The 114,807-nt window shown below is 41.8% G+C and overlaps 1 protein-coding gene across 1 annotated transcript; it reads left to right on the top strand.

Moving 5' to 3' along the window:
- The first annotated feature begins 3,038 nt into the window (after positions 1-3,038).
- SH3BP4 (SH3 domain binding protein 4) lies at positions 3,039-103,601 on the top strand. Its single transcript, XM_081315311.1, has 5 exons — positions 3,039-3,187; positions 57,943-58,200; positions 80,820-83,173; positions 88,048-88,236; positions 100,891-103,601. Exons 2-5 carry the CDS (start codon positions 58,083-58,085, stop codon positions 101,116-101,118), a joined length of 2,889 nt encoding a protein of 962 aa, XP_081171437.1. The 5' UTR covers positions 3,039-3,187; positions 57,943-58,082; the 3' UTR covers positions 101,119-103,601.
- The last annotated feature ends 11,206 nt before the right edge of the window (positions 103,602-114,807 follow it).

The raw sequence follows: 114,807 nt of genomic DNA, 5'->3' as shown, positions 1-114,807 counted from the left end.
CTGGGGCAATTGTGAGGCTAAGTGTAAAACCTTACAATAGGCAAGAAAATGGTAAGTGGCCACCTGTCCAGCCTAGACAAGTTCAAATCACCAGGACCAGATGAATTACACCCTAAGGTTCTCAAGGAACTGGCAGATGTGATCTCAGAATCACTGAACTATATCTTTCAAAGATCCTGGAGCACTGGGGAACTACCAGAAGACTGGAAAAGAGCTGATGTATTTCCCATCTTCAAAAAAGGAAAAAGAAATGGATCCAGGAAATTACAGACCTATCACTCTGACCTCAATACCTGGGAAGATTCTGGAAAAGATAATCAAACAACAAATCAGCGAACACCCTGATGCGAACAAAGTTATCACTAAAAGCCAACATGGGTTTGTCAAAAACAGATCATGCCAGACAAATCTTATTACACTCTTTGACCAAGTGACAAAATTAGTGGATCAGAGGAATGCTGTGAATATAATTTACTTGGACTTCAGTAAGGCCAGGGCTTTTTTTCTCATAGAATGCTCAGAACGGAGTTCTGGCACCTTTTTTGGATGGAACCTTTATATAGGCAAGGCGGGTTGTATGACATATGTGAGTTCCGGCACCTTTTTCTTTTAGAAAAAAAGCACTGAGTAAGGCATTTGATAAAGTAGATCCTAAACTACTACTTGATAAGATAGAAAAATGTGGGTTAGACAGCATCACTACCAGATGGATTCGTAGCTGGCTGACTGGCCATACTCAGCGTGTGGTCCACTACATGGAGTGTGTAGTGAGGTGCCCCAGGGCTCTGTTCTGGGCCCAGTGCTCTTCAACATCTTCATGAATGATTTGGATGAGGATATAGATGGGGAACTCATCAAATTTGCAGACAACACCAAGTTGGCAGGAATAGCCAGTACTCCAGAAGACAGGAGGATCTGGACAGACTTGAACACTGGGCGCTATCTAACAAAATGAAATTCAATGGTGAAAAAAGTAAGGTTCTACATTTAGGTAAGAAAAACCAAATGTACAGGTATAGTATAGGGGGTACCTTGCTCAATAGTAGTAACTGTGAGAGGGATCTCGGAGTCCTAGTGGACAATCACTTAAATACGAGCCAGCAGTGTGCTGCAGCTGCCAAAAAAGCCAACACTGTGCTAGGTTGCATTAACAGAGGGATAGAATCAAGATCACATGAAGTATTAATACCACTTTACAATGCCTTGGTAAGGCCAAACATGGAATACTGCATCCAGTTTTGGTCACCACGATGTAAAAAAGATGTTGAGACTCTGGAAAGAGAAGAGCAAAAAAGAGATGATTAGGGGACTGGAGGCTAAAGCGTATAAGGAATGGTTGCTGGAATTGGGTATTTAATGAAGAGAAGAACTAGGGGTGACATGATAGCAGTGTTCCAATATCTCAGGGGCTGCCACAAAGAGGAGGGAGTCAAGCTATTCTCCAAAGTGCCCAAAGGCAGGACAAGAAGCAACGGATGGAAACTAATCAAGGAGAGAAGCAACCTAGAAGTAAGGAGAAACTTCCTGACAGAACAATTAATCAGTGGAACAACCTGCCTCCAGAAGCTGTGAATGCTCCAGCACTGGGAGTTTTTAAGAAGAGACTGGACAGCCATTTGTCTGAAATGGTATAGCGTTTTCTGCCTGAGCAGGGGGTTGGACTAGATGACCTCCAATGTCTGTTCCAAACATTATAATTATAATTATAATTATTATTATTGTTATTGTTATTGTTGTTGTTGTTGTTATTCATCACATAGTCAGCCAGATGTTCAGACTGGATTTGGCATTTTTGTCTACCTATCGAGTCCTTACCAAGGACTTGGGATAGGGTTTGGACTAGATGACCTCCAAGGTCCCTTCCAACTTTACCATTATGATTATGTTTATGAAATCCAGAATTTTTCACACTAGGTTGGGTAACACTAAGGCTATACACACACACACACACACACACACACACACACACATCAAAACCCCACCAAAACAGGAGGCAAAAGTTAGTAAGGAGAGAAGCAATTTGTAATCAGCAAAACAGAGTGAGCTTTGGCCAACAGCAGATAAAAACCAGCTGCCAGACAGATGGGAGTATGGTTTGGTCAGAGGGAAAGCAATACTACACACAACAAGCCTCATTCCTAAGACTGGTAACAGGAGCTCAACCAGAAGAAGGTAGCTGATACCTGCTTTGAACCCCTCAAAAGCTGTGGCTGTAAACACTAGGCTAAAAGGGGAGAAATTAACTGGATCCCCTCAGCAGACCAAGATTATAAAATTCAATTTTGCCAAATCTGTTCTCCTACTTACATTTAAAAAACATATTTTTCAGAGAAAGCAGAAATCTCACTTCTATGTAAACCTATTTGTTTAACCAGAGGTAGATACAAAGGAAACTTTCCTCTCCATGAGAGAGAAAGAAAAGGAAGAAAGAGGCTATGTAGGGGTATTTGATTCAGATAACGCAAACTTTGCAAGCCCTCATAACTATGTTTTCCCAGGTCCCATCCAGGGTCTAAAGCAGGGGTCTTCAAACTTGGCCCTTTTATGACTTGTGGACTTCAACTCCCAGAATTCCTCAGCCAGGCACCTGGCTGAGGAATTCTGGGAATTGAAGTCCACAAGTCATAAAAGGGCCAGGTTTGAAGACCCCTGGTCTAAAGCATAGGTGACTCAGGAATTCTGGGAGTTGAAGTCCATGAGTCATAAAAGAGCCGAGGTTGCCTACCCCTGGTGTAAAGCAAGGAGATAAGCAATATAGAGATAGGATGATGTAAATCAGGATAAAAATAGGAAATAATTTCCCGTTCCCATATTCTGGAAAGTACTGTAAAACATGCCTGATAGGGGAACTAATCAAAGCTTCGTTTATAGTCTGTACTCATTCAAAAGAACCCTCACAGCCCCTTCTCGGCTTCCCTCCGCCCCTTCCTTTTCTGTAACCACTTTGACGGCCCTCCCTCCTGCGCTTTCCCCCAATGACATCAGTGAAGTCGCTGGGCAGACGCCGACCGCTCGCCAGTTTCCAAGAGGGCCTTGCCTCCTAATGTAGCTGGATTCGCTTCCACTGTAACCGACGAAAGGGAGAGGCCGCGAAACCCGCTGTTTGCGGTCACGGAGGTAATTGGGGCTGCTACCTTGTTAAAGTTGTCCTGGCGTGGACAGAGGGAAAAGAACTATAGGGAGAAAGGTAAGAAAGCTTCGAATTTCTGTACTTTAATAATACACATCTTCCGCGTTGGTCCCATAATATAAGGGCAATGTAAAACTCCCTGGAATGAGGAAAAGATCAGTTCGGAGCGGGCAGGTTGAAGGTAGACGCAACGTTTTAAGTGTGATGGAGGAAATGCGTATGAGTATAAATGCTATCGTACCCCGCGGCAGTGACTTACGCATTCCAGTCCTTTCAGGAGCTACGCCTAATTCTCATGAGTGTGGGATTAAGAAGCCTGCAAGGACAAGGAGGACAAGAAAGCTGGTTGAGGATTAGGAAAAGACTCCTTTTCCGATGTTTTCTGACTTGAAGTAGAAGCATCCATTTAATGTGAAGCATCTACAAGTGTGATTGGGGCACATTTAGAATCCCTATTATCTGTTTACTGTGAATGCTCTCAAATTATCCGTAGAGTTCGGATAAGGGAATAATTACCTATAAAAAGGGAAGATAGATTTAGAAGCGAAACTTTTGTATCCCCTCAAGAGAGCTCCAACTGCTTGCTTTAAATTCTCTCTCCCCCCACCCCTTATTAATGCGTTTCCGGTGGTTAGCTGTTGTATTGTTGCATTTTGTTTCTTTTCAAGGAAGAAACGAGAGCAATGACTTTCGTGCTTTGCTTTCTACTGTGGTCAGTTCTTCCCAAAGGAAACCTGGTATTTTTCTGTCTTGTTAAACAAGAAAGACCAGCATTGTGGAAGCCTGATTGCAACTCAGAATATCTGGTATTGCTATGTGAAAAGGATGTTATCCTTAAATTAGAAACGGGAAATCCTTGTGGAATGTACACATTTATTATCATAGGAATGAATTTTAAATTAGTCTATAGTCTTTTCATTATGCTGAGGCAGCAATCATACTTCAAATTAAGTCCAGTTGAAGCAGATGGGACCAAACATCAAGCTATGAACCTCTTGTTTATCATATTTTAAAATAAGATTTAAATATTTGTTTTTCTGGAACTGCTTTCTTGAGAAAATGGAGGGAAAGGTAAACATCAAACTACATAATAAATGCATTCCCAATTTTAATGAGGAAAATATTTACATCAAAATAAAAGATTATAAACTGTTATAAGTTTCTAATTTCAGCTATTGGAAATATTAGCTTTTCATTTAAGAGTAATACATAATACTGCATTCCTGATTAAAATGTTCTATACCAATTCTTATATTTATTCAAATAATTGTATATATTTCTAAATGTGCCATTATTGCATTTGATTTCAATTTTACAGCATTTTGAAAGGCCCAGAAAGCAATTACCAATATCCGCTTGTATAAATTAGTGTCCTGTAAGTGAATCAGACTTGAATCAGACTTCATTTTGTATATATCAATCAATCAATCAATCAAAATAGAGCTGGAAGGGACCTTGGAGGTCTTCTAGTCCAATCCCCTACTCAAGCAGGAGACCCTACCTTTCCAGACAAGTGACTATCCAGTCTCTTCTTAAAAACCTCCAGTGATGAAGCACCCACAATTTCTGAAGACAAGCTGTTCCACTGGTTAATTGACCTCACTGTTAGGAAGTTTCTCCTTAATTCCAGGTTACTTCTCTCTTTGGTCAGTTTCCAACCGTTGTTTCTTATTCTGCACTCTGATGCTTTGGCAGCCCCTCAAATACTGTAATACTGCTATCCTGTCTCTCCTTTTTCTTTTTTTAGCCAAATCCAAGTCCTGCATCCATTCTTCACATGTTTTAGTCTCCAGGCCTTTGACAATTTTAGTTGTTCTTTTCTGAACTTTTTCCAAAATCTCAACATTTATTTGTTGTATAGTGACCAAAATTGGTTGCAGTATTCCAGGTGTGTTCTTACTAGGACGCTGAGCTTGTCGATCAGAAGGTCGGCAGTTTGGCGGGTTGAATCCCGAGTGCCGCGTAACAGAGTGAGCACCTGTTACTCGTCCCAGCTTCTGCCCACCTAGCAGTTCGAAAGCACGTAAAAATGCAAGTAGAAAAATAGGGACTACTATGGTGGGAAGGTAACAGCGTTCCGTGCACCTTTGGTGTCTAGTCATGCCGGCCACATGACCACGGAGACGTCCTCGGACAAACGCTGGCTCTTCGGCTATGAAACGGAGATGAGCACCGGCCCCTAGAGTCGGAAACGACTAGCACGCATGTGCGGGGGAACCTTTACCTTTACCTTACTAATACTTCATGTGATTTTGATTCTATGCCTCTGTTTATACAACCAAGGATTGTATTAGCTTTTTTGGTTTCTTTTAGCACACGGCTGTCTCATGTTTAATTGTCCACTAGAACAGAGCTTTTCAACCTTTTCACAAATTGTACCACTTTTAGGTCATGACAACATTCAAGTGTCACCAGTGCTTAGCAAGGTGTCAAAAACTTGATGACTAAAAAAAAGGGGGGGGATTTTGTGTTTTACTGATTAGATTGATTTCTTGTTATGGAAATGGCTAATTTATACTATTATGGAAAAGCTGAGATTCTATGTTAATGATTCATTCTACTGCAACAGTTGGAAGTTAATGCCTTTTCTTTTCTTTTTCCCTTTTCCCCCTCATTTTTTCCCCTTTTTCCTCCCCACTGTGTCTTACTATTTGCTTTTGTATTTTATTCTATAGTAAAACATTACAAACCGTTAAAAAAAGGTAAATACTGGTTTTAATTTCTTTGGTGGCAGTTCCTTTGCTGAATCATTTTCCTTTTGCACTGTTGAACGTATGACAAATTTATCCATGTTTATTAATATGAACCACTACCTTGGTGGTCAGCTGGCTGGTCGGCCCTTCTTCCTCTCTCTCCTCTATCTTTCTCCTTACTGCCTGCTGGACTCTCCATCCACAGCCTCTTCTCTCTCCCTCTCTCTCTCTCTCTCTCTCTCTCTCTCTCTCTCTCTCTCTCTCTCTCTCTCTCTCTCTTTCCATCCCCTTCTCTGCCCCATCTTTTTTCCCCTCTCCCTCTCTCACCAAAACCACCTTCTTTTATACCCTCTCCTATCTTCCCCTCCTCCTCCTCCTCTTCCAGGTGTGCTAGAAGCACTGATTGGTGCTCCAATCCTGGGGCCTCTGCCTCACCCCGGCAACTCCAGCTGACTCACCCCAAGATCTGTCTGCTGCTCCCGGTGATTGCAGAGTCTGCCCAAAGCACCAATCAGCTGGAGCTGCACGCACCAATCCAGGGCTCTCAGCAGAGCCCCAGCAACACTGCAGCTCCAGCTGAATCTCCACCTGAAGACTGCATGCAGCTGCCAGCCACTCCCAAGCCACCAGAAGCACCAATCAGCTGGATCTGCACACCAATCCTGGGCCCTCAGCAGAGCCCTGGCAATACTGCAGCTCATGCTGAATCTCTCCCAGGCCTATTTGGTTTATATCCTTTATTAATTTTAGAAATAATTCAAGTTTAAAACATATCTAATACTCCTTTGTCCTCCCATTTGTCCCACAACAACATCTCTGTGATCATGCTGAGAGCGAGCGACTGGTCCAAAATCAACCAGTTGGCCTTCATGCTTAAGGCTGGACTAGAAACTATCATCTGGTTTGTAGACATGCACCTTAACCACTGTAGTAAAATGGCTTTTAAAACAAAATCTCCCAAATGTTTTTGAATTCTTCTAAATTAGAATTGTGAGCTATGGCAATTATTTGAGATGTACAGTATATGTGTATGGGGAAATTGCTAGAAAGAAGCAATTTACTGAACTGAAACCCATGTACAAAGATGTATTTGACATGTAGGATTTTTGTTGTATAATGAAGAATTAATGCAATTCCTTGAAATCATCTTTAAAATAAGGATTGGAACAGATAAAACTTTTATTTCACAGTGAAGACAACTTTCATTTATTTAATAATAATAAATATGGTTTATGACCAGCAAGTTAAAAACAAAAAAGAAAAAGTAATAAAGTACACAAATATCATACAAAAAGAAATAAAAGCCTAAAAAGAAAAGGTAAAACTAAAGATAAAACTATAGAATAAAGAGAGCTGGTAACAAACTGGTACCTATTACTATTAAGAGCATTGTGGTAAAGCCAGTATTTTCCTTCTCTTTTGGTAGTGGCTGGTAAAAACTTAATGACAGTTAAATTAATGACAGTTCAATTCATGACAGTTAAATTCTGACCATGAAGGAAGTGTCAAGGTATAAATCACCTTAGTAGAGGGCGAAGGACCGTGCTTCAGAGGATGCATGATGTGCATGAAGGAAGGAAATAAAACACGACGCATAACCTTACTAAATACCTTTTAATTACAAAAATATAAAAACTAAATATATAAAGAGAGCTAGCTGACTACATCCTAACGTAACAGACAGTAACAGCAAAAGTGAAAGACAATACAAGAATAACTGTGAGAAACCTTTTCTAGACATGCGCACAAAACAGTCTGAAACCATAACATAACTGGTCATATGGGATTCACTATGGTTACCAGATAAGCTATCACCACAGGTGTAGAAAGCAGGGGAAATGTACAGTTAGAAATGAACTTTTCTGACAAACTAAAAAAAATGTGCAGTGACAGGAGGGATCTACCTCAAGGTGAAATTGAATTTTATTAATGAGGGATATTAAAAGAATAGAGTGCATGTTACCGTCTCAGGAACAATAGAAAGAAATGTGGCCAAGAATTCAAATTGCAAGGAAAGATTCTCGGTACAAAAGGAATTCTTCCATTCTCCAGTATCACTGTAAAGAAGAAGTTGAGCCTGACCAGGCACAAAGTTCTGTAGTATTTTGCACAGGTAAGATTAAAATGATGTGAGGCAGACACACGTGAGTCCCAGTTAAGAACTTGCCGATGAGAATGCCCCAGATCCATCTGTAAAAAATTGCCGGTAGATTTCTACTCTGGTTATGTCTAGACATGCACATAATAGAAACTGGGAAAAGAGACTACAGACCTTTGTCTTGCATTGTGAAGAATTAATAAAGCTAGCAAACTGTTGGTGAAGTTTTAGCCAGTAAGAGATCTGACAAAGCTGAGACCTTTCTCAAGAAGAACCTTTCCTGATTCAGCACAAATCAATGCACTTGAGACACAGCAAAAAACCTAAAAGACATGCAAAAGGAGTGAATTTTAGGGGGCTAGGGATGTTAAAAAGGTAAAGGTTCCCCCGCACATGCGTGCTAGTCATTTCCAACTCTAGGGGCCAGTGCTCATCTCTGTTTCAAAGCCGAAGAGCCAGCGCTTATCTGAGGACATCTCCATGGTCATGTGGCTGGCATGACTAGACGCCAAAGGCGCACAGAACGCTGTTACCTTCCCACCGTAGTGGTCTCTATTTTTCTACTTGCATTTTTACGTGCTTTCGAACTGCTAGGTTGGCAGAAGCTGGGACGAGTAACAGGCGCTCACTCTGCTACGCAGCACTCGGGATTCGACCCGCCAAACTGCCAATCTTCTGATCGACAAGCTCAGCGCCCTAACCCACTGAGCCACCGCGTTAGGGAACTGGAAAACATCTTTGAAATTGATTTAGCTTTAGACAGGTTTGTGGTTACCAAGATGCATGTACTGACTTCTACAGTAACAAAAATCACAACATTGCCTTGGTGCTGTTATTTCCTTTGTTGAAGATTCTCATTTCTCTTAAAGAAGAAAGTTATAGATCTTAATGCAAAGAGGTGATCTTCATAGTTTTGAAGAAAATAGACTCCTTTGGCTTTTTTGCTTTAACTGGGTACAGCCAACATTCTTAGCCATAATGTGTATTATTAAGTATCAGTGATTGAAAAGTCATTGGGCAGTTTTGTAGAGATGCTTACATTGTATGTAGGAACCTCACAAACCATGTCTTTGGGTTGAAAATAAATTCCTCAGTGGCAGTTTTTGGAGTCAGACATCTTCATCAGTTATACATCCTCATCAGATATGTGATTAGTTGAGCCTAAAAGGGAAACAGCTTCATTATATTCCAGCATGAAAACATTGGCCTGTTTCTTGCACCGGCATAATAGGGGCACTGATGGAAAAATATTAGGACTATGTGAGGTTTGAAAGGCTATTTTTCTCCAGCCCTTTGATCACTTTAGTTGCTCTTTTCTGAATTTTTTCCAAACTCAACATCTTTTTTGTGATATGGTGACCAAAATTGGCTGCAGTATTCCAGGTGTTTCTAGGTTTTTATAAAGTGATACTAATATTTCACGTGTTCTTTTTTTTATTGAAAAGTTTTACAGTACATTTTATCTTTAACAATCCCCCCTCCCTCCACCCACCCCTACCTAACCCTCCCTATCCCTCCCCCCCATTCCCCCCTCCTCCCCCCACCCCGACTTCCCAGAGCTAAGTACAGGGTATAAAAACAAAGAACAATCATAAGCATCCATATGCTAACAACAATAAACTATTAAGTCTATCGCACTCTAGCTCATATAAAATAACTACAAGCAATACTAATATTACATAAAAAAGGAAAGAAAGAAAAAGAAAAAGAAAAGAAAACTTATTCAAATGCTAGGTGAAACTTTTTAGTCCCATATTTGTTCTGGATATAATCAATCAACTTTTTCCACTCCATAATATAACGTTCTTGCGAATGATCTTTCAAATAAGCCGAAATCTTTGCCATTTCCGCCAGGTCAGAAACTTTTAGAGTCCATTCTTCTATAGTCGGCAGTTCCTCCTTTTTCCAATATTGACCTATTAAGAGTCTTGCTGCTGTGATTAAATTCAACATCAACTTAATGTCCACAACAGTAGCATCTGTAATTATGCCCAATAAAAACAATTGCGGACAAAACTTTATCCTTTGCTTGAAGATCTTCTGCATATTCCACCAAATTTTTATCCAAAAAGCCTTAACCTTTTTGCAGGTCCACCATATATGAAAATACGTTGCATCTTCGCCACCACATCTCCAACATTTAGGTTGATAGTTCGGATACATACTTGCAAGCTTTTTAGGATCTAAATGCCATCTATAAAACATTTTATAAAAGTTCTCTTAGGTTTTGGGCTTGCGTAAATTTTACGTTCCTCACCCAAATCTTTTCCCACGTGTCCATTGTAATAACTTCTTGAATATTCTGAGCCCATTTTATCATACAGTCTTTAACAAGTTCTGTTTCTGAGTCAATATCTACCAATGCAAGATAAATCCGTTTGATATGTGCTGGACCCTGATTTCTAATTTGCTTTACCAGATTTTCATCAGTCATTGAGAAACCAATTTTCTGGTCTTCTTTCCACCTGGCACGTAGTTGACCATATTGAAACCAAGTTTGAACGATCTTCTCATCTCGCAAAAGATTGTACGGCTTCAAACACCAGACGTTCCTCTCCAAACTTAAGATCTCCTTGTACGTAGTTACATCATGTTTGAAGCCAACATTTATGTTTTCTATTGCATGTTTCGGGATTGCCCACAACAGCATCTTGTAGTCTAACTTATGTCTATACTTCTTCCAAACTCTCAACAATGCCTGTCTTAAAATATGCACTTTAAACACATTATCTACCTTCTTATCATACAACAAATATGCATGCCAGCCAAATAACAAGTCGTGGCCCTCAAGATTTAATAATCTCCCTTGTGTCAAATTAATCCAATCACTTATTCCTGACAACGCAGCAGCTTCATAATATAATTTAAGATTGGGCATTTTAAGACCACCTCTTTCACGCATATCCTGCATAATCTTAAGTTTAACTCGTGGCCTTTTCCCTGCCCATACAAATTTATTGATACCCCGTTGCCATTCTTCCAGATTAGAGTCTTTTTTAAGAATCGGTATCATTTGAAATAAAAATAAAAATTTAGGCAGGACATTCATTTTCACTGCTGCAATTCTTCCCAGTAAAGACAATTGCAATTTTTCCCAGCTCTCCAATTCTTTTTGAATTTTCCCCCATAACTTTTCATAATTATTTTTATATAACTTTGCATTTGAGGGTGACAAATACACCCCCAAATATTTAACCCTTTTAACAATCTCAAATCCAGTTAATCCTTCCAAAAGGGCCTTTTGCGATACTGTCATGTTTTGGCTAAAATTTTTGTTTTTTGTACATTAACCTTAAATCCAGAAACCTTCCCATATTGCGTTATCATCTCCATCAGGTCCACTACAGAGTTTTCTGGCTGGGTCACCGTAACAACCAGATCGTCTGCAAACACCCTCAGTCTATAATCCTGATCTCTAATTTGAATACCCTTAATTTTTTCCGAATTCCGTATTTTTATCAATAATATCTCCAATGTTAAAACAAATAATAGAGGTGATAACGGACACCCTTGTCTTGTGCCCTTCTCAATATTGCATACTTCAGTCAGACTATTATTTACTATTATTCGGGCAGTTTGCTTTTGATATAATGCCCTAATTGATTGTAAAAATTTATCCCCAAAATTCATTTTATCTAGAACTTTCATCAGAAATTGCCAATCCAGTTGATCAAAAGCTTTTTCAGCATCTAGAAAGATTAACGCCGCAGGGATCTGGTTGTTCCTTTCCAAAAACTCCACCACATCAACTATATGCCTCACATTGTTTTTCATTTGTCTACCACTGATAAACCCAGTTTGATCCCCATGAATCATCTGTTGCATAACCCTCATCAATCTATTAGCTAAAACCTTAGCAAATATCTTGTAGTCTGTATTTAAAAGTGATATTGGTCTGTAGTTTCTTACTTGGGTAACATCCTGATCTTCCTTCGGAATCAAGGAAATAAAGGCAGTTCTCCAAGACGGAGGCACCCTTCCTCCCCTCTGAATTGTCTGAAACAATTCCCTTAATGGCTTTATCAACTCCAATTGTAGATTTTTGTAATAGACCGCAGTCAGTCCGTCCGTGCCTGGCGCTTTGTCCACCTTCAATTGCTTAATTGCTAAAAGAATTTCTTCATCTGTTATCAATTGATTAATCTCTTCCTTTTGTTCTTGTGTAAGATCCGGGATGCTAGCATTCTTCAAATATACATCAATATCTGTTTCATTAATCTTATCCTTAACATATAATTTGGAATAAAAGTCCACAAAGGCTTCCTTAATAAGATCCTGCTGAAACACAACCTTGCCTTTATGTTCAATTTTATCTATGTTAGAAGCCCTTTGTTTTTTCCTTAACCTGTAAGCTAACCACCTACCTGGTTTATTGGCATTGCAAAAAGTATTATGCCTAGCAAACCGTAAGTTAGTTGCCACCTGATCAGCCATCAACTTATCAAATTGTCCTCTTAGCAAATTAATAACCTCTTTAATCTTCACATCTGATGGGTTCAAAATTAGGGCCTTTTCTTTTTCCCTAATTTCATTCTCCAGTTCTTTCCTCCTAACTTCCAAATTACGTCTGTATTTATTATTCATATATATTAACACCCCTCTCATATAGGCTTTGCTAGCATCCCAAACCATGTCCATAGAAGTATCCTTATTCATATTAATTTCAAAAAAGTCCTTCATCTGCTTTTTGCATTCTTCCACATTTCTCTGATTTCTAAACAAATTCTCATTTACGCGCCAGGAGCGCCTATCTCTATTATCCTTGTTGATCTCTAACCAGACTGGACTATGGTCAGATATAGTTCTTGCGCAAATCTTTATCTTCTTAATCCTAGAAAAAAAATCATTAGTCAATAATATAAAATCAATCCTAGAGAAAGATTGGTGTCTATCAGAGAAAAAAGTATAATCCTTTTCATGTAAATGTGTTTCTCGCCAAATGTCACGCAACTCCAGATCATCCTTCATTTCAAAAAAAGATTTAGGCAATCTAGCATGACTCGGGGCATGTTTAAAAAAACCAGATTTGTCCAGCTGTACATCCAAGACACCATTCCAATCTCCCATAAAAATAAAAGATTTATAATCCAACTGGGTAATCTTCATATGTAGTGAACTATAAAAGTCAGCTTGTTGTTGATTAGGAGCATACAGTCCAACTAAAAGCGTTTTTTTGCCTTCTAACAGCAAATCTATCATAACATATCTTCCTTGTTTATCTACTTCAATTAGTTCCGCTGTCAGAGTATTCTTAACATAAATAACCACTCCATTTTTCTTATTCATTGCAGAGGCAATAAATTGCGTACCCAACCTTGAATTCAACAAGTACTTTTGGTCCATAACCCTAATATGCGTTTCTTGCAAGCAGATAACATCAGTCTTAAATTGTTTTAAATATTGAAAAACTTTCTCTTCTGTGGTGAGTTTAATCCATTAACATTCCAGGTTAGGAACTTAGTCGCCATTCTTGGCATCCTGAAGCTTCTGGAGCACATCTGCCAGGACCCCTTTAACTTCCTTAGGCCGCGCCCCTCCCACAGCTTCGCTATAAGTACGCTTTGGAGGTTCCATAACTTTCTGCTGGTCTTGCTCTTGCTCTTGTCTCACTCGTCTTAAAGCGGCACGCGTCATCCTCTGCTCTCTAGCAGCTGCCGATGAAACTGTAATTTGATCCCCTCCAGTACCATTCTCCTCTGTCTGTATTCCTTCAGCATCTTGAGGCTTTCCCTCACCATTTCCCTTTACAGATTCCAAAAGTGGTAGGGGGGTTGCTTTTAAAACTTTACTGTAAAAATCACGTGGCTGCATCACTGTGACCAAACGGTGTCTCTTGCCTTCATGCATCACCACCATGCCCACTGGAATCTCCCATCTAAACTTGATGTCACATTTCTTAAGTTCCTGTGCCAAAAAGGCAAAATCTTTCCTTCTCCTTAAAATTTTTGGAGGAATCTCTTTTAAAACCAAAACTTCTTGCTCAGCAACCACAAGCTTAGTATCATAAGCAACTTGGATAACTTCATCTCTAATTGCTCTCTTTGTAAAGTAAACCACCACATCTCTAGGTAACTTCCTCTGCCTTGCAATCCATGAGTTCACACGAAAGATTTTGTCTATACTTCCCTCAATTTCAGCTGCTGACTGACCCAGTACTGCTTCCAAAGCCTCAGAGACCAACTGCTTTAAATCTTCTTTAGGGTTCTCTTTTAAGCCTCTGATTCTAATAGCAAACTCCATCTGATGGTACTGGACGAGGGTCAAGTCTCCATCCATTTTATCCATTGTATTTTCATTCTCTAATACTTTTGCTTCTAATATGGAATTCTTTTGACTAAGATCCTCCATTTTTTCATCCAAACATTGAACACATACGGCCACACCTTCAATTGCAGGCAAGATGTCTGCCCTCATTGCTCTAAACTTCTCTTCTATCTTCTCCTCCAGCTTCTCCTCCAGCTTTTCCATCTTTTCATCCATCATATCTGACATTAATTGTGAATGCTTTTCGAAGGCATCCTGTAAATCCTTAAGCATCAATGCCGGAGCAGGTGCAGGAGGAAGCAAAGCTTGCAACGAGGTCTGTTGCACCGGGGAAGCCCCCGCACTCCGGAGAACTTTGGAAGTTTTAGTCACCATCTTCCCCCACTTTCACTTACGCACTTTCACTTTTAAGAGCCATAAAGTCCATTGAACTAGAGAGTAAAAGTCCACTTCACCTTGACCTCCTGTACCGCTCTGCCTGCGTCTTCACACTCAAGAGTCTTTCCTTCTGGCAGGGGTGGTTGCTAACGCTTGGCTCTGCTCCAAAAAACACGGAGCAAAGGCACTGCGCAGCCCGGAGCAAACCCAGGCTTTGGGGGGGCTCGATCCTTCAGCCGCCCAAACTTAAAGCTCAGGCGGCCCCGGAGAGCTCAACCCCTACCTGGGGCCTCACCCCCTCCTCTTCTCCCGGGGAGGGGGCTTCCGAATCACCAAAAACAGCTGATCGGTGCTGTTTTCAGCAATTCAACAAAGCCGCGGAGCGGACAGCCCGGAGATGGCTGTCTTCAGCGTCGCGTCGCCACCGGAAGCCCATATTTCACGTGTTCTTGATTCTATCCCTCTGTTTATACAACCCAGGATTGTATTAGCTTTTTTGGCTGCTGCTGCACACTGCTGGCTCATAGTCAAGTGATCATCCACTAGGACTCCAAGGTCCCTCTCACAGTTACTGTTTTTAAGCCAGGTCTTGCCTAATCTGTACTTGTACCTTTGATTTTTCCTGCCTAAAAGTAAGACTTTGCTTTTCTCCACATTGAAACACTTTTTGTTGGATAAGGCCCATTGTTCAAGTTTGTCAAGATCTTTTTGGATCCTTAGTTTGTCTTCTGAGGTGTTGGATACTTCTGCCAGTTTGGTGTCATCTGCAAATTTGATGAGTTCCCCTTCAATTCCCTCATCTAAGTTATTTATGAAGATATTGAAGAATACTGGGCCTAAGATGGAACCTTATGGTACCCCCTGCTCATTCTCCATGTGGATATAGTGTCATTGAGGATTACTCGTTGAGCACGGTTTGCCAGCAAGCTACAGATCCATGGTGGTGATGTTGTCTATTCCACCTTTTTCTAGTGAAGTCAAGGAGTAGGTTGTGGTCTACTTTATCAAATGCCTTACTGAAATCTAAGTATTCTATGTCCACAGCATTTCGCTAGTCTACTAGTTTAGTCACTTTATCAAAGAATGAAATAAGATTGGTTTGGCATGATCTTTTTTAACAAACCTGTGCTGGCTACTAGTTATGACTTGCTTCTAGTTGTTCGCAGATCTGTTTTTTTATTATCTTTTCTAGGATCTTCCCAGATATTGACGTTAGACTGATTGGTCTGTAGTTTCTTAGGTCTGTTTTTTTCTCTTTCTTGAAAATGGGAACCACATCAGCCATTTTCCAATCCTCAGGTACTTCCCCAGTGCTCCAGGATTTGTGAAAGATATGGTGCAATGGTTCTGAGATAACATTTGCCAGCTCCTTCAGAACTCTGGTATGTAGTCCTTTGGGTCCCTGCAATTTATATGGCAAGGAAATAACAGGCAGTAGAGAGAAAGCAGGGCTGCTTAATTCATTCTATGCATTAGACTTCATGCAAAAAGAAACTATAGCCCAAACTTACCAAAAACAGAACGTAAAAGACAGGGTAGGAATGCAAATTACAATAAACAAAAATAAGGTAAGAGAACACCTGTCAGTTCTAGACAGATTCAAATCACCAGGTCCTAACAGATTACATCCCAGAGTTCTGAAGGAACTGGCAGATATGATCTCAGAACCATTGTACCATATCTTTCAAAAGTCCTGGAGCATCTGAGAACTGTCCAAGGACAGGAAAAGAGCTGATTTTGTTCCCATTTTCAAAAAAAGGGGGAAAGAAACAGACCTAGGAAACTGCCAATCAACCTAAAATCAATACCTGGGAAGATAATGGAAAAAAACAATAAAAAACAAGATTGAATCTTAGGACATGGTACAAAATGTACTTGTTTAGAAAACAAGCCCATTACTACCCAAATTAATGTATTTCCTGAGCTGTCAAGATAGTTCCAGTGTAAAATCCATGGAGATCTCCTTCCAGGCCATTTGCGATCTTGCCACTGGCTGATGGATCCTGCATCCTTCCTTCTTTAAGGATGGTCACTAGAATTTATGTTTCATGAGGTGTAGGGTTTTCACAAAGCCAAAGTGTCCCACCTTTTTTGAGTCGTGGCTTCTCTGCAAGACCACAGTTTGTTGGCTTTCTGGGATGTATAGTTTGGCTCCCCATCCAAGCTAAACCATCGCATAAAGTGCAGTCCCCCTCTAATGGTGTTTTCAGTGCTGCAGGCAATTCATCCAGCATCTGCGGAATTAGTTTTCCTTGCCCGCTAGTGATTGCCAGGGCTTCTAGTTTCTGGGAAGGGACGACCAGTCTGATTTCTTTACTTTTAGAGCTATTATATTGGGGTAGCCTTGAAAGGGTGTCAGCTAGGAAATGCTTTCCCCCAGGAGATACCACAATGTAAAATTGAAGTATTGAGCCCACCAGATTTGTTTTGGGGGCAGCCTCCTGGGATTTTCAAAGCCTCCAGATTTTTGTGGTCTGCCCATACTTCAAAAGAGGTCTTATTCCCTTCTAGGAAGTGTCTCCTGGTTAGGAGTGTGCAGTGCACTGCATAGGCTTCCTTTTCCCACACTGCCCATCTCTGTTCTGTTTCAGTTAATTTCCTGGAATTGTAAACACATGGTTGTTTTTCTGCAGCAATACAGCACCTGGATGACGAAGGGTGTGTTCGGGTCTGGGTGCGTCAGTATGGGTTCAACTGCGAACAAGGGTTTTACCTTCTCTAACATCACTTGGCACTCCATTGTCCACTCTAGGGGTTGGCTAGGTTTAGGTTTCCCTTCCCCTTTGGTTTTCAGCAGATTAGTAATGGGCAGTACTATTTGGACAAATGATGAGATGAATTGGTGGTAAAAGTTTGCAAACACCAAGGAGCTTTGTAGTTGCTTACTGATGTGGGGCGAAGCCCACTCTAACACAGCTTGCACCTTTTGGGGATCCATCTCTATGCCCTTGTAGAAGATAGGTAAAGGTAAAGGTTCCCCCGCACATGCGTGCTAGTCGTTTCCAACTCTAGGGGCCGGTGCTCATCTCCATTTGAAAGCCGAAGAGCCAGCGTCTCCGTGGTCATGTGGCCAGCATGACTAGACGCCAAAGGTGCACGGAACGCTGTTACCTTCCCACCATAGTGGTCCCTGTTTTTCTACTTGCATTTTTACGTGCTTTTGAACTGCTAGGTTGGCAGAAGCTGGGATGAGTAACAGGCGCTCACTCAGTTACGCGACACTCGGGATTTGACCCACCAAACTGCCAACCTTCTGATTGACAAGCTCAGCGTCCTAACCCACTGAGCCACTGTGTCCCTTTGTAGAAGATACAGTACCCTAAATAGTCAATTTTATATTTGTGGAATTCACACTTAGAAAGCTTAGCAGATAGCTAAGCAGCACAAAGTTGTCAAGGTTCAGACTGACGAACCAACCAAGCAAACATCTTCAAGACGTTCCAATCTCTTTGTTAATGCTGCTAACATTGGATGTTCTTGCTTTGACAATATATGAAGATGCAGCCATTTTCTCTTTAACCTGTGTGTTACTTTTAGAGTTAGAATTAGATGAGGTTGCTGGGAGGAAAAATGTGTATGGGGATTAGTTAGACATAATAACATAGCAGTAGAGCATTTTTCAAGCCTGTTTTGAAATAAGAGATAATAAAGAAATGGCTGGTTGTAGAACAGGAGGGAAAAATTGCATTTAAAACTAATTGGAGAATGTGATTTATGACTGTAAATTAGGGGAGTGAACTGTGCTTTGATACTATGTGTTTAGAGGAGAGGAATTCAGATTTCGGCTTCAACCATGTATGTGCCAAAGCTATGCTATTCTATTAAAGGTTCTTTAAGGTAAACAATGCCTTGAAGTTCTTTGAAGAGTTTCATTTGTTGGAACCATGACACTTTTAATATAAAACTTTATTGAGTACCGGTACATCATTTTGGCACTTACGAAAGCAAAACCAGCTCTGGCTAACTCCAACCAACTCCTTTAGTAAAAGTATAGAATTCCCCCTCCACATTCTTTGAACAGATCACATTGCCCAATTAGGTGCAGTTGTATTGTTCTGAGAAAGTGTCTTTGAGTTCTGGCCAGACACCTGCGAATTTTCCTTCTCATGGTCTGCCTTCTTTATCTTTGTAGCCTGCATTCCATTCCCTCTCCCTTCCCACAAGTTGTTTGGCAAGCTGAGAAGCAATAGTTCTCGCACCAGCAAAACAATTTGAGCTTGACAGGTGGACCCTCGTAAAACCTGGTAGTGTCAGAACAAACATCAGAAGCACCTCCTGTCCCAAAAGAATACTAGGACTTAATAGAAGTGTTCAATGAGAAGGAGTGCAACACCTTGCCCCACCCATTCTACAGACTGCAATTAAAATCTTACCTGGGGCAAAGCTCCTCAAACCTAAGATGTACTTGATGACTCCAAAGGAGATGAAAGAGCTGAGAGACTACATCGATAAAAATCTAGCCAGGGGGTTCACCCAAGCTGCAAAATCCCAGGTGGCCACCCCAGTGCTGTTTAAGGAGAAGGATGGGTCGCTGAGGCTATGTGTTGATTTCTGCAAGGTAAGCAACAAAACATGTACCTCCTACCCCTCATAACAGATATGTTGGGGCATCTAGTTAAAGGGAAGATGTTCACCAAGCTATACCTGAGGAAGGCATACTATTGGGTGAGAATTAAGGAACACGACAAATGGAAGACAGCCTTTAACTGTTTGCTAGGTTGTTACCAGTTAAACTGATGCCTTTCGGACTACAAGGAGCCACTGCTCTGTTCATGCAATTAATTAATGAAGTGCTGCATGAGCACCTATACAAGCGGTACTAGTGTATCTTGATGACATCCTCATCTATTCTGAGACGATGGAGAAGCACATGAAGCTAGTATGGCAGGTGCTGAAAAAGGTTTTGGATGCTAAACCAGGGAGGGGCTGACTAGCGTCTATGTCTTCTTTTTCCTGAAAGCCGGCTTATTGCCTTCTGTTGCTCTCCTTTCTACACATACGTGCATCTGGGACGGGTGCTTCTTTGAGATCCACGGCAGCGGCAGTGGATCGCAAAGGAGCAATGGCATGGGGCTGGAAGTCAGGTAAGGAAAGAAAGGCAATTTCTGGGGGGAGCAAGGATTTCTTTCCTTACTTGCCCCACTTATTTTGAGGCCACTTTCTGCTTAGACGCATTGCTCTTTTGCCAGTGGCCTGACTGCCCACTTCAGCGCCCTCCGTCCCCAAGCCTCCAAGATCCACCTGCTGCTTTGGTTGGGCTGCTGGCCCCCACCCCAATGCCCTGCCCACCATCACCTAGCATGGCCACCCTGGTGCTGCAAGGGATGGCCTGGCATGGGAAGGGCACGTGCCCCACCGTCCCCCCACCATGCACGGTAAGATTGCTGGGCCCACCCCCACCCAGATGCCCTCACCTCCCCCAAGTGTTTTTTTTTACTAACCTGTCTTTAAGCTGCATTCCGTTTCTCCATTCACTTCTCAGCTTTCGCCGCATGTTTTTGGGATTATCGGTAAAAAAAAAAAGTTCCATCAGACTAACTTCTTGAGATCTCACAAGAAGTTAAAAAGTGTCATGGAACTTTTTTTTTGTCCCACAAACATGGGACAAACGGAATGCAGCTGAAAGCCAAGTTAGTAAAAAAAAATACTTGGGGGAGGCGGGGGAATCTTGGTGGGATTGGCAACCTACCCTGTGCGGCATCAGCAGGTGTCTGGCGGGGAGGGAAGCAACGGGTGTACCACCATGCTAGTGGTGCTGCATTGCTTCTCCACCCCATGCACAGGCCCCACCCCACCCCTCGCATGGAGCGCCCTGATGTTGCTGCTCCCCCCACCCCCACGCAGCACCTTCTTTCCATCTTGACACGTCACTTTCTCCACCACTAAAAGTTCAATCAAGCAATTCCAACTTTTTTTTTCTTTTGCACATGGCGGCGGAGGCCTAGGACTGAGGGGGATGGTGTGTGTGCCCACAGAGAGGGCTCTGCATGCCACCTGTGGCAGGCATGCCATAGGTTCACCACCACTGGTCTGTAGAAATTGGCAAACCCCAGAAAACTTTGGAGTTTTTTCCTGGTTCTTGGGGTAGCCCAATCCAGCATTGCCTTCACCTTTCCTGGATCCATCTCTATCCCCTCATGGGATATGCAATACCCCAGGTAATCAATATGCTCTTTGTGGAACTCACACTTAGATAACTTGACGAACAGTTTTGCAGAGTGTAATTTTTTCAAAACAGTTCTGACCAATTTAATGTGTTCATCTTTCATTTCAGTGTAGATGAGGATATCATCCAGGTAGACCAGAACCCCTTTATACAGGTGCTCCCTCAACACATCATTTATCAATTGCATAAAGATGGCAGGTGCCCCCTGCAGTCCAAATGGGAGTACTTTGATTTGGAAACATCCTAATGGGCACTTAAAAGCCATTTTCCATTCATCTCCCTTTCTAATCCTTATGCAGTAGTAAGCTTCCCTCAGGTCCAGTTTTGAGAAGATTTTCCCTTTTGACAGGTGTGCTAACATGTCCTTCATTAAAGGTAGGGGGTACGTGTTCTCTACACACACAGCATTGAGATTTCTATAGTCTACACAGAGAGGAAGAGATCCATCTTTCTTTTCCCTAAATAGGATTGGGGCAGCTACTCATGGTTTAGCTGGTTCAATAAAACCCCTTTGTAATTTTTTCCTTATAAACATTTCCAGTTCATTCAGTTCTCTAGGAGCCATTGAGTACATTTTTGGTATTGGTAGCTTCGCTTCTGGGATGATAGCACAGTCTGTGGGGTGGTGAGGGGGGAGTTCATCTGCCTTCTGCTCACTGAATGCCTCAGCTAAATCTCAATATTCCATTGGAAGGCTTTGCAGCTCTGACTCATTAAGACCGGAGGCAAATTCATGATATATTTTTTTTTGCCCAAGATGGCGGCGGCTGCAGTCTGAGCTCCGTGCGCTCCACAACTGGCTTTACATGGGTCTGTTGGGGAGGCCCGACTGGGGCATGACATGGTAGGCCAATTTAAGGGGGAGTTGGATACAGAGACAATCTGCCAGGCGCTGCTTTTGGTGGCACTGAGCTTTCCCTCCCCCTTTGGATAGCGGCGTCTGCCTACTGGCCTGGAGATTGTTCATGGTCAAGCCTTGTTATCCGGGATTTCCAGATGGTTACTGAAGTTGTTGCAGGCTCTCTCCATTTACTACAGGCTCCCTTTGCTGCTTTTCTCGCCGTGGACACTCCCCGCTTGTCAGAGGGGCGGCGGTGGCAACGATCGAACGAGGCCAGGGACTTGGTTTGGAGCTTGGGACTCATATCAGCTGGCAGGCGCTATTTTCGGTGGCGCAGAGCCCTCCCTCTCCCCCCGAATGGCGGCGGTGGCTTCCTGGCCTGGAAATCGGCCATGGCTTTGTTCTACAGGCTCCCTCTGCTGTTTTCTCGCCGTGGACACTCCCCGCTTGTCGGAGGGGCAGCGGCGATGATCAGACGAGCCGGGGATTTGATTTGGAACTTGGGATTTACATCAGCTGGCAGGCGCTGTTTTCGGCAGCGCGGAGCCCTCCCTCTCCCCCCGAATGGCGGCAGTGGCTTCCCAGCCTGGAAATTGGCTGTGGTTATGTCCTACCGCCATGGATTTGCTGGTGGATGCCTGGATTTGGGAATGGAAATGCCTTCTTGCCATTGTACTGTGTTTGTAGGTGGGGATGCCTTTGGCCCCCCCCCTGGAATGGTGGTAATGGCCGGCGGCCTGAAGATCAGCCGGGGCTTGGCCCTTCTCCTTGTGCTGGTTGGCAGGCACTACTATGGCCCAAAGATCGGCCATGGTTACGCTTTAATGCCCGGTTGGGCGTTAGTGCTTCCCATTAATATTCTGGATTGGACCTGGGACTGGACCGTGGTGGGAGGACAGTCTTGGATTGGTCATCAACCGCCCCACTGTTGTGGGAGACCAGTTGGGGTAGGTTTACCCCGGGATTCCTTGCTCTGTCCATGACAGGCTGGACTCCTCAGCCGTAGTGAGAGGACGGTTGGGGTTTCTTTTTCTGAGTACCACCTCAGGTGAGAGCTGAGCTGGACTAATGGACTGTGGTACACCTACCGGACTTAATATCATCAATATCATCGATCCACCCATTATTAACATCAGCCCTATGCGGACATTTTTACTATTGTATGGTTCCCCTGCATTACTCTGGAGCCGATTTGTATGCCCTCAGGGGGGTTTCTTCCTCCTGGGTTCAACCTGCCACCCTTTCCTGCACTCCCCTTAATGACGGGCCCAATTGTTGGGACCCCGAGAGGTGGTTGGGCTTAGATAGGGGCCTCGAGCGGAGATGTATTAAGAGGCCTCTGATTTACTTTTTAGCCGGTTATTTTAAAAGGTTAGGGAGGGTGAGGGTGGGGAGGGAATTATTAACCGGCATTCAGTCCAGACCGGTTAGGGGTCCTGGTGGCACGGGGTTTGGGGTAGAGGCTGCTGGTTCTGGATGTGTTGGGGTGGGGTTTCAAATCCCCACGACGATAGGGAATAGCAGCAGGTGTGTGCACGGAGGGCCGTATCGACATCTGGGATCGCGCCCCTGCTGTCTGCGAGCGGTGACGCGCTCCGACCCTCCAGTTAGCACCCTTTTGCCCGGGGGTGAGGGTGATCAGGTCCCTGAGCTGAGGCTGGTTTACCTTAATGCCAGATCTGTTGTTAATAAGGCTCCCCTCGTTCGTGACCTGATCGAAGAGGAACGCGCGGATCTGGCATGCATTACGGATATCTGGTTGGGCTCGGAGGGAGGGGTCCCTCTGATTGAGTTATGCCCCCCAGGTTTCCGTGTGCTACACCGGCCACGGGCTCAGGGTAGAGGTGGTGGGGTGGCGGTGGTTATCCGGGAGACTTTGTCTGCGGGAGACCACCATTGTCCAGATTGGCGGGAGTGAGTCTCTCCTCCTGAGATGTGGCCCTCGGGTTCAGATGGGCTTGTTGCTCACATACCTGGCGCCCAGCTGTGTGGCAACAGATCTGCCCGAGCTGCTTGACACCCTCTCAGGGTTGGCGGTGGAGTTCCCCAGGCTTATAGTGCTGGGTGACTTCAACCTGCCTTCCCTGGGAGGGTCGTCGGAGTTAGCCCAGAAGTTCATGGCTTCCATGATGGCCATGGACCTGACCCAGGTAATTCAAGGCCCGACTCATGTGGGGGGGGCCACACCCTCGACCTGGTGTTCCTGTCTGGACAGTGGTTGGATGATTTGGGAGGGGGTTCACCAGTCGTTCCCCTGTCATGGTCCGACCATCATCTCCTGCGGCTGGTCTTCCGTTATGTCACCCCCCCGCCGCTGGGCTGTGGAACCAACCAGATGGTTCCACCCCAGGCGCCTAATGGACCCTGAATAGTTCCAGATGGCGCTTGGGTCTATACCCTTCGCCCTCACAGCCCAGTTGATGCCTTGGTTGGTGCCTGGGAAAAGGCGGCCACTGAGGCACTCAACTGTGTTCTACCCTTGCAACCTCTGACCCGGTGCAGATCCCGTTGGGCTCCATGGTTTTCTGCGAAGCTCCGGGAGATGAAGCGTCAGAGACAGGGTCTAGAGAGCGGTTGGAGGTCCAGCCATTCTGAATCTGACCGATTGCAGCTAAGAACCTTTATAAGGGGCTAATTACTTTGCTGCCCTCATCGCGTCCGCAGATAATCGCCCGGCCGCCCTGTTTAGGGTGACTCGCTCCCTCCTTAATAAGGAGGTGAGAGAGGAGCCCTTGCAGGGGCGGGCCAAGGAATTTAGTCATCATCTGACGGACAAAATCGCTCAGATCCGGGCCGGTTTGGACTCTGACTGGGCAGAGTCTGATGTGGAGGAATCGGACGGTCTTGAGCATGCTATCTGGACTGAGTTCGATCCTGTTTCCCCTGATGATGTGGACAGGATAATGAGGAAGCTGAGCTCCACCACCTGTTTGTTGGACCCGTGCCCCTCCTGGCTGGTTTATGCGGCCCAGGAGGAGACACAAGGCTGGTTCCAGGCAGTAATAACTGCTTCCTTGAAGGAGGGTATCTTCCCCGCCGCCTTGAAGGAGGCAGTGGTGAGACCCCTCCTCAAGAAGCCTGCCCTGGACCCAGCTGTTTTAAATAACTATCATCCTGTCTCCAACCTTCACTTTTTGTCGAAGGTTGTTAAGAGTGTGGTGGCGCATCAGCTTCCTCTGTTCCTGGAGGAAACTGATTATCTGGACCCGTACCAATTAGGCTTCAGGCCCGGTCACAGCATGGAGATGGCATTGGTCACACTGGTGAATGATCTCTGGCAGGCTCGGGACAGGGTTTGTTTCTCTGTCCTAGTCCTATTAGATCTCTCAGCGGCTTTTGATACCATCGACCATGGTATCCTACTGCGGCGTCTCGGGGCTGGGAGTGGGAGGCACCGTTTTATGGTGGTTCTCCTATCTCCTGGGCCACTCGCAGTCGGTGTTGATGGGAGGGCAGAGGTCCGCCCCGAGGCCTCTCGTTTGTGGAGTTCCTCAGGAGTCGGTTCTCTCTCCCCTCCTGTTCAACATCTATATGAAGCCGCTGGGTGAGATCATTCATGGTTTCGGGGTAGGGTATCATCAGTATGCTGATGATACCCAACTCTTTCTCCACCCTGAACCAACCCAGTGTTGCCCTCGCTGTGATGTCCCTTTGCCTGGAGGCAGTCCAGGTCTGGATGGGGAGAAACAGGCTTTGTCTCAATCTTGCCAAGACTGAGTGGCTGTGCATACCGGCATCTCAGGTTAACCAGACTATTCCATCTTTAACGATGGGGGGGGGTGAGGTGTTACCCCCCATTGATAGGGCTTGCAACTTGTTTGTCCTCCTGGATTCACGGCTCAATTTTGAAGATCACATAGGAGCCGTGACCAGGGGGGCTTTTGCCCAGGTTTGCCTGGTGCGCCAGTTGCGACCCTACCTGGACCGAGATGCTCTACCCACAGTCACTCATGCACTCATGACCTCCCGTTTAGACTACTGCAACGCTCTCTACATGGGGCTGCCCTTGAGGACCACTCGGAGGCTTCAACTGGTGCAGAATGCGGCCGCGCGAGTTGTGATGGGGGTTTCCCGACACTCCCATGTAACACCTCTACTCCGCGAGCTGCATTGGCTTCCGGTTGCCCTCCGGGTGAGATTCAAGGTGCTGGTGATGACCTATAAAGCCCTTAATGGCTTGGGTCCGGGATATCTGAGGGAACACCTGCTGCCGGCATCAAGTTCCCTTCGTCCAGTGCACTCCCACAGGGAGGGTCTTCTCAGGGTGCCGCCAGTTAAAGATTGCCAGCAGGTAACACCCAGCGGGAGGGCCTTCTCTGTGGGTGCACCTGCCCTCTGGAACCAGCTGCCTGTGGAGCTTAGGACCGCCCCCGACCTTCGTTCATTTCGCCGGGACCTGAAGACCTGGCTCTTCGAGCTCTCCGGCCCAGGCTGAGAGTTTTTAATTGGGGTTTTTATATTTTTTCAGGGATTAAATTTAATTCTTTTTAATTGTTTTTAATTTTTGTATCAATGTTTTAAGTACCCTGTAAACCACCCTGAGTCCTTTGGGAAAGGGCGGTATATAAATCCAATAAAATAAATAAATATATAAATCTCTCGCCAGTTTCTTCAGCTATGGGAAGGGCTTCCTTATCTGCAAATTTGAGTTGCCCCTCCCTCCAATTAACCACAAGATTCCATTTCTTTAACCACGCCAGCCCCAGGACTAACGGCCACTCCATTCCAGAGCCACAGTGAAAGCCAAAGTCTCTATGTGGTTCCCTAGGTCTATGCGTAAGGGTCTGGTGGCAAAACTAGCTGGCACCCCTCCTGCAATGCATCTGATTCTGATTCTGCATCAGAGCCCTCCAAAGGTTCCAAAGTTGACCCAGGCTCCCTGTCCACCTCCTTCTTCTCCTCTGGCTCTGCTGCCAACTCTGCTGGTAGCCAACAAACCACAACATTGGGTTGCTACCTGCTGAAATCTGGCAGGTCCTTGATTAGGAATTGGATGGGACTGAGGAATGGTGGTCCTCTGGGGGCTGGCTGCTCCTATGGATGCCGTGGGTCCCGCCCTCTGTTGGGGCTGAGGCAACATCCCCAAAGCAGGTTGGCTGGCTCCCGCTCTAGGAAGCAGTTCCATTCTTTGTGGTGGCTCCCCTCCTGAAGTCCATTTGACCCATAGCTGGGTTTCCTTTTGCCAGACCCATTCTGGCCATCTTCCACCAAGTCTTCACAGCTCTTCCAGAGCCTACTAGACAGGCTGTAGGAGCTCAGGACTCCTATAAAAAAGTCTTTTTTAATTGACAGCTGGTTTAATGTCAAGGTTCCGACTAAAACCCAACCAAGCACCTTTGAGATGTTCTGATTTCTTAATGTAAAACTTTATTGGATACATCATTTTGGCATATATGAAAGCAAAACCAGCTCTGATTAACCCCAATCCAACCCCTATAGTAAAAGTATAGAATTCCCCCTCCCCACTCTTGAACAGATCACATTGCCTAATTAGGTGCAATTATATTGTTATGAGAGTGTCTCTGAGTCTGGCCAGACACCTGGTGAATTGTCCTTGGTTCTCATAGTCTGCCTTCTTTATCTTTGTAGCCTGCATTCCATTCCCCCTCCCTTGCCCAAGTTCATTGGCAAGCTGAGAAGAAATAATTGTCACACCAGCATGCTTCAAGCTGGACAAAAGTTTTTTAAGCACCAATCTAACTAGTTTCACATATCCACCCTAGTTTTAGAATGTCATCAAGATAGACAGACTCCTTTGTATGGGTGCTCATGTAGGACCTCATTAATCAGCTATATGAAGATGGTGAGGGCACCCTACAATCCAAACGGGAGTATTCAGAATTAAAAGGACAATTAAATGTAATTTTCCATTCATCCCTCTCTTTGATCCTCACATGGTAGTATGCTTCCCACAAATCCAGTTTAGTAAAGTTTTTCCCCTTTGCTAAGTGAACTAACATGTCTTTCATGAAAGGTAGTAGGTAAACTTTCTCAACACAGATCACATTTAGCCCACAGTCATCTATGAATAGGCGAAGGGACCCATCTTTATTTCCCCAGAATAACATCAGAGCTGCCACTTGCGGTTTGGCTGGCTGGATTAACCCCCACTGCAGGTTTTGGTCAATAAATGCCCAAAGCTCCTCAAGCTCTCTTGGGGTCATAGAATACAGTTTAGGCTTGGGCAGTTTGGCCCCCTGGACCAGTCAATGGAGCAGTGAGGGAGGAGCACATCCGACCTCTTCTCACTAAAGACCTTTCGTAAGTTCCATGCTTCTTGGGGATTCAGGGGTTCACGAAAAGATGGTGTCTTACTTGTAGCATTTTTTTTTTGGTTTGCTTCAGATTCTCCACAGTTTTATACTTAGAATGTTTTCTAAGTCAGAAGAAACTTCTCTGGGAAAGGGGAAGCTCTGGAAATTAACCCTTTTGCTCCCCCAGATAGCTGGATGGCTTTTCTTCACTTTTTGAAGAAAAAAAAAGTAATCAGATGAGTCTATGGCTGGGGGGCAGGGCAATCAAGAAGCAGGTTCACTGTGGAAGAACTAGCCATTTAAAAAGGTCAATAAAGTCTGCCACCACTTCTTAGACACTAGCTTTTTGCATATTTACCTTTTGCTTAAAAAAAAACTTCTTCTGGCTTGGAAAACTCTTAAGACAGCCTTAGCCACTGCCTCCAATTTGAACTTTTTCTAATGGAACCAAAGAGGATGCACTCTGGGTGTCCTTCAAAGGCTTGATCCTGAAACTCTCCCAGTTGCTTACCTATCCAAAACCTTGGACAATGTAGTAAAAGGATGGCCAGCCTATTTATGAGTAATTGCAGCCACAGCATCCCTCATCCAGGAATCCCAGAAAATAATCCTTGGGGCTCCTCTCAAAATTTATATACCCCATGCTGCACAAATCCTGTTAGAAAAAAAATGCCTGCCTGGGCCACCTCCAATCAAGTGTTCTGTTACATGAGTTTAATCTTGAAACAAGAAAATGACACCCCCCATCAATGTGAAAAACTGAACACAGCCACCCTCTTGCCTTTGCCATCCAACTAAGAATACACTTCCCATAATTGTTTGGACGTTCTGAAAAAGGTTGTTGGAATTCGGGCCAATTTAAAACAGAAAGTCAGGGCCCACTTCAAAACCTCCTCCCAAGAAAGCAGGATTCTTGGAACTGTTTCATTCCAAAAGAAACTTTAGGACAAGCTGATGGCAGGCATAGAAGGCAGGATATGAGGGTTTCCCACTCAGATCAATAGGTTAAAAGAGTCCTAAGCAAACCCCACCCCAGTAGTTCATCCAATCAGTTTAAATGAGCCAATCCCCAGGTGTTAAATCCGCTGTGGTAATGGAGCTGATAATGGGGTTTGTTCCCATGCTTGTGAAGATGTTGTTAGGTCTTTGCATCTTCCCTTCTGCAGTGAGAGATAAGCCAGATGGCCGGAGGCACATTCCTTTCTCACCCCAGGTTGACATCAAGGGAGAGACAGTTCAAAGAGTAAGCATGAAGAAAACAGTGGGTGGGATACATTGTAGCAAAGCAAAAAAATATGCCAGAGAGCCTTCCACCCTCCCCTTCAGGAGAATGGCAGAACCCACAGAAAGAAATGGATAGAAATGGAATAGGAAGCCGGATCCTGAATTCCCCTCCACTAAACACAATTTCCACCTCTAATTTGCAGTCATAAATCACATTCTCCAATTAGCTTTCCCTTCTGTTTCCAACCCTCCATTTCTTATCACCTCTTATTTCAAAAGCTTCAGAATTGTTATGTCTAATTAACTCCCATCACATTCTTCCTCTTCTTTGAGTATCATCTAATTCTAAGAGTAGAGCATAGAAAGAAAAAGGCTACATCTCCCTATGTTGTCAAAGCAAGAATATCTGATGTTAGCAGCACTGACATCCTTACAAAAAAGACAGACCCTGTAGCGTAAACAAAAGCATATGTTAGGGGCTATCAGTTTGTTAGGGTGTTTCTTATAAAACTTTTTGATGAGTCTGTTGGCTTTCACATCGCTAGATTTCACCCAAGTGGCTTCAGACAATGAGTACCCTTTCCATTGTACTAGGTACTGCAATTTCACTTTAAAAATTCTAGAGTCAAGAATGCATTTCACTTCACAGTGAGTCTGACCTGCCACTATGAGGGCCCTGGGCACTTTCTTAGGGGGAGGTCTTAAAGTGGAGCCCCAAAAAGGTTTCAACAAGCTGCAATGGAAGACAGGGTAAACTCTCTCTAAAAGCCTAGGGAGTTTCAATTCTACTGTAAACAGGTTGATGATCCTTATGATGGGGAAAGGGCCCAAGAATTTTGGTCCTAATTTCTTACTGGGTGATTTGAGGTGTAGATATTTAGTCGACAGATAAACCTTTTCCCCAACTTGGAATGTTCTTTGGGGAGCCCTCTTTTTATCAGCCTGCTTTTTATAGGACTCGGGAGACTTTTTTAAAGCAGTTTTTAAATATCCAAAGTATCCTGCCTGTTTTACGCCATGGCTGTGTTTGAGATGGAGGGCTTCAGGCAAATACAGTTCCCCCCCCTTGTAAGCCAAAACATCCCTGCATGTTAGGGAGGCATGGTTGTCTTTGAACCATTGATCGGTGAGGAGCTCTTGTTTTATTTTCTTGGCCCCAGGGTCATCAGGATTAGGGGCCCTGCAAGGCGTGAGTTGAATAGTAGTTTGTGGACTAGAGATAATTGCCTTGTTAACTTCTTTGTGTTCACTTTTGTACTGGGGCAATCTCAATAATGCATCAGCTAGGAAGTTTTTTCATCCCAGTATGTACTTTAGAGTGAAGTTGAAATGGTTAAAGTACTGTGCCCACCGCACTTGCTTTGGGGACAATTTGCAGGGAGTTTTCAGTGTTTCTAGGTTTTTGTGATCTGTCCATACCTCAAAAGGCACCTTGCTTCCTTCTAGATAGTGTTGCCAGGTTAGCCCCCATCTAATTGTGAAGGCTTCCTTCTCCCATATTGCCCATTTCCTCTTGCTTTCACTAAATTTTTTAGAGGTGTAGGCACAGGGTTCCAGGATCCCACTTTGTTCTTTTGCAGTAATACGGCTCCGACTGCCATTACAAAGGGCTCCTCTGGACAGGGGTGCTTTAGGACCAGTTCAGCAGCAAATAGTCTTTTTAAATTCTCAAAAGCTGTTTGACAGCTCATAGACCATGCTAGTGGTTGGCCCGGTCACGGTTTCCCTTTTCCTTTGCCTGTTTAAGTAGTTATACTGTATAAGGGGCAGGGCAATCTAAGCAAAGGAGGGGATGAATTGACGGTAGAAGTTGGCAAAACCTAGGAAGCTCTGGAGCTGTTTGCGAGTCTTTGGGTGCTGCCATTCAATTATAGCTTTCACTTTGGCTGGGTCCATTTCAATGCCCTCATTGGAAATTCTGTAGCCAAGATAATCTAATCGGGTCTGGTGAAATTCACATTTTGACAATTTGGCATAAATCTTGGCATTCAATAGTTTCTTTATCACTTCTCTCACCAGCTTTATGTGATCAGTCATATTGGTGCTGTATATCAGGATGTCATCAAGATACACCAGAACCTCTTTGTATAAGTAAGCATGTAGAACCTCATTAATCAACTGCATGAATACGGCTGAGGCCCCCTGTAGTCCAAATGGCATGACCTTGAATTGATAGCTCCCCATGGGGCAGTTGAAGGCCATTTTCCACTCATCTCGCTCCTTTATTCTCACCCGGTAATATGCTTCTCTCAGGTCTAATTTAGTGAAGAGACTCCCCTTGGCCAGGTGGGTTAGTAAGTCCTTCAGGAGGGGGAGGGGGTATTTATTTTCCATACTGCATTCAGATCTTTATAATCAACACATAAGTGAAGAGACCTGTCTCTTTTTTTACCTTAAAGATCTTTTATTCAAATAACATGGCATCGGCACATACATGGTGGAAGCCAAAATATGAATTCCCCTCCCCTGAACACATAGTATCAAAGTACAATTCCCTCCTCCTATTGACAGTCATAGATCACATTCTCCAATTATTTTAAAATACAAACCTTCCCTTCAATTGTCTAACCCATCATCCCTTATCATCTCTTATTTTAAACAACCTTGAAGAATACTCTACTGCGATGTTATGTCTAACTAATCCCCATACACATTCTTCCCCTCCCCCCAGCATCATCTATTTCTTTCTTCTTCTTTTTTAAGGCTTGCCTTACTATTTTTATTTTATTAGGCTGAAAAGGGTTGGAAGTTAACATTTTTCTTTTTTTGTGTGTGTGTGTGTAAGCTTTTTATTATTATTATTTTTCTTTACATACATATGTTAATTTTTCAACCACTGTGTTGAAATTTTTTTTTCACTGTTCAAAAACGCTAATACATAATCAAGTCCTACTCTTTGGTTCTCTCCTCTAGCCATTTGTAGAATAATTTCCAGCTTTGGTAGTATTCTGTTTCTTCTTTATCTTTCAGCCTCATAGTTAGTCTGTCCATCTCAGCACATTCCAGTATTTTTTTAATTATTTCTTCCTCTGATGGTATTCCTTCATTTTTCCAGTATTGCGCAAAGATTATTCTTGCTGCCGTTGTAATATGTAGAACCAAATATGAATTTTGCTTATTAATCTTTTCTGGTATTATACCTAATAGAAAAAATTCAGGATTAAATACTGTGTGTTCTCCCAATATTTTTTCTAACCAAGCATGTATTTTTTTCCAATAGGCCTTTGCTTTATCACATGTCCACCAGATATGATAGTACAGGGGTGTCAAACTTAATTTCATTGAGGGCCTCATCAGCATTGCGGTTGTCCTCAGAGGGCTGGGTGGGTGTGACCAGGGTGGGAGAGGCCTACTGGGTGGGCGTGGCTGGAGTGCATGTGGCCTACTGGGTGGGCATGGTCAGCTCTACATTGTTCGCGTCAAGGGTACCTATGGGGGCCTGGGCAGGAGTGGGACAGATCTGAGGGTCTCTAGCAGGAGGAGATGGGACCGGGGCAAGTGCCAAGGCATGGTCCACTGGAGGAGCCTCACTGTTCCTCTCAGGCCATGTGGTGGGGGGCTGGTGGTGCGGAGGTCAAATGCCCAGCCCAGCCCTCAAGCACCCAAGGCACTAAGCCCAGCTCCACTTCCCCAAGCGGGCGCCCAGCTGCACTTACCTCCTCAAGGCTGCTACTGCTGTGCTTGCTCTCCTTAGCTAGTGTTGCTCATGATGGGTATGAGGGCAAAGTCAAGAGGGAGGCCCACTCCCTCTCCATGTGAGGAGACCTGGCTTTGTATCCAAAGCTTCTTTAGCAATAGGATGGGAGACCCCAAGGATAGGCCAGGAGGAGGGGGCAAGGGGATGGTGAAAGGGCAGCAGGGAAGGACTAAGGCAGGACTTCCCTCAGACCTTCCCTCTCCTTCCTTCCTAAGAGTAGTGGGAAAATATATGAGGTGAGGGAGGGGGAAAAACAGGCAAGAAATGCAGCTAGGGAAGTGTCATCCTTTGTGTGGAATGAAGAAATGCACCATTGCCTGGAAGTGGCCAGCACGTGGCCTTCGCCTACTTCACATATCTGGCTTGGTGGGCTCTGGAGGAGGGGATGCCATCAGCAGCATGAGAGTCGATGTTACCCACGCAATGCTGTCCACCCTGGAGCCTGCCCAGTTTTGGCAGGCAGCGGGGTGCTCTCCTCACAGTGCTAAGAGGCTGAGGCAGGTGGCATGAATCTGAAGAGAAGCACAACGCTGCCCAGCCCCTAGCCTGCCCAAAGTAGGCAGGGCCATGTGCTGGCCACTTCCAGGCAATGGTGCATTTCTTCATTCCTCACAAAGGGTGATACCTCCCCAGCACGCACCCAGTGGGCGGGGCCAATGCAGCTGGGGCTGTTCCCTCGCTGTTTCCAGATGGCCTTGTGGAGCTAAGACTGAATGTGTTTCAGCATAGATGGCCACCACAAAATTGTACATTGGCTCCCAGCCGGCCTGGGCCAGGGACAAGGCAGTGGGGGCTGTTCCCTCACTGTTTCCAGGATGGGTTCGCAGGCCACATGAAACCACTTCGCGGGCCGCATCCGGCTCCCAGGCCTTGTGTTTGACATGTCTGTGATAGTATGTGCCTGAATTATGTTTACATTTCCAACATCTATCTGACATATTTTTAAACATTTTTGCTAATCTTGCTGGTGGCAGGTGCCATCTATAAAACATTTTATACAAAATTTTCTTTATACGCAGTTGACATTATCAGTTTATAATTTTTCTCCCATAATTTTTGCCATTTTTCTAATTCTATATTATAACCAAAGTTTTTCGCCCACCTTGTTTTTTGCCATTTTTCTAATTCTATATTATAACCAAAGTTTTTCGCCTACCTTGTCATTGTCTCTTTAGTTTGTTCACTTTCCATCTCCAAAATTAACAAAAAATTATACATTTCCTTAATTGATTTCTCATCAGAGGTTAAGAATATCTTATCAAATAGTTTGTTCTTTGTAAAATCCATATAGTTTCACATCTTTTTCATATCTATTTTGTATTTGTAACAGTGTCCACCATGACATGTTGATGCCCTGATTTCCCAGCTCTTGTTTCAATTTTAATGTCCCATCAGTGTTTAAAATATCTCTATATGCCCTTTTTTTTTTCAAAATCTACCAAATTTGGGTGTGAGAAAGCTTCCGTTGTTGATAACCACCCTGGAATTTTTACATATATTTTAGTTTTAATTTGTCCCATACTGTTATCAAAGCATTTCTAATACAGTGATTTTGGAAATACGTATGAATTTTATTTTTCCCGTACCACAAAAAAGCGTGACACCCCAATTGTAAGTCATGTCCCTCCAAATATAACAACCTTTTATTCCTAAGAGTTATCCATTCTTTCACGCATGTTAATACAGATGCTTGATAATACAAAGCCCACTTGGGTAGACCAAAGCCTCCATTTTCCTTAGCATCTTGCAACGTTTTCATCTTTATTCTAGCTTTCTTTCCTTGCCATATGAACTTTGAAATTAATGAATTCAGCTCTTGGAAGAATTTTTCTCATGTTTTATTGGAATTGTTTGAAATAAAAATAAAATTTTAGGCAATATATTCATTTTAACTGTAGCAATTCTTCCTAGTAGTGACAATTGTAAGTTCTTCCACTTTTCCAAATCTAGCCTAATTTGTTTCAATAGCCTTATATAATTATCTTCTTTTATTGTTGAGCATTTAGCTGATAAATATATACCCAAATATTTAACCTTTTTCACTATCTGTACCTCTATTAATTCTGACAATCGCCTTTTTTGCTTATCCGTAAGATTCTTAACTATTATCTTAGTTTTTTCTTTATTTATTTTTAATCCCGCTATTTCTCCATACTGTTCTATCTTTCCCCACAATTTAGGGATCATCTCCAGGGGTTCTTCCAAAATAAATACTAAATTATCAGCAAATGCTTGTAATTTATATGTTTCACCCTTTATCCCCAACCCTCTAATTTCAGTATCTTGTCTGATACTTCGATTTAAAACTTCCAAAGTGAAAATGAATAACAGAGGGGACAATGGGCATCCTTGCCTTGTGCCTTTTCTTATTTCAAAGCTCTCAGTACAATCTCTATTCACAATCACTTTGGCTGTTTGTTTGTTATATATTGTTTTTACCATATTTATAAAATTCTGTCCAAAGTCCATTATTTGTAATTGATGAATCATAAATTGCCATAAAAGATTATCAAATGCCTTTTGAGCATCTAAGAATATTAGTGCCATTTCCCTGGATGTAGCTCATAGTATTCTAATACATCTATTATCACTCTTAGATTATTTTTAATTTGTCTCTTTGGTAAAAAGCCATTTTGATCTGGGTGTATAAATTCAACTAAATATTTTTTCAATGTCTCCAACATTATTGAAGTAAAATTTTTATAATCCACACTGAGCAATGAGATTGGTCTATAGTTCTTAATCTGGGTCAAATCCGAATCTTCTTTTGGTATTAAAGTGATATTTGCTTCAATCCACGTCGTTGGAAGTCTAGCTTCTAATAAAAATCCATTACAAACATCTTTCAATGGTTCGCTTAGTAGCTCTTGTAAATTCTTATATAACTCCGCCAGAAGCCCATCTGGACCTGGTGTTTTCCCATTTTTTGTCTTTTTATGTCCTCTGATATTTCCATCATTGTAACCCCTTCATCTAACATAATTTTAAATGTCTCTGAAATCTTTGGAAGATTACTTTCTTCCAGATATTTTACAGTTTTCTCTCTTGAAGTCTCCTTCTTGTCATACATCCTTATAGTATTCTTTGACGATCTTTTTTATTTCTTCATTTTTATATTGTAAATAACCTTTCCCATCGAGTAAGTTATGTATCGTTTTTTTTTTCTTTCTGTTTTTTAAGTTTATAAGCTAACCATCTTCCCGGCTTATTGGCATTTTCGAAAAAATTCTGTTTCGCTCTTTTTATCTGCTCTGCCACTTTTTCTGAGTCTAACAGATTTAATTTATGTTTTATTATGTCCATTTATCTTTTCAAAGTCTTTTTTGTGGGTTTTTTTGCAGTTCTAATTCTAACGTTCCAAATTCTTCTTTTAATAATACATATTGCTGTATTCTCTGTTTATTTTTCCTTGCCATATAAGTTATAGCTATGCCTCTAAAGTACGCTTTAGCTGTATCCCATACATTTTGTACTGTTGTGTCTTCTTTTTTATTTTCTTTAATGAAGAATTCCATTTCTTTTTTCGCTAACTCTATAAATTCTTTTTCTTTTAATATGGAACGCTTTAAAGTCCATCTTGGCCTTTTTTGTATTCCTTTCCAGGTCATTTTCAAAGGATTATGATCTGCCCATATGCCTGTTTCTATTTCATTGTCCTGTACATTCATTCTCACGTCAGCAGTCATCCAAATCATATCAATCCTTGACCAAGATTTTTGGCTATTTGAATAGAAAGTATATTGCAATTTTTGTGGATTAACTTCCCTCCAGACATCTTGAATTCCGCCGCCATATCAAAAAATGTCTTAGATAATCTTCCTCTTCCACTTTTTCCTGTTTTGTTACTTTTATAATTAATTTTTCCATCTTATTGCATTGAAATCTCCTAGTTAGCAAATGTTTTGGTACTCCATTTCTATTATTTTTCTATGTAGGTTTTTGTAAAAATTTCCTTGATTATTGTTCGGTGCATAAATTACCACTATTAATATTTGCTTTTGATGCAGAGAAATTTCTAACATTAAAATTCTTCCTTCTTTATCTGAATATACCAATTTAGAATCTATTGTCTCTTTAATATATACATATGAAATAATATATATCCTCTTTCTTTCTGTTGCACTGATGCATAATAAAGTTTCCCAATTTTTGGATATTCCAATAATTTATGAAGTTGTTCTTTTATATGTGTTTCTTGCAAACAGATTATATAGTCATGGCCAAAATTGTTGGCACCCCAGAAATTTTTCCAGAAAATCAAGTATTTCTCACAGAAAAGTATTGCAGGAACACATGTTTTGCTATACACAGGTTTATTCCCTTTGTGTGTATTGGAACAGAACAAAAAAGGGAGGAAAAAAAGCAAATTGGACATAATGTCAAACAAAACTCCAAAAATTGTGGATAAACAAGATTGTTTCAAGCATGTGATGCTCCTTTAAACTCACCTGGGGCAAGTAACAGGTGTGGGCAATATAAAAATCATACCTGAAAGCAGATAAAAAGGAGAGAAGTTCACTTAGTCTTTGCATTGTGTGTCTGTGTGTGCCACACTAAGCATGGACAACAGAAAGAGGAGAAGAGAACTGTCTGAGGACTTGAGAACCAAAATTGTGGACAAATATCAACAATCTCAAGGTTACAAGTCCATCTCCAGAGATCTAGATTTGCCTTTGTCCAAAGTGCGGAACATTATCAAGAAGTTTGCAACCCATGGCACTAGCTAATCTCCCTGGTCGTGGACGGAAGAGAAAAATTGATGAAAGGTTGCAACGCAGGATAGTCCGGATGGTGGATAAGCAGCCCCAAACAAGTTCCAAAGGAATGCAAGCTGTCCTGCAGGCTCAGGGAGCGCAAACTATCCGTCGACATTTAAATGAAATGAAACACTATGGCAGGAGACCCAGGAGGACCCCACTGCTGACACAGAGACATAAAAAAGCAAGATTACAGTTTGCCAAAATGTACTTGAGTAAGCCAAAATCCTTCTGGGAAAACGTCTTGTGGACAGATGAGACCAAGATAGAGCTTTTTGGTAAAGCACATCATTCTACTGTTTACTGAAAATGAAATGAGGCCTACAAAGAAAAGAACACAGTACCTACAGTGAAATATGGTGGAGGTTCAATGATGTTTTGGGGTTGTTTTGCTGCCTCTGGCACTGGGTGCCTTGAATGTGTGCAAGGCATCATGAAATCGGAGGATTACCAAAGGATTTTGGGTCGCACTGTGTCAGAAAGCTGGGTTTGCGTCCGAGATCTTGGGTCTTCCAGCAGGACAATGACCCCAAACATATGTCAAAAAGCACCCAGAAATGGAGAGCAAGAAAGTGCTGGAGAGTTCTGAAGTGGCCAGCAACGAGTCCAGATCTGAATCCCATTGAACACCTGTGGAGAGATCTTAAAATTGCTGTTGGAAAAAGGCGCCCTTCCAATAAGAGAGACCTGGAGCAGTTTGCAAAGGAAGAGTGGTCCAAAATTCCGGGTGAGAGGTGTAAGAAGCTTATTGATGGTTATAGGAAGCGACTGATTTCAGTTATTTTTTCTAAAGGGTGTGCAACCAAGTATTAAGTTAAGGGTGCCAATAATTTTGTCCAGCCCATTTTTGGAGATTTGTTTGACATTATGTCCAATTTGCTTTTTTTCCTCCCTTTTTTTGTTGTGTTCCAATACACAGAAAGGGAATAAACCTGTGTATAGCAAAACGTGTTCCTGCAATACTTTTCTGTGAGAAATACTTGATTTTCTGGAAAAATTTCTGGGGTGCCAACAATTTTGGCCATGACGGTATCTAAATTCAATTTCTGTAACTTCCTAAAAATCTTATTTCTTTTAATTGGGGAATTTAGTCCATTTATGTTTACTGAGAAGATTCTGTTATCTTTCTCCATTTCCATTTATTTATATTTAGGTCTAGTAGATCTAGTAGTCCTTTGTTCTCTGGCAGGTCCTTCATCCTCGCCCTTTGGTCATCTTTCTCTTTCCGTTCTTCTGTTTGTGCGATTGTTCCTTGGGTCCTCTCTTCTGTTTGCTTCTGTTCCTTACTCTCCCCTTGTCTTTGTTTCACTCCTTCATCTAAAATTGCCCTATTCCTTACTTCAAAATCTTCCACCTTCCAGATTGAGTCCAATCTATATCTTGTATTGTTCCAGTTTATTAAGATGCCTTCTGGCATCAGCCATCTGAAGTTTATACCATTGGTAATCAGCTTTGTAGTCAGAAAGTGATAATGTCTTCATGTATCTCTAACTCTCTTAGGTATCTGCTTTAAAACCACAATTTATTTATTTTTGTATTGTATTGGCACATCTCTAACTTTCCGTAGTACTTCATCTCTTGTTGTCTTCTTTGTAAACTGTACATGTACTTCTCTTGGCAGTTTATTTCTTCTTGCGTAGCTTGAATTGATGCAAAATATTTCATCGACCTCTAGCTGGATATCTCCTCGGTCTGCCTTTAAAGCCTCCTCCAGGATGTCAATAATCACCTATGCTATGTTCTCTTCTCTATCCTCAGGGATATTTTGAAATCTTAAATAATGTTCTGCTTTTTCCATCTCTAAAGACTTAATTGCATTCTCTAGTTTTTCATTTTCTTGTGATAACATTTCTATCTTTTTATCGTTCTCATCTTTTTTTCTTCAATTGAGGAGCCTTGGTGGAGCAGTGGGCTAATGCCTCCTTAAGTAACACCAGCTGCCTGAAATTAGTGCAGGTTCGCATCCCACCAGGCTCAAGGTTGACTCAGCCTTCCATCCTTCTGAGGTAGGTAAAATGAGGACCCAGATTGTTGGGGGCAATAAGCTGACTTTGTAATAATGCCGCTTGGGGGGGCGAAAACCCTAATAAGCAGGCATATACATAGAATGAAGGCTATTGCTAAGCACATTGGTTTGTGCTTAAATTGTAAGCCGCCCTGAGTCTTTGGAGAAGGGCAGGATATAAATGGGATTAAAAAAAAGGAAAGAAAAATTCTGGCTCACCCAGCTTCAGCACGCAGTTGAGAATCAACTGATTTAATTCCTTCTCTTCCTGCTGGAGATGACTAGGGCTGCTGTGGCTGTCCCAGTAGCCTTTTTGTTCATTTTTTCAGAGGGTCCTACAGTCCGCTCCGATCAGGTGCTCCCTGATCTGAACTCCTGAAGTATCCCTCCTCCTTCATTGCCCCTCCAGGGCAACTTTCTGACCCTTTAAGGGTTGCTAGATGAAGAAAAACCAAGCTGGAAAGCCGAGCACAGGATTTTCCCAGTTGTCCTGATGGCTGCCAAACAGGAAGACTGCCATGTCGCTGGCATCGACTTGAATTACAAAGGGCTCCTCTGGACAGGGGTGCTTTAGGACCAGTTCAGCAGCAAATAGTCTTTTTAAATTCTCAAAAGCTGTTTGACAGCTCATAGACCATGCTAGTGGTTGGCCCGGTCGCAGTTTCCCTCCTCCTTTGCTTGTTTAAGTAGTTATGTAAGGGGCAGGGCAATCTCAGCAAAGGAGGGGATGAATTGACGGTAGACGTTGGCAAAACCTAGGAAGCTCTGGAGCTGTTTGCAAGTCTTTGGGTGCTATTCAATTATAGCTTTCACTTTGGTTGGGTCCATTTCAGTGCCCTCATTGGAAATTCTGTAGCCAAGATAATCTAATCGGGTCTGGTGAAAATCACATTTTGACAATTTGGCATAAATCTTGGCATTCAATAGTTTATTACTTCTCTCACCAGCTTTATGTGATCAGTCATATTGGTGCTGTATATCAGGATGTCATCAAGATACACCAGAACCTCTTTGTATAAGTAAGCATGTAGAACCTCATTAATCAACTGCATGAATACGGCTGAGGCCCCCTGTAGTCCAAATGGCATGACCTTGAATTGATAGCTCCCCATGGGGCAGTTGAAGGCCATTTTCCACTCATCTCGCTCCTTTATTCTCACCCGGTAATATGCTTCTCTCAGGTCTAATTTAGTGAAGAGACTCCCCTTGGCCAGGTGGGTTAGTAAGTCCTTCAGGAGGGGGAGGGGGTATTTATTTTCCATACTGCATTCAGATCTTTATAATCAACACATAAGTGAAGAGACCTGTCTCTTTTTTTACCTTAAAGGTCTTTTATTCAAATAACATGGCATTGGCACATACATGTGAAAGCCAAAATCTGAATTCCCCTCCCCTGAACACATAGTATCAAAGTACAATTCCCTCCTCCTATTGACAGTCATAGATCACATTCTCCAATTATTTTAAAATGCAAACTTCCTTTCAGTTGTCTAACCCACCATCCCTTGGCATCTCTTATTTCAAACAACCTTAAAGAATACTCTACTGCGATGTTGTTATGTCTAACTAATCCCCATACACATTCTTCCCCTCCCCCCAGCATCATCTATTTCTATTTCTAGAAGTAACATTACAGGTTAAAGAGAACATGGTTGTAGCTTCATATATTGTCAAAGCAAGAACATCCAATGTTAGCAGTGTTGACATCGTTTGGAGGAGGGGAGGGAGCTGCAACGGGCCTTAAGGGCTATTGCAGTTTACGTTTCAGAATGCTGCAGTGAAAAATTGGATGAAACTGTTGGAGAGTCTTAGGGAGCTCCAATTCTACCATGACAGGTTTGATTATTCTTTTAATAGTAAAAGGTCCCACAAATTTGGGTCCTAGCTTCTTTGAGGGCTGCAGTAGAGGAGATAAACTTTGTCGCCTACTTGAAATGGTTTGGGTTCACTTCGTTTCTTATCTGCTTGGAATTTATATGCTTCCCTAGTCTCATCTAAAGCCTTTCTTACAACCGACCATGTATTTTGTAATTGTGCAATCCATTCCTTCAGGGAAGGGATGGTCGGTTCGCTCGATGGAAGTTCAGACATTGGATTGAAGTTTTGTCCCATTGCCACCTGGAAAGGGGTGTGGGCTGTGCTGGAATGTACTGTGTTGTTATAAGCGACTTCTGCAAAGGGGAGCAGTTCAGTCCAACTGTCTTGCTGGTAATTTGAAGCACCTTAGGTACTGCTCCAGTACTGAGTTTGACTGTTCAGTCCCATCATTCGTCTGCGGATGATGATTAGATGAAAACCCCTGAGTGGTCCCAAAAAGTCCCAGGAATGCCTTCCAAAATTTTGATGTGAATTGTACTCCCCCATCTGATATGATTTGTTGTGGGGCCCCATGAAGTCGATAGATGTGTTGGATGAACAGCTTTGCAAGTCTCTTTGTATTGGGGATTTTTTCGCATTGGATAAAATGTACTTGTACCTATTCTCTGAACAGCTCCGTCACAGCCCAAATTTATTTATTTATTTAATTGGATTTGTATACCGCCCTTTCCCGAAGGACTCAGGGCGGTTAACAGGGTAATTAAAACAAGAAATACAAAAATTAAAAACAATTAAATAGATTATAACAGTCCCTGAAAAAGTAAAAAACCCCAATTAAAATTAGAATTAAAATTCTCAGCCTGGGCCAGAGAGCTCGAAGAGCCAGGTCTTCAGGTCCCGGCGAAATGAACGGAGGTTGGGGGCAGTCCTCAGCTCCACGGGCAGCTGGTTCCAGAGGGCAGGTGCACCCACTGAGAAGGCCCTCCCCCTGGGTGTTACCCACCGGCAATCTTTTACCGGCGGCACCCTGAGAAGACCCTCCCTGTGGGAGTGCACTGGACGAAGGGAACTTGATGCTGGCAGCAGGTGTTCCCTCAGATATCCCGGACCCAAGCCATTTAGGGCTTTATAGGTCATTACCAGCACCTTGAATCTCACCCGGAGGGCAACCGGAAGCCAATGCAGCATGCGGAGTACAGGTGTTACATGGGAGTATCGGGAAACCCCCATCACAACTCGCGCGGCTGCATTCTGCACCAGCTGAAGCCTCCAAGTGGTCCTCAAGGGCAGCCCCATGCAGAGAGCGTTGCAGTAGTCTAAACGGGAGGTCACGAGTGCATGAGTGACTGTGCGTAGAGCAGCAGGCGAACCTGGGCAAAAGCCCCCCTGGTCATGGCTCCTATATGGTCTTCAAAATTGAGCCGGGAGTCAAGGAGGATGCCCAAGTTGCGAGCCCTATCAATGGGGGGGTAACACCTCACCCCCCATCGTTAAAGGTGGAATGGTCTGGTTAACCCGAGATGCCAATATGCACAGCCACTCAGTCTTGGCAGGATTGAGACGAAGCCTGTTTCTCCCCATCCAGACCTGGACCGCCTCCAGGCAACGGGACATCACGGCGAGGGCATCGCTGGGTTGGTTCGGGGTGGAAAGAAAAAGTTGGGTATCATCAGCGTACTGATGATACCCCACCCTGAAACTATGAATGATCTCACCCAGCGGCTTCATATAGATGACTATGTTTCCCCCACTTTCTGGTAACTCCACAATAAAGTTCATAGAAATTTCCTTCCAAGGTGCTGATGGTCTCACTACTGGTTGCAACAAGACTGGGGTCTTTCCTTGTCTTCTCTTAGCTGCAGCACAAATTGGGCAACTAGCCATGTAGCTTTCAATGTCCTCTTTTATCGACGGCCACCAAAACTGCTGTTTCACTAGGTGTAGATTTTTTATGAATCCAAATGACCAGCTGATTTTGAATCATGGCATAACTGCATAAATGTCAGTCTCTGACTCTTTGGGATGTACAGCTTCCCTCCCACCCATGGCAAACCACCGGTCATGGTGCATAGATTCTTGTGGTTATACCACTCGTCAGTTTCTAGCACTTTTTTAAATTCAACCCTTGCTTGGCTTGCTAGGGGCTTCTGGAGTTTGGCTTGCGCTCGGGTGGTAACTTGAGCTAGCAATTGTTTTGATGGCATGAGTGGGTCTGTTATCTCTGTTCTGTTGCTGTTGTATTGGGGCAGTCTGGACAATGTGTCAGCTAAGAAATTCTTCCCTCTGGATAAGTGTTTTAATGTGAAGTTAAATCGGTGGAAATGTTGTGGCCACCTTGCTTGTTTAGGGGTTAGTTTTCTGGCCATCTTTAGGGCTTCAAGGTTCTTGTGGTCAGTCTATACCTGGAAGGGGATTTTGTTTCCTTCCAGGAAATAGTGCCAGGTTAAGAGAGCCCATTAAACTGCATAAGCCTTCTTCTCCCAGACTGCCTACCTTTGCTCGGTCTCTGTGAGTTTCCTTGATGTGTATGTGCAAGGCTGTAATTTCCCTTTATCATTCTCCTGCATCAGTATTGCTCCCACAGCTACGTTGCTGGCATCAACCTGAATCACAAACAGTTTATCAGTGTCAGGGTGTCATAGAACTGGCTCAGCAGAGAATAGCCTTTTCAGTCTTTCAAATGCGGTTTGACATTCTACCGTCCATTTCAAAAGCTGACTTGGCTTCAGCTTTCTCTCCCCTTTGGTTTTTTGTAAGTTAGTAATTGGTAGCACGATCTACACAACGGAAGGGATGAATTGCCAGTAAAAATTAGCAAATCCAAGGAAACTCTTCAACTGCTTCTTAGTGTGGGGCGGGGCCCATTCTAGTACAGTCCAGACTTTTTCAGGATCCATCTCTATGCCATTTGGTGAGATGCAATACCCCAGGTAGTCAATTTTTTCCTTATGAAATTCACATTTAGACAGTTTGGCATACAGGTGAGCTGCTCGGTGTTTTTTCAATACAGCTCTGAGTAGTTTCACATGCTCCTCCTTTGTTTCAGTGAATATCAGGATATTGTCCAGGTAAACAAGCACCCTTTTATATAGGTGCTCTCGGAGCATGTCATTTATTAATTGCATGAACACTGCAGGTGCCCCTTGAAGGCTGAAGGGTAGAACTCTAAACTGGTAAGATCCTAAGGGGCAATTGAAAGCTGTTTTCCATTTGTCTCCCTCTTTAATTTTAATTCTGTAATGTTGTTGTTAGTTGCGAAGTCATGTCCAACCCATCGCGACCCTATGGACAACGTTCCTCCAGGCCTTCCTGTCCTCTACCATCTTCTGGAGTCCATTTAAGCTCATGCCTACTGCTTCAGTGACTCCATCCAGCCACCTCATTCTCTGTCATCCCCTTCTTTTCTTGCCCTCCATCTTTCCCAGCATTAGGCTCTTCTCCAGTGAGTTCTTCCTTCTCATTAGGTGGCCAAAGTATTTGAGTTTTAGCTTCAGGATCTGGCCTTCTAAAGAGCAGTCAGGGTTGATCTCCTCTAGGACTGACTGGTTTGATCGCCTTGGAGTCCAAGGGACTCGCAGAAGTCTTCTCCAGCACCTTAGTTCAAAGGCCTCAATTCTTTGGCGCTCAGCCTTTTTTATGGTCCAGCTTTCACTGCCATACATTGCAACTGGGAAGACCATAGCCTTGACTATACGCACTTTTGTTGACAGGGTGAGGTCTCTGCTTTTTAGTGTGCTGTCTAGATTTGCCATGGCTTTCCTCCCCAGGACCAAGCGTCTTTTAATTTCTTGGCTACAGTCCCCATCTCCAGTGATCTTGGAGCCCAGGAAAATAAAGTCTGTCACTACCTCCATTTCTTTCCCATCTATTTGCCAGGAATTGAGAGGGCCGGATGCCATGATCTTGGTTTTCTTAATGTTTAGTTTCAACCCAGGTTTTGCACTCTCCTTCTTCACCCGCAACGAGGCTCTTTTGTTCCTCTTCACTTTCTGCCATTAGAGTGGTATCATCTGCATACCTTAGGTTGTTGATATTTCTTCCGGCAATCTTAATTCCAACTTTTGATTCATCTAGCCGTGCCTTTCTCATGATGTGCTCTGCATATAAGTTAAATAGGCAAGGCGACAGTATACAGCCTTGCCGGACTCCTTTCCCAATTTTGAACCAATCAGTGGTTCCGTGTCCAATTCTCACTGTTGCTTCTTGGCCCGCATATAGGTTTCTCCAGAGACAAATTAGATGGTCTGTTACACCCATCTCTTTAAGGACTTGCTACAGTTTGTTATGATCCACACAATCAAAGACTTTAGCATAGTCAATGAAGCAGAAGTAGATGTTTTTCTGGAACTCTCTAGCTTTCTCCATGATCCAGCGTATGTTGGCAATTTGATCTCTAGTTCCTTTGCCTCTTCGAAATCCTGCCTGTACATCTGGTAGTTCTCGATCCACATACTGCTGAAGTCTAGCTTGTAGGATTTTTTATTATTATTATTTTATTAAAGAGTTTTACAAAAAAATTTTTACAAAACATATCCCCAAAACCCACTCACCCCAAACCATCCCCTCCCCCCACTTCCCAGAGCTGAATACAGGGTCATAAATATAATAATCATATTCTAACTAAAATTATCCATTATAAAATTAACCAAATTCAAAATGTGCTTAACTCCCCTTTATAGCTTGTAGGATTTTAAGCATAACTTTACTAGCATGAGAAATGAGTGCAATGGTGCGGCAGTTTGAACATTCTTTGGCACTGCCTTTCTTTGGAATTGGAATGTAAACTGATCTTTTCCAATCCTGTGGCCACTGTTGAGTTTTCCAAATTTGCTGGCAAATTGAGTGTAGCACTTTTACTGCATCTTCTTTTAAGATTTTGAATATGCCTCCCTTAAATCCAGTTTCAAAAAGATTTTTCCTTTTTACAGGTGTGCTAGCATGACTTTCATCAGAGGGAGGGGGTAGAGGTTACTCTCGCTCACTGTGTTCAAAGATCTGTAGTCTACACAGAGGTGAAGAGTCCAGTCTTTCTTTTCACGAAATAGCATGGGGGCTGCAGTCTTGGGCTTTGCTGGTTGGATAAACCCCCTTTTCAGATTTTTGTCTATAAATTTTTGCATTTCCTCTAACTCCCTTGGGCTCATAAAGTGTTCTCCTCCTTGCTGAACACTTCAGCTAGATCCTGGTATTCCTCTGGTATGTCCTGTAACTCCTTTTCCCCTACCACCACTGCACTTTCGGAGGGGCTTTCCCCATTTTGGGGTTGAGTCGGGTTTCTTATTGCCTCTCCATCTGGGAATCTCAGTTCCCCCATCCTCCAGTCCACCCAGGGGTTCCACTTGATCAGCTACACTATGCCCAGGATAAGGGGGCATTTCATGCCATGGGTCACTACAAATATTAGAGTCTCTACATGATCCCCTATGGTAAGCTGGATGGGTAATGTGGCAAGTGTAGCCAGTGGGCCCCCCCCTGCAATGGGCCAATTTAATTGACCGAATGAAATAGGTTTCTTCAGCCTCCTCACCGGAATTCCTAAATTCCCCACTAAGGTTGGGCTTATGAGGCAGTGAGTGCAGCTGGAATATATTAGGGCTCTGAGTGCAATCCTCTTGGGCATTCTGGGGCTAGTTCTATGGTTCTGGTTAGGGGTGTGATGGGTCCACTTACCAGGGGTTCATCCTCTGAGTTGTCATCTGATGAATCCGGTGACTCCCCCAGTGATGTCGGAGTTCCATTCACCTGCCTCAATGGAGTTCGGAATTCTATGACCTCCATACTTTTCATAGCCATCTCCTTTGGTTTCATTGGAGTCTTTTCCAGGCTTCCCCCCGGGACTAGGTCAGGCTTCCGGATGGGGGTCTTCAAGCAGCACTTGGCAGCACAGTGCCCCCCTTCCCGCATTTAAAACATCCAGTTGCTCTTGGGGTGGCCAGAGCTTGCTTTCTTGGCTCTTCGGATGGCTTCGCTGGCAACTTTCCCCGGGATCTCCCTCTGGGTTGTTGTCTTGTGGCGTGATCAATCTCTGCTTCCTCAGCTAGGATGTACCAGTCTTGGAGCCTGTCTGGATCCACCCGAGGGATGCAAGCTTAATACAGGTTATCATTCAGGCTGTCTTTGAAATGCCCGACCAATATATCTTCCATCCAGTTCAGCTTGCTGGCCAGGGCTTGGAATTCTTGTGTGTATTCCACTATGGGTCGTTGCCCCTGCCTGACAGTTTTGATGCGCTCTGTACTTTCCAATCAACCAGGAGATCTTCAAATTGGCTTCTGAGAGCTACCATGAACTGATTGAAGTTTTGCAGTTCTGGGGCATCAGCATCGGTACCACCCTTTCTGCTGCATTGCCATCTAGGGCTGTTTACACAATCCTTATCTGACCGCGGTCATTGGGTATCATGGCCATATTCTTTCATGTAGTTCAACACTTGAGTCAGGAAAAACCCCAATTGGCATGGCTCTCCACAGTACCTTACTCCTAATGGCGGGAACTTTGGATGGATTGATGACCCCTCAATCTCCTGTGTCGATGACCATCACCATCGGCTGGTGCAGCTCGCCCAGGGGTGGTTGTGGCTGTAGCGACAGCTGCTGCTTCCGTGGTGCCAGTGGAAGGGCCTGGGAGTGCTGGTTCACACACCCCTTCATCTGTCCCCTTAGCTGAGCCTGGGTTAGCGGTGGCTTGGCATGGGTCAGCTTTCTCCTCCATCAAAGATGACTCTCAACATGTCGATGGCTTGCTCCAGGAGTCAGCTGGTCAGTCCTTGTCTTCACTAAGGGGAAGCGACTTCTCCATCTCGATTTTCAAACCCAGCTGGTGCCTGCCGCATCTGAGCATCACCTTCCTGGATCTCTTCTCCCAGTCCTTCTCCTTCACGACACCCATCGACCACCTTGGTTTATGGTGACATTCCATGACCACCACCTCATCCGATGAGCTCATGGATTGAGAACTGTATCAGCTGGGCTCTCCTTGGTGGGAGAACTTCCCTCCCATGGCAGATTCTTCCCTTTCCATTCTGATATCAGACAACATTTGCTTAGCCCCCTGATAAGGGTCTTCCTTCCAGGTTGACTATTACTGCAGATCCTACCTAATTTCAGGGCCCACTTCAAAATCTCATCCCAAAAATTAGGACTTGGAACTGTTTCATTCCAAGAGGAACTTTTGTTAGGAGAAGCTGATGGCAGGCATAGAAGGCAGGATCTGAGGGTTTCCCACTCAGATCAATAGGTTAAAAGAGTCCCAAACAAACCCCACCCCAATATTCATTGGTCAGCTTATATGAGCCAATCCCCAGGTGTTAAGTCCATTGTGGGAATGGAGCTGATAACGGGGTTTGTTCCCATGCTTGTGAAGATATTGTTAGGTCTTCGCACCTTCCCTTCTGCAGCAAGAGATAAGCCAGCTGGCCGGAGGCACATTCCTTTCTCACTCTAGATTGACATCAAGAGAGTAGGCATGAAGAAAACAGTGGAAGGGATACATTGTAGCAAAGCAGAAAAATATGCCAGAGAGCCCTCCACCCTCCCCTTCAAGAGAATGGCAGAACCCACAGAAAGAAATGGATAGAAATAGAATGGGTTCTGATACCCTTGGAGAACTCTGAATGACAACTCTGGACAGATGGTTCTTCCTTTATGAAAGATGGCAAGTGGTACACAGGATTGGCTGTGGTCATGGATGAAGGTTCAATTTATATGCAACAACTCCCAGCTCACTTGTCAGCACATGCAGCTAAGTTGATGGCCCTCATAGAAGCCTGTCTTGCATAAGGATAATGGGACACAATTTATACTGACAGCCATTATGCTTTCCTTGCTGCATGCACACACACACTGCTCTTTGGAAGGCTCGAGGCTACTCAGGGGCAGATGGAAAACTATAAAAATGAAGCCCTACCTCAAAGAATTATTTATAGTAGTTCAAAAGCCAAAAGAATTAGCTATAGTCCGTTGTACGGGCCATAAATCTGATGCTGGTTATATTACCCAAGGAAATCGTTCAGCTGACTATTGGACCAAACACATCAAAAGAACATGATGTCACTCATTCCCATAGAACCAGTCTATGAACTGCCTCCCTTTATAACCAAAGAGATGTTTTGCTTCCTGAAGGAAGGTGGGAGGATGTATGGTGGATCATGCACAACAAAGTACAACTTCCAAAATCCCTTTTGTGGAAAATTGTCCAGCGAAGCCATCAAGCTTCTCATTCAGGTCCCCACCCACTGACTAAATGGCTACAGGACCATTATTACAACCCCAATTTTCGACAGGCCTGTCATTCCATGGTTGCCCAATGTAAAGTGTGCCAAAAAATAACCCCAGGGGAGGAAAGACTGTTCCCCCTGGTCACTTTACAACTACCTGCTACCCAGGGGAAGTATGGCAAGTGGACTTCACTGAGATGCCTAAATGAAGTGCTAAATCCAACTTACTCATTTTTGTTAACCTTTTCTCTGGCTGGCCTGAAGGTATTCCTACCACAACCCAAAAGGCCCAAAGAGGTTGCTAAGGCCTTAATAGAAATAATCACTCCACGCTTTGGAACACCAAAAGGACTAGAATCTGACAATGGCTGCTATTTTACAGCACAAGTGACTCAAGATGTTAGTACATTTTTGAACATTTCTTAGAGTCTTCATTCTAGTTACAGGATTCAAGCCTCTGCTAAAGTTGATCGCGTGAACAGAACATTGAAAACCCACATGGTCAAGTTGTGCCAAGAGACTAGTTTGACATGACCTAAAGTGATCTCCCCTTGGCCCTCACCCGCATTCGTGCTTTGCACTCTGGGAAATTTTCCTTATCTCCTTTTGAAATGGTTTATGGGTGGCCTTTTGTAGCCTGATTGCAAGTTAATAATGTGGGGGAGAAAAATATCACCCAGTATTTGCATAATCTGGCATAGGTATTATTGTCTATTTCCAAACAAGTCCAAATTGCACTTCCACCCATCTCTGCTGCTCCACCATTTGCCTTGCCTGGAGAGTGGGTACGGGTGAAAGAACTCTCACCATTGTCTGTTGATCCAAAGTGGTCCAGGCCATGCCAGGTATTGCTTGGAACTCCAATTGCAGTTAAAGTTGAAGGCATGAAGGCATGGATCTAGGATTAAATAGGTGGAACCTCCAAGTGATTATTGGCAAGCCCAACTTAAGGTGAGGCTCACTGGGAAGCAGCCTTCACCCGCCGACTTGTTTGGACCTGTGGAACATGAATTGGCCTCTTCTTGAGGAGACCATTGTTCCAAACTTGATTGTTGTTGGAGTTTTTGTATTCTGTTGTTATTTTTTCCCCAGAACTTTCTTCAATAGAGCTAAAGATGGCCCCAATTTATGGTTCGGATCTACTAGGTGCCTCAATATGTTTGATCCTCGTGATTAATCCCCTATTCAGAATCAAGGGTGTGATGCTTAATAGAATGATTAGACTTCAAACTGTTTTAGAAATTATCACTAATGAAACCTCCCTTACATAAATTAGATATGCAGGAAATTGAAGAGATTACAGAATGTATGAGAAAGATAACTCCTGTTCCAGTTCAAACTTGGTCTGGAATTGTGGACACTGGATGGTTTTCAGGAATATTTGGGGATTGGAAAAGAGTCTTATGTTTGATTCCATTAGCTTTTGGAGGTTTACTGTTGTTGCCCTGTTTGATTCCTCTTATTCAATGAATTGTAACATCCACAATTTCAGGAACAGAAACTATTCTATTTTACAAATTAAATGGGAGGAATTAAGGGAATTTAGAGAAATCAAAGCAATGCTGTTTTGCTTTTGTATACCATGCTTGCACAGAAACCTCCATAAGCCCAAGGCAAGAAGAGCACATACAGAGAGATAAGAGAAAGTGACATAAGTGCTATGGCTTGAAAATTGATTGGTTAAAATAACACTATAAAAGAAAGTTTTGTGAAAACAAGGAGTGTGGCTTTCCTTTTTCACACTGTTGCCTGCATGTGGAAGAAATACACCCATATGCTTACTCAGTTTTGTTTATAGAAGCCTCCATCTGAGTTTCTTGATTGGATCATATAGAGCAGGGCTTTTCAACCAGTGGTACAGGTACCACCTGTGGTACATTGGCATCTGGCAGTGATACGCGACCATCCTAGAAAAGTGGTAGTGGGGGAAGGGAATGAGCTGAACCAGTGTCAGCACCGCACAAGTCTGAGTGAGAGATGGCTGGAGCTGCAGGGCTGTCAGGGCTCAGTGGAAGCGCCAGGATCAGCGCTTATTTGGGGCTGTTAGGGCTCACTGGAAGTGCCAGGATCAGCGCCAGGCTCCAGCTGGAGCTCGGCGCTAATCCTAGTGCTTCTGAGCCTAGAAGAAGCGCCGATCAGCGGAATGTTGCATCATCACCAGGGCCTTGTGATTTACATTCAGATGCTTGGCAACTGATTCATATCCAGGGTCTCAGGGTGAAGTGACCTTCTGCAACCGCTCAGCAGATGGGGCGAATAAAAACCAAACACCCCCACCCCACCCCCCACTGCAAATCCTCAACAGAAATGCTCACAACAATGAAAACCTGAACTTCCTGTGGCAATGCCGCGCCGATGGCGGCTTTCTTCTGGCCGCCTGTCCTGGGATTTCGTGAAAAGCACGTGGAGACAGCGAAAATCAGCTGTCCCACAGCTTGAAAACCTCCCCCTTGGGAGAAGAGGGGGAGGAGAGTCCTCCTCGGGTATAGGTAGAGCTCCCCTAGACCCCTTTAACTATTTAGGGGCCGGAGGGTGAGAGCTCTCTCAGAGCCCGGGGCTTTCTCCGCACCCAGGACTCCTTTGCTCCGAACTTCAGGAGTGAAGCAAGACGTCGAATCCACATCTGCTATTTAAAGTGACTTGGGAGTATTTAAGAGCAGACAGAGCTGACCAGGAGAAGTTAAAATTGCAAATGCTGGAAACTTTAACTCGGGCAGAATTAATCTTCTCCATATTTCAATTTGACTTAAAGAGGAAAAATGGCACCGGAATGCTGTTTCTTTGTGTGAAAGGACAGTGTCAAGAAAGAGATACATTTGGCAACAAAGTTTAAACAACTTATCAGACTTTGTGTATTCAGAGCTCTTCTTTCTTTTTAAAAGAATTCTTACAGAATTTTTTTTTCTTTCTTTCTGGTACTTTGTTTTTTAATTGCTGATTAAAAAACTTTTAGGACTTTTAGAAGCAGAAAAATGGCTTCAAAGCATTTGGGAATTTCTGCTGTTCCTAAAAGTACAATCTCTTCTCCTGTGGTACAGTCTGTGGTGCATTCTACAGCTAAGCCTAAATCCCCTCCACCCTCTGCCCCACCACCGGCATTTACGCTTAAAGATATTCAAGATGCTTTAAAGCAAGCAACACAAGAAATAAAGGAGGAGATGGCTGATCTTCTTGACAGTAAAATGAAGGAGGAGATGGCTGACCTGCTGGAGTACAAAAATAGATGAGGGAAGACATACTGCTTGCACTTCAAGGTTTAGCTACACATACTGAACGCTTGGATGATCGGGTGGATGAAGTTGTGGAAAATACTGAAAAATTGGAAAGCAGAGTTGTCAAAGTAGAAAATAATATTGATTAGAACAGAGGACGATGTGACCATTTCACAATATAGAGATATGGAATTTGCCTTGCGTATAAGAGGATTAAAGGAGGATCCACGAGAAGATTTGAAAACATAAAAGAAGCAAAAACAGAAGGCTGATTCTGGACCAACAACACAAGGCCCGGTTACTACAGAGCCTGTGGGAGGGGCACGACCGAAGAGATCAATGGCAGATCTCCAGGCAGTGTTCCAGAGGCTTCAGGCCACTAAGGATGGCAAAGCTTTTGACATGGAATGTTAATGGCCTGAATTCACCACAAAAAAGAAAGAAAGTATTTCACTACCTGAAACAACATAAAAATGACATTGTCTGCTTACAGGAGACATGTTGCTGCAAAAGATCAAAAGTATTTGATTTGTTCTCAGTTGGGAGCACATTTTATAGCTTCTGCCCCTGATAAAAAAGGGGGGAGTGGTTATTAAGAAGAGATTTATCGGCTAGATTAATTGAATCTGATACACAAGGAAGATATGTTATTATTGAACTAGTGTTACAAGGCAAGAAAGTCCTTATTATTGGGTTATATGCCCCTAATCAACAGCAAAAAAAAGTTTTATAAGTTTTTACATCATAAACTAACTCAATTGGATTACAAATCTGTTATTATGATGGGTGATTAGAATGGTGTTTTGGACTCAAGTAAAGACAAGAAGGGATCTTTTATGGGAAAGTTTCTGGTTTTAAGGTATATAATAATAAGACTAAAATGTTGTCTAAAAATATGACCATGAATGAAAAGGAAATGTTAGTAAAATTGACAGGTTATGAAATAGTGAAAAAGGTTAAATATTTGGGAGTATATATTACAGCCTCTAATGTGAAATTATATAAGAATAATTATGAGACATTATGGCTAAAAGTACAAAAGGATCTAAATAATTGGAAAAAACTACAATTATCTTTGCTGGGGAAAATTGCAGCTGTTAAAATGAATGTTTTACCAAAGTTTCTCTTTTTGTTTCAAATGATACCTATATTGAAAAAGATGCTAATCTGGATGAATGGCAGAAGGGTATTAATAAATTTATCTGGGCGGGGAAAAAAACAAGAGTTAAACTTAAGATTCTACAAGACGCATGGGAAAGAGGAGGACTTAAGGTGCCTAATTTGAAATTATATTATGATGCGGTGGTTTTAACATTGGTTAGTGATTGGCTTAATTTAACAAATAAAAGACCCAGGCCCAAAATTTAAGAGAAAATTTTTATAAAATGTTTTATAGATGGCATTTGGACCCTAAAAAGTTGTCTTGTATGTACCCTAATTTACAGCCCAAATGTTGGAGATGTGGCAGTATGGATGCTACTTATTTTCATATTTGGTGGACTTGTAGAAATATAAAAGCTTTTTCGATTAAAATCTAGTGGAATATTCGAAAGATTTTTAACAGAAAGATAAAGTTTACTCCACAACTATTCTTATTGGGTGTTATAACAAACTGTGATACTAAAGAAACTAACTTGATGTTGAACTTGATAACAGCTGCAAGGTTATTGGTAGGGCAGTATTGGAAGAAGGATAGTTTGCCTACTATAGAAGAATGGACATGTAAAGTGTCAAATTTAGCAGAGATGGCTAAGATTTCTGCTTATTTGAAGGATCATTCACAAGAAAGATACATTTCGGTCTGGAGAAGATGAATAGATTATATTAAGAATAAATATGGGACTATAAAGTTCCATTTAGCTTATGAGTAAATTTTGGATTGTTATTATTATTAATAGTTTTTTATAGTGGAATTTTTATTAGTTTTAATTATATGGTATTATTATTATTTTAGCATTAGTATTGTTTAATAACTTGGATATTAATTTGTTTATGTTTTTATTATTATGTTTACTCTTATTTTGTTTGTATTTATGTTAAAGGGAGTTAAAGCGCATTATGAATTTGGTTATTTATATAGTTGGTTAATGTTAGATTATGATTATTATATTTGTAACCCTGTATTCAGCTTTGGGAAGTGGGGGAGGGAGAGGGGGGAGTTTGGGATGGGTTGGGATTATATTGTAATTGTAATTTTTATAAAACCTTTTAATAAAAAAACCAATGAAAACCTCAGACAGGAGGAAGAGTGCCGCCAGGCAGGCAGGCAGGCAGGTTTCTTGCTTGGCTGTGGCTTGGGGGGCACTTTTTTCAGTGCCATTGTAACTTTGAACAGTCACTAAGCAAACTGTTGTAAGTCGAGGACTACCTGTACTTCATCACTTTTTTCCTTTTTTTTTTTGGTCATCAAGTTTTTGACATCTTGCTAAGTGACTGGTGGTGCTCGGATGTTGCCATATCCTAAAAATGGTACAATGGATGAAAAGGTTGAAAAGCCCTGATATAGAGTCTCAGATTTCTTTATGCCAGAGGACACTTGAAATAACCTTACAGTGGGATAAGCTAAACTACTGATCTGACCAGTTCAAAATCACTTAAGAGATAGGAATTTCTGAGTAGCAACTTCAATCTAGATCTGTGTGATCAAAAACTGAACAAGACATCCAAACATTAAATTTGCATGTCAGCATACACTGTATGCCATACAGTATCTACCCAAAATTTCTATAACTGCTATGAGTTCATTACATGAAAGGGTTTTTTTAATAAAGAAAATGTGTTCTGGGCTTGTCATGTATCACCTGTGATAGTTTTTAAGGTGGGAAAAACTTGTCTGTTAATTAAATTAATTTCCCATAATTCATAGATTTGCTAGTTTATAATGAAAAACATGCCCTGCCTGGTTGGTCAAGGGCTTCCAGGAGGTGGTATGTGGTTGTTGAATTCAAGTTGTAGTTAATACCTCTTAACTACAGGAGGCCACCCTTGGACCCAACAGTGTTGAATACTGTTGGAACACAGCGTTCATGTATTTTCTACAACTATAGCTGTATTCAGTAGAGATATACTGTATATATTCTTGAACCAGTAGATGGCAGTGTTTATAAAGTTTGTAGTTGCATCTATGGCAGAGGTCCCTAACTTTTTGGGCACCAGGGACCTGTGCCATGGAGAAAGATTTTTCTGCGGATCAGAGGGAGTGTGGTTTTGAATACTGCCTACATCCTGAGGATGGAGCTTTGCTTGTTTGTGCGGCCGACTTGCTGGCATGCTGTGGATCGGTTCCGGTCCATAGACTGGGGGTGGGGACCCCTGATCTATGGTATACTCTATGCCTTTTCTCTGAATACAAAGTTTCCTGCTTCCTTATCACAGTTAAGCAGAAAAGCTTTGTAGGGCTTTATACAGAATTTCTGACGAATACTTTTTCATCAGCCATTAACCTCCCATTCCTAGGGAAGGTTGTTGAGACTCGGTTGTAGAGGACCCTGAACAAAGCAGTCTGAATCCTTTTCAGTCTGGTTTCAGATTTAGGTGCAGTACTGAAGATAGCATTAGTTTTTGCAGATGATTTTTGGAACACTTGAACTGATATAGTGCAACTGGCCTGGTTCTCTTAGATCGCTTGGTGGCTTTACATTTTTTACTTTCCAGACTGGCTCCAAGGATTGGAAGCTGAAGATGCCATTTTGCAGTGGTTCTTCTTCTTCCATAGCCTCCCTGTAAATTATGTTTACGGGGCAATGTGTGGTGCGATATGACTCAAATCTCTCACTATTTCTCTTTAACTTCTGCATGAAATAACCAGATGAGGTCATTTTATGGAAGAGGATGTGGTTTCATCAGTTTGTTGGTGTTACTCAGTTATATATCTCCATCTCTGACCAGCATCTGTTGCAGTGCTGACCCAGTACCTGAAGGCTATGAGGATGGGGATGGGGAAGAACCAACTCAATCCTAGAAGACTGAGCGGCCTTAAATTTATTCCCTCAGCCCCACATCCTTACAGCTGGGTATGCTGATATGTTATCTTTGATATTTGATTGGAGTAGCAAGTGTGCTACTCACTAATCAGAGCAAGTGTGCAATTGGGTGGGTGGGGGCTCCTGGATTAATTGTTCATCCTTCAGGAGCAAGTGGTAGCTGTGGCTAAGGGGCGGGAGCTTTGCACAGATTTAGTTTTTATGCCAATTGCACCCAGTTTTGCTCCCAGTGACTCACACATTGACCACTCCCTGGTTAGATTATTGCCATGGGCTTTAGATGGAGCTACCCTTGAAGATCATCCAGAAGTTACAGCTGGTCCAGAATGCAGCGGCACCTGCAGTATTTGGTACCCCTCATTTTGCCTATATTATGCCTCTGATATGTAATCTGCATTGGCTCCCAGTTTTTTTTGTCAGGTATAATTCAAAGTACTGGTTATTATTTTTAAAATCCATACATGATACTGGGCCAGATTATTTGTTGCATCTCCCTGAAGATATCTACCTGTTCCATCAGATCAGATAGAGTGGGCACACTATAGGTCCCTTTCCTTAAATGTAGCTATTTAGGAATGTTAGAAATAGATAAGCAATAAAGCAATAAAAGGCAATCCAGTACCAAAAAATAGCAAAAGGTTTGTTACATATTTGCAAACACGGGTAAATCTGAGGTGGACCCAGATTAAAGCTTGCAAAAGGCTTTTATACTCCTTCCTCCCCCACCCCCTGCTCAACATTGTTCTGATTTTCCATCGATTGGATACTAACAAGTTCAAGAGTGCCTATTAACAAACATACCCTAGTTATAGAGCAAAGTCTAAAGTTCCCCTACCTACAGGGCAAATTCTGCCTAGCTACAGCTCAGAAAGCAATACTTTATATTTCACAGGAAGTAGACCTTTTCTGTAGTAGCCCTTGCCCTGTGAAACACCCTTCCCCAAGACATCTGGCAAGTTGCAACCCACTTAGCCTGGATGAGTCTGAAATATGAAGTTGATTATGTTGGTTGCATCAGAAAAGTGCTACCTTTTTGTTTTATTGTTCTTTTTGTTTACTATTGTTTTATTGTTTACTACTGTGACCTCCCAGAGTTATATCTTTTAAGATGGGCAGCCATATAAGTCAAATAAATAAGATTTCTGCAATTTAGTCATACAAAGATGCTTATTTTAAATTACCATATCATGGTCTTTTTTCTCTTCAGGTATATATTGTGGAAGAAAATATTGAATGAATTGATAATTGCAACCATTTAAAATAAATGGCACAGAATTTGTCACATCTCTTCTAGAGAAGTTGACCCATTAGATTTTCTGATTCTTAAAAAACAGCACATATCTTAAGATGGCAGCCCAGAGGATTCGTGCTGCTAATGCCAGTTGCCTCTCACGATGCAAATCTGAGGGGATGCTGATAGACCTGAATGAGGAATTTTCAGAAACCAGTTTGAATTCTATCACAGGTGAGTTTTTTCTGTTAAAAATAGATCCTATGACATTCAATCAGGATGAAAATGCTGGGAAGAGAATGGATTATTACATATTGCAGATTTTACACATCATACTATAAGTTGTTTACTATCACTTAGAAACCAAATTATAACTTTCGCACTATAAGTTACCCATTTTCAGGCTTGTGCCCAAGTGGTTATTCCTACCCTTTAGAAGATGGGTCCTCAGGGTATATTAATTATGAATAAGAAGCTGCAGCTGATATGAGGCATGGAGAGCATGGCTGATGGGTGAGTGCATAGCAGGCATGCACACAGACTCTGCTGATTTCAGCAGCGCTTCAGTGCCTGGCCAGCCTCCTCAGATCAGCTGCAGCATGTCATGGAGAGTATAGCGGACGCAGGGTGAGTGTGAGGCAGGCACGCACATGAATTCTGCTTTTTTCCAGTGCCCACCCAAGAGGTAACGTGATTAGTCAGTGGACATGCCATGAATGGGGATTCACCATTTCCCAAACCCTGACACTGCCAAAGTGGATCCCAGGCTGCAATGTGAGCTGCAATGGAGAGATAGGAAGTGGAGCAGCCAGCGTGAGGGAAGGAGGAGCATGGAGAAGAAAGAGGAAAAGCGGCAAAGTGGAGTCTGTGTGCTGCCTGCCAGATGCTCACCCCACGTTAGCCGCATTTTCCATGCCGCACTGCAGTTGATCTAATGCATGGAGAACATGACTGACATGGGGCGAGCGTGTAGCAGGTGCATACACAGAGTCTACTGTTTTTGGCAGCGCTTCAGTGCCTGGCTGGCCGGGACAGCCCCACTTTTCACTCGGCCGCTTTTCCTCTTTCTTCTCCCCACTCCTCCTTCCCTCGCTCCTGCTGCTCCACTTCCTGTCTATCCATTGCAGCACATATTGCAGCCTGAAATCCCCTTTGGCAAACTACATTTGTAGGACTGCATATGGTGGTGGAGGAACATGACGGAGGAATGCATCAGGGGACCATCTTAGTGGGCAAGACGTGGCTCGATCGAAAGCCACTGCACAAGTCGGGCAGTATGAGACAGATCCCCCTCACTTGTCCACCTACCCTCTTCCCTTTCATTCCCCTTCACAGCTCTACCCACACAGCCACCAAAATAGCAGGTAGAGCGCCAGAACCGGAAATTACCTGCTTTCCAGCTCCATTGCATTTTTCTGCTGCCACAGACTGGAGAGCTTGCCCAACTCACCACCACCCACATGCCCTCCCTTCCCAAAGCATTTCTATGTTAACCTTCTTTCCAGCTCTGACGGATTTCTCCATCATGTTTCTCCACCGCCTTATGCAGTCCCATAAAATTCTTTTGTTTGTGAGACTAAAAAAAAGTTCAATCAATCAATTCCAATTTCTCACAAAAAAGAAGGATCTCCCAAAGTTGGAATTGATTGATTGAACTTTTTTTTTTAGTCCCACAAACTTCTTTTGTTTGTGGGACTGCACAGAGTGGCAGAGGAATGCGATGGAGGAACACGTCAGAGCTGGAAACAAGGTTAGCATAGAAATGCTTTGGGAAGGACTTCTGGTTCCGCCCCATAGCAACGCAACCAAGGGATTGCTGAGCTCCGCACTCCACGGCTAGTTTTGCCCTGCCAGGGGACCCTAAATGGAGAGGCAATGAAGAAGGAGGGGCACCCCGATGATCACGAAATGACAGCAGTCAATCCATTCAATCCGGGGGAAGTCCTCCAACCCAACAGGAGAAAGGTTAGCTGCACATCAGCTACCAGCAGCCAAAGTCCAAGAGCACAAACCAGAACAACGGTGAACTGCATGCTTGGAACTGGGTGAGAATATCGATCTTCTCTCTTCTATTTTGTAATTGATTCCATAGAAAAGATCCCCAAAGCAAGAAATCCTCTGAATGTGAGAAAGGAGGTGATTACACCCCCACCCTTTCATAGACGGGAGTGGCGAATTAACTTCACGGGGGAAAGAAATATATTAAAATGAAATTAACATTATAGTCTGGATGAATCTGAAAATTAAGAAAACCATTAAGATTTTACATCTGAAAGGGTTTTGATGAAATTATTAAAAAACAATTCTTTGTTTAAAAAGTTGGACAATTTTAAGACTGGCTGGTTTAAAAGGCTAAACACAAAGATTATGGTACCAGTGAAAGAACATCTGGAACGGGGAGATAAAATGGATGCTGCACACCTATCAAAAATGGCAGGAAACTATATCTAATATCCTTTTCTGAAGGTGCCAGTCTGGAACATCAGAGATCTGCAGGAGTAACACTTCAAGAGAAGGCAAATACCTTCCAGGAGGAAATATATGCAATGATGTGACAGTTTCAAATGACAATGATTTCAAATCATGATGAGATTAAAAGCAACTTTGATGGTATAAATGAGCACATTTCCAACTTAAACTTACAAGTAAATATTCTCAGAAAATGATGATAAAGAATGAACAAACAGACCAGGTAACAGAATACAAATCAGAGGTCAGTGGCCCAAAAAAGGGAAATTACAGATGAAGAGAACTACAAATTAATAGAAAGAAAAGAAAACTTGCAAGGTTTTACCGTAACAATGGAAATGGAAAAAATATCCTATATTTCACGACCTCAAAATCAACTTAAAAATTTGAAAGAAAATCTAACAAAATGGACTATAGAACAACCAGGACAATCATTAAAGTTTGGGAGACAAAAAATGCATGTGTTATCTAACTTGTTTTTTCTATTCCCAGCAGCATTTACAAAAATACAGGAAAAAGCTCTGTGCAAGGCGAACACATTAACTTGGAAAACTAGTTGGCAAAAGAAGGCTAGAATCAGATCTGAGAGATTTGATGCAATCTACCTGAGGGAGTACTGTATGATCAAACACCTGTTTGAATATGGTTAAAAGAATAGATAAATTATTTTTTATTTTTTATTTTTTTATTTTAATTCCATTTATATCCCGCCCTTCTCCGAAGACTCAGGGCGGCTTACAAGCTTAGCAGTAGCCTTCATTCTATGTATATGCCTGCTGGGCTTTCACACACACCCCAAGCGGCATTATTACAAAGTCAGCTTATTGCCCCCAACAATCTGGGTCCTCATTTTACCTACCTCGGAAGGATGGAAGGCTGAGTCAACCTTGAGCCTGGTGGGATGCGAACCTGCACTAATTGCAGGCAGCTGGTGTTACTTAAGGAGGCATTAGCCCACTGCTCCACCAAGGCTGTTATGGATATAAATTATGGATATAAAGGGGTCTCATAGTAAGAGAGATAAGACATATAAGTAGTATAGTAATTTTTATAATATATGAAATGTAAAAATATTGGATTGATGTACATGAATGAAAAGGTTGGATATTTAAAGGTTACTAACTTTGAGAAAACTATGACTGATAAGAATGGTTTGAATACAGAAGGGAAACTAAGGTTAAATAAGAAATTTGAAAACAGGACCTATAGCGATTTAATAAGATGATTACTATACAATTGAAATATAAACTGATAAAAAGATGCTATATGCTGATGTTACTGTTATTTCTATAAAAGAAAAAGTTTATATTTATATGTATTGAATTTTAAGAATGATATTTGGTAAATATTGACAAAAGAAGAATACTATTGGATGAAGAGAAGATCAAGGAGATATATCATTAGTTAACATGTTGATTACGGAACCATAGAAATTAATTATTATTGATTGTTTTTTTAACATATGAACCCAGACAACACGCTGTTTACTAAGCACTAAAGGAACAGAAGACTACTAGCATTAGAAGGCCATGACATGCAAATAGGGTGGCATCCTATACTTTGGACAGGAAATATAAGGCTCATCAGTACATCCAGAATCATCATATTAGACGGGCACTATTAGACATGTGGAGAAAAATTAAAAAATTAATTATATAGAAATCCCCAATTGGCTATCCATATTAGAGATATTCATGCACCCCAAATTCATAAATTTAGGAAGAGTAATCACATATACCCCTTCATGGATTACTCCCTTGTCGTGGCGAAGGGGCTTGCGTAATTCAGTGAAGCTATGAGCTATGCCGTGCAGGGCCACCCAAGACAGAAAGGTCATAGCAGAGAGTTCTGACAAAATGTGATCCACTGGAGAAGGAAATGGCAACCCACTCCAGTATCTTTGCCATGAAAACCCTATGGACAGTACCAAAAGGCAAAACGATATGACGCTGGAAGATGAGCCCCTCAGGTCGGAAGGCGTCCAATATGCTACTGGGGAAGAGCAGAGGGCTAGTACTAGTAGCGCCAGAAAGAATGAAGCAACTGGGCCAAAGCCAAAAGGATGCTCAGCTGTGGATGTGTCTGGTGGTGAAAGGAAATTCCGATGCTGTAAAGATTTTTTTCTCCATAGGAACCTGGAATGTAAGATCCATGAATCAAGGAAAGCTGGACGTGGTCAAAAAAGAGATGACAAGACTGAACATCAACAACTTAGGCATCAGCAAACTAAAATGGACAGGAATGGGTGAATTTAATTCAGATGACCATCAGGTATACTGCGGGCAAGAATCCCTCAAAAGAAATGGAGTAGCCTTCATAGTCAATAAAAGAGTAGGAAAAGCAATACTGGGATACAATCCTCAAAATGACAGAATGATCTCAGTTTGAATCCAAGGCAAACCATTCAATATCACAGTAGATCAAGTCTATTCCCCAACCACCAGTGCTGAAGAGGATGAAATTGACCGGTTCTATGAAGCCCTACAGCACCTTATAGAACTAACACCAAAAAATGATGTTCTTATCATCATGGGGGATTAGAATGCTAAAGTAGGAAGCCAAAACATAAGCGGAATAACAGGCAAGTTTGGCCTTGGAGTACAAAATGAAGCAGGGCACAGGCTGATAGAATTTTGTCAAGAGAATATGATGGTGATAGCAAACACTCTTTTCCAACAACCCAAGAGACGGCTCTACACATGGACATCACCAGACGGTCAACACAGAAATCAGATTGACTATATGCTCAGCAGCCAAAGATGGAGGAGCTCTATACAGTCAGTAAAAACAAGACCAGGAACTGACTGTGGCTCAGACCATGAGCTTCTCATTGCAAAGTTTAGGCTTAAAATGAAGAAAGTAGGAAAAAGCACTAGGCCACTCAGGTATGAATTAAATCATATCCCTGTTGAATATACAGTAGAGGTGACAAATAGATTTAAGGAATTAGATCTGATAGACAGAGTGCCTGAAGAACTATGGACAGAGGTTCGCAACATTGTACAACAGGTAGCAACCAAAACCATCCCAAAGAAAAAGAAATGCAAGAAAGCAAAATGGCTGTCTGAGGAAGCTTTGCAAATAGCTGAGGAAAGGAGGGAAGCGAAAGGCAAGGGAGAAAAAGAAAGATACGCCCAATTGAATGCAGAATTCCAGAGAATAGCTAGAAGAGATAAGAATGCCTTCTTAAATGAACAGTGCAAAGAAATAGAAGAAAACAATAGAATAGGGAGGACCAGAAATCTTTTCAAGAAAATTGGAGAGATGAAGGGAACGTTTCATGCAAACATGGGCATGATAAAGGACCAAACTGGCAGGTACCTAACAGAGGCAGAAGATATTAAGAAGAGGTGGCAAAATTACACAGAAGAACTATATAAGAATGAGCTTAACATCCCTGATAGTCACAATGAGGTGGTCACTGACCTCGAGCCAGACATCCTAGAATGCAGGGACGAGCCGAGAAGTTTAGTCATCATCTGGCGGACAAAATCGCTCAGATGTGGACTGGTCTGGACTCTGACTGGGCAGAGTCTGATGTGGAGGAATCGGACGGTCTTGAGCATGTTATCTGGACTGCAATAGTAAGTAGAAAGATGCTTTGCTGAGTTTATCATTAATAATCCCTAATAAGGAGGTTTCTGGTTTTAAATCAATTTTTTGTAACCTCCTGATTAAGGAGGGAGCGAGTTACCCTAAACAGGGCGGCCGGGCAATTATCTGCGGACGCGATAAGGGCAGCAAAGTAGTTAGACTTCACCGTCCTTATTGCCGCAAGATAAGACCTTATAAAGGTTCTTAGCTGCAATCGGTCAGATTCGGATCGGCTGGACCTCCAACCGCTCTCTAGACCCCGTCTCCGATGCTTCATCTCCCGGAGCTCCGCAGAAAACTCTAGAGATTAAAAATAAAACTGAAACAGAGTATGATGAAATTTGGCCAAATTTGTACGATTGGTTAGAGATGAGGATCACTGAGATGACTATTGATTGATTAGTTGATAACATAAGGACTTCTTATTAGCACCTATATTAGGACACAACTGAAAGATATGTAAATATAACGTTGACAACTGAAAGACAGTTTACCAAAAAATTTACAGATGTTATATGTACAGTTTGTTATACCCTGTCCTGTCATAGAATGTATTTTAAGCTTCTGTTTTTCTTTCTGTAACATAAGGTAATACTAATAGCAGTGTTGTAGCCAGGGAAGTTGAATCATGTTCACTTTTGTTTTTAAATGTACATTTAATAAAATTTTCTAATAAAAAATGTTATTGTAAAAAAATTAATAAAATATATTTTTTAAAAAGAAACATTTTGGAAAGAAAAGGCATCTGGGCAGTGGTGGGTGAGGCAAGCTCTCCAGCTCTGTGGCAACTGAGAAATGTGACAGAGCAGGAAAGCAGGCACTTTCCGGTTCTGGTGCTCCACCTGCCATTTCGGTGGCTGTGTGGACAGACCTGCAAAGAGGACCAGGTGGCCAAAAGCTCCAGCAGTCTGGCTCAGAAGGGGAGTGAAAGGCCAAACACCCTAAGGGCACCAGGCACTGAAATAGGCCTGTCGCTCTCCAGCAGCTGCCCAGGCCCTCCAGAGGGAAGGCTGACATCTACCAGTACCGGCACTTATGATAAACAGGGCGGCATTCCAGCTCTGGTATGGAAGGGGCAACTGGCATGGGTGCTGCAGGCAGGACACCAGCTTGCTTCAGCATCCTCCCCGACCCTTTCCGCCAGCACTTTGGCCTATATATAGTGTTTTAACTTCCTGAGCCACGGGTTCTTTCTCTCTTTTATTAGCTGGAAGGCAAGGCAAATGTATGTTTAAGTATTTGTCAAGGCTTTTTGAGTGGACCTTGCTAATTAACTCTTTCATTCCTGTTTTGGCCCGACTCAGGGCCAATAAATAAAATAAATAAATAAATAAATAATAAATAAATAAATAAATAAATAAATAAATAAATAAATAAATAAATAAATAAAATAAAAGAGAGAAAGAACCCGTGGCTCAGGAAGTTAAAACACTGCCTGATATATAATCAGCCCAGGTTCGAATCTCAGATAAAGTGTATGACTAACTGATGAGAACATAAAGAGTTCGAAATGATCATCTTAGCCTCCCAAATTCTTTATTAGCAATTTGAATAATTTGCACAAATAATGAGCTGTCATAAGTTGACTATGTCCTGTGGATAAGCCCTGAGTCGGGCCAAAACAGGAATGAAAGAGTTAATTAGCAAGGTCCACTCAAAAAGCCTTGACAAATACTTAAACATACATTTGCCTTGCCTTCCAGCTAATAAAAGAGAGAAAGAACCCGTGGCTCAGGAAGTTAAAACACTGCCTGATATATAATCAGCCCAGGTTTGAATCTCAGATAAAGGGTATGACTAACTGATGAGAACATAAAGAGTTCGAAATGATCATCTTAGCCTCCCAAATTCTTTATTAGCAATTTGAATAATTTGCATATATATATATATATATATATATATATATATATATATATATATATATATATATATAAAAGACCCAGCCTTGTTGTTGGGTAAACACGGTAACAGTCTAGTTTTGTGTACCTCTTTTTTTTAAAACCCATTTATATCCCGCCCTTCTCCGAAGACTCAGGGCGGCTTACAATTTAAAGCACAAATCAATGTGCTTAGCAATAGCCTTCATTCTATGTATATGCCTGCTTATTAGGGCTTTCGGCCCCATCTCAAGCAGCATCATTACATTATTTATTGTTCTTATTTAAGTATCAAATTCATTTGGACAATTAACCAGTGGAACAGCTTGCCTTCAGAAATCACTGAGGTTTTTAAGAAGAGACTAGACAGTCACTTTCTGAAATGGTATAGATTCTCCTGCTTGAGCAGGGGGCTGGACTAGAAGACCTCCAAGTTCCCTTACAGCTCTGTTCTATTCAAATAACTACCTCTTGGTATATCATTTTTTTATACTTAAAACAGTCATTAGGGCAGAGAACCAGTTGTTAAATTATTTGAATCCCACCACTGCAATGAAGTAATCTTCAGGTAGTTCTTGTGCCTGAATAGATTTGGACCCAGATAGGTTTCTTCCTGCATTGGTGCAGTTTTTGCTGTTGGTCTTGATTGGCACTGAGCCTTTTGCTTCCTTGAAGCTGTTTACAGCCATTGATTTATGGAACAATATTGCTGCTTAGCACTCAGGCAGAGCTCACTTGGTAGGGAATCCAGATTTAAAGGCATCCTTCAGGATGAGCAGTTTTTCTAAAGCACAGGACAGAGTCTATAAGTAGGGGGACTCCACATGGGTGAAATGGAATGAGTTGCTGCTGGCAGTCCCATGCAGTACAGATAGTTCTCAGGTTACTAATGCAATGGAGCCTGCCCATTCCCTTCATAAGGATTCGTAGGAGTGAATCTCATACCTTGAATGCAATTCACTCCCAGCTTTCCCCTATGCATTCACTAATTTAATGCATGGGTGAATACATGGCTCTTTAAGTGAACATGAGGTATCTCAGGGTGAGGAAGGCTATGGGGGGCTACTGCTTCCAACCACCCAAGGCCTCCCCCAACCCACTGAAATACTTCATGCTCCCTCCCCTAGGGGCCCACGATTGCTCCCCCCCATCCTGCCACACCAGGTCACTTACCTTGTGAAGATCTGTCTCCTCTCCAGCCTCTCTGTTTCTTTCTGTGCTCCAGGCAACAGCAAAGGGATGACTCTGAGCCCCAGAATGGACCTCCAGAAGCATATGGCTGCCTCCCTCGCCTCCCATCAGGGCCTCGGAGGCCTGGAAGAGGCCTCCTAGGCCCAGAATGGGCTTTTGAAGCCCTGCTAAAGCATCCCTCGGCATCCTTTCCAGGTGGCAGCAGCCCGGAAAAGGCCTCCAACACCCAGAAATGATGCAGGGGGACACTTCAGTGGGGTTCCAAATGCCCAATCCAGGCATCAGAGGCCTTTTCTGGGCTGTTGTCACCTGTAAAGGATGTTGGGGATGCTTCAGCAGGGCTCTGAAGGCCCAATCCAGGCATCGGAGGTCTTTTCCAGTCTGCTGCTGTCTGGAAAAGATGCTGGGGGATGTTTCAGCGGGGCTCCAGAGGTCCATTCTGGGCCTCAGAGGCCTCCTCCAAGGCTCAGAAGAAGGGCTGGGGGAGGCTTTTGGGTACTTTTGGAGGTCTGTCCTCTCTCTGGCTTCTCTTTCATTCTCTGTTGCAGAGAACAGAGGCCTAAACTACCATGAGACCTGGGGTGGTGGTGGAGGGAGGCGAATGTTGCAGTGCCGAGACTTCCTGTTTGGCAGCCAATGGCACAACTGGGAAAAGCCAGTGCCTCAGCCTTCCAGTCTGGTTTCTCTTTGCCTAGCGACCCTTAAAGGGTTGGAAAGTTGCCCTGGAGGGGCAACGAAGAAGGAGGGATACTTCAGGAGCTCAGATCAGGTGGCAACTGATCAGAGCAGATTGCAGACCCCTCTGAAAAAGCGGGGGAAAGGTTGCCAGGTGAGCCAAGGCAGCCCTAGTCATCTCCAGCAGGAAGGGAATCACCACAAAACAGCTGATTCTCAACTGCGTGCAGAGGCTGGGTGAGTCAGAATTTTCTTTCCTTCTCCTTGAGGATTATAAATGTTGAGCCCCTGATGGGAAAGGGCTGAAAAGTAAAGACCCCAAAAGGATTAAAGTTAAAAGTGGTGAGTACTTACAAAGAAGGGGAAGTGCTCTTTGTTAAGAATATTGGACATTGATAAATAAGCTGAGGGGGGCATTAGTGGCAAAAGAAGAAATACAGTACAAATAAATAGTGAGAAATGGAAAAAATGTTTTTACAACAGTGACCTTGGAGGACAGAGCTGCAAATAACTAGTGTCCTGTTGTGAGATTGCAAGGAAAAAAGACTTTTAAAAATTACTTTTGTTGATTTTGGCTAAATTTAAATAGATACTGTTTTGGCCTTAGACTGTAAGCTGTAAAATGAGTTCATCAAACATTACCAGACTTATGAAAAAAACCTCTTCTGCACCCTCAGTAGGACAATCTAGTCCAACAACACAGGGATCTATTGAAACAATGTTGCAATGTGAAAAAATAAGCACTGCTCAAAGCAAAACACAGACTTCATTAAAACTGCTTCAAGAGAAGATGCAAAATACTCAAGAGATGATGCAAAGGAATCATGCAGAGACACAAAAGAACCATAAAGAGACACAAAGTAAACTTGAGAAAGTAAGTGAAGAAATCCTGGATATAAAGGAAAAATTTGAAGCTGAAAATCAAATGATAACTAAAAACCAACAGAGAATACAGAAAATTGGAGAAAAGTCACACAATAACAATAAAAAATAGAAATGTTATTACAAGAAAATGAAAAATTAGACTACGCAATTAAGATTTTAGAGATGGAAAAAGCGGAACACTATTTAAGATTTCAAAATATTCCTGAGGATAGAGAAGAAATTATAGCAGAGGTGATTATAAATTTAAATATAAATAAATAAAAATATTGACATCCTGGAGTAGGTTTTAAAGGCAGATAGAGGAGAAATTCAAGTAGAGGTTGATGAAATATTCCACATGAACTCAAGCTACGCATGAAGAAATAAACTGCCAAGAGAAGTACATGTACGGTTTATAAAGAATACAACAAGAGATGAAGTGCTACGGAAAGTCAATACAATATAAAAATAAAGAAATTTGGTTTTAAAGCAGATACCCATTATCACTTCCTGACTGTTAAGGATTTGTTGTGCAGAGGTCTCCTTGTGCTACCAAAGAGTTACACAGACAAGGAAGGGTACTGAAAGCAGTAAGAGTCACACAGTAACCACAAGAGTACACTGAGTTGTGAAAGCAAAAAGTACTTTACTTTTGAGGTGGTGTAAAAAACAAAAATGCATGTTCAAAAATAAACAGTCCAGGTCATACACAATAGCAACAGTCCAAGTACAAATCCTAATACAAAGTCTTCTTACCGGTCCAGAGGTCAATACACAGTTCAGGTTTATCACAGTAGTAAACCAACAGTACAGCAAAACAGAGCAAAAACAGTAATAGTAGAGAGCAGTGAATTTAGAGAGAGAGAAGCTACATTCCTAGCTCCCTCTTATGGCCATGAGAACACTTACACACCCATTGGCCAATTAACATCTTAAAGACATAACATCATGGTTAATATATTTTCAACCCAACATTGTAGGCTATCACCATATGCCTAACATTCTCCCCTTTGGGTAGAATAATATATAACCCTTACAATCTTATGCACATTCTTTCACAATTAGCATTGTGTTTCACAGCACTTTGTACCTTCGTAAAATGGTCTGCAATATTTACATCAGATGGGCAATACTTTAGCTGTATTAATTTATCTTTTACACATTGTCTTACATTTAGATAACGAAGATCTGTATGTTTGGATCTTGTTCTAATCTATCCCAACCAACGTGCTCAAGGAATTTGGCACTTGCACTATTATATACATTATTTATTTATTTATTTTATTGGATTCGTATACCGCCCTATTCCCGTAGGACTCAGGGCGGTTTACAGGGCAGTTAAAACCATGAATACAAAAAATTTAAAACAAATAAAACAATTAAATTAAATTCAAGCCCCAAGAGTAAATCTAAAACCCAGTTAAATTAACAACCCCACAGTCTGGACCAAACAGATCGAAGAGCCAAGTATTCAGGTCCCGGCGAAATGAGCGAAGGTCGGGGGCAGTCCTAAGTTCTGTGGGTAGTTGGTTCCATAGGGCAGGCGCACCCACAGAAAACGCCCTTCCCCTGGGAATAACCCACCAGCATTCATTAACCGGCGGTACCCTGAGAAGGCCCTCCCTGTGGGGGCGCACAGGACGATGGGAAGATGATGCCGGCAGCAGGCGTTCCCTTAGATAGTCCGGACCCAAGCCATTTAGGGCTTTATAGGTCATTACCAGCACCTTGAATCTCACCCGGAGGGCAACCGGAAGCCAATGCAGCTCACGGAGAAGAGGTGTTACACGGGAGTATCGGGAAGCTCCCATCAAAACTCACGCAGCTGAATTCTGCACCAGTTGAAGCCTTCAGGTGGTCCTCAAGGGCAGCCCCATGTAGAGGGCATTGCAGTAGTCTAACCGGGAGGTCACGAGCGCATGAGTGACTGTACGTAGAGCATCTCGGTCCAGATAGGGACGCAACTGGCGCACCAGGCGAATCTGGGCAAAAGCTCCTATATGATCTTCCAAACTGAGCCATGAATCCAGGAGGACTCCCAAGTTGCGAGCCCTATCAACGGGGGGTAATACCTCATCCTCTATTGTTAATGATGGAGAAGCCTGGTCAGCCCGAGATGCCAGTATGAACAGCCACTCAGTCTTGCAAGGATTGAGACGAAGCCTGTTTCTCCCCATCCAAACCCGGACCGCCTCCAGGCAACGGGACATCACAGTGAGGGCATCACTGGGTTGGGTCGGGGTGGAAAGAAAAAGTTGGGTATCATCAGCGTACTGGTGATACCCCACCCCGAAACCACGAATGAGCTCACCCAGTGGCTTCATGTAGATGTTGAACAGGAGGGGAGAGAGGACCGACCCCTGAGGGACTCCACAAACGACAGATCTCGGGGTGGACCTCTGTCCTCCCATCAACACCGACTGCGAGCGGCCCAGGAGGTAGGAGGAGAACCACTGTAAAACGGTGCCTCCACATTAGTTGTGCCTTGTTCCCAGAAACGATAGGATCTATGATTAGGTTCATAACCTACGAAGTATAATTGTCTAGCCCTATGTTGGCCTTTACTCCTGAGTTGTGCAGGAATGTGGACGCATGCTGGGGTGCCAAACGTGTGCAGATAATCAAGGTTTGGTTTTCTACCATGCCATATTGTATATGGTATTTTACCAGTAGAAGTATTAACCACTATATTCAGAACATGGTTTGCACATTTTGCTGCCTCCCCCCACAGTCTATCTGTTAAGCCAGAATCTTTTAACATGGTTCTCATCATGGCTTGTAACGTTTGCCCACGTCTCTCAACAAATGCATTATGTTGAGGCCTATAAGGGGCTGAACGTTTATGCTCAATGCCAGTTGATTCAAGCATATCAACAAAGCGTTTGTTTGTAAATTCAGTGCCATTATCAGTAATTATGCACTGAACCTTTCTCTTTGTTTTCCTCTCGACAAACTTCAGCCAGTTTAAAAATTGTTGGAAAGTGTCTGCCTTTGACTTAAGCAGATAACAAAAACCATAACGGGAGTAGTGGTCAAGGATACTTAAAATATAACATGATCCTCCTAAACTAGGCTTCATGGGTCCAATTAAATCTGCAAACACAACTTCCAAAGGTACAGTTGTTTTGGAGCCGTTTAACCTGTTTGCAGGAGTTGTCTTACTCTTTTCCTGATTACAGGCATTGCAATTCAGGTATTTACTACATGGCTTCAGTTTAATTCCTTGTACTAACTCAACTGTTTTATGTAGTGAGTTAAAGTTCACATGCCCTAACCGCCTATGCAAAAATGTATACATTCATCGTGTGGCTTCTTGTTCTCACATATCAAATTAGCTTTAACTGTACTAACCTGGTTACTTGTGAGAACGAATAAACCGTTTTTCAAATTAGCAGTTACACAGGTTCCATTCCTTTCAATAATGCATTGCTCCCCTCTGAATGTTACCACAAACCCAACTTTAACCAATTCCCTTACAGATAACAGGTTGAATCTTAGTTTAGGTATATATAACATAGGTAACTGTTCATCAATGCATGGACAATAGGAATTACCTTCACCAGAGGCCTTCATCTTCCAACCATTGGCCAGTGAAACATGTTGGTTGCTGTTTTTCATATTAACAAACCTCTTTTTCACTTTAGTAATGCATTGTGAAGCCCCACTATCAACAACCCACAATTCATCATTTCTGGATGTTGGTTCACCAGAAACAGCCAAAACAGTGCCCTTCTTAGCCTTCCCACTGCTATTTACATTCTGTTTTCTACCCTTCCTACAGAATTTGGCTATATGCCCTCTAGCCCCACAAGAATAACATTTCTTGACGTTGTAAGCAGTGGTAAATTGCTGCTCCTCTCGTGGCTGTGTCTCTCTCAGCTGGTCTCTGTCACACCTTCTTCTGGACTCTTCCAGCAGTCTCCCAGTAATGTTAGTCAATGTCAGTTCCTCTCTGGTCAGGACTTCCAAAGAAGAAACATACTCGTTATAACTCTCATCCAAAGAGGACAGAATAATGTAGACCTGATGCAACTCTGAAAAAATCAGCTCCTTTTCATGAAACTCTTGAAAAGTTGCCTTCATGTAGTTTAAATGGGTCAGCATATCTCCATTCTTCTGCAGACGAGCCCTAAACAGTTTATGTGTAAGGTGTATACGTGCACCCACACTGTCTCGAACATAAAGCCTTCGCAAAATGTCCCAACACCTAGCAGCAGACTCCTCACCACGAATATGGACAAGCTGCTGGTCATTCAGTGTTAGTCCAATAATGCAAAGAGCTTTCTCATTGTTATGTTTAAAGTCGTCTATCTTCTTTGCATCCTCTTCGTCATCTGGATCCCAAGCAGTAGTATCAGGTGGGTTATTTACTACCAGTGGCGTAGCGTGGGTTGTCAGCACCCGGGGCAAGGCAAGTAATTTGCGCCCCCTAACCCGTGGATTTTAGCACTCGAGTCTCTTCCACTAGATTAGTTAAAGAAACCCTTACCCCCTAAGCACATGTATTGTTTGTTATGAAAATACTGATGTAATTAAAGTAAAATGCATCTAAATACAAGTTTATTTTCAAACACTTTATTGAGTGCAAACATGCATTACACATTCTCCACATTTTCAGCAGGCCGCTGCACTGTCCCTCCCCCAGATAGTCCCTCGCTCTCTCTCCGCACCGCACCGCACGCCTGGCACCCCCCCTCCACAGTGGGCGGCAACCCGGCGGCTCGGATCAGATTCGCACAGCCAGCACTGCAGTGAGAGTGAGTGAGCCAGGCAGGGGCAGAGAGCTGTGAGTGCGAGCGCGCCCCCCCAGATGTTGCACCCGGTGCGGCCAGCCCCCCATGCACCCCCCACGCTACGCCACTGTTTACTACAGTCCATAGTCCTTCCTTGCGCAAAAGCAAGCAGCATTTTGTGGACCAGGAAACATAGTTTGTCCCATCCAACCGGGTTATCCAGGAGATGCCTGACAACTGTTCTTGTGCCATTTTACACCAAATAACTAACACAAACTCAGCTAGGAATACTGTGTGTACTTACTCTCAGTACAGGCCTGGGCCCATAACCAGTGTTAAGGATTTGTTGTGCTACCAAAGAGTTACACAGACAAGGAAGGGTACTGAGAGCAGTAAGAGTCACACAGTAACCACAAGAGTACACTGAGTTGTGAAAGCAAAAAGTACTTAACTTTTGAGGTGGTGTAAAAAACAAAAATGCATGGTCAAAAATAAACAGTCCAGGTCATACACAATAGCAACAGTCCAAGTACAAATCCTAATACAAAGTCTTCTTACCGGTCCAGAGGTCAATACACAGTTCAGGTTTATCACAGTAGTAAACCAACAATACAGCAAAACAGAGCAAAAACAGTAATAGTAGAGAGCAGTGAATTCAGAAACAGAGAAGCTACATTCCTAGCTCCCTCTTATGGCCATGAGAACACTTACACACCCATTGGCCAATTAACATCTTAAAGACATAACATCATGGTTAATATATTTTCAACCCAACATTGTAGGCTATCACCATATGCCTAACACTGACTACAAAGCTGATTGCCAATGGTATAAACTTTAGATGGCTGATGCCAGAAGGCATTTTAATAAACTTGAACAAAGAAGATATCGATTGGATTCAGTCTGGAAAGCAGAAGATTTTGAAGTAAGGAATAGAGCAATTTTAGATGAAGGAAGTGAAACAAAGGGGAGAGTAAGAAGCAGAAGCAAACAGAAGAGATGACTCAAGGAGCGACTGCACAAACAGGAGATCAGAAAGAGAAAGATGATCAAGAGGGTGAAGGTGAAGGATTTGCCAGAGAACAGAGGCCTACTAGATCCACTAGACCTAAATATAAATAAATGGAAATAGAAGTGGAGAAAAAAATGGAATCTTTTCAGTAAATATAAATGGACTAAATTTCACAATAAAAAGAAATAAGGTTTTTAGGAAGTTACAGAAACTGAATCTAGATATAATCTGTCTACAAGAAACACATATAAAAGAACAACATCATAAATTATCGGAATGCCCCAAAATTGAAAAACTTTACTACGCACCAGCACATCAGGAAAAAAGGGGTTGCTGTATATATTAAAGAGACAATAGATTCTAAATTGTTATATTCAGATAAAGAAGGAAAAATCTTAATGGTAGAAATATATCTGCGCCAAAAGCAAATATTGTTAGTGGCAATTTACGCACCAAACAACAATCAAGAAAAAATTTATAAAAACCTACACAGAAAAATAATAGAAATGGAGTACCAAAATATTTTTGCTTACTAGAAGATTTCAGTACAATAATAGATGGAAAAATTGATTATAAAAATAAAAAACAGGAAAAACTGGAAGAAGAAGATTACTAAGATATTTTTTGCTATGGTGGAGGAAATTGGAATCCAAGACATCTGGAGGGAGATTAATCCACAAAAATTGCAATACACCTTTTATTCAAATAGCCAAAAATCTTGGTCAGGGATTGATATGATTTGGATGACTGCTGACGTGAGAATGAACATACAGGATACTGAGATAGAGATAGGCACATGGGCAGATCATAATCCTCTGAGAGTAACCTGGAAAGGAATACAAAAAAGACCAAGATGGACTTTAAATCAATCCATATTAAAAGAAAAAGAATTCATAGAGTTAGCGAAAAAAGAAATGGAATTTTTCTTCAAAGAAAAGATACTGGAGTGGGTTCCCATTTCCTTCTCCAGTGGATCACGTTTTGTCAGAACTCTCTGCTATGACCTGTCCGTCTTCAGTGGCCCTGCACAGCATAGCTCATAGCTTCATTGAATTACGCAAGCCCCTTCGCCATGACAAGGCAGTAATCCTTGAAGGGGTCCATCTGCATGGATAGAAGCAAATATTACTCTAATACCAAAAGAAGATTCCGATTTGACTCAGATTAAGAACTATAGACTGATTTCACTCCTCAAAATAATATAAAAAATATAAAAATTTTACTTCAATAATGGCTGAGAGACTGAAAAAATATTTAGTCGGAATTTATACATCCAGATCAAAATGGCTTTTTACCAAAGAGACAAATTAAAAATAATTTAAGAGTGATAATAGACGTATTAGAATATTATTAGCTACACCCAGGGAAACAAATGGCATTCTTAGATGCCCAAAAGGCATTTGATAATCTCTCCTGGCAATTTATGATTCACCAACTACAAATAATGGACTTTGGACAGAATTTTATAAATATGATGAAAACAATATATAACAAACAGACAGCTACAGTGATTCTGAATGGAGATTGCACTGAGAGCTTTGACATAAGAAAAGGCACAAGGCAAGGATGCCCATTATCCTGTCTGTTACTCATCTTCACCTTAGAAGTTTTAAATAGAAATATTAGACAAGATACAGAAATTAAAGAGTTGGGGATAAAGGGTAAAATATACAAATTACAAGCATTTGCTAACAATTTAGTAGTTATTTTGGAAGAATCCCTGGAGATGATTCCTAAATTGTGGGGAAAGATAGAACGGTTTGGAGAAATAGTGGGATTAAAAATAAATAAAGAAAAAATTAAGATAATAGTAAAGAAGCAAAAAAAAAAACACGATTATCAGAATCAATAGAGGTACAGATAGTGAAAAAGGTTAAATATTTGGGTATATATTTATCAGCCAAATGCTCAACAATAAAAGAAGACAACTATATAAGGCTATTGAAACAAATAAAATTAGACTTGGAAAAGTGGAAGAATTTGCAATTGTCAATACTAGGAAGAAATGCTATAGTCAAAATGAATATATTGCTGAAGATTTTATTTTTATTCCAAACAATTCCGATAAAACTTGAGAAAAAATTCTTCCAAGATTTAAATTCATTAATTTTGAAGTTTGTTTGGCAAGGAAAGAAAGCTAGAATAAAGATGAAAACGTTGCAAGATGCTAAGGAAAATGGAGGTTTTGGGCTACCTGAGTGGGCTTTGTACTATCAAGCATCTGTATTAACATGGGTGAAAGAATGGATAACTCTCAGGAATAAAATGTTGTTATATATGGAGAGACGTGACTTACAATTGGGGTGGCACGCTTTTTGTGGTACGGCAAAAATAAAATTCATAAGTATTTCCAAAATCACTATATTAGAAATGCTTTGATAACAGTATAGGAAAAAATTAAAACTAAAATATATGTAAAAAATCCAGCGTGGCTATCAACGCCAGAAGCTTTATTACATCCAAATTTGGTAGACTTTGAAAAACTTTGGACATATAGAGATATTCTAAATACTGATGGGACATTAAAATCAAAACAAGAACTGGAAAATGTATAAATTTTTGTTTATTTTGGAGATGGAAAGTGAACAAACTAAAGAAACAATGACAAGGTGAGCAAAAAACTTTGGTTACAATATAGAACTAGAAAAATGGCAAAGATTATGGGAGAGAAATTATAAATTGACAAAGTCAACTTCGAATAAAGAAAATCTATATAAAATGTTTTATAGATGGCACTTGCCATCAGCAAGATTAGCAAAAATGTTTAAAAATATGTCAGATAGATGTTGTAAATGTAAACATAATTCAGGCACGTATTATCATATGTGGTGGACATGTGGTAAAGCAAAGGCTTATTGGAAAAAAAATACATGCTTGGTTAGAAAAAATGTTGGGTGAACATGTAGTATTTAATCCTAAACTTTTTCTGTTAGGTATAATACCAGAAAAGATTAATAAACAAAGTTTATATTTGGTTCTACACATTACAACAGCAGCAAGGATAACCTTCATGCAATACTGGAAAAATGAAGGAATACCACCAGAGGAAGAAGTACCGGTAATTAAAACAATATTGGAATGCACAGAGATGGACAGATTAACTATGAGATTGAAAGATAAAGAAGAAATAGAATACTACGAAACCTGGGAGTCATTCTACAAATGGCTAGAGAAAAGAACCAAAGATTAGGACCTGACTATGTATTAGCACTTTTGAACCCAGACTGCACACGTGTTGAAAAACTAACATGTATGTAAGGAAAAAAAACTAATAAAATCTCTCTTTAAAAAAAGAATGTTGCAGTGCCACTGCGGTCATTCATAGGAGCAAACAACTGCCATGATGCGGCAACATTCGTAATTTTGGGACTGTCTTTGCAAACACTAGGGGACGCTTATCGCATAACTGAACGTTTACTAAGGGAACACTCATAACTCGGGGATTACCTGTATTTCAAAAATTCCCCACCACCAGTTGTGAAAAATTCCCAGCATGATCTAGCAACAGGAGCTGGGCTGCCTTTATGAGGTAAAATGGGCTGCTTCGGAGAAATTTATGCTGTCAGCAAGTTCAAGTCTTGCAAGCAAGTTCTTTACCTCAAGAAAGGTAGGCACTTGCCGTGTTTCAGGAAGAGAGAAACGCATATTCCTTTTAAGTCTTCAAATGCCAACTCAGAAGAAAGGAGTGGTAAAGCCAAGAAATGTGTTCTCATGCTGAAGACTTGACCTTCCTTGGAGCCTAAATTTCTCCAACCCAGGACACCTCACCCTGTGAAGCCAGCTCACTGACAAAGCCTAAAGCACACAGCTTACCTATTCCCTAATCCTGCAGCTTTAGAAGCAGCAAACCAAAGAAGGAATGGGGAGAAGGCCTAAGTGGCTGTGGAGGCCCCAAGTGGTGGGAACAAAATATGGGGTATCTTGGGGTGAGGGGAGGGCTTGGGAGGTTGGAAACAAAGGCAACCCCCTGAGGCACCCCATATTTCACCTAACAACCCATGCATTCATTTTACAAATGCATCAGGGAAAGCAGGGATGGGAGCTCATTCATTTAATGTTATTCACTTAACATCCTCACGAGCTTCAAACATAATTGGCAGACTCAATTACATTCATATCCTGAGGATTTCCTGTATCTTCTTTAATTACAGGCAGTCTTCAGGTCACAACCATTCCTTCAATGACTGAAATGATGATGGCACTGAACAAAGGGACATATGATTGGTCCTTGATGTTCCAGCCATTGCAGAGTCCCTGTGGTCATTTGAACAAAATTCAGGTGCTTGGCAACCAGCTCACATTACAATGGCTGCAGCATCCCGCAATCATGTGATCGCTGGCCTTGTCTGCCAACCTCCTACAAGCAAAGTCAATGGGGAAACCAGCAAGGAAGGTCATAAATCATTGCAGTAAGTCCCCCCCCCAAACAGCCTTTCTTTGCTCACACACACCACATACATTTCCTCACTTGTTTGCACCCATTAGCACTCTTCTTCCTCATCTTCTCTGCACTTGCATACAGGCATACATCTACCATTGCCCTCCTTTTCTGGACCTTCATGTGCTCACATGCACACACCCAGCATGCACACACTCAGCATTCTTCTTTAACAGGTTCCCTGTGCTCACACACAGGCACATGCACACCAGCATCCTACTTCCCTGGGCCTTCCTATGCTTGCATGTACCCACCAACATCCTTCTTCCCTGATCTCCCTATGTTTACGTCCACCCACCAGTGCCCTCTTTACTCAGCCTCCCTATGCACATCATATGGAGCATCATAGCCTCCCTATGCTCATCTGTCCCTGGCCTCCCTGCGCTCTCACATACCCACACACATACATCCTGTGCCCTCTTTTCTAGACTGTGGTGGCACAGTGCTTAGATTGCAGTATTTCAGGCTAACTCTGCCCACTACCAGGAGTTCAATCCTGACTGGTTCAAGGTTGACTCAGCCTTCCATCCTTCCGAGGTTGGTAAATAAAGACTAAGATAGTCAGGGGCAATATGCTGACTCTGTAAACTGCTTAGAGAGGGCTGTAAAGCACCATGAATCAATATATGTCTAAATGTTACTGCTATTGCTATTCCTCCAGCCTCCCTGAGCATTAGCAACACTGCATGACCCCCCAACTGCAGCCTGAAACAAAACTCCCAGAGGCTCTCCCCTTCAGTACTCCCACACTCTTTATCTGAGACTCCTTCCACTTCTCATTTAACAATGTATCTCATGTGTTGTCAACATTTACAACGTCACTTAGCAATAGGAATCTCGATCCCAGTTGCCATCCTTAACTGAGGAATATCTATAAATGATGACTTTTCAATACTTTAACTTTGAGTACATTAGGAGTTCTGTAAAGTTTTCAATTTCAATATTACTAACTAAATCTCTTTTATTTTGCCTTGCAATTCTCAGTGTTATTTTCCTTGATAGTAATGGATGCAAAGAATTCCATAAGAGTAGATTTTCCCTTATCTAAATTATATTGAAGCATTATCATAGTTACATAATAGTTACATAATGACAATTTGGTGTGTGTGTGTTTGTGTGTGTGTGTGTGTGTGTGTGTGTGTGTGCCTTAGTCATTCTTGACTCCTGATGACTACTTGGAGAAATCTATGTAGTTTGCTATTCCTAGGGCTGAGAGAGTATAACTGGCCCAAAGTGACCCACATGACTTCATGTCTATCAAAGTCACTGTTACTTGGTATTTACAAATGCATATATAGCTAGTATAACTTAGAATTTTGCAACTATTCTATCAGTATTATAAACCAAATCATTTTCTGGCTATGGCGGTCTTATTTTTCCATTCATGTCTTTCTTTCTTATCAAAATCCCATTTGATAATTTTCCAAGGGAAAAATCTTGTACATTCCTATTCAGAAGTCACAGACACTCCAACTGAATTCAGCGGATAGTTGAATATAATCTAATGCTAGATAAACTTCTACAATTTCTTGTACAATAAGAATTTCTTCACAGATTAATAAAAATAATTCTGTGGTTTAAAGTATCTTTGGGGGCTGCATGCTTCTAAATCCCATTGTAGAAATTTGTAGATAATAATCGTGTGGTTATAAAATCCCAAGCTTTGGGGGCTAATTTGCATTTTATTTTGTGAATGAGTGCATTTGGGGAAAAAGGAAAAAACTAGATGCAATAGTGACAGTTATATTGTTAGTTAATTTAAATTACATGAAAATTAATGTGATTATCCCTGTATATATCTTTTATCATATTATATCAAGTACAATTTAATGATAGTCTTGAGAGGGATTTTGGGAGGTTCATCCACGTTTTTCAAGGTTCTCATAAAGCCTTTGAGGCTTCAGTTCTGCATCCTGATTTAATAGGAGTACTTCATTGTTGATATAACTTGTGCAGTAAGTATTGATTATGTCATTTGCCATCCACTATTTTCTTTGTAGTGCCTTCTCCTGGTGCCTTGATGACAGATAGTCCTACATCATTGGGAACTGCAAAGGAAGTTGTAGCTATTAAAGACTATTGTCCTAACAACTTTACTACATTGAAGTTTTCCAAGGGAGATCATCTCTATATCTTAGATACCTCAGGAGGTGAATGGTGGTATGCACACAATACCACAGAAATGGGCTATATCCCATCCTCCTACGTGCAGCCCATAAACTATTGGAACTCTTCATTAACTGACAGTGGAATGATAGACTATCTCCTTGAGAATTCTGATGAAGGAGCAAAAGAGCTAGATCTGCTTGGAGACTGGTCAGATGCAAAGTGGAACTTAGCTAAAAACAACCCTTTTTTGAACAGTACTCAAACGACTAACCATTTTCTGAATGGAAATATGAAAGAAATATCAGAAAAAAGCAAAGAGGGTTCCCCCCAAATCACAATGGATTTGTTACTGTTTGATACAGTGCCTACATTTACAGGGTCAAATTCTGCAGCACATAGCAGTGCAGGTAATAATCTTGATAAAGTGCCATCGGTGAATGGATTTGATTTTGAGCAACCAAACAGACGAGACAATCCTTTTTTTAGAAGCAAACGCTCATACAGTTTATCAGAGCTCTCTATACTTCAGGCAAAATCAGAAAGTCCATCTTCATCAGGTTTCTTTACTGGATTGAAATCTCCTACTCCAGAGCAATTCCAAACTAGAGAAGATTTCAGGGTTGCATGGCTAAGTCATCGGAAACTAGCAAGATCATGCCATGATTTGGATCTGCTGGGTCAGAACCCTGGTTGGGGTCAGACACAACCTGTGGAGACCAACATAGTTTGCAAACTGGATAGTTCAGGTGGTGCAGTTCAGCTTCCAGATACAAATATTAATATTCATGTACCTGAAGGACATGTGGCTGATGGAGATGCCCAACAGATCTCTATGAAAGCTCTATTGGATCCACCACTGGAGCTCAACAGTGACAAATGCAGTGCCATAAGTCCTCTGCTAGAAATTAAGCTGAGCAACATGGAAATCAGAACACCCATTATACTGGAAATGAAAATTTCAGCAGAAGTTAACAATGACATTGTGAGCAAGAATTTAGTAACAATAAGGTGCCTGAGGAGTGATATGAAGGAAGGCCCGTATACTCCAATGGCGCTAAGTTACTGTTATGGAGGCACAATCAAGGTTCAGTTGGAGAACCTGGAACCCTGCATGTATATAGCTGTTGTAGCCCAAGGACAGAACATTTCATATCCTTACACAGTTTGGGATTATATGAGTAAAAAAATTACAATTGGGGTCTATGGTCCAAAACACATACATCCTTCATTTAAAACTGTAGTTGCTGTATTTGGACATGACTGTGCCCCAAAGAGTCTTCTAGTGAATGAAGTTACATGTCAAGTACATAGTGCAGCACCTGTAATGCTGCACTTGTGGGGAAAGCACCAGTTCTTTTTAGTAAGGCCACAAGACCTAAAACTTTGTATGTTTTCAAATATGCCTAATTATGAGGTGAAAGCCAGTGATCAGGCAAAAATGGTGAGAGGATTCCAAATGAAACTTGGCAAAGTCAGTCGCCTCATTTTCCCTATCATATCACATGATCCTAATGAGCTGTCTGATTTTACTTTAAGAATACAAGTCAAAGATGACAAAGATATTATGCTTGCTCAGTTCTGTGTACAGACACCTCAGCCACTTCTTAAAAATGCTGCTAGGTCCGCTGGACAGCGAAGGTTTCTGAAAAAAAATGAAATTGGGAAAATAATTTTGTCTCCTCTTGCGACCACCAGCAAATATCCTGTTTTCCAAGATCGGACTGTAGCTGGTTTAAAATATGGGAAAATGCTGAAAACAGTAGTGAGGCAAAATAAGAACCATTATCTCTTGGAGTATAAGAAAGGAGACACTATAGCTTTGCTAAGTGAGGAGAAAATCAGATTGAAAGGTCAGCTCTGGACCAAGGAATGGTACATTGGATACTATCATGGTAAAATTGGCCTAGTCCATACTAAAAATGTTTTAATTATTGGAAAAATCAAACCAAATTATTTCTTTGGACCTGAGCTTACCACAAGTATGTTGCTGGAGCAAATCCTAAGACCTTGCAAATTTCTTACCTATATCTATGCTTCAGTAAGGACTTTGCTGATGGAAAACATTAGCAGCTGGCGTGCCTTTGCAGATGCTCTGGGATATGGGAACTTGCCACTTGCTTTTTTCTGTCGAGCAGAATTGGACAGTGAACCAGAATGTGTTGCTTCTGTGTTGGAGAAATTGAAAGAGGACTGTAATAATTCAGAAAGTAAAGATAAGAAATCTTTCCAAAAAGAACTGATGTCAGTAAGTATTTTCATTGTCCATTGTTTTAGCTTCTTGTTGGTTTAATAGTGCAGTTAAATGAATGTGGAAATAATAACTGGGTTATAACAGTGTCTATGTAATGTGTAGAAGGGACGCGGTGGCTCAGTGGGATAGAATGCTGAGCTTGTCGATCAGAAGGTCGGCAGTTTGGTGGGTCAAATCCCGAGTGTCGCGTAACAGAGTGAGTACCTGTTACTCATCCCAGCTTCTGCCAACCTAGCAGTTCGAAAGCACGTAAAAATGCAAATAGAAAAATAGGGACCACTATGGTGGGAAGGTAACAGCGTTCCATGCATCTTTGGTGTCTAGTCATGTCGGCCACATGACCACGGAGACGTCCTCGGACAAGTGCTGGCTCTTCGGCTTTGAATCGGAGATGAGCACTGGCCCCTAGAGTTGGAAATGACTAGCACGCATGTGCAGGGGAACCTTTACCTTTACCTTTATGTAATGTGTAACCATGAATATAAGTTCTAGCAACTAAGGCGGTACTTTACTGCTTGCTTCTAAAATAATTCAGCTAAAAAGAACAGTTTGTTTTCAAAAAAAGAACATATTAAGCATTTGGTTGTACTATTCCTGATACTTTTCCTAAAATATACCAGTAACCTTTTGAAAAATATCATCAACAAGAATTTGACTGACAAGTCAAAAAGTACTATATGTCAGGGGTCCCCAACCTGTGGGTCATGGTCCACTACCAGGCTGCAGCCTATTGGCCACTGGACTCTGTGAATGGCTGGTCGGTGAGCGCATACAGCCTCACTCACATGAATGTCACCACTAGCATTGTGGGCATTTGCGGCCACACTCATGAATGTTGCTGTGAGAATTTGTGGCCCCATTTGTGCAAGTGTCATTGCGAGTCACCGGTCTTTGCAACCCAATTCAAGTGAGCATTGTGAGCCTTTGTGGCTGCACGTGCAAGTGCTCACATCACCTCAAGTGTCAAAGGCACTCGCAGCCCCACTTACATGAATAATGGGTGTTCATGCATGCTCATGAACACAAACCATCCCTTCTTTTCCCCCTCCCCCTGCTCTGGACTTTCAAACCTGAAAGGTTGGGGAACTCTGCTATATGTCATTTTTTGTGTCTTCTAGTCAAGGTTGATTCCTGGCAACTTACCTGGAGGAGTAACTGTGAACAAAATGAAGTAATGAAGAGGACGACTTGTCCTATTGCTGGATAATAATGTTACTAATGAAGAATATAGAAAATAGTTTGTGACATGACAGATTTGTGTTTACCACTTATCTAAGGGCTATATCAATTCCTTGAAGTGCTCCAGGTTGCTGATCTGCACAAAAAAAAAAAAAAAACACCTGGCACTTTTTTTCCAAAAAGCACTTTCATCACTGAAACCAATTTCTATATGTGCACTATGTTGTATGTACAGTATAACAAATAACTTATATACTGCTCCATAGTGCTTTACAGCACACTCTGGGCAATTTACAAAGTCAGCATATTCCCCCAACAATCTGGGTCCTCATTTTACTGACCTTGGAAGGATGGAAGACTGAGTTAACCTTGAGCCGGTCAGGCTCAAACTCCTGGATGTGGGCAGAGTTAGCCTGAAATACTGCAATCTAATTACTGTGCCTCCCCAGGTTCCAATATATTACCAGCCTTTTCTTATGGAAGATTATAATGTCTACTCTAAAATGGGCAGTAGTATATCCTCTTTTGAAAAATTCTTCCTTTGAACCAGCTGTTTTGAGAACATAATATTCATTTCCAACTTTCCCAATCTTTCAAAGTGACCTTGAGAAGGTTGTGATAAATTATCTACAAAAGAACTTAAATGAAATCGATTAATAGTAACTTTACTCTAATCGAACCTGCCTCTTTGAATAGAGGATCAAGAGAGGCCTATTGCAGAGCTTTCCTCTTTACAAGTTCATAGGATATAAACCAATTGACAGAACTTCTCATTTACAACACCTGCTTTATGGAATTTCTCCCCACCCTCAGATAGCAGTACTGTAGTTTAGACTTATATACTACTTTATAGTGTTTTACAGCCCTCTCTAAGTGGTGTATAGAGTCAGTATATTCCCTGAATAATCTGGGTCCTCATTTTACTTATCTCCAAAGGATGGAAGTTTGAGTCAATTTTCAGCAGGTGAGAATCAAACTGCTGGCAGCTACCACAGTACAGATACAAGTGGCTTTGACTTTGCTTGGTATTTCATGGATATATCAAAGCTGTTTTGTTCCAGCATGTGTCTAGATCAGGGGTGTCAAACTGCCAGCCCATGGGCCGGACACCTCACAAGAAAACCGTGCCCACCCCATTGCCGGCAATGGGGGAAAAGCTCCGATACATCACGCAACGCAGCGAGTTTGACATGTCTGGTCTACAGTAGATTAATTTAAGAGTAGGGTACCTGTAAGGCTTAGTGACATTATTTTAATATTTAGTTTCCATTTTTGTTTTGACTTTATTGTCAGTACAGGAGCAGGTTATAAATATTATTAAATAAATTAGCTGTTTTATCACATGCAGAATGGCCTCTGACGAAGTAGTGTTCATGGCTTCTCTGGGCAAGCAAAACATGCAATTTGCACATTAGAAGCAGGAAGATTTTATAAGGCCATTTTTAGGTTATGTTCTGCCAATTGGAAGTGCTCCAAAGGAATTAGGGGCTCTAATATCAAGAGTTGCAGTCATGCACTATTGAAAATGAATAATAATATTAACTCTACATAGGAAAAAGAAATATACTATAATTTTAGAAAGCAAAGACTGAGCAGAATTATTCAGAGTGCTTAGAAGACATGACAGTAAGACATGGGATTAAATTACAAGAAAGTAGATTTTTTTATGGCAATCAAGGAAAAATTCCTAACTGTAACAGCAATTCAATGATGGAACAATTTTTATCAGGAGATGGTGGAATTTCTTTTGCTTGGCTGTATTCAGCCAGAGCTGGATGGACTTCTGCTAGGGGTGCTTTAATAGAGAATTCTTGGATTGAGAAGAAAGTTGGATTAGGTGATCTCCAAAATACTATCCAGCCTTTAAATTGTTAGTACAGAAAGACAAACATGATTAACAGATGTGGGATGAGTGTCATGACTGAAGCACAGCAACAGAAGAATATATTTTATTTGGAAGAAATATATACAATTGAAAGGGAGGGAGAATTGCATTCTATGCTAACATACAAAGGAATGAATTTGGTAGCACTGTAGAGAGCATATGGGTTAAGCAAACCAATATTAGTTTCTATAATTGCCCACTTTACTAAGGAAATACAGATAGTGCTCTGTAAGTGCAACTTGCAAATCTTTCAGAAAGGCATACTGTAATATTATAATGGGACTTTAAATGACCCTGCTATCTTTTGAGAGACAAAACTCTGTTAAGCATGCTCCTTTTAGACAATTCTGACTTGTCTTTTCTACTCAGAAGATGAAAGAAAAAACAAGAGAAACAGCTATCCTTGTCTTGATTCTAACTAATAGAAAAACATAGCTAAGGAAAATGAAGATGTAATGCAGAAACTATTGCATTAGTTTTAATCAAGTACATCTTGGACAAAAGCACATCTAAATAAAATTAGTGAAATTAGTAAGAAACCTTCATTGGAAATGGAATTCAGAAAGAATGGGAATTTACATTTTTACAGTACAGTTGTACTGCTGAAAAGTTTGCTTGATGTATAGACCAATGATAGAATTGGAGAAAAATGGAACATTTACAAGGCCATTTTAAATGTTCCACTTTTCTCCTTCCAATTCCCTGCCATCCTTTGCTCAGAGAGATCCACCACCACTACCTAAAAAACAGAGAATTGGTCAGATTGTAAAACAAGATTCCATCCAAAAGAATTAATAAGAATTTAAATTAGTCATTTCATAGGGCTGGGGAATAGAAACAGAAGCCAGAGCACATGAATATACCAGACTACTAATCAGTAAAACAAAGACTTGCTCAGCTAATCACTTTTTTACAATGTTATTATACAATAGTTTCTCATAATAAATTTAGGTCATAAATGTATTTTTTCTTTTGAGAAACAGCAAATCACATTTTGTCAGATTTAGAACATTAGATCCATCCTACATGCAGGCTGTTTTTTATTTACATATGTGGAATCACCAAATAACTTGTACCAGTATTTTTAAAGAATAAAATTATTTGAAAGTTCTGAAGTGAAATTTTGATTGTGCATCCAGTACTGTGAGCTATATTTAATTATAAAGTTTTCTTTAATGGGAAGAAATATTTTAAATAAAAGTATCCAGGTCCATTAAAAAACATAGATTCAAAGTTAATGGCAGCAAGAATTGTACCAGAGTTTATACATGTTGCATGGACCTCACCTGATTCTAAGGACCAGGGTATGATTCCACTATTAGGCCAACACTTGACTGACTAGCTGCTGTTTCAAGACCTCCAGTAAAAATGCACCACTTCCTGAGATAGTTCAACAACTACTACCATTAGAAAATATTCTCTGACATCTATCCAAATTCTACTTCCTTGTGCTTTAAATCCACTGTTTCTTGTTTTCTCATCTGGAACAACTACAAACAATTCTACCCAACTTTGGCTTTTTCAAACTACATTATGTAGGCTTGGTTTACTAATGTTTGCATCAGTCAGCTGTCTTTTCTAAAGTATTGCTGGTAAATTATTTTTCAATAATGCATGACTTCCATTCCTAGAACTGTGCATATTTCTGCTATTCATGTAATCATAAATTTAAGAAAAGTACATTTGTGTAGGAAGGTATATAAACAAAACAGGTGTGTATGGGTGTATCTTGCCAATTACCAAATCACAGTTAATTCTCCAAAACTTCAATGACTAATCTAGTTGTTTTTTTCTCTTTTCTCAGGCATTATTGAAAATGGACTGTCAAGGGTTGGTTGTCAAGCTAATTCAGGATTTTGTTCTTCTGACTACAGCTGTAGAAGTGTCTCAGCGCTGGAGAGAACTTGCTGAGAAATTGGTTAAAGTTTCTAAGCAACAGATGGATGCCTATGAAGCGCCCCATCAGGATAAGAATGGTACAGTTGATAGTGAGGTAAAAAGTACATTATGTTCATGTCATCCTGGAAGACTGAATTAACTTGGTAACTATGTTCAACATATTTTTTTCTCCTCTTAAATAAAGACAGCCCACTAAGAAAAGGAAGCAATCTGTGTTGTACAGCCACTGCAGTGAAAAAATAGTCATTTTTCCAAGATCAGCACAGATATTATAATAATTGTGAGATCCTTTTTTGATCATATATATGGCATGCACATAGAATGGATCAATTTAACACATTCATATTTAGCAGGAATAATTCATCATTAGACTATGATTACAACACATAATACTAAAAGAACAACAATGTGACCTGAAAAAGTCTATTTGCAAGACTAGGGTTTATTTTTTTACATGCTTCTTTCCTGTGGCTCCACATATAACATAAACAAAGATCAAAAACAAACTTATAGGAGCAGGCCCATATTTAATATCTCCCAAATGCTCTTTCCAAGAGCTAAATTTTTTGCATCCCTGCATTGGGGAGCTACTGGTCTGTATAGTTGAAAGCCAGCTATTCCACAAGAGGAGATCCATAAATGAGAAAGCGAGACTATTGCAGGTGGAATTCCCTTGTGACAAAATCCTCAAGTCTTCACTCTCTTAATCATATAGGAGGGGCAGATGCATTTTAGAGCAGAAAATCTTGGAGATAGCCAGACCACATAGGGCTTTAAAAGCCAATAACCAGCACCTTGCAGTGCACTTGGAAGCTGAGCAGCAGCTGGGTGCAAATGTAGGTGTCACAATCACTACCAGATTGCTGCTTAGGTTTCTGGATAATCTTAAATGACAATCCCATTTAGCACAGGTAATAATAATCCAATTGCATGACAGGAATGTGTGTGCACAACCACTGCTACTCCAGGAAATAGAATAGAGTTCGAAGGGACCTTGGAGGTATTCTAGTCTAGCCCCCTGCTCAAGCAGGAGAACCTATACCATCTCAGACAAGTGACTGTTCAATCTCTTCTTAAAAACCTCCAGTGATGGAGTGCCCACGATTTCTGAAGGCAAGCTGTTCCACTGATTAATTGTCCTCACTGTTAGGAAGTTTCTCCTTAATTCCAGGTTGCTTCTCTTTTTGATCAGTTTCCAACCACTGTTTCTTGTCCTGCCCTCTGGTGCTTTGGAGAATAATTTGATCCCCTCTTCTTTGTGGCACCCCTTAATTACTGGAACACAGATGATATATAAGATATAATTGTGCAAAGGCTGTCCTGACCACTGTCTCTGTTTTATGCTCAGGCAGGAGCCACAAGTCCAGGAGACCTCCCAGACTGCAAACTAGCTCAATATGGGGGACTATCATTCAGAATTATAAATCAACTATCTCTGTTAAACTTCTTATCCACAGCAACTTGGTCTTAGAGTTCAGCCTAATTCTGTTCTTCCCCATTCAGACCTAAGTGTAATACATTGGCTCAACATGTTGATTTCTTGAATCTTAGAATCATAGGCCTGGAACAGACCTTGGAGCTCTTCTAGTATCCAACGCACTACCCAAGAAGTAGGTTGTGGTTAACTTTGTCAAATGTCTTACTGAAGTCCAAGTAAACTATATACTGAGCATTTCCCTGATCCACTAATTTAGTGAGTTTATCAAAAATGGTTTGTCTGGGAAGATCTGTTTTTAACAAATCCATGCTAGTTTCTAGCAATTGCTTTGTTTATTTCTAGGTGCTCACAAACGAGCTTGATTATCTTTTCCAGATTTTTCCCAGGTATTGATGTCAATCTAACTGGTCTGTAGTTTCCTGGATCTATTTTTTTCCCTTCTTGAAAACTGAAACTACATTTCATAAATGTGTGTACCTGCATGTCTTCTCCAGGGATGATAAAGCTCAGGGGTGTCAAACTGCCGGCCCATGGGCCAGATGTGTCATGCCGAAACCGTGTCCATCCCATTGCCGGCAATGGAAAAAAAGTCACAATATGTCACAACACATCACGTGACATTGCGAGTTTGACACCCCTGATATAGATATTAACTGTAAGGAGGAAAGGATTAAATCTGTAGCATCACATAACAACACCCAGCCCCAAGCTCTCAATCACTACTACCAATTTGAGAATGCTTGGGAAGGAGAAAAACCACAGTATAATAGCATCCCACATTTTCAGCTCTTCCAGCTGGTCCAGTAGGTTGATTATTATTATTAATTTTATTTGTATACCGCCCTTCTCCCAAAGGACTCAGGGCGGTGAACAGGGCAATACATGATTAAAAAGACAGAATACAAAAATTTAAAAAGATTAAAAGATTAAACAAAGTGCCCAGAACTCTTAAATAAGTTAAAACACATTTAAAAGTAATAAAAACCCAAGCCCATCCCATCAGGCCAGGCCAGCTTGTTCAAAGAGATACGTCTTTTTAGATCGCGCCGGAAGGAGCGAAGGTCGGGCGCCATCTGGAGCTCAACCGGAAGACGATTCCATAAATCCGGCGTGCCCACAGAGAACGCCCTCCCCCAGTCGGCATTCTTTGACCGGTGGCACCCTGAGGAGACCCTCTCTGTGGGAGCGTATTGGGCGGAGGGAAGTTGATGCCGGCCGCAGGTGCTCCCCAAGGTATTCCGGACCCATGCCATGTAGGGCTTTGTAGGTCAATACCAGCACCTTGAACCTCACCCGGAAGACAACTGGGAGCCAATGCAGCTCACGGAGCAGAGGTGTAACATGGGAGTATTGGGAGACTCCCAACACAACTCTCACGGCTGCATTCTGTACCAGTTGGAGCCTCTGAGTGGTCTTCAAGGGCAGCCCCATGTAGAGAGCATTGCAGTAGTCTAAACGAGAGGGCACGAGCGCATGAGTGACCATACACAGGGCATCCCGGTCTAGATAGGGCCACAACTGGTGCACCAGGCGAACCTGGGCGAAGGCCCCCCTAGTCACAGCCACTATGTGATCTTCCAAAGTAAGCCGTGAATCTAGGAGGACTCCCAAGTTGTGAGCCCTATCTATGGGGGGTAATAGCTCACCCCCCATAGAAAGAGATGGGATATTCTGAATATCCCGGGATGCCGGTATGCACAGCCACTCGGTCTTGTCGGGGTTGAGTTGAAATCTGTTCCTCCCCAAACCACTTCCCCAAACCACTTCTAGGCAACGGGACATCACGTCGAGGGCATCACTGGGGTGGTTTGGGGTCAAAATAAAAAGCTGGGTATCATCAGCGTACTGATGATACCCAACTCCAAAACCATGAATGATCTCACCCAGCGGTTTCATGTAGATGTTGAACAGGAGAGGCGAGAGGACCGACCCCTGAGGAACTCCACAAGCGAGAGGCCTCGAGGTCGACCTCTGCCCCCCTGCCAACACCGACTGTGAACATCCCAGGAGATAGGAGGAGAACCACTGAAAGACTGTGCCTCCCACTCCCAATCCCCTGAGACGCCACAGCAGGATACCATGGTCGATGGTATTGAACGCCGCTGAGAGGTCTAATAGGACTAGGACAGAGGAATGTCCCCTGTCCCGGGCCCTCCAGAGATCATTCACCAGAGCGACCAATGCCGTCTCCGTGCTGTGCCCGGGCCTGAAACCCGATTGGTACGGGTCTAGATAATCCGCTTCATCCAGGACCAGAGGGAGCTGATGCGCCACCACACTCTCAACAACCTTTGCAAGAAAGCGAAGGTTGGAGACCGGATGAAAGTTATTTAACACAGCTGGGTCCAAGGCAGGCTTCTTGAGGAGAGGTCTCACCACCGCGTCCTTCAAGATGGTGGGGAAACTGCCCTCACTCAAAGAGGCAGATATAACCGCCTGGAACCAGCCTCGTGTCCCCTCCCGAGCCGCATAAACCAGCCAGGAAGGGCACGGGTCCAATAAACATGTGGTGGAGCTCAACCTCCCCATGATCCTGTCCACTTCCTCCGGAGTCACAGAATCAAACTCCTCCCAGATAATATCGACAAGACCACCCGTGTCCTGATCGTCAGACTCTGCCTAGTCGGAGTCCAAACCGGTCCGAATCCGAGCGATTTTGTCTTACAGATGTTGACTAAACTCCTCGGCACGACCCTGCAAGGGTTCCTCCCTCACCTCCTGATTAAGTAGGGAGCGGGCCACCCTAAACAGGGCGGCCGGGCGGTTATCTGCGGACGCAATAAGGGTAGCGAAGTGGTTAGACCTCGCCGCCCTTATCGCTGCGAGATAAGACCTCATATAGGTTCTTAGTCGCAATCGGTCGGATTCGGATCGGCTGGACCTCCAACAGCTCTCTAGGCCCCGTCTCCGACGCTTCATCTCCCGAAGCTCCACGGAGAACCATGGAACTCACTGGGATCTGCGCCGAGTCAGGGGCCGCAAGGGTACAACTTGGTCAAGTGCCTCCATGGCTGCCCTTTCCCAGGCTTCCACTAAGGCATTTGCTGAGTTGTGAGCAATGGAGGCAGGTGGGGACCCCAGCGCTGCCTGGAACCTATCAGGGTCCATTAAGCGCCTGGGGCGGTACCATCTAATTGGTTCCACACACCCACGGCGGGGAGTGGCAAAACGGAAGACCAGCCGCAGGAGATGATGATCGGTCCATGACAGTGGCATAACAAGTGGGGAGCCCCCACCAAGATCATCTAACCACCGTCCAGATAAGAAAACCAAGTCAAGGGTGTGGCCTCCCACATGAGTCGGTCCATAAATTACTTGCGTCAGGTCCATGGCCGTCATGGAAGCCATGAACTCCCAAGCTAACTCAGATGATCCTCCCAGGGATGGTAGATTGAAGTCACCCAAAACTATAAGTTTGGGGAACTCAGTCACCAACCCTGAGAGGATGTCGAGAAGCTCAGGCAGGGCTGCTGCTGCATGACTAGGCGAAAGGTACACCAGTAGCAAGCCCAACTGCGCCCCAGGACCACATCTCAAAAAGAGAGACTCACACCCGACTATCTGGGGAACGGTGGCCTCCCGCAGACACAAGGTCTCCCTCGTAACTACCGCCACTCCCCCACCCCTACCCTGAGCCCGAGGCCAGTGTAGCACCCGGAAACCTGGTGGGCAAAGATCAACCAGAGAAATATCACCCTCTGGGCCCAACCAAGTCTCCGTGATGCAAGCCAGGTCCGCATGCTCACCCTCAACCAGTTCCCGGACAAGAGGAGCCTTATTAACAACGGACCTGGCGTTCAAGTACACCAGCCGGAGCTCAGGTGGCTGCACATCCTCGCTCCCGGGACCTCGGGGCGAAAACAGAGGGTCGGAGCGCCTCACCTCTTGTAAATAGTGGGGATGCCCTCCCGGATGTCGATACGGCCCTCTGTTTGTACACCTGCTGCCATTCCCTAACGTCGTGGGAATAGGTAGTCCCATGACCTGCTCTAGAGCTCCGGAGGCAACCGACCCCCGCTCCCCCCCTACGCGATCAGTCCTGGACCTGGCCCTCCCCCTTAACCCCTTAAATTTTTTTGCTAAAAAACAGATCAGGGGTCTCTTCCTAACAATAAACTGGAGACCCCAATCCATACCTGACCATCTCTCAGGGTCCCAACAATTGGGCCCATCATCAAGAGGAAAGGTAACAAAGAAGGCGGGACGCACCCAGGAGGGGGGAGTACCCCTGAGGGCGTATAAGTCCGTGTCAGAATAACGTAAGCGTGCCATGACTGGCCATGTGAGTTCGGGAAGTGGCAGTCAGATGTTGAAAAATGATGTCATATCAGGAGGAGTATATGAGTCCAAAACCGCCAGACCAGCACAACTCTCACTTGTGCTGGGTACCCCAGAAACAGACAGCAGTCGATCTCTCACCCCAACCTCGAGGCTGATCTGGGAGGTAGATGGAGACCCCATCCAGGGAGAAAGAACATACCCTCACGGATCTCTCACATCCGGAGGGTTGTAGATGAAAAGAAACTGAGCCGCCCTCTCACAGCGACTCTTCACCCCGGGTCCTCCTGAGTCTATGGGGGACAGGAGAAACAGCATACAAGAGTCCAACTCCATATGGGTGATAGGCAAGCCCAGCCCAACTTGGAAGTCGTAACTCCAGGCCATGATTAAAAGCTGCCTCAGATCTCTTAAGGCAGTAGCTCTTAAACCAGCGGGGGGTAGATAGCAGCAGGTAGCAGATAGGAGCAAGTGAGGAATCGATAAAAATATCCGAGCTCCTCCAGCAGCATTCACCCATGCCGAAGTTTCTCCGGTTAATCCAGCCATTCGGAGCCGTGTCTCTATCTGCCCCAAAACTGGTCTCTGTCGCCTGGTAGTTCGCAGCAAGAACCGTTGTGGAAGGGCCACCATGCAGGATTCTGCGCTGGGCAACCCGCAGCATTACCCACCCATTAACATAGGAGACCAGAGGCGTCCTACTCTTCTCCTCGATGGTCTCCAATGGCTGCTTTAACAAGCGGGGAGTAAATAGTGGCAGGTAGCAAATAGGAGCAAGTGAGGAGTAGTTCCTCTGGTTGTTCCGGCCATTCAGAGCCATGGCTCTATCTGCCCCGAAAACCAGCTGACTGGGGCGTTTCAAGCCACGGCTCCTCCGGCAGCATTCACTCTTGCCGCAGTTCCTCCGGCTTCTCCTCCAGCTTTTCCAGCCATTCCAAGCATTCCAGGCTGGAGCATTCACTCCTGTTGCAGTTCCTACAGTCATTACAAGCCGTTTCTGATCATTTCAAGCCACGGCTCTATCCGCCCCGAAAAACAGCTGATCGGGCGTTTCAAGCCGCGGCGTTTCAAACGGAGCCAGAGCCATGATCTCCCAGCAAGACCTCCAGTCGCCTCTCACCGATATGGAGGGCACCAACGCCCCAAGAAGCAGGGATGGCAAGGCAGTCTGATCACCCAGCCCTAACATGGAGGCATTATGCACTCCCAAGGGCGCCCCCCAAGACCACCAATCCACGCCAAACTCACGGAGCTCACGGAGCTCAGCTCAGCTCGACACATCCGCCATCTTAGAAAGCCGGTATTGAAGGTGGAGATATATCTAATAATACTGGGAAGGTTACACTCCCCCACCCTAGTCCTGCAAAAAGTTATCAAACAAGGCAAACTGCAGTTTCACTCCCATAGTCAGGGTGAATTCTGATAGGGATCTAGAATAGATCATCCATTTCCTCCACAAGCCTCTTTAATTGTGTTCTTTTTATCCTCTCCACATGTTTTCCTGAATAAGAAAGGTTTGACATTGGAAAGTTCTTATCCAAATAATCAGAATGATTTCTTAAGGCTTCTTAATTGTCAGAGCAAAAGACGCCTCTCTCAAAGATGTGATCTTTCCCATTTACATGTTTAGTTGTGTTAACTAGCCAAGAAGGAAATTCATCCAGTCCAATCCTAAATGCTTGAATTTAAATATAATTTGCAAGATATAAAGTAAACTGGCTATGTCTTGATTTAGTAGAGTGGTGGCGAACCTATGGCCCACATGCCAGAGGGGCACTTAGAGCCCTTTCTGCTGGCACGTGCCCCCATGGCCCCCTCCTTGCCAGCAGCCCCCACAGAGGAGAGTCGCCCCCAGGCATGGCCCGCACAGAGCAGCGCAGCCAAGGACATGAACTTACCCAATTCCAACAACCATTCCTTGTATGTTTAATAATAATAAACCTTTATTGTCAAAGTACAACATGTGTACATTGAGATTAGCTGAGCCTCCCCCCCGTGCTCTCTCCCCCCAACACACAGTGACAACAAACCCTCAATCCTACCACACCATGTGAACCAACTACACCACACACCGGCCTCCCAAGTCAATTCTGCATAAGATTATGTCCCATTTAAAAGCCTAACAGCCCACGGATAAAAGCTATTTTTCAGCTATTTTTTTATAATGAAGAGAAGGACGAGGGGTGACATGATGGCATCTTCTAATATTTGAGGGGTTGCCACAAAGAGGAGGAGGGGGTCAACCTGTTCTCCAAAGACCCTGAAGGCGGGACACCAGCAGTTCACCTCCCGATGACCCTCACCTGGTATAACCTCCCCATCACAAGACTCACACCTGACCCATCACAAGCCCCTCACGTGACACACCCACACCCGAAGCCAGAAGTGGCATCCACACAGAGAATCAGTTGTTCACATATTTGAAACCCACCACTGATTTTTATATATATATTAATCACAGTCCATCTAGAATACACAGCAGAAAACAGAGTCCTGAGAGTTAAAGCAGGTTGATCCTATATGGTACAAAGCTATTACAGAATCTAGTCATTCTGCTTCAGATACCACACAAGCCTCATCCCAGAAGGAATAATAATAATAATAATAATAATAATAATAATAATAATAATAATAATAATAATAATAATAATAATAATAATAATAATATATAATTCATGAAGTGCATAGCAAATGAGTGAAAGATCTACTAAATGCTTTGAACATTTTAACTTCCATCCCATCCAGCACACTGTATGAAACAAACCAACTAATATACAGTACAGCCGCCATTATAACTGCAGAATTTGGTTATAAAATGCCAAAAAAGAAACCCACTGGAACACCAAAGTGGAAAATTTGACTTGAAAATAAAACAAAAAAACTACGAGATGTCAGCAAATTGAAATACTTGAAAGAAGGAAAACTAAAGAACGAAAAGCTGAAAAATAGTTTATACAACAAATATAATCTGGAGGAAAAAACAATAACTGAAATGGAAAAACTAAAACAGTGTGCAATAGCAACAGCAAAAAAAATTGAAAGATATGAAGGACAAATAAAACAATATTGTGAAAACGTCCAGTTCAGAAGAAACCAGCACCTCTTCTATCAGTCACTTGACGAAAATCAAGTCCAAACTACTGTTCTCCCATGTAAAGAAAAAACCTTCAACTTTTGGAAAGAACTGTGGGAAAACCCAGTGGAACATAATAAAACTGCCTCCTGGATCAAAGATATCCAAAAACAAGCAACACAAAACAAAATGGGGAATATTGTAATAATCACCGATATGGTTGCAAAACAAGTAAAGAAAGTCAAGAACTGGAATGCACCTGGCCTGGATGAGCTGCATGGATACTGGTTGAAACACCTCACCAGCCTCCATCACTGCATGGCCACTCGGTTCAATGAAATGCTTCAAAATGCCACAAGTGAAGAATGGTTAACAGCTGGTCAAACATACTTGATAATGAAAGACCCAGAAAAGAGCACAGAACCAAGCAACTACCACCCAATTACTTGTCTGCCAACAACGTTCAAACTTTTTACAAGAGTACTGCAAAATTCCGTATTCAATCATCTGATGGAAAACAATTTGTATCCAGCAGAACAAAATGGAAATTATAAAAAATCAAAAGGAACGAAAGATAAGCTGCTCATTGACAAAATGCAAAATGATGGCAAACAAATTTAAATATGGCATGGATTATTACAAGAAAGCATTTGACTCATTACCTCACAGTTGGATTAATGCTTGTTTGGAAAACTTTGGAATCAGCAAAAATATCTGTACATTTTTGAAAGCAAATATGTGAAAATGGAAAACAGTTCTAACAGCAAATGGGGAGAACATTCATGAAATCAACACCAGACGAGGAATCTTCCAAGGGGACTCATTTTCACCACTACTGTTCAACATCGCATTAATTCCATTGACAATAATATTATGAAACACAAAACTGGGATACCACATCTCAAGCCAGCATGGCAAGATAAACCATCTACTATACATGGATGACTTAAAACTGTATGCGAAAAGCCACACTGAACTTGAATCAACGCAATTCAACTGTTTAGCAGTGACATCAGAATGAATTTTGGACTTGGAAAATATGCTATATTATCCATGCAATAAGGAAAAATGGGAAAAATAGAAGGAATAGAACTGGGAAATGGAAGTATTGAGAATGCACTAGCAAAGGATGATGGTTACAAATACCTAACTATATTGGAAGCATATAACATCTCGAATGGAAAAGTCAGAATCAATGCAAAAGGAATACATCAGGAAAGTCTGCAAAATACTAAAATCAAAGCTGAATGCTGGAAATATAATTAAAGCCATTAATACATGGGCAGTCCCAGTGATACACTACCCAGCTAGAATTATCAACTGGACCTTGGCTGAATTGGAACACCTAGACTGGAAAACGCGTAAACTTTTGAATATGTACCACACTCTACATCTACAAAGTGACATCGACAGGTTGTACCTGCCAAGAAGAATAAGGGGGCAGAGGGCTACCGCAAATCCACCAAACTGTAGAAGAAGAAAAATGAAGTTTGAATGACTATGTGAATCAAAGTACAGAAAAATTGCTGCAGGCTGTGAGAACAGAGCATTATAAAAATAACAGAAACAGGCAGAATATAAGGAAAAATAGCTGGATGACAGATTAAATAGATGGAAAACCAAAGCTTTGCATGGACAGCATTTGAAAAACATTCAAGGAAAATGTGATAACAACTTGACATGGGCATGGCTTAAGATGGGAACCATCAAGAAAGAAACGGAAGGCTTAATACTGGCTGCTCAAGAAAAAGCACTAAAACTAATGCCACGAAAGGGAAGACACAAAAATCTACTGACAATCCAAATTGCCGACTTTGCAATGACAAAGTTGAAACTGTTTCACATTTAATAGGTGAGTGCAGCAAAATCGCGCAAACTAATTACAAAGCTAGACATGACCGAGTTGCTAAACTAATCCACTGGGCACTGTAATACAACTTGCCTGTGTCCGAAAAGTCGTGGGAACATAGGGTTGAAAAAGTTGTTGAGAATGAGAGGGTGAAGATCTTGTGGGATTTCCGAATACAGACAGATCGCCATTTGGAACACAACACACCAGATATCGCAGTTGTAGAGAACTGAAGTGTACAGTTGATTGATATCGCTGTACCAGGAGATGCCAGAGTTGAAGTAAAAGAACTGAAAAAAATTATGAAATACCGTGACCTGGCCATACTGCATGATTATGGATGAAACGTTAACAGTGATACCCATTGTCATCAGGGCACTGGGAACTATGTCCAAAAACATAAAAAATACATCAAGAAATTGCAGCTTCCTGCAATAACTCCAGGAAAGCTAGAAAAAACTGCACTACTCAGAACATCTTACATTTTAAGGAGATACCTGGTTGCTACCTAGGATGCTGGCAGCAACCCATGTCAACCATTATTGCCAGTTAATTTGAGTGTTCAGTTGACTGAGGTTCATGTTTAGTGATAATAATAATAATAATAATAATAATAATAATAATAATAATAATAATAATAATAATAATAATAATAATAATAATAATAATAATAATAATAATAATAATAATTGGAACAGACTTTGGAGGTCATCTAATCCCACCTCCTGCTCAGGCAGGAAACGCTATACCATTTCAGACAAATGGCTGTCCAGTCTCCTCTCAAAAACTTACAGTGGCAAGCTGGTGGCAAGCTGTTCCATTGATTAATTGTTCCAACAATCAGGAAATTTCTCCTTAGTTCCAGGTTGCTTCTCTCTTTGGTTATTTTCCATCAGGTGCTTTGGAAAATAGCTAACAATAGGTAAGAATAGGTAACAAAGGAAAGCAGTTATGGAGACAACATGTAACGTCTTGTATGACCGTGATGATGATGACGGTGTTATCCATTCAGTTGTGTCTCACTCTTGGTGATTCCTTGGGCCAGGGGATCTCTCCACCTCTTCCAGTCTTTCATGGCTTCTTTAAGCTTTTCTCTGCTCTGGCCGGTGTCAGCTTCAAGGGTGTCCAGCCACTGTCTTCTTTGGCGACCTGATTTCCTTTCACCGGTCTAATTCTTCCCAACCAGAAAAGCTAATACAATCCTGGGTTGTATAAACAGAGGGATAGAATCAAGATCACACGAATAATTTTACCGCTTTACAAAGCCCTAGTAAGAACACAACTGGAATACTGCAGCTAATTTTGGTCACCATATCACAAAAAAGATGTTGAGAGTTTGGAAAAAATTCAGAGAAGAGCAGCTAAGTTGATCAAAGGCCTGGAGACTAAAACATACGAAGAATGGCTGCGGGACTAGGGTTTGGCTAGTCTAACGAAAAAAAGAAATAGGGGAGACATGATAGCAGTATTCCAGTATTTGAGGGGCTGCCACAAGGCAGAGAGGGGCAGGTTGTTTACCAAAGCACCAGAGGGCAGGATAAGAAACAATGGTTGGAAACTGATGCAAGAGAGAAGCAACCTGGAATTAAGAAGAAACTTCCTGACAGTGAGGACAATCAACCAGTGGAACAGAAGTTGCCCGCAGAAATCATCACTGGAGATTTTTAAGAATTGATTAGACAATCACCTGTCTGAGATGGTATTAGTATATGCACCATAACTGAGATATTTTCATTATTTTTTATCCTTTCCCAATGCAGATATTATGAGAAACATCCCAGTACAAATAAATTTAGCTAACTTATTATAATGCTACTTAGAAATTATATTATTTCTAGAATATTTTTCTTCCAATTTTCACTGAAGGAAACCTGAGACTAGGCTATGCCACTTAGACTTCCATATTCCACAATAAAAATAGATAAAATATTAAAAATATCTTTATATAAAATTGCTGTTAAAGAGAGCTGTGTTAGTGAATAGGAGTCTGGTAGCACCTTTTAATAACATTTGTTAATTGAGAATTGCTACCAGATGCTTTCTGATTTTTTACCACTATATAAGAATTAGTAATAAACAGTCTTTGTTAATGTTGGTTTCTGTCTGACAGGCAATGTGGAAACCAGCCTACGATTTCATGCTAACATGGAGTAATCAGATGGGAGACAGTTACCGTGATGTTACCCAAGAGCTGCACATTGGTCTTGATAAAATGAAGAATCCTATTACAAAACGTTGGAAACATCTGACTGGAACCCTAATTTTAGTAAATTCTTTGGAAATATTACGAGCAGCTGCTTTTAGCCCACAAGAAGAATATGATGATTATGCCCTCTGATGGAGAGTTTAGTCTCATGTAGTCTCGTATTTGTTATTAGTTTAAGAAAAAGAGCTTCTGAATAGCCAAAGTTTGGAGCATGATTCCTGAGCTAAAAAATTTAATTTTCTTTCCCTCTTTGCAGAAGATTCCAAAATCTTAGTCTTCTATATATTCTGTACTGGACAACTTTCAACTTTTTAAAAAACATTTGGCAGTACTAGACTGAAAGCTCAAATCATTTTGATAAAGACTTTGTCATTTTTACATAACATGGAAAACAGTTTCCTTCTTTTTATATTAACACTTTGAATTATTGATATAGAGAAGCACAAATATGTTTCCTTGTAGGATTTGGATTTTAATGTGTTCTTGTGAGAATTGCCTTTCAGTTCTTACTCCAGCATTTCTGTGATCTTGTCAATAATGAAACAGTTCTGTATGATTTCATTTTATGTAAACCATTTTTATAAGAAAAGATGGGCACACTTTTTTCAACTTAGCTGATGTTTCTTACACCACAATTTAGCACTGCAAATTAGTGTTCATGTAAAAGATTTGTTTCACTTTTGTATGCTTTAGATCTAAGGGCAAAAAAGCAAAAGAAAGCAAAAGCCCTAAACAACTTTTATTAAAAATAAATAAATCTTGATGCCATTTATGGATGGAAGTACTGCCTTCCTACATTATCACACAGGTTATCTAACAATTATGTATACTTGTCATCTCTAATAGCAGATTAGATCTTAGAAATTTACAATATCCAGCTATATTTAAAATATGGAATATTGTTTTTCCCTGTTTTGGGACTGCATCAATTGAAAATCAGAAGACATATCACCTTATTAAATGTTGCTGTAAAAAATAAATATAAAAATTAGCAGGCTAGAGAAAATTCTAAATTTGAACTGTTTTTGTTATCTAGATAGCTAGATGGGGTCTCCTTTAAAAGAAAAAAGGTCATTTATGTGTATTCCACATGCAGTTTTTGAAGTACGTGTAAGCTAAAACATAGATTTACTAAGTATTAGACCTAATTAAAATTGGAAGAACAATTGGCCAAACAGAAGTGTTTCATTATACAATTCTTTGTTCGTTTGCTATTTTACTGCTTGAAATATTTTGCCTTTCAACCAACTCTGATTATTTAAAACAGCTTTTTCTCTTTGGAAGTTCAAAGTTTCATTAAATCAGAAAGTAGTTTGCTAGAAAAGAGGTTTTTATTCAAGTTTAATAGAAGAATACTTTTAAAAATCCAATTTTCTATTCATTCTGTTTAAGCTCTCTCTGATGAAAACTAAATCATTTCATAAGGAACAGAAATATGTCTTTTCAAACTTTCATATTATGTGTTTTAATTATTTTGCAGAGTTCCTATTTTTAAACCAACAACTATCGTGTGGCAGGTTTATCACAAAAAAGCTTCATAGATTTGTTATAAGCTGGTGAGCTGGATTTCAGCAATAAAATTAAATGCTATTTAACAATCTTCCTTTATAACAAGCTGAACTGTGTAAAAAATGAATTACATCCAACTACATACTGTCTTTTATTGATCATCTGTCAATGCTGTCTTACACATCTTTAAATCCATTATTTCAATAAGGAAAAACTCTTTCATGCATGTGCTGAATTGGATTGTGACCTGTGAAAGTTCATGCAGTGGAACATTTGTTCTAGTCAAAATTGATTCACATGAGATAGTAAATACATTTGTGATACTAATGGACAACTTTGCATATTGTGTGGCATAAAAAGAGCGAGAACTAGACGTGCTATAGGAACAGAATAAACACAATCTCATTCAGATTCAGTAAGAGCTTTGTTTTACACTGTTACTTCGACTGAAGATAAGGCAAGGAATGTTTTGTATCTCTATATGCACTTAAAAGAAACATCTTATACACAGTGATGTACGATACTCTAGGCTTATAAATAGATGATAATCCAGGCTCATACATGGGTATGAACATTCTGGTGGCATTGACAAATATCAAACTGGTGTTCCTGTGTACTTAAAGGAGCAGCCCTATTTTTCCTCTGGATCATCATGGCTCTGTTGATTGGCAGACATGGAATTTGCAAGAACTGTGTTCTCAGATCTGAGCTGCAGAAATCCATACAAATGCTAGACAGCAACCAGGAAAGTTTTCTGTATCTCTTTCCTACCAAAATATGGAGTAGTGGCATTTGTATAAACAGAGTCAAAGCAATTAATAGAATTTTAAATTAATGCATAAGTGGTTTTTATGAATGCATTTTTTGCAATTTTTGTGAAATTACTTCAGAACTTGTACAATAATGTTATAATACAGTTTCCCTAGTGAATTGCACTCTGAGACCTTTTGAATCTACAAAAGACTGATCTGTTGATATTTTTTCTGATTTTCATTAAAGTACACTTAGCACAGAGTTGATGTATTTGTTCAATCAAATAAGTATGCACTCTACAAATATTTCACTGTATTTTTAAATATGTCAAAAACTATACAATTAAAATATATTTTAACACAACTTTGTTTCACCTTATTTTATGGAAGCTTGAAATGTTAAAAGGAGATGTAATCATGTTGTCCCTGGCTTGGAGAAACAGGAAAACCAATTGTTTTACCTTTCTGGCCTTTCTTGGAGGCATTTTATAACTGCTAAAAGGCCTATCATACATAAATGCAGAACTCCAGTTCAGCAAGAAAGCTTCACTTTTGAGCAGAAATAGAATTTTTAAAACGGACACATAATCATGTTCTCCCTGACTGGGACAAGCAGGAAAACCAATTGTTTTTCCTGTCTGCCCTTTGGAAAGCTAGTCCAAGGCACTTTATAACTGCTTTGGGAACAATTAAAAGCAAATGCCAAACTCCAATTGTGCAAGTAATCTTCACTTTTCAGACACACATGGAATTTTAGAAATGGACACATAATTGTGTTCTCCCTGTCTTTGAGAAAGCAGGAAAACCAATTGTTTTTCAGGTCAGTTCTTTGTGGAATTAGTCAAGGATGTTATGTTGCTAGGAGACCCATGATAGTGAATGCTGAATGTCAGTTGAACAAGAATGTTTCACTTTGGACAGATATGAAATGTGGTGGAGTTAGTTGAGGACATTACCTACTTCCTCTGAGGCCCATGATAGCAAATGTTGAACCTCAATTCAACAAATACGCTTCACTTTAGACAGACGTGAAATGTTAAAAATGAACATAATTGGCTTTGGAGAAGCAGGAAAAGCAATATTTTTCCAGGTCTGATCTTTCTGTAAGAAGGAAGAACTTCGCCTTGTTAGGAGGCCTATTATAGCAAATGCCAAAGCTGAATTCAACAAATCACTTTTGAAATAGACATGGAATTTTAAAAACGTACAAGTTATCCCAAGCTTGGAGAAGCAGGAAAATCAATAGTTTTACTGTACCTGTCTGGCCTTTCTTTGAGAAATTAATCCAAGGGATAACTTTTATTTGCTACGTGGCCTATGACAGTTAATGCCAAACTTCAAGAAGTACGCTTCACTTTAGACACACGTGAAATGTTAAAGACAGACATAATCATATTCTCCCTTGCCTGGAGAAGCAGGAAAAGCAATTGTTTTATTTGTCTGGCTTTTCAATGAGATTAATCCAAGGCATATTACACTGCTAAAGGCCAATTATAAGCAAATACCAAACTCCAATTGTGCAAGTAAGCTTCGCTTTTCCAAAAGACATTGAATTTTAAAAATGAATCCTTATTCATGTTCTCCCTGGCTTAGAGACTCAAGAAATCCAAACATTTTCCAAGTCCAGGTTTTCTCTGAAGATTAAGTCCAAGACATAGATATGGTAGGGGCCATCATAAGTGAACGCCAATCTTATGATGGTGGGGGCCATCATAAGTGAATGCCAATCTCTAATTCACCAAGTATGCTTCATTTTGAAACAGACATGAAGTGATAAAAAGGGACATAACTATGTTATCCCTGGCTTGGAGAAGCAGGAAAACCAATCATTTTACCTGTCTGGCCTTTCTCTGAGGAGTTAATCCAAGACATGTTACAATTGCTAAAGACCAATTATAAGCAAATACTAAACTCCAGTTGTGCAATTAAGCTTCACTAAACTCCCTTTAGCCAGTAAGTATCCCACTCCAGACAAGTGTCGAATTGGAAAAAGAGGCACATATTCAACATGGCCTTTGGGGAATCCGGAAAACCACATGATTTCAGGATCTGGTCCTTGTCTCTGGACTTAGTCCAAGGCGTAGCTAAGAGTTGAAAGCAGGTCCATTAAAGTGAATGTTGAGCGCCCTTTAACTAGCAAGTGTCCCACTCCATACAAGCATTGAATTTTTGAAATATAATAAGTTGTAATTTTCCATAATGTAGGTTTATTCTTTGTAGGTTTATTCTTTGTTCAAACTACCTAGAATTAGTATTCTGAGGTATAGACACACACTGCTACATATCCAAAGCACAACCATGTTTACCCGATGCATGAACTCTGCTGAGCAATGACATACACAGCTTCTGGCTTGAGATATGTACCAGGTACTGCACTGTACAGATAAACAAGAGAACTGATAAGGGAGTACCAAAGAGCTAAGAGCTGAAGGGGCTGAATGCTTAGCAAGTTTGGATGACAATAAGGGCTTAACTGGCAAATTATAGGTGGACTGTTAGCGTGTGACTGACCTGGGCCTATCCATTGGGCCTCGGAAGGATGGACAAGCAGCTGGTGATAGAAATGTATAAAATATGCTGAGATCTGTAACCAGGTATGGCCTCTCTCTTTTGTTTGTATGCTTAGAGATCCACCAGCTTTTCCAAAAGCTCTAATAAATCACTTATTTCCAACAATTTGAGTGTGAGCCTTGTTTCTCACAATTGGCACCCAACATGGGGCTTGAGTAACTCATAGGAATCCCCTAGTTGGCTATGGTTCAGGGGGCATGCCTACTGATTTCAGCAGCCTGGAGATCTGAGCAACCTGGGGGCCTGACATCTATTCAAACGAAATACGTTGGAAAGGTAACAAAATCAGGAGAAAAGGAATAGGAAAATAAGCTATCAATCACAATCAGGTAACTTTGTGCATGGACCCAGGTAAGAAAACCCAACAAATAATTGGGGAAGTATTACTTGGGAGATCAGGTAGGACTTGTATGTATATGGGACCTGGTTGATGGGATGTGTGGACAAATTAGGGGTCATTAGTACCCTAGAAATTCATAGTGAGTGCTGAAGTCCTGATCTGCCTTGGTGGAGCAGTGGGCTAATGCCTCCTTAAGTAACACCAGCTGCCTGCAATTAGTGCAGGTTCGCATCCCACCAGGCTCAAGGTTGACTCAGCCTTCCATCCTTCCGAGGTAGGTAAAATGAGGACCCAGATTGTTGGGGGCAATTAAGCTGACTTTGTAATAATGCCGCTTGGGGGTGTGTGAAAGCCCTAATAAGCAGGCATATACATAGAATGAAGGCTACTGCTAAGCTTGTAAGCCGCCCTGAGTCTTCGGAGAAGGGCGGGATATAAATGGAATTAAAATAAAAAATAAAATAAAAATTTCATCCATGAGGACACTGGTCAGAGATGGGTGAAGCAAAACGGTTTGGTTAACTTAGAGTGAATGGAGGTCTCATATACAGGGAAAAAACAGTCATGGGAAACAGGAAAAGTAAACCTGTGAGTAAGGGGAGTATTCAGATTCCCCTGGAAAGCCCATTGCGAAAAATGCTAGCAGGATGGGATGGACCTATCTGGGGAAAATACACCTGGGAAAAGAGTAAAGGTACCATGATTAAGTATTGTTGTTTGGGACTATAATATAAAACCAGGATGATTCGGTATTGTTATTTTGAGTGGCCAAGAAGTCACATGCCTTTTGCATGCCATGCAGGATATTTGTAGTTAAAGAAAAGAAAGAGGAGGAGGATTGTATGAAAGTCCAGTGTGACAATGTACAAAAAACTAATGTACAAAAAACTAAAATTCTGGCCAAAAATATGACAGTATCGCAAAAGGCCCTTTTAGAAGGTTTAACTGGATTTGAGATTGCTAAAAGGGTCAAATATTTGGGGGTGTTTTTGTCACCCTCTAATACAAAGTTATATAAAAATAATTATGAAAAACTATGGGGAAAAATTCAAAAAGAAATGGAGAGTTGGGAAAAACTGCAATTGTCTTTGTTGGGAAGAATCGCAGCAGTGAAAATGAATATTTTGCCTAAGTTTTTATTCTTATTTCAAATGATACCGGTTCTTAAGAAAGATTCTAATTTGGAAGAATGGCAACGGGGTATCAATAAATTTGTTTGGGCAGGGAAAAGGCCACGAGTTAAACTTAAGTTTATGCAGGATACTCGTGAAAGAGGTGGTCTTAAAATGCCCAATCTTAAATTATATTATGAAGCTGCTGCGTTAGCAGGGATAAGTGATTGGATTAATCTGACACAAGAGAGATTATTAAATCTTGAGGGCCACGACTTGTTATTTGGCTGGCATGCATATTTGTTGTATGATAAGAAGGTAGATAATGTGTTTAAAGTGCATATTTTAAGACAGGCATTGTTGAGAGTTTGGAAGAAGTATAGACACAAGTTAGATTGTAAGATGCCATTGTGGGCAATTCCAAAACACGCAATAAGAAAACATAAATGTTGGTTTCAAACATGATGTGACCACGTATAAGGAGATTTTAAGCTTGGAAAGAAGTGTATGGTGTTTAAAATCGTATAATCTCTTGCGAGATGAGAAGATTGTTCAAACCTGGTTTCAATATACTCAGTTACGGGCCAGGTGGAAAGAAGATCAGAAAACTGGTTTTGCAATGACTGATGAAAATTTGATAAAGCAAATTAGAAATCAGGGTCCAGCACATATCAAACGGATATATCTTGCATTGATAGAAATTGACTCAGAAACAGAACTTGTTAAAGATTGTATGATAAAATGGGCCCAGAACTTTCAAGAAGTTATTACAATGGACACGTGGGAAAAGATCTGGGTGAGGAACGTAAAATTTACACAAGCTCAAAATTTAAGAGAGAACTTTTATAAAATGTTTTATAGATGGCATTTAGATCCTAAAAAGCTTGCAAGTATGTATCCGAACTATCAGCCAAAATGCTGGAGGTGTGGTGGTGAAGATGCAACATATTTTCACATATGGTGGACTTGTAAAAAGGTCAAGGCTTTTTGGATAAAAATTTGGTGGAATATGCAGAAGATCTTCAAGCAAAAGATAAAGTTTTGTCCGCAATTCTTTTTGTTGGGTATAATTACAGAAGCTACTGTTGTGGACACTAAGTTGATGTTGAATTTAATTACAGCAGCAAGACTTTTAATAGGTCAGTATTGGAAGAAGGAGGAACTGCCGACTATAGAGGAATGGACTTTTAAGGTTTCTGACCTGGCAGAAATGGCAAAGATCTCGGCTTATTTGAAAGATCATTCGCAAGAACGCTATATTATGGAGTGGAAAAAATGGATTGAATATATCCAGAAGAAATATGGGACTAAAAAGTTTCATTTAGCATTTGAATAAGTCTTCCTTTCTATTTTCTTTTTTTTTCCTATATGAAATATTAGTATTGTTTGTAGTTACCTTATATGAGCTAGAGAGTGATAGATTTAAGAATTTATTGTTGGTAGCATATGGATGTTTTTGATTGTTCTTTGTTTTTATACCCTGTACTTAGCTCTGGGAAGTCCGGGGGGGAGGGGGGAAAGGGGGGGGAGGGGTAGGGAGGGATAGGTAGGGGAGGGGGAGAGGGGATTGTTAAAGATAAAATGTATTTTAAAACTTTTCAATAAAAAAAAGAAAGTCCAGTGTGACCCCTTAGACAGTCTATGATGCCCAGGGAGCCCAAGTGGATGGACCTAGTAGAGAAATAAGGGAGGAATTATATCCAGATTTGCAGATCCTCTACCTGTGCATAGCCCCAATTGGGCTGCTGCAGCTTAAAATAAAGTAGAACATGTTTGGCCAGCCAGAAAATTAAGTAGGCTTCTCAACCTGGGCTTAAAGCAGTGGGAAACAGTAGGCAGTGGTTAGGGCCCCCAATCACATTTTTATTGGAATCACTCCTTGAGTTTTCCCACTTCTTGGAGAGCAAGCACAGGTTGCCCAAGGAAAGAAAAAGAACCTTCCTTGATCTTGAAATGTTACTTTAATGGTATGTAATGTCATTTTCAAGACTGGGAGGGAGGCTGAGACTCTCTAATAACAATACACAAAGGTTATTTAAAAAGATTTGGAAAATGGAGCTCATTGGTTTGTGAAAAGTTCCCTGAAATAACAACAAAGATGATTGGTTTGCCTGGAGAAAGCATGAAATGAATTTTTGTATGTGAAATTGTTTATACAAACAGTTTGATTGGAGGATAAATATGTGAGTATGCTGATGTTTAAGCTGCAGATTTCTTTTTGTTGTGAAGTAAGTGGAAGGGCAATAATATTTGCAAGGAGGCTTCCAGTTTTGATATCGCAGCAAAACAGACACAGGAAGATGGGGCTTCGTCTTTCGCATTTGATTTCACCCTATTGGGGACCCTGGAAAGGGTCAAAAGTCACCCCATAGAGGCAGCAAGCAAGAAGGGACCCTCGCTTGATCATGGGAGGGGGGGTGGCAGCCTTCCCATTTGATCTGAGGAAGCCCTCCAAACTGGCAGGGGAAAGACTGGCTACATAATAAATAATTTGCATTGCCAGTCAGAAGCTGCTGTCAACTGGGTGAGACCTGAGCCCCCCTTTATGACTTTAAGACCTCTTCCTGAAAATCTGCCCAAAGCACTCCCCCCTCAGGAAAAGAAAAGTGGCAAATTAATTACTTGGGGGAAAAGGAGAAATCTACATGACTAATTTGGAATATTTATTTATTTATTTCTCATTGGACAGAAAAAAATTGAATTTTACTTATATTTGCCTAGGGGAGGTTTAAGAGTGGCTAGTTGGTTGGATAAATTTATAAAAGCTACTTACAAAAAAAGTGGAGGTTCCATTTTATTGTTGTTGTTAGTTGCGAAGTCGTGTCTGATGCATCGTGACCCCATGGACAATGTTCCTCCAGGCCTTCCTTTCCTCTACCATCTTCTGGAGTGCATTTAAGCTCACGCCTACTGCTTCAGTGACTCCATCCAGCCATCTCATTCTCTGTCGTTCCCTTCTTCTCTTGCCCTCAACCTTTCCCAGCATGGAGGTTCCATACTTAGCTCTAAATGGTAAAAAACCATCCTTACCATTTGTCTCCAGAAGCCTCAGTTTGCCATATTACCAAGAAAATACTGATGAATCACAGAAAGAAATTCTCTCCATGTTGAAATTAATAATTGCTTTAGCTCGTGATGAGATTAAAAATAACACAAAGGAGATAAAAGAACAATTTTCTAATTTAAATCTACAAACTCAGAAAATAACTACAGAGAAGGAACCAGCAACCCAAAAAACAGCAGGGAAACCAAAGAATGCTGATACAAACATTGAGGAACTAAAGGAAGAAACTAATGACCAGACACAAATAAATGAAGACTTAAAAGATACAATGATAATATTGGAAATGGAAAAGATATTTTACAAACCAAGGTTTGTAAAACCTGGAGGATAAGGAAGGAGATCTGATGGAATGGAAGATAAAGCCATTAACAGAACTGTGGGGAACTAGAGGCAGGCTGTTTAATGATCAACGGGCTAGTTCTTCTAAAAACTACTTTAACTAAATTGTTTCTCTTGTTTCAAATAATATACATAAAAATAGAAGAATTATTTGATGATCCAAATGTATTGACTTGGAAAGTTAGTTGGCATAGAAAGAAAGCTAAAGTAAGAATGAAGGAAACAGAAGCTTTGACTTATTAGAGGGGAAGTTACAATACCAATTAGATGTTTGAATATGATTAAGAATAGATTGCTACAAATAAAAGTATTATTATAAATAGATGGATAGGATTTGTAATCAGAATATCATATCTTGGTGTGAAAAGGGAAATAATTATGCTAAGAACTTTGAATAAAGGACGCTTTTGGTTGTCCAAATATAACTTGTAAATGATTGTGATAATTTGAACATGAATGGGAAATTAAAATTGAAAAAAGCAAAAATAGGATATGGATTGAATAAATGGATATTGAGTGCAAATGCAATTCAGATATGCTTTGGTTAGAAAAGATATTCTAAACTGATATTATTGATAATATTAGAAAAATGTAACAAATATTGATAGGCAATTGTATATTTATTAATAAGAATAATAAAATTGTATTTGCTTAGTGTGGAAAAATGTCTATTACCAGAAGAAGAGAGGATGTACTGGAGGGTGTAATATTGGATTTAGTTTGAAGAAGCTTACATGTACCATGGAATTACTAACGGACTCAGCCATCACATTGCCTATTAGGCACTTAATTATAAAAATAGAAAATTAATAAAATATTTATAAAAAAACAAACAAGTGTTTGCAAGGAAATGAGAAAAAGAAATGAGAAAGGTCTCATGGAGGATGTGGGAAAGAAGTTTATTTTGTTAAAAGAATGCTGGAAAAGGGTGAGGTTTCTGTATAGTCTTTTAAACATTTTTTCCTGTCTTCTCTTTTGCTGGTTATTACATTCTTTTACCCAAGGACTTTTTGCCGTGGAAGAGCGAGAGAGGCAGGAAAGGGGGTATGCAGTTTTTGTGTTACTTTTAACCATTTTTTCCCTATTTAGTTAAAACATTGAGCTCTTGCTTGAGAAAGGCAGGGTAAATGTGAAATCTGATACTTGTTTTTGCAGTTTCAGTTTGGTATGCATATGTCTGTTCTTATCATTACAAGTTAGAAAATCATCTGGGATGCCTATCTGCCAGTTAATGGAATATACTTACAAAAAGTTTAAGGAAAGTCAGTTTGCAATAAGGCAGTTGAACAAAGTAGGTAAGTATTTTGTTCAACTCAGAAGTGAGGGGGGAGAGAGGCAGCCACTGGCATTTTTGTCTAAAATCAGGCCCTGTCTGTTGAGGATGGCCTGATTGTGTTCAAGCAGTGGCAGCTATGGCTGTGTTAGTGAAGAAAAGCAGAAAATTGACATTTGGGGGAGCCTTGTTAGCACCCCTCATTAAGTGAGGGCGATCTTGAACCAAAAAGCCAGCCAATGGATGACAGACTCAAGGATTTTAAAATATGAGAGTATTTAGTATTGACTATTGATGTTAGCTTAAATCCAGTTCAATTTCTAAGAGGACACTTAGAAGGACGATTGGATTTTAAACATTATTATGCTGAAGTGTTGACTTAACAGATGTTTTTTTGGGAAATGGAGCTAATTTGTGTATAGATGGGGCCTCCAGAGTGGTAGAAAGGAAGCGAAGGAATGGATATGCAATAGTAAAAGGAAGAGAAGAAGTTTTGGTAGAAGCAGGAAAGTTGCCTTTAAGTTGGTCTGCACAGACTTGTGAATTGCATGCATTAAATCAAGCTTTAAAATTGTTGGAGAAACAGAGAGGTACTATATACACCAGACATGTCGAACACAAGGCCCATGGGCCAGATCTGGCGCACAATTGACCAATATTTGGCCCCCAGGGATTCCCCGGAGATGGCGAGAGACTGGCCCTCATCGCCCTGGCCCTGGCCAGCTCGCCAGCCCCCAAGACGCGTGCACAGGAGGTGATGAGTGTGTGGGGGCCAATGGCATCCAGCAGCAGGGGCTACATAGCCTGTTGTGAATATTGGGCTGGCCCTCCAGCAGCAGCACTGCAGTGGCACCGGCAGCACATGGAGTCGGGGTTGGCGGCACGTGATGCGGACTGCCAGACATGCCTTCTCCGTCTCATCTCTTTTTGGTTGGAGAGCAGGTCACCACTGGTCATCTCCTCAACCTCCTTGTGGGTCTTGTCCATGGTCCATGGCTGGAGTGCATTCCCTTCATGCACCTCGGTACCTGCTACAGCCACAGTCACCAGCTACTCATGCTGGTCCATTAAGCAGTCGCCCAAGGCTGCAGGCCCGCCTAGCATGAAGGAGGCAAAGCAGTCAGCTAGAAAGCCCCGAACAGAGGTGGTAGAGCACACCTAGGGCCAGCAGGCAAAAGGCCACCCTGGGTGGGGAAAGCCGGATCCTGAATTCCCCTCCACTAAACACAATTTCCACCTCTAATTTGCAGTCATAAATCACATTCTCCAATTAGTTTGAAATGCAAGCTTTCCCTTCTGTTTCCAACCCTCCATTTCTTATCACCTCTTATTTCAAAAGCTTCAGAATTGTTATGTCTAATTAACTCCCATCACATTCTTCCTCTTCTTTGAGTATCATCTAATTCTAAGAGTAGAGCATAGAAAGAAAAAGGCTACATCTCCCTATGTTGTTAAAGCAAGAACATCTGATGTTAGCAGCACGGACATCCTTACAAAAAAGACAGACCCTGTAGCGTAAACAAAAGCATATGTTAGGGGCTTTCAGTTTGTTAGGGTGTTTCTTATAAAACTTTTTGATGAGTCTGTTGGCTTTCACATCGCTAGATTTCACCCAAGTGGCTTCAGACAATGAGTACCCTTTCCATTGTACTAGGTACTGCAATTTCACTTTAAAAATTCTAGAGTCAAGAATGCATTTCACTTCATAGTGAGTCTGACCTGCCACTACAAGGGCCCTGGGCACCTTCTTAGGGGGAGGTCTTACAGTGGAGCCCCGAAAAGGTTTCAGCAAGCTGCAACGGAAGACAGGGTGAACTCTCCCTAAAAGCCTAGGGAGTTTCAATTCTACTGTGACCGGGTTGATGATCCTTATGATGGGGAAAGGGCCCAAGAATTCCGGTCCTAGTTTTTTACTGGGTAATTTGAGGCGTAAATATTTAATTGACAGATAATAATAAACCTTTATTGTCAAAGTACAACATGTGTACATTGAGATTAGCTGAGCCTCCCCCGTGCTCCCTCCCCCCAACACACAGTGACAACAAACCCTCCATCCTACCACACCATGTGAACCAACTACACCACACACCGCCCTGTGCATAGGTTCACAGAGATTATATCCCATTCAAAAGCCTAACAGCCCACGGATAAAAGCTGTTTTTCAGCCTGTTGGTACGGCTGGCTATACTCCTACATCTACCCGATGGTAGGAGAGTAAAGAGATACCGTCCAGGGTGAGTCATCCCTGAGAATTTTCCTCACTCTTCCAAGGCAACGAGCCCTGGTGATGTCATCCAGTGGTGTCAGGGGACAGCCCACAATGTCTTGTGCTGTGCTCACTACCCTCTGTAATACTTTCCTGTCCGCGGCTGTCAGACCAGCATACCAAACCACAATACCATACGAGAGGACGCTCTCTATAGTAGACCAGTAAAAGAGGGTCATAAGCCATTGTTCTACCCTGTTCTTCCACAAAACCCTAAGAAAGTGAAGCCTCTGTTGGGCCTTTCTAGCCACCTGGGTTGTGTTAATTTTCCAGGTCAGATCTTCACAGAGGTAGACTCCCAGAATTTTAAAGGAGGAAACTCTCTCCACACAGTCCTCCCCGATGTAAAGTGGGGCAGGTTCCTCCTTTTTTCTCCGGAAGTCTAACACCATCTCTTTCATCTTGCCGATGTTTAGGTGCAAGTTGTACCTCCACCCTGTATGCTGTCTCATCCCCACCTGTAATAAGACCCACCACAGTTGTATCATCTGCGAACTTGATTATCACAGTGGATGGGTCAGATGATACACAATCATATGTGTATAAAGAGTACAGGTAGGGGCATCACAATTACAGATCAAAATTTAGTAAAACA

Source organism: Vipera berus (genome assembly GCF_964194415.1).
Source record: "Vipera berus genome assembly, chromosome: 1".
NCBI lineage: Eukaryota > Metazoa > Chordata > Lepidosauria > Squamata > Viperidae > Vipera > Vipera berus.
This window is presented reverse-complemented; position numbering and strand designations above follow the sequence as displayed.

Excerpts from the sequence above, each read along its gene's own strand:
- SH3BP4 (XM_081315311.1), top strand. The coding sequence starts at position 58,083 with ATGGCAGCCCAGAGGATTCGTGCTGCTAATGCCAGTTGCCTCTCACGA. Across the intron at positions 58,201-80,819 it reads CAGTTTGAATTCTATCACAG|TGCCTTCTCCTGGTGCCTTG; the intron begins GTGAGTTTTTTC and ends TTTTCTTTGTAG. Across the intron at positions 83,174-88,047 it reads TCCAAAAAGAACTGATGTCA|GCATTATTGAAAATGGACTG; the intron begins GTAAGTATTTTC and ends CTCTTTTCTCAG.